General features: G+C 40.3%; 10 protein-coding genes, 1 long non-coding RNA gene and 2 other non-coding genes across 17 annotated transcripts; 4 read left to right on the top strand and 9 right to left on the bottom strand.

The window, feature by feature from the left end:
- Window positions 1-21,080: 21,080 nt before the first annotated feature.
- On the bottom strand, window positions 21,081-23,215 carry LOC143101745 (uncharacterized). The gene is made up of 2 exons (XR_012982519.1): window positions 23,061-23,215; window positions 21,081-22,926 (listed from the first exon to the last, which is right to left on the bottom strand). It is a non-coding gene; the product is annotated as an uncharacterized LOC143101745 (long non-coding RNA).
- A 108-nt stretch (window positions 23,216-23,323) lies between these two features.
- asb13b (ankyrin repeat and SOCS box containing 13b) lies at window positions 23,324-29,862 on the top strand. The gene is made up of 6 exons (XM_076264915.1): window positions 23,324-23,472; window positions 24,239-24,438; window positions 25,191-25,341; window positions 25,815-25,949; window positions 26,447-26,638; window positions 27,590-29,862. The coding sequence occupies exons 1-6, from the start codon at window positions 23,430-23,432 to the stop codon at window positions 27,745-27,747; spliced, it is 879 nt and encodes a 292-aa protein (XP_076121030.1). The 5' UTR covers window positions 23,324-23,429; the 3' UTR covers window positions 27,748-29,862.
- Window positions 29,863-30,262: 400 nt separating this feature from the next.
- Window positions 30,263-39,428, bottom strand: chchd3b (coiled-coil-helix-coiled-coil-helix domain containing 3b). Of its 3 annotated transcripts, none has more exons than XM_076264903.1 (9): window positions 39,251-39,428; window positions 36,360-38,460; window positions 34,931-35,024; window positions 34,576-34,756; window positions 32,863-32,877; window positions 31,899-31,982; window positions 31,478-31,548; window positions 31,061-31,242; window positions 30,263-30,894 (listed from the first exon to the last, which is right to left on the bottom strand). In XM_076264903.1, exons 1-8 carry the CDS (start codon window positions 39,323-39,325, stop codon window positions 31,101-31,103), a joined length of 2,763 nt encoding a protein of 920 aa, XP_076121018.1. In that variant the 5' UTR covers window positions 39,326-39,428; the 3' UTR covers window positions 30,263-30,894; window positions 31,061-31,100. The 3 variants fall into 3 exon arrangements, with proteins under 3 accessions (XP_076121018.1, XP_076121001.1, XP_076121009.1); XM_076264886.1 differs by having other exon boundaries at window positions 30,264-30,894; window positions 31,107-31,242; XM_076264894.1 differs by lacking the exon at window positions 32,863-32,877 and having other exon boundaries at window positions 30,265-30,894; window positions 31,107-31,242.
- A 1,625-nt stretch (window positions 39,429-41,053) lies between these two features.
- Window positions 41,054-47,072, bottom strand: slc35b4 (solute carrier family 35 member B4). Its single transcript, XM_076264874.1, has 10 exons — window positions 46,846-47,072; window positions 46,520-46,633; window positions 45,855-45,957; window positions 45,710-45,759; window positions 45,546-45,627; window positions 45,398-45,455; window positions 44,123-44,232; window positions 43,941-44,016; window positions 42,557-42,632; window positions 41,054-42,338 (listed from the first exon to the last, which is right to left on the bottom strand). The coding sequence occupies exons 1-10, from the start codon at window positions 46,929-46,931 to the stop codon at window positions 42,092-42,094; spliced, it is 1,002 nt and encodes a 333-aa protein (XP_076120989.1). The 5' UTR covers window positions 46,932-47,072; the 3' UTR covers window positions 41,054-42,091.
- Window positions 47,073-47,535: 463 nt separating this feature from the next.
- Window positions 47,536-52,808, top strand: golt1bb (golgi transport 1Bb). The gene is made up of 5 exons (XM_076264863.1): window positions 47,536-47,624; window positions 48,035-48,126; window positions 48,273-48,451; window positions 51,155-51,236; window positions 51,332-52,808. Exons 1-5 carry the CDS (start codon window positions 47,600-47,602, stop codon window positions 51,368-51,370), a joined length of 417 nt encoding a protein of 138 aa, XP_076120978.1. The 5' UTR covers window positions 47,536-47,599; the 3' UTR covers window positions 51,371-52,808.
- Window positions 52,809-53,827: 1,019 nt separating this feature from the next.
- ldhbb (lactate dehydrogenase Bb) lies at window positions 53,828-57,629 on the bottom strand. Of its 2 annotated transcripts, XM_076264830.1 has the most exons (8): window positions 56,668-57,629; window positions 55,991-56,127; window positions 55,673-55,790; window positions 55,393-55,566; window positions 54,965-55,138; window positions 54,435-54,552; window positions 54,234-54,357; window positions 53,828-54,097 (listed from the first exon to the last, which is right to left on the bottom strand). In XM_076264830.1, the coding sequence occupies exons 1-8, from the start codon at window positions 56,720-56,722 to the stop codon at window positions 53,930-53,932; spliced, it is 1,068 nt and encodes a 355-aa protein (XP_076120945.1). In that variant the 5' UTR covers window positions 56,723-57,629; the 3' UTR covers window positions 53,828-53,929. The 2 variants fall into 2 exon arrangements, with proteins under 2 accessions (XP_076120945.1, XP_076120936.1); XM_076264821.1 differs by having other exon boundaries at window positions 55,991-57,629.
- A 1,714-nt stretch (window positions 57,630-59,343) lies between these two features.
- Window positions 59,344-64,473, bottom strand: slc25a3b (solute carrier family 25 member 3b). 2 transcript variants are annotated; one of them, XM_076264844.1, is made up of 8 exons: window positions 64,339-64,473; window positions 63,789-63,946; window positions 62,337-62,461; window positions 61,615-61,794; window positions 61,302-61,483; window positions 60,514-60,686; window positions 60,252-60,362; window positions 59,344-59,740 (listed from the first exon to the last, which is right to left on the bottom strand). In XM_076264844.1, exons 2-8 carry the CDS (start codon window positions 63,931-63,933, stop codon window positions 59,580-59,582), a joined length of 1,077 nt encoding a protein of 358 aa, XP_076120959.1. In that variant the 5' UTR covers window positions 63,934-63,946; window positions 64,339-64,473; the 3' UTR covers window positions 59,344-59,579. The 2 variants fall into 2 exon arrangements, with proteins under 2 accessions (XP_076120959.1, XP_076120969.1); XM_076264854.1 differs by lacking the exon at window positions 62,337-62,461 and adding an exon at window positions 62,111-62,232 and having other exon boundaries at window positions 64,339-64,472.
- On the bottom strand, window positions 59,820-60,046 carry LOC143110370 (small nucleolar RNA SNORA53). Its single transcript, XR_012984131.1, has one exon. It is a non-coding gene; the product is annotated as a small nucleolar RNA SNORA53 (small nucleolar RNA).
- On the bottom strand, window positions 60,877-61,103 carry LOC143110374 (small nucleolar RNA SNORA53). Its single transcript, XR_012984134.1, has one exon. It is a non-coding gene; the product is annotated as a small nucleolar RNA SNORA53 (small nucleolar RNA).
- Window positions 64,474-67,614: 3,141 nt separating the features above from the next.
- On the bottom strand, window positions 67,615-76,900 carry tmpob (thymopoietin b). The gene is made up of 6 exons (XM_076264809.1): window positions 76,255-76,900; window positions 72,647-72,764; window positions 71,935-72,093; window positions 71,558-71,667; window positions 70,542-70,642; window positions 67,615-69,922 (listed from the first exon to the last, which is right to left on the bottom strand). Exons 1-6 carry the CDS (start codon window positions 76,486-76,488, stop codon window positions 69,574-69,576), a joined length of 1,071 nt encoding a protein of 356 aa, XP_076120924.1. The 5' UTR covers window positions 76,489-76,900; the 3' UTR covers window positions 67,615-69,573.
- Window positions 76,901-94,582: 17,682 nt separating this feature from the next.
- LOC143109569 (galanin receptor 2a) lies at window positions 94,583-95,562 on the top strand. The gene has a single exon (XM_076272341.1). It carries the CDS (start codon window positions 94,699-94,701, stop codon window positions 95,560-95,562), a length of 864 nt encoding a protein of 287 aa, XP_076128456.1. The 5' UTR covers window positions 94,583-94,698.
- Window positions 95,563-98,443: 2,881 nt separating this feature from the next.
- LOC143110145 (cytosolic carboxypeptidase 3-like) lies at window positions 98,444-107,598 on the bottom strand. Its single transcript, XM_076273001.1, has 13 exons — window positions 107,571-107,598; window positions 106,973-107,131; window positions 106,667-106,849; window positions 106,209-106,356; window positions 104,924-105,712; window positions 104,421-104,574; window positions 103,900-104,026; window positions 103,631-103,731; window positions 102,554-102,642; window positions 100,834-100,894; window positions 99,728-99,820; window positions 99,346-99,396; window positions 98,444-98,542 (listed from the first exon to the last, which is right to left on the bottom strand). The coding sequence occupies exons 1-13, from the start codon at window positions 107,596-107,598 to the stop codon at window positions 98,444-98,446; spliced, it is 2,082 nt and encodes a 693-aa protein (XP_076129116.1).
- Window positions 107,599-107,957: 359 nt separating this feature from the next.
- Window positions 107,958-114,022, top strand: samtor (S-adenosylmethionine sensor upstream of mTORC1). Its single transcript, XM_076264800.1, has 5 exons — window positions 107,958-108,185; window positions 110,356-110,497; window positions 111,682-111,801; window positions 112,005-112,119; window positions 112,338-114,022. Exons 1-5 carry the CDS (start codon window positions 108,032-108,034, stop codon window positions 112,962-112,964), a joined length of 1,158 nt encoding a protein of 385 aa, XP_076120915.1. The 5' UTR covers window positions 107,958-108,031; the 3' UTR covers window positions 112,965-114,022.
- The last annotated feature ends 1,308 nt before the right edge of the window (window positions 114,023-115,330 follow it).

The following is a 115,330-nucleotide window of genomic DNA, read 5'->3' as shown; positions in this document are numbered from 1 at the left end:
AAACATTTAGGGAACATTCCATGAGGGTTCTTATGAGGTTATATTTTGTAACCTTTAGAATGTTTTCTTGAGGAAGCCTAGTCAATGGTTATTTTGGAAATAACCTTAGGGGACGTAAGATTACATTTTTATAACATTAGCCTAGATACACGAATCCGACTAGCGTTCTGTGGAGGCTGGCATCTTGTGGCGACGCCATTACTGAGCTGTTACTGGTATAGCCCTCTCCAGAATAAGTCCCGCCTCCGTAACTTCCGTATCCATCCAACTTCCGGGCGTCGATTGTCTATGGGAAATAACATGGCGTTTCGAAATATCACACCGGTAAAACATCAGTAGGTAGCGAAGTAGAAAAAAATGGTGGGCCGATAGGCCTACACACTTCTGCCATCTAGTTTCCACTGGGTTTTTTGATTGTCGGTGCCGTTAAAGTAGAAATATATCAGTAAGAAGCACTAAGCTAACGCACACTTCAGACGCCGCGACTCCCCCAGTCAAGGTTGCATAGCAACGGCAATGTTTCATAGTTTGTCTTCACCGAAATGGAGTTCATGACACCAGAGCCTGTCTACGGAGGTGGCACTAACCCTGCGTTTGATAGGTTGTTAAAGGAACCGTATGTAAGAAATGTATTTCAATTAATCATAAAATGGCCCTGATATGTCACTAGACATTAAGAAATCATGTTCATTTGAAATACTTATATCACTGACAACAGTAGTCTGGCCAGGATATTGTCATTAAAAAGTGAAGTTGCAGCCCTCAACTGATGTTGATGTTGTGTTTTGTCATGTCATGTTGTTTTTTGGCCTGATGCGCCACCCTCCTAGCCTGGGTGTTCCCATGCTGCCTTGCACGCGATTTGATTCACGCTGCTAAGGCAGCCTGGAGACCATGGAGCAAATTTTCGCCTGAGATAGGGGACCAATCACAGAACAAGGGGGAAAGCAAGACGATGATGAGCTATGCACAGACGCATTTGATAGACATCCGTGGCACCCAATCAACGGATCTGGGCATTTTTTTCAAATACGAGAAAATGAACGTTTGGTTTCCAGACCACGTCTCATTGAGAAGTGGTGGCGCTAGCCAGGCTACCACCCTCCACCTATCTACTAATCACGAAGTCAGTAGTACTTCGGCATCCGGGTTGCCAACTCTACCAGTCAGAGGGGAGGGGGAGGGGTTACACCGCTCTACAGTAATTTGAAAGTGATTGTAGTACCCGTTTTGGCCACAATCTTACATACGGTACCTTTAATACATTCTGAAAACGTTACTGTTCTGATCAAGGTCATGCAAAATAAAGCTATCGACTCAATACGATTCAGCCTCTGATTCCTAGTCTGCTTATCATTATCTGTTTGTGAAAAAAAATCTCGTCATGTCTAGTGTCTTCGTCGGCAATTTCTTTCTTTTTCAAATATCTCAATAACAAGCCAACAAACTCGCACAATCAAACCAAAGTTAAGTCATGTTGAAAAGAGGCTGAACCTTGCAAACGATTTACATGTATAGACCACTGAAACCACGCATGAATCACACGTGAAAATGACCATCACGTTAGGTTGTGACTGGTTGGTTGTGAGCAAGATCTAACACCCTCCTCCGCCCGCGTACATCGGAACAAGCTCCCGGTTAGCATTAATAATAGTTTACTACTTAAAAGGCACCGACAATCAAAAAATCCAGTGGAAACTAGATGGCAGAAGTGTGTAGGCCAATCGGCCCACCAGCTTTTTCTACTTTGTCACCTACAGAGTTTGACAGGTACGATCTTTCAAAACGCCATGTTATTTCTCATAGACATTTGACGACCGGAAGTTGGATGGATACGGAAGTTACGGAGGCGGGACTTATTCTGGAGAGGTCTATTGAGAGCCGAAGTCCCGCCCCTTCCGTTTGCCTCCATGGGACCTATCTTTAAAAAAAATTGAACGCCAGTCTATGGCGAAAAAGAAATTATTTTCTGGTCCCTTTTGACTTGTGCCTTGAATTACCCATATGATGTTTGTCAATTTTAAAGACAATTTTTCATGTAAAGCAGAGGAGGCTCCTTCATTGAGGAAAGGGAGGAACACCCTCCCTAAAATGTCAAAGAAAAATAAAAAATATATAAAGTGAATTACTAATCTGATAAATTACTGTTAATATTACTATTTTTAACACTTTGAATGAACAAAATCGTTCCCCTAGGTCAAAATGCCAACAGCACCCCCTATCGCTATTGAAAATTACTGTATGGAGGAGCTTCCTCCTCAAGCCCCTCATTGAAGTCCATTATAAACGCCTCGGACCCCAGCGGCTCGTGAATCACGTCGTTTTCAATGGCCAAGGGAGGAAGCTCCTCCGTACAGTAATTTTCAATTGCGATAGGGGGTGCTGTTTTTAGCGGCAACGGTTCAAGAACGTTATCTGCAGTCTACGAATCTTATGTTGAAAGGAAAACTTGTTTGTTGTTTGCTCGTAAAATAAACTGTACAATGGAATCAGAGGACAATCTCAAATCTTTTATACATTCAAATACACTGCGAATACACTGATGTATAATGAATGTTTATCAAAGCAGGAAGACCAGCTCCAAAAAATCATATTCCAAAACAAGATGGTAAGGCTAGTGTAGGCTACTGAATGCTACATAGTCAGACAAATAGGCTACTCATGGCTAACTGGTAACGTTAGCACAGAAAACAATCAGCCATAGCCTACTGCTGGCCTGTCACATACGTGGACAGTTCACTTGGTGATAAAACATTTTTGGATAGTTATGCGTTGTTATAATCATCTAAGTTATGCCTTAACTAAACAATTGTTAAATAAAGTTCTTGTTGTTATGTTCTTGTTTTCACCGTTCTAAATGTATATTTGGATGGTAACATTGTTAATGAATGTTTCAGACCATGATGCATTCCTTTAATGACGTCTTCAATACGGCATTTCAGAATGTTTGTAAACAATAGGCTCCAAGATCCTTCCGGGTGGCAGAACGCAAGCGGCTTCCACTGACCTTACATAGTTAAAACATTGCTGTTGATCACTGACCTTACATAGTTAAAACATTGCTGTTGATCACTGACCTTACATAGTTAAAACATTGCTGTTGATCACTGACCTTACATAGTTAAAACATTGCTGTTGATCACTGACCTTACATAGTTAAAACATTGCTGTTGATCACTGACCTTACATAGTTAAAACATTGCTGTTGATCACTGACCTTACATAGTTAAAACATTGTTGTTGATCACTGACCTTACATAGTTAAAACATTGCTGTTGATCACTGACCTTACATAGTTAAAACATTGCTGTTGATCACTGACCTTACATAGTTAAAACATTGTTGTTGATCAAAGTTGAAACAATAACGAAAACGTGTTGTGTTTGGGGTTGTGCCGCCAGATATACAGCAAAAAGTGTAGGGTTTTTATCGATGTCCTTCAGAAAGAAAAAAAAATCCAGCGGAACCTGTGGGTGAAGTTTAATGCTAGTGGACGTCGTCAAAAGTAATGCTACAGAGATGGCAAGACTGCCTGGTGGCGGAGTAGCCACTTCTTACATCTGTATCCGATCATACAAACATCATCCGATCAACAAAAACCCGATCATAGCCTTTTTATTTAGATAGCAGGGAAATACCATCTAACAGACTGTAAGTCAAACAGCAACAGTCACTAAAATAACCACTCAATGGCAGGCTGAGGTTCATTTACACATTAGGCTATAGTAGGCTAGCCTAGGCTACTATGCATTTCATTTATTGCTATCTCCTTAGGGCCGTTTGCACAAAGCACTTTAAGTTTTGTCCCTTTAGTATCAACCACGGAGATTGTTTGTTTGCTAATTTGTGCTTGCTTTTCTGAGGATGCAGATGTTGGTCAATACGGGACTGTCCAAAATAATAGCAAGCTGTGTGCACATATTGTTGATAAAATCAGATAGTGAATGACGCATTACAAATCTGAGTAGGCCTATAACTAACTTTGACAAGTTTGACGGATGAAACACGGCAGTGACAATTAATTTAACGATGTTAGCTATAGTTATTAATGCACCTACTGTAGGCCTATCAATAGCTAATGTTAGCAATGAATAACTCAACTGGTAGGCTACGTTCAACGGACATAGTTGTAACTAGCTTGCTAAAGTTATGCCGTAGTCTGCAACCCAAGTTTATGATATCTTACCTTAATAATTTTCGGTGACATTTATCCATTCATCAGTAAAGCCAGACATGAATTGGACAATACTAGCTAGCTAGTTAGATATTATCCTGACTGTCATCAGGGCACCAAAATAAACTTTTTTTGTTACATTTTGCCTGGCGAACCGAACCTCATGTGGTTATTTAGGCTGCTAAGGTCGTTTGTGCAACGGAATTTCTTATAAGATAAGAAAAGGAGAAAACCTTAAATACTTGAGGGAAAATGATAAGGAAATCAAGTAGAATACTTAAATGTGTTTGTGCAGCCGATTTTATTTTAAGGGGGCCTTAAATCAGATTTTAAGGGAACCTGAACTAGGTGTTTTGTGCAACCGGCCAGTCTCTCATGTTAGCTATGTCTGAATATCCACCACGTCTGTTTTTGAATTAACTTACCTGTTGAAATGTATTAGGCCTAGGCTACGGCCGACGGTGGGTTCCCCAAGCAATTTACCTCACGTAGCATTTTCATAATTCGCCTTTGATTTCGACTGACACTTCACTTCGTTCAAACTACTGGGTAGAGTGGACGCAGCATGGCTAGAGACACATATGACTCATTGCATATTAATGAGACTTCCCATAACCGTATGAATATGAATGAGAAGTCCCGTAGCACCCCGCAAGACGAAAATCATTCATTTAAGCCATTTACTCTGTTTTCTTGATCGCTCTCCCCTGGTCAAATGACATGGAAGGGGTTGTTTACTAGTAGTGCCAATGGAGAATGCTTCAGCTTTTGCCACCCAGAAGAATGTATATTGTTATTGTGACGTCATGGTAAATTCTCGTATAACATTTGCCTTTCGAGTATGCTTTCATAAATTCCCACTTAGCTATTACAACCTGTCTTTAAATTATAGGGATTTGGCTTTAAAAACCATAGCATGTTACAAATAACCACATTTAAGGTCTATTTTTAATGGTAAATAGTTACATGGTTTTATAAAACAAGTGTCTATTTTTATTATTATAGACTTTTCTGCCAATGTATTACACTGAGCAAAACCTCCAGACTTTCCGTAATTTTGCACATCTGGAAAACAGTATTTCATAACTAGACCTACATATCTTCCCTGACTTCCCAGACCTAAATTTACATTTATTTACATTTACATTTATTAATTTAGCACTATTATCCAAAGTGACTTATATATTTAAATTATATTACATTTTATACCCGAGAATGTCAGAACAGCATTTATTGCACAACATTGCCAGTTAAAATGCTACATAGTACATACTGCTGCTATAAATGTGTCTGGGTAGGCGGCCTACATACTCTATTGTTCACATATGCCACCAACACCATCACAACCTCACATTTGCCACTAACGCCAATCAAGCAGACATTCCTTCCTCCGTTATTTTTTTAACCACCAGCCGCCACTGAGTAAAGACATTTGCCATGTTGTTTCGTAACTATTGAATTACAACATTGTGAAAGATCGTAATTCCAACGACTACAAACCCATCAATCGCACTAGTGACGTTAGCTCATTCACAGCCACACTAGATTGTATAAGCATACCAGCAACAGGTCTTAATTGGGCTTTCCTTGCCGATGAAAATACCATGAGTCAGAGGATTAAACACATCAGGTAAGTTGTATTCGTCCATAGACTGTACATTACCCAGATAGCAAAGGGGCGTTGAATCCACGTTTGTTTGAAGCGGCGGAGGTTGATTCAACGTGGATTCAACGCCCCTGTGCTATCAGGGTAGATACTGTTAAGTGACATAGCAGCAAGATGCAACCGTTAACTAGCATAACAGCTAATCTTATCGTTTCATTACGTTGGTGACGTACATCGTTCGAGACGAGAGATGTAGTCCACTGAGCGGATTCGCACAAAACCAACATAACTTTTGAAGTCTATCGAACAAGAGTACTTTCTTTTAAATTCACACACATCATATGTGAAATTTGTGGCACAATTCAAACTGGACCAAAAAAATAATTGTTATCTCTCCATTAACTCCCGTTCATATTTTTTTGAAAGATAGGTCCCATGGACCGGAAGTAGAAGGGCGTGACTTCTGCTCTCTATGTAAACAAACCTCCGTGATAACGCACCCTCAATGACAGCTACAGCCAGGCAGTATGGCTTGTTGGGTTGATGATGTTAGACAATGGCCTCCGGTCACAGATGAAGGTACAAGCGATCTTACAGATTATGTATGAAAATAGCTTAGAGTAGAGAATGAGGAAATAAAGACATAATTGGGACTAGGTTGATATTATATCTACTTAACTACTGTAGCTAGCTAACGTTAGCAATAACTATGCTAGCTAGGCTAGCTAACAAGGAAACTATAAAAATATCTGTCCATTTGGCAACAATAAATACATTAATGGATATCAAATAAACAAATTCATGTTTTTCATTTGTGACCATTGCAGACATCCCAAGTCTCCCGGAAGTTCCGGGAGTCTCCCGCATATTGCTCCCTGACGCAAAATTAGGCAAAATCTCCCGGAATCTACAGTGAGCGATCGAGAGCGCGCATGCGAGACCGTGTGTGCATCTGAGTGTAGTGCGCACACGACGGGAGAGAGAGTTAGGGGTGGTGCGTGTGTGCCTGAGCGCATCCAAGACAGAGAGCATCCCGATTGGCCTGTTTCGCTAAATCAACCAATCAGTTTTCAGTGTAGGCGGGCTTTTATCTCTTTTCTCCCGAACTTAATTAATCAGTTCAGTGTATAGGAACAGGAGTGTCATGGCATCTCAAAAAAAGGAAAATGTAAGACCCATTTCAAAGTGTAGGCTATTGTCTCATAAGAGTAAAAAATAATGATAGGCCTAGTCTTGCACGCTGCACTGTTTGCATTGCCCATGCAATTGCAAAAGACATGTTGAGGTGAGTTTAACAAGTATTCAGGCCAAAATCTACATATTTATTTTCACAATTTCTATCTAGGCCTTCCTTATTTGGTGTACTGACTAGACATTATTGAACATATCTGTATTTAATAGGGGTGTCACAATTCTCCAAATCCTCGATTCGATGTAATTTTCGATTTTAAAGTCACGATTCGATTCGATTTTCGATCTTTTTAAAATATTACTATTAATGCATTCCTTATATGTTATTTACTCTTTTTGGCCTTTTCTTTTTCGGGGGGCTTTTATTTTGAAACCGCTTTGAAACCGTTCCAACCGCAAGGTTGTAATGTAAACAGAACTAACTTTAGGCTAAAACAGAGATGTGAACATAGTAAAATGAAACAACACAGAATGTTAATTTGATTGTTTCAGCACACTCCGAAGAGACCCAAGGTTAGTGTTCATGGAATATGTACTTATAAATATGCATTTTAAGCCTTAAAGTAACTTTGGACTGTAATTAGACCATCTTTTCACTTGCTAAAGTTGAGTAGGCTAAGTTAGTTTTAATTGACGTGAATGAACGAATACTTCCACCGCCTTAACAATCTTTGCTTCCACACCGGTGATTTCAAAGTAGCAAGAGGGGCTTTGATTTCGGTAGGTTGGTGTGTAGGCCTGGCTGCAGCCTAAAATTAGAGGAGTGTTGACGCTGCAGTTCAGCACGTGCATGTGTGTTTGTGCTCTTGGCATACACGCTGGACGTGACATTGGGGGTGTGGCTGCATCGTCGATTCTACTTTTAAGTTCGAAGTTCGAGATTGAGATGTAATTTCGATCGATTTCGAAATAAAATCGAAATCGTGACACCCTTAGTATTTAAGTAGGCTAACGTTTTTTGTTTGGGGGGGGGGGGGGGGGGGGTTCATGATACCTCCTTGAAATGACTTTTTGCAGGTTGGGATGTCTGCCATTGTTTATCTAATTTTCACATTTCAAAAGGAAAGGGTAAGGTACAGCTAACTGCTATCTGTGCAAACCGTAGGCTACCAGACAGGGGCAGTCGACCCGGGGTATTTTGTGTATCTCACTTTTTTTTTTGTTCCAACTGGTAATTTTATTGCTGCTATTGGAACAATTGAAAACGGAACATGTTTTCCCACTCGTCATTATAAAATAAGTAGTGAGACAGTCGTAAATCGCGGGCTGTTATCCCAGTGGACGCAACGAATCCAATAGGAGGCACTGGCGCAATGCTACCCAGCAACAGCTCAGTAATGGCGCCCGCTTACTTCCGGTAGTTTCGCCGGATTCGTGTATAGTCTGGGATAGGTCTGTCATCGTTATTTTACTTCCCATCAAAGATCTAGTTTCCTCTATTACATTCTTATTTAGGATTTTGGAAACACAGTAGTTGAAATACACTGGTTTTATACTCATTGATGATGGTTTGAACAGTAAAATAACTAGATATGCGTATTTAAAAATGAGATATAGACACATCATCGACGTCTGGTTACCGGGTAACCACGGTTCCCCGAATGAGGGAATGAGACGCTGCGTCGAAGACGCTACGGGAATGTTGTAGCACCACGCTGTGCGCATCCTCTGTCTGGAGACAACACAGTCTGGAGCCTGGTGGAGGACTTTGTGCTATAGTGCAAACTCAATCATCTTCAACTCAACACTTCCAAGACCAAGGTGGATTCCGCAGGTCTAAGCCCACTCTGTTACCAGTCCCCATTGATGGGGTCAATGTGGAGGTGGTAAGCACCTACAAGTATCTGGGTCTCCACCTGGACAATAAACTGGACTGGTCAGCCAACAATGATGCACTCTACAAAAAAAGGCAGAGCAGGCTGTACTTCCTGAGGAGGCTGCAGTCCTTCAATGTGTGCAGCAAGCTTCTCAGGATGTTCTACCAGTCTGTTGTTGCCAGCGTCCTCTTCTATGCAGTGGTATGCTGTAGAGGTGGGTCGGTCGCGAACAAACTAGTTCGTTCGAACGGGTCTTTAAAATGAACGACCTGAACTGGTTCGCCTTTCCAGTTCTTGTTCGTTCTTTCATTCGTCGCTGAATCACACTGACCTAGTGCTGCTGTGAATGCCTATGGCCCAGCTTCCTAAGGCGAGAGCCAAACCAATCGTATGCTGTTGTCTGTACTGTTTCTAAAACATTCTCATCGAATTAGCCAATAAGGGGCATGAAAGCATAGCAACCGTTTCCATGAAAAAAAACAAATGGGCTAGTGGGAGAGCATACGATAAAAAATAACGATAATGGTTTAAATGAACAATTCCATTTTGCATTTCAATATTGGCATTTACATTTAAATATCTGTCTAATGGTAAATGCATGCTGTCTTTGTATTTTCTGTGTCATGCCAGGTTAATAAATGTCTCTTCAATCTGTCTCGTTCGTTCGTTCGTTTTCACGCCAAGACGTTTCACCTGTTTCACTTCGGTCTGTCGTTCTCGTTAAGTCAGTCACTCGTTCTTGGCTAGAAGCAGTGATTATGGCTCTGTATCCCAGGCAAAATGGGGACTTGAAACCTTTCCATCAATATAATCTTTCTGCCAAGCCTTTAAACATGTTTGTCGGCAGAGCCTACTGGGTCTTTGTTCCTTTATGAATGAACACATTTTTTAAAAAGAAATTAGCTGATCTAGCTGTAGTCTACTCTATTTACCTTCAATATGTCAATTTAATGTCAAGGTGAATTAACACATTAGCTACTGCTGTTTTGTCTAAAAGTTCACATAATAATGAAGTTGCAGCTATATATTTGCCGCTACAATTACAGTGTTGTGTTGTGTTCGAGGAGCTGAGAACCTGCATTCCATGATTCACCGCTGAACTACGTTGTAGGCTACCGGAAATGCGACTGAACGAACGAACGAACGAACGATTCAGAACGAATCATCTTGGCAAACTGAACGACGCGAACTGTGTCATGAGAATGAACGACAAAATCCACCTCTAGTATGCTGGGGAGGAAGCACAAAGAAGAAGGATGGTATGGTATGGAAATCTGGCTCTGTAGTGGGAGCTGAACTGGAGTGCATCACTTCAATATCTGACAAAAGGACCCTGAACAAACTGATCAACATCTTGGACAATGAGTGTCACCCACTCCACAGCACTATTGTTAAGCAGAAGAGCCTGATCAGCTGGAGACTTCGCTCACTGTCTTGCACAACAGACAGACTGAGGAAGTCATTTGTCCCCAGGTCCATTGAACTGTTCAATGCTTCACTTAAGGGAAGAGGAGAGATAGACTTCTCTGCATAGTCTGTCGGCCTCTTCACCCCCTCCATGTTTGGATACTGTCTGTCCACTAGCCACTTTTTACCACTGTCTGCCTCACTGTTTGCGTGCTATATTAGCACATATAACCCCTCCCTCCATGCCACAGCCGAACTGTGGCCACACTTATACCTTTTCTTAAAATAGTTATATATATTGTAACGTCGGCGCACAAGACATTGTTAGCGTTCTCCCACGCAGGGCATGCTGGGATACGGGAGCGAACATTTGGGGGTTTATGTCTGTATTTCTCCTAAGTTATAAGTCTAAAGTTAGCGTCTTTATTGTAACATGTTTCCCTTTTAGTTCTCCCTCGTGTGTGATCCTTTTTGTGTGGGGGGCTGCATCCTCCCCTGTATGTGTAGTGTGTGTGTGTACTTGACCTGCTCCGTGGACTGCCGTGTTCTGGGTCTGTGTCCCTGCCAAGTCAAGTCAAGTCAGCTTTATTGTCAATTTCTTTACATGCACTGGTCATACAAAGAATTGAAATTTCGTTTCTTACTTTCCCATGCAGACATCGACATACTTTAAATACAGACATAGACATACTTTAGACATAGCCATAGACAATAAAAAAAAAATATATACAGACATTAAAGTGCGAGACTGAAATATAGAACATATATCAAAATATAGAAATATAGAATATATATAAAAAAAATAGAGGTAGTTGTGTTGTATATTTACATAGTCCTAGCGTAACCTTCTGACAGAGTAGTAGTAGCGGCAGCATTGTGGCAGAGTGATAAATAACATTGATAACATTTACATGAAGTTTAAACTTGTGCTTGTGTGTACTGTATATTTACATTGATATGCAGTCATTTCAAGTATATCAGGCTTGATATGAAGCAGCAACACGTTAAGCTGCGCAGTCACAGTGCAGTTCCACAGGGCGGTCCTGGGGAGGGGGGGGGGTTAGGGTAGACAGGATCCTAGGTGGGGGGGCTGTCAGTGATGGGAGAGTGGGTAGAGTCCTGATTGCTTGGTGGATGAAGCTACTTGCAAGTCTGGTGGTGCGGGAGCGGAGGCTCCTGTACCTCTTTCCAGAGGGCAGAAGGCTGAACAGTTCCTCCCTCGTTCTCAATAAAGCTTGCATTGAACGAAGCTCTGTGTCCTGAAACCTTCAAACGTTACAATATATAGATATATAGACTTATTCTTGCACTGTTGCACTGTTGGACTTACTCATTTGCACTATCACCATGACCACTATCACCATTGCACCGTGACACTCACTCACACAGAGCACCTTACCTTACCTTACTATGCACAGAGAATCACAGGCTCAGTCCCTGCCTCAGTCATTGCAAGCGCCTCTTGGTTGATTAATCACCACTATGTGGATACTGTTTTTAGAATTGATTTAGATTAAGTGTTAGTTAGTATAATTTGTATTTTAGTATATTTAGTATTCTTTATCTTCTACTGTCCTTATTGCTTAGTTGTGTTTTTATATTATATACTTTTAATTACTTTTTCTGCTGTTAGTGAATGTGTGTGTGTTGTCTATGCTACTGAGACCTTGAATTTCCCTTGTCTATCTATCTATCTATCAGTCCACTACTTTTACATGGGTCAAATAACCCAGCTAAATCCCTGTTGAAGCCACACTGAGCACACTATGAGCAAGCGGAGCCTTCAATACATCCAGATTATAAAACCGTACGAAAGTGTTAGGGAAATTCCAGCTAGCACTTGTGCAAATCGATCCAGTGACTTGCCCCGCCTTGCATGCCTTCTCCGCAATCGCAGATGTAGCTCTACAGGACTTCGATGGTAAGAGGGGCTTTGACTTCCAGCGAGGCCATGGAGTCTTGCAGTGGTGGCATGGCTAGCCAAGGTCGGCGATGCCGTCAACATTGGTGTACGACGATATTCCCTGAACGGGGACGCGAGCGGTGTACGGAGCTTTCCATGAATGCCTCAGTTCCTGATGCACCTCAGGGAAAAGGGGGTCTTTGTCTTCTGCGTCAGCTTGCTTCTTCTCCAGAAAACGGTCATCTATCCGAGATGGAGTCGACGGGGCTGTCTCTGGCCAAACCAGGTCCAACACGTGTCATGCGCAGCTTCTCCACTCGCACGCATCACACCGGGCCTGTAGGCGCTGATTTGTGCCGTCAAAAGATACATTTGTGCTACTATGTTTTCTAAGTTATTATGGTTTATTTATTACTCGTGTGACATCACCAGCCCCCCATCAATGTCCAAAACTCACCAAAATGGTTTCAATCATTTGTGCTATGTTTGTGCTGATTTGTGCCATTAAAAACAACTTTTGTGTAGCTATGTTTTTTAAGTTATCACGCTTTGTTACAGGTGTGACGTCATCCAGCCCCTCATCAGTGTCCAAATCTCCTCAAAATAGCCGCATTTGACCCGCGGGTGGGGAGCTAAAGCTATGCCATAGTCAGACTTGGAAATATTATATATTTATCAAAGTAGGCATAAGTAACAAGTGTATACAAAGTCATACAAGTTAGGCTCAGAGTTAGTGCTGGGCGGTATACCGGTTCACACCGTATACCGGTGTATATTTTTAATATACCGCCATACCGGTGTATTTGATTACACAGCGTTTGGAACGCTGCGCCGCGCTACAGTGTTTCAGACGGGATTTTTTTCACACGCACGCATGGTGCCACTGCGAAGCATAGTGAGGGTAAACACAAAACACCTCAAGTTTTTCCCCTGAAGTATGACCCTTAAGGCTTAATTTCTCCTTAGGTAAGGGGTTTATTTAAGGCTGTTCCACAGAATACCTTAAATTGTTTCTTTAGTTAAGAAAATACGTTAAGGGATAGGCTACTGCATTGAAAGGGATTTACCGTCACGAAAATTCTATTGAGATTGTTTAACAGCTGTAACTAGCTGGCTAGTAGGTGATGTTAGTTAGCAATCCACCGAACACAGTGAAGTTTAATGTTCTTATCATTCATCTCACCTTAAGAATATTCGCTGAAATTATCCAGGTAGCAAGTAAAGCATGTTATAGACATGCACTGAGCAATACTAGCTGGCTAGTTAAAAATGATCCTGACTGTCATCAGTGAACCAAAACGAACTTTGTTAATGTTTTGACTAACGAACCGAAGCTCATGGCAGGCTAACAAGACATCCACATCCACATGAAGTTAACGTTAGCCTACCACTAACGTCATGTAAGCCACACAATACCAATAAGGCATGTTTCTGATAGGCCTATTTGACAGAGTAAGCATATTAGCAGAGAGGTTTTATTTTAAATTGTATAATTATTGCAAGTGGCACTACTTTTTGTATTGGTTTTATACAAAATGTTTGTGAAATTTGCAGTGTTCTGTATTTTGATTGCAATTGTCTTTGCATTCTGATTAGATTCTTCATTAGAATCATGAGTGGCTCTTTGTAAACAGCATCATTTTCTGGGGCCATGCAAAACTGCATTACCACTAGTCAGTGTGGAGTTATTCTACATCAGTACAACAGTAAAATAGACCATCCTTACTCAATGTACTGCAGCAATTCCTGTCCCAACTTGTAGAAAATGCTGTGAACATCTGATTATGCATGGAAAAAAAATACCGTCATATACCGTGAAACCGTAAGAATTTTGAAAAATACCGTGATATACATTTTTGGTCATACCGCCCAGCACTACTCAGAGTTACAAAATGTCATTTGTAATGTCATCTGCGCAACACGTGTCATGCGCAGCTTCTCCACTCGCACGCATCACACCGGGCCTGCTGTGCTGTAGGCCTATTGTGTAGCTTAAGTGCAACGTAAAGCTTGAAGATGTAAAGAAAAAAAATGAAATGAAAAGTCGGAGGTATGCATTTGTCGGGTATGCTTTGTTGCGTGCATTACGTGCGCACGATGTTCACCTATGACAGCAAAAATACTTTAAGATGAACATGAAGCAGGCTTGCCATGACAGAAATAATGATAGCCAGCCTTCAATGTCCTCTTTTGTCACTTCTCCAAGCATACACCTGAGAGCGAGGCAAGCCCTCACAGAGAAATGAGTTTTGCTGCAGGGACATAATTTTACGTTATAAGTGACATTTCTTCATTCGGATTCATTTGCAATCCATTCCTATAAACAAACATAGTTTAGCCTACATTCTTCATCCTCCGTTGCATTATTCATTAATATAATTCTAAACGGATTTCTGTAGCTCAAAAAGCTCGGAATTGTAGTTGAGAACGTCAGTTATAATGGCCCACGTATTTAAAAAATGTCGGGGTTTAAATCGGGCTCGGGCTCATAATTACAGTTAATGTGTCGGGCCGGGTCGGGCTCGGGCACAATGTGCACAGGCTCGGGTAGGGTCGGGCTTGATTTTTTGGGCCCGATCTAAGCTCTAGTTTACGTAGAAAGCCAGACCAAGTCAGACTCACTCCAAGTCGAACAAGCCTAATCAAGGGCGTAGGTTTGGTCTCAGCTTTGGTGGGGACATCCAATCCACCCCCCCCCCACTAGATGCCAATTTTGTTTCTCAAATAACAGATCTCAGCTAAGCATATCTTAAATTTGCCCAGATTATATAGTTATATATATAGTTATATAGTTATATAGTATTTTATTTATGTTACTGAGTACGGAAATGCACCATAGTTTAAGATTAAATATGTCTATGACTTTATGCGACTTTATATCATATTTGTATTAGCTTAACTGTAATTGGAATTATTTTGCTGTAAGATACCAATGGCGATTTCCTTTGTTATTTTAGACTGTTGGCAATACAGAATATCACAATACAGAAGTGAATCTACTCCATCTCATTATATTGTACAGCAATGCTGCTGACTCCAACTGAATTGACAATTTGACATAGGCTAATAATTAGAACCTCACCTGAAGCCCCGATGCTGTTTCTTCAACCTGCCATCCATCTGTAGTGGTTTGATGCTGTCTTTCCTGCATACAAAGTGGTTCATTCATTTTGTAGCCTATCCTTTGGCTAGCGAGTTTAACCCTCCTACCATATTGTATATGATAGTGTTATTTGGATATTATTCATCAAATAATGATTCATTATATTTGAATAACCAACAGTGTTAACTTATTCACATTGCCAACACGTTTTTACAGCATGTGTCATAACAATGCAATGCAGTCCTTCAAACGAATTTGGGTCTCCCTTTTATTTCTCTGCATTGTGTAGGCTACAGAAATACATAACATAAACAGAATAGAAACGAAAAATGTCCAGATCCAATGTTTATTGTGACTTCCAAGATTCTAACTTGACTTGGTAATAGCATCTATTGATAGCGCGACTTCTTGGTTGAAAGATTACAGAAGCTAGGTTTATCTTTAACAATATCCTGGGTAACATATGCTATCACCAGTTAATACTATTTTTCTACATAATAGAATCTGCATAATTTGAAAGCCTGGTCACTACCACTGCTAGCTTGTGTGGCTAATTATTTCGCTTACTTACACTCTGCTTTATGAAAAAGCTTCGTATGTCCCCTTTCTTCTTCTTGGGTGGCATAGCTGATCTACACACCACAAAAAGGGGTTTGTATGTATGCTGAAGGGAAAATGGAATATCAAAATGTTTCACTCTGGCCTTTTATGGGGTAGGCCTATGTATTGACAGACAGCCCTGGTAACTTACCGTTGTCGTTGACACACCTGCTCGCTTGACTACCAGTGCAGCATGCGTGTCAGATAACCCTTCCCCCTCCCCCTCGGTTTTTCAGCCAATCAAACGACGACCTTTCTTGTACTGTCGTGCTGGCTGTCGAATGAGTTCGCTAAAATATTGGTGGGGACAATTTTGTCATCTTAAAATATTGGTTAGGACTAGTCATGAGCGTCCCACCCTAAATCTACGCCCATGAGCCTAATGACTTAACCCCTACTGGGGAAATCCTCAGTAAATAAAGCAGCCATCGTTGACATTCGGTATCTGGTGATTTTTCCTATGGGAAAATAACATGGGGATTTTGAATTATCGCATCTTTTAAACTCTCGCGGGGATGAAAAAGTCTGAAATGCAGACGTTTTCCTGAACACACTTTTGTCCTCTGCCTTCGAGTGGATACTGTGATCTCTGGTACATGAAGGCAGCACACTTCGATTTTTGCTACCCCAGAGCTAACTTGCAATGCAACTTGCCATAGGTAGTTAGCTTCAATTAACAACTGGATCTCCTTATATGGGCAAAGATGGCCGTTTTGGTTCTTTTTTGTAGGCGAACTTCAGAGGTCTATAAGGCCTACTCGTGACCTCAAGAAACAGAGATCTCTGGAAAATTCAGAGTTTTCCTTTAACCAGATTGCTATCTGGGGCACTTCTTCATCTTCTTCTACTCTCTTTTTTGTATACTGTCTTATGATTGTTTTTGGATATGATTATTATGACCGCCGCTAGCGAAGCGGTCATATAGGGATTGTCAAATTTTTTATTTTTTTTTTCCCCGTAATCTACTTCCTGAATTTTTGGTCAACGATACCCGGGACACCGAACCAACAGGGCACATGAAATTTGGTGGGTATGTAGCCCCACTAGACTTTTGCGGAAAAAATTCGTTTTGTCCCCGGGGGCCACTCCCTCCCCGTGCTGGGCCCCCCGAACCGCAAAAAAAGCAGTTTTTCCTAAATAACTACCTGAACCGTGGCACTGAGGATGAAGAATCTTCAAGGGCCCACATCAACCTGGCCCATAATCACTCATTTGTGATTTGCACTCCCCCCCCGGTAAAAAATGAAAATGCAATATTATTCTGCTTTAATCGCCCCTATCTTCAGTTAAGATGTTCAGAACTGCACCAAATTTTATGTGTATGATTGACCTGGCATTCTCTGGGGGTATGCCAAGTTTCCTAGAATTTCATCCATGGGGGGGTCCTAAAAAATTAGGTTATGTGTACATTTAGTGACTGTACACTCATTGGCCTGTAGATGGCGGTGCACACATATACACATGCACACACACACAGGCACCCACATACTATCGGTATTAGAACGGCAGATACATAATTACAAATTCAGTAGGATTAAAAGAAAGCCAAAAATAAATATTTATCATCATGGCTGCATTTCCAGTATTGGCGATAAGTAGTCGTTTGTCCACTAGATGGCGCATCGTTGCAGTGAGACGTAATTTTGTTGGAAGTTAAAAGTGGGTTGGAAAAACAATGGACGCTTCCTAAAAGGACTGTAGTTTACCGCAGAGAACGTCTAATAAGGATAGGATGATGTTCACATGAAATGTAATTCCCATTTCTTCTTGAAGCCGAAATAAATCTGAGGATGTTTATCGGACATGCTTGGTTTTTACTGCAGGTACGTTCATTTTATAATATCAATAAGGACCTAGGTAATGTTACCGTTAGCGTTGGTTGAGTGATGGAGGCCAATTTGATTGATTGCATTTGTAGAAAACTATAAATGCGGTTATACCAAGCAAATTCATAGCAGCACTGTAATTGTATCTTTCGACTGTCATTTGTTGCACGTGCTACAAAAATCATTCTGTGCAATGAAAGATTTACCAACATTACACCGGTCTGATACAGTTTTGCCGCGTGAGACTGAGACGCCTGTTTATTTTGTTTTAAGTGCGTGCAGGGTGTGAGAGGGGAATCGATGTGCTTTGATTCCAGCTTGGTAGTTGTAGTGAGATTAAAAAGCACGTGTGTGTGAAGTATCCAAACAATGACACCTTCATTTCATTATGGCTGCTTTAGCAACACACCTAAGCTACTGTGTAGTGGGTCCCATTTAGAAGTGGCTACTTCATTCGCGCTTTCCTTAAAGGGGTGGTTCAGGATTTTGGACATAAGACCTCATTTCCAAGTAAGCAAGTGTGATATTTATCAGTGGAGACCGTTTTCAACACGTTTCATCCAGTCCTTCTAATTGCAGAGTTCGCAGGTGCTAGGCTAGCGCAAGTCAACGGTATGTGCTAGCCTGCCACTAAAGACAGTCTTACCCACTCTAAACTACACCTGAGGCAAATTCCAGACAATCGATGTAAATGTCTGTGTTGATAGAATAGTGTAAGAAATACAACTACCCTTGCATCGCGTTGCAATAGTTATACTTTGGTCCCTGAAGTTGTTAGTAGTCATTTTGCAACTCAGCGGCGGACTGCTATTACCAAGGCTACTACTAGGTATCCCCATTGGAGTGCGCTTTATTGTTTACTTTTCGGCGCAGTACTACTAACCGGAGAAGTATAATTCCGCCGCTGCTAAGAAACTAGTCCATCAAAATGTAATGCGATCTTTGAAATGCTGGATAGAATAACGTTAGAAATAACACTATCAATACAGACATTTACATCGATAGTCTGGCGTTATAATTTGTTTGCCTCGGGTGTACCTTTGGAGTGGGTAAGACTGTTTTTAGTGGCAGGCTAGCACATACCGTTGACTTGCGCTAGCCTAGCACCTGCGAACTCTGCAATTAGAAGGACTGAATGAAACGTGTTGAAAACGGTCTCCACTGATAAATATCACACTTGCTTACTTGGAAATGAGGTCCTATGTCCAAAATCCTGAACCACCCCTTTAACTCATGGAGCTGCGTGAATTTTATTACAACTTTTCGCCACGATATGGCAGTTTAAGTCCGCTAGATACTGTAAGGCGTAAGCCATTGGTTTCCAAAGGAGATTTTATTTGTGTCGCCAGCATAGCCTATTGACAATTTATGTTGTAAATAGGCCTACCTTATAAGCCTACCTGTAGCTTAGGGAAGCTAACAGCTTTCTATTAGGATCTAGTTCGTTAGTTACAGTTTTGTCATAACTCCCTGATGCATTTTTGCATTTAGAATAGCCAGAGCGTGGATATCTCAATCGGAAAATTAAACAATATCGGGTGCCTATGCTAGGCTGGGTGAACCCAGCCTGATCTGCCCGCTATTTATTTTTTTATTTCTTAAAAGATTGAGCTTGGTCTGGTGAAAGCCAGACTAGCCATGGACCTCAGTTACACAATGCAAGGGAACATGAATCAGCCTATATTTGCACGAACAATAACGGACTGTTAACAGCTCTTCAACTTTGGCCCGTTAAAATGTGTATGAACAGTCTAGCGACGCATTTAATCAAGGCCCATTCGGACATGTCAGTTATTCGCACCACTGGTTAGACTGGTTAAAGTATTACATGAACTAAAGATGACTAAAATCTTATGTAGAAGAAGAAACATTCACAAAAAATCCATCCATCCAAAAATTACCTTTGTTTTTGATAGCTGTTGAAAACGGCATGTAACTGACAGAGATGTTTTTGTTCATAAATAAACAAACAAACAAACAAATAAATAAATAACATTATGCTGATACCTTTTGCTTTTCCCAAATACAATGTAGCCTACAGAGGTGTAAGTGACTTTTCGTCAATCCAGTTGCAATGGATGAACTGTGATGAACTGCCCTACTTGTGATTGTTTAGAAATTTTAAAGGTTTTATAACATCTTCTTTGGCTATTCTAATCTATTCACCTTTTCAGCACCAGTAGGCTACTTTCTGTGCAGCCGCACACACACACTCAGGCATGCCAAACAAGCATACACAAAAGTTTCAAGAGTGGGGGATGGAGTAAAATAGGGAGACACATTGAAGTGTGATTTATTTTCGCGGAACGGATGTACAGGACTGAGCGGCGGTCATATTTTGTACCGCTATGCGGTACATCTAGTTTATTTTCAAGTAGCAGGGAATTCAAGCCAAACCGTTGCAACTCTGCCATCAATCATTATGTTAAGCTCGCCTAACGACTCTATACACGATTTGATAGGCCTGATAGAAGTTTAATTTTTCGAGCTCACAAGCCAACGGAGAGTTGCTAGACTAGCGCTGGCAGCAAATTTGTTGCCGCTAGGGTGCGTCCAGAGCCATAGAGAGAAAGAGTTGCGACACTCTTTGATGTCACCGCCAGTGCAGTCACGTGGTTCGTGTAAACCGCTATAGTTCCAAAACATACGCTGGCTGTCATGTTCTTCTATGGGACAGACAGCAGCGATTGCGTTATTTAACGGTAAATATATATATATAAACATACACCCTACTACTTTTTCAGCTGTTATTGCATGATTACATATTTGTTAATGTCAGTTTTGCATTTTGAGAGGCAGGGTGACAATGAAAAAGCTGTATATTACTTAGATACGTTTTACATTTTTGGAGGGAAAAGCTTATGTTCATGTTCGCATGGACAGACGTACAGGCTAGAACGGCTCTAACTTAAGTTTTCTTTTCCATATCATTCATGTGATGACAGATGTCTCATGATTTTCATTTTATCGCAACTGGGCTGTATTATTGATTACCGTGATTTTGCTTATAAATTCCGATTCAGCCATTAGCTTACCTTCGTGGTAGCGTTAGGTCTGCCGTGGTCCATTCAGCATTCGCCTAGCAGCTAGCTCACTTCTGATAAGTGTCACCCCCAGACCACAACGTGAAACATGATCATGTTAAGACTAAGAATATGTTTGGGTCTATAGGTAAGTGCAGAGCTATTAAGATTTTTCTCTACGGCTCTGGGTTAATGCACAGAGTAAGAGAAAGGTTAGCTGCAGAGAGAGTGATAGAGAACAGTGACAGGTGACACTCCCATTGGACTCCGTTGTACCTTTTTGCTTTTTTGAGAAAGAACAGTCCATTCAGCATTTACACCCACTTCTTCTGATGAGGCAGGAGTTGACCACACAACCATGATAATTTTAATACTAAGCCATGCACAAAGAATCAAATATATTAAAGAATAACAACTCATTAAGCTTGGATGAATGAATCAAATATTGTTTAATAAAAAATACTGAGTGAGACAACAAGATGTGTGTGTGTGTGTAAATGTGTGTATCTAACTGGAAAAACAAGAACAAAGTGAAGGAACAGGGAGGAATATTATAAGTGATTAATACATTAAAAAAAATCCTCCACATACATCAGGCTTCAGAGTGCATCAGGGCTGAAAGGAAGGACAACATTCATAATAAAGGTACCTGGCATAAGATAAAAATGAACAGTGTGGAACCAAAAAAATGGGAACAAGCATGAACAAGGAACAAGCATGAATAATATCAACAAACATACGTACAGTGGCCACAACAACGATACTGGTGGTCCAGCAAGATCTGCTGAGACGGGCACAAATATATTCTAACAAGCCAGTTCACTCAGGACTGCCAATTGCATACATCAGACTCACACCTGTGGAGTTCCACTATGCACTATGGCCAGTCACTGTAGGGCAGTTCCTCTCGACAACGCATACTAACATCCTCTTCATCTGTGTCCTGGACACTAAAAAGCAGATGAAGCGAAATAGGGCGACAATAGATTCAACAATGGACACAGCAGGTAACACTATATATAGGGCAAACCATTCACAACATATTATAACGTCGCAAATATACTATACTTTACCACACTTATAATAGCCCTGAGCAAATTCAAAAGTGGTTGAGGAGAGAGAGGGAGGGAGGATCCTTGGATGTATTCGGCCTCTCCATTCCCGGCACACCGTCAGCAGTCGCCACCAGCAGCCACTACCTGCAGACACCACCAGCAGCCATGGCCAGCACCAGCCACCATTACCGGCACCAGCAGCAGCAGCCGCCACCAGCAGCAGCCGCCGCCACCACCAGCAGCAGCAGCCGCCACCACCAGCAGCCGCCAGCAGTAGCAGCTACCAGCAGCGGCCGCCACCTGCAGCAACAGCCACCATTACCTGCAGCCGCCACCATTACCAGCAGCAGCCGCCATCACCATCCTTCGCCAACACCAGCCAGCTCAAGCAGTCATCGCCTCCAGCAGCAGCCGCCTGCAGCAGTGTTTGGGAAACAAATTAGTCACACTACTGTCTGAGTAATAAACATTTTAAAGCTCATTATGGCTTATGATAATTTTTTGTGTAAAATAATTTGTATTCCTACATGCAATCCAACAGCCCTTTCAAGGGTGTAATTAAACAAACCTTATTTCTACTAGCATCAGATACACAGTACTCAGCTGACTAGCTAACACCGCCAGGTTCAGCAGATACAACCTAAAAAAAAACGTCCTTAATCAACCTTAATGATCCTAGTAATCTAACATCAATAATTTACTAAATAAAATATGTCAGAGATTCACTACTGAACGTAATTTTTGGTGTAGCGATACCTTCTTCACAGCTCGCAAAATCGAGATAACTAAGTAGCAGGCAATGACTGAAAATCGGTTGTCTACCAAGTTAAGAAAATATATATAAATTGCACTGTGCACATACAAATAAATATAAGCATATGCACCATAAAGGGCCTATTTATATAATATACAGAGTTGACAATTCAAAAGAGGTAGCTATTTAATGAATTTACGCCTGGATATAACATTAACGTTACCACAGAGGGCGAAGTCAAGCTAACAAACTAGCAGGCAATCGGTGGTCTACCAAGATAAAACATATATATAATTACGCTGTGTACATACAAATAAAGATCAGTATATGCATCATAAAGGGCCTCTGATAAAATATAAACAGTTGACAGTTCAAAAGAGGTAGCTATTTAATCAATTTACCCCTGGATATAACATTACCTTCACAGAAGGCAAGTCAAGCTAACAAACTAGCAGGCAATCGGTCGTCTACCAAGATAAAAAATATATATATAATTACGCTGTGTACATACAACAAAAGATCAGTATATGCATCATAAAGGGCCTATGCTACAATATAGACACTTCACAATTCAAAACAGGTAGCTATTTAATCAACTTACCTCAGAAGTTACTCGACAGTCAGCAATGGAAGTGAATGATGTCCAACGCCATAGAATGGCTTTTTGGAACTACGTGAGGCTGCATACCCAGGAAGTAGGCGGCAAAAGGCGTACAACGGAGTCCAATGGGAGTGTCGCAACTCTTTCTCTCTATGGCTCTGGGTGCGTCTAGATTTCTAGGCTAGTGTAGGCCTGCCTATGCAGCTTCGATACTTTAACTACATGTCCCATAAGCCTTAGCTACTAACATTTGCAGTGTTGTTGTTAGCAGGCTCAGTGCAGTCGTCGTCGTCGTTGTGTCAAAGAAATATGTCCTGCATCCTCTCAACTATTTCCTCATGGCATTCGTATTAGTGCGAACGTAGCTATATGGAAATTACACGCTCCAGACCATCGCTTTTCAGCGAAATTGGTAAGTTAAGTCTCCTTCAATCGATCAATGGCTAACATAAGTTGTCTGGCTGGCTAGCTAGTGTCGTTTCTCAAGGTGTCAGAGCGAATGACAACTCTCAAATAGTTTGCTAGCATTCAAACTTGACAGTAAACCATATGGATATCACTGTACACAAGGTAGTCATTTAATGATACCTGTTCTGGTATACATGTATTGGCCGTGTTATCAAGTTCAGCTGCTAACTAGCTTAAGCCTACTGTAGACGGTTTTAAATAACGGGTTATCCTTGTTGGTCGTTGAACTGCATGACGCTTTGGCATTACGTTAGCCAGTCAGCCAACGCAGAGTACAGAAAATATCTTAATTTTAGAGGACGTTAGGTTAGAATTTGTGCGTGCAACTTATTCGATACTGAGCGTTGAGTACATTCACAACGTTAGTCTATTTTAGATAGTAAAATGGCAAAGTTGCTTCAAGAAGAATTAAATTCCACAAAAACAGTCCCACATGCTTTTTGCTGGATAATCTGACCAGACTACGTAACCTCGTTAGCTCATCTAACATGCCTCTATAAGCAACATACGGTTGATATCGAATAGAGTTGCAATAAAATAGAGTTGCAGTTTTGCATCTGCTTTGTTTGGTTCTGCACTGATGAGTGTAGCTGCAGTATCAAGCAATTGAAGTTGCAGGAAAATTTCAAAAGCAGGCTGACAGCTGAAAGTAATGTGAAGAACTAGTACCTAAAACAACTGCTGCTCAACCTCTTGCAATGTGTTTGCAGCGCATGGATTGGGATTTTGGACTGATCGCTCAGCTGTGCACGAAGCAGCAGCACAGGGTCAAGTCAGACAGTTGCAGCAGCTGATCCAAGGTGGTGCATCTGTAAATATTGTGGTAATGGACTCCATCACCCCTCTACATGAAGCCTGCATTCAAGGCCACAGCCAGTGTGTCCGTCTATTGCTGGATGCTGGGGCACATGTAAGACAACAGATTCACTTATGGTGATAAATATACATCTGAGTAACAGAAACAGAACTCTTTTACATGAATATCAGTCCTTAGCTGTCAAAAGTAAAGTGTTTCTAAGGCTGAGAGAGCTGGAAAAGGTAGTCTTTTAGAAAGAGGAAAAAAGAAAAGATATCCACACACTGCCTCTAAAGCTCCCAGTTTAATGGTAGGTTATGACTATAGATATTAGAAAGCTAGATACCACATTGACTGTCGAGTTGTATTAGATGGGATTTTAAACGCGGCCGCCATATTGGTGGGGGCAGCACCTTTATTTTGTCTATGGACAACATTTGCAGGCAATCACAGACACCTGTCTGATTTCCAGTCAGTCACATGCTCCTCCATTGACCTCCAGTGATCGCTGCCCCCACCAAGATGGCGTCGCTATTTACGTACGTTATGGAGCCCAATTTGGTATCTAGCTTTCTAATATCTATGGTTTCGGCCACTCAGGTCTTCGTCAGGTGTCTTAGAGGCAGTGTGCTGATATCTTTTTTTTTTACTCGTTACTAGTATCCAGCACCTGTAGAATTGTTATATATGTCTGTACACCTCTACACTACAGTCTTTTAGAAAGGACAGTTTTTAAGGACTGGAATGACCAATGTACACAGTAGTTGTGATGAATGATGATGTTGAAACAAAAATGACATAGTATAATCAACGGAGTAAATCTGCTCCACTCTTCTAGCGTCTGACACTTGTGTTTTTGCCTACAGGTTGACGCAAGGAACATTGATGGCAGCACCCCCCTTTGTGATGCCTGTGCTGCTGGGAGTCTGGAGTGTGTAAAACTGCTGCTGGAGCATGGAGCCATGGTTAACCCTCCTCGCTTCACCTTCTCTCCCTTGCATGAGGCCTGCATGGGAGGTAGTGTGTCATACTTGTAAAGATACACTCTGCACACGCATCACCAGCCAGTCTTGTGCTAGCCAGTGATATGACAGAACAAATAAAATGACATGTGAATGGAACTTTATTTTATTTGCATATAATGCTGTCCAGGCTATTAAATGAGCCTAGCTTAAGCCTTTGGCAATGTGTTCTATGAAAGAGACATTATGTGGGTGTGAACAGAATTTAAGGTATAGTTTTGTAACATCATAACATCCAAATGAAGTTGAATTGAATATGGTTATGTGAAGGGGAGATGGGCCTAACCACACCTGTCTTTCCCACATGTGGCTTAAATGTGCAAAATGACACAAGTACACTTTCAAAGTGCTGCACTTAACTAGTTACAGTGAGTAAAAAGATATAAACTAAGTACACTTACTGTACAATATTATTTTGGTTTTAAACTATAGCCTTGAAAGTCTTAACATTGCATATCTATACACCAGGCAATTCTGAATGCGTGAAGCTCATGATCTCCGAAGGGGCATCAATGGAAGCTCATGACTGCCATTATGGGACCCCTTTGCATGTGGCATGTGCAAGGCAGCACAAAGACTGTGCAAAAGTACTGCTGAATGCAGGTTTGGGATTTTTTTAACTATTGTGTTCGCTTCATTGTCAGAGGAAGGTTCCTAAAAATATTATTATATGTACATTTTATCTGTTGTCAGTTATACTACTGACAGTTGTCAATGACTCCAATGTATTTTGTAAGTTGTTGTGAGAATATGTGAGATCCTCATTCCTCATTAGGTAAAACTAACTCTGCTTAGCTCCTGCTCACCTACTAATGCATTAGCCAAGTGACATGCTTTGTAGTTCACTGTTTTTTTGCTGGTAGCAGAGGCATAGCAACAGTCAGAGACAACATATATGCATTTTATTGAAAAAATAATGGAATGTGGGGTGTCTCAGGCAGTTAATTAACTACCAGGGACATCATTTTGATGATTTCATGAAACCCTATTCATTGTCACATAGGGATTGGCACCGGAACATGCAAAAATGCTAATGCACTGCATATAAAATGGACACTTCCACACTCTATGTGGTGTCACATCTTCCTCTTTTCCCAAAGGGGCGAATGTGAATGCTGCTAAACTACATGAGACTGCACTCCACAATGCTGCAAAACTGGAGAATGTGGATCTCATAGAGCTGTTGGTGGAGTTTGGAGCAAATGTGTTTGCCAGAGACAATCTTGGGAAGACACCCCTACAATACACTACTCCTGGGTCCCCATCGGCACTATCCCTGGGATTTTATGAAGGTAAGTCTCACCCTTTACTCAAACTGAAAACACTTCTTATACACTAATACTTATACACTAATACTAATACGCTACTGAGACAAGCGACAAACAGCCATTAATAGGTTGTTTTTGTGGAACTGTGACTGAATATGAGGATAATAAATTAAACATCATTTTTTTACAATGTTCTGTGTTTTTATTATTTGTAGATTTGACTAGGGTTGTAGACAAAAATATAAATGGAACATGCTCCTTTTCATTCCCATTTTTCATGAGTTGCAGTGAAAGATTTGACTTCTTCCATGCAAACAAGGTTTAGTTGTTCTCAAATTACACGGATGACACTCGATTCCTGATTCTAGAACACATAATATGAAGGTGCAGTCAGCAATCGTATGCAATTTCAAGTCCATACATTTTTTTTTGTCACATTCAGCAATCATCTCCTTATGATTCACTTGCTGCCCTTTCTGTGAGTACACTGTAAAAACGGTCTCTGTAGGCAGCCCAGGCGCCGACAACTGGAAAAGAAAGTTGGGGCAGCCTGCCCCCCAAGCAGAAACGAAACCCTGTTTCTCTGGGAATATTGAAGGGAGGGGTGAGCTACCTCTCTGGTTTGTTTAGTTTGGTCCTTGGTTAAAATATAATGTACCTTGTTTTGGACAAAAGCTTCAGATAATAATGTCAAATATAAAACATAAACAAACATCAGTGATATTCTCGGAAGAAAAAATGAACTTTTTTTTCACATTTCCTCTAGAAAACAATGCTTTAATTTATTGTGCGCACACTTAACTGCATTCACACACCAACAAATCTTACAATTTGACCCCTTGACCAGTGATGTAACTTTTTATGTTTTTTTTTTGTTTTTTTTTTATCTTACTATAAATACTGCCATTATATTTCTGAACAGGGATATAATTGTGTTGTTTAAATCTTTACTGCCATTATGTTGTTGTTGCCCAGGAACCCCTCTGAGCCTGCAGCAGCTGTCCCGGCTAGCCCTCAGAATGGTGCTGGGCAGGAGAGCGCTGCAGGTGGCAGCTCAACTGGACCTGCCAAACCGCATCATCAGCTACCTCTGCTACATGCCTCCACCTACAGCAGACATTTGCGACAGCTGACACGCGCAGGTCCTCCATGAATGTTCCCATCTCCTAAGTAAATTGTCAGCCGTATGCAGTACTTGGTCTCTAGTGTCATGGCTGTTGCCTGCATCAGGTCTACTGTTATCTTTTCTGTTTTTTGTGACAGGATATTGAGAGAATGAAAGTTACTTGCAAACATTTAAATTATAAGTGAGATGAACCAACTGGGCATACATTAAATCCATGAATCTGTTCAATTGTATTTACATTCTGGATGTGGATGTATAGCCGTATCCTCAGACCATCTTTAAGAGGAGAAACTTGTTTTGCTCATTCCAAAAGATTTTGTAACATTCATGCACAAATCTGTTGTACAACTGCATCTCTAGCTTTAATACTGTGGCAACAACTGCACCTTTCAGCTACTTAAAAATGTTCCCACTACTAAGTTAACGGTGTGAACAATGAAATATTGAAAACACACAAAACAATAACAATGATCCTTACTTCTTGTAAAATGGCTAAGTTCCCCGAGCGCCGCTGTTGTTGCAGGCAGCTCACTGCGCCGGGATTAGTGTGTGCTTCACCTCACTATGTGTTCACTGTTTGCAGTGTGTTTCACTAATTCACGGATTGGGATAAATGCAGAGACCAAATTTCCCTCACGGGATCAAAAGAGTATATATACTTATACTTAAGTCATTGTATGTCAGTGTTTCCTGTATTCAGTGTTTGTTAATCACAACCTAAATTGTGTTGCGGAGCTATGGATGAAGTAAAAGATAAATTTTGGCTCTTGTAACACTGGCAAAGTCCTGTTCAAACTAGGACCAGCTTCAAAATAACAAAAAAAGGAAAGTGCAACACTGCTTACTTTATGAGTTGGGCTGGTTTATTGATGAGCTGACGTTTTGATCAGTCAGATCTTTATCAGACCTTCATCACTCATAGACCTTCATCACTCTTATGAGTGGTCTGACTGACCGAAACGTCAATCGTGCGAAATAGCTGCACCTGCAGTATAATTTATCAAGGAGTGCAGGCTCCCCACTACTTAAAGTCAGGACCAGCCCATCCCATTTTGCCAACAGAAATGATGTGCCCAGTGATAATTGTTTTCGACAGAATGACTTCAGCTCACATGGTTGACCCCATTGATAAGATATTGTAGCTGTGCTTCCCAATAGACCCTTTCAAGAGAGTTCCATTATCAGCATCATAGTTGGCCCCACAAGGCTTCCGTTTTAACATTCCATATGTTATCTTAATGCAGAGGAAGTAGATTGGGAACCAAATAGAACGTTCAAGCATTGTTTTTGTTTTTATTGTTGAAAAGGTCTATACCGTGTGGCATTGTGAGATTTTTTTAGACTTTGAACTGCATGCAGTCAGACTGACAAGACAAAATGGAGCAGTGATATTCTGCAACCCAAAGATATTGATGCAGTTGATTACTAAAATTGTGACAAATTATTTTTTTACTATGGAGTAAAACTTGCACAGATATAATGGTAAATTTATTATAGATTAACTTATGTAAATACATGTGTTATTGTATATACAGAATATGTATATTATTTGGATTGATTCATTTTATATGTAGAAGTCTGCAGATTATTTTAATATTGTATATAAAACACTGTTTATCAGTTTAAATAAATTTTCCCCACTGTATCAGCTTCCATCATTCTGAATTACTGTCTTAAATTCAGCCTCTGTGGCAACTTTGTAAATATTGGCACATCAATAATAACACTGCTTTTTGATTTACAAAGACAGTTGTGGGAGACAAATGCTGTTGATATAACTATTGGTTTTGTAAGATCTTGTCTGAAAGATATAAATTGTGAAAGTATTTTTTTCTGGTGCTTCAAGTGACATGTCAGGGTTTATGCATGACTGTTTACTGGACTTTAAGTAAGCTTAATGTCATAACATATATCTAGCACAAGGAAATCCATCATGCTTAGCATAGTTGGATTCAGTTTATTTTGGGCGTTTTTAGCTCAGAGTGGTGCAGTTCTACATGTCGTCATTCCTGTCCTCATTCTATTTCTATGAAGGAGTCTGTCACTATTCCATTTTACAAATGTAATGTACAGTATATGAATATTTTAAATAAAACCACTGCCTCAGCAATATTCAAAGTAACTATAGTTCGATTGTTTGTATTTGTTATACTGGTTAATTATACTGGTACAACACCAGTTGTATCAGCTGTGTTTCCTGATGCATCTGTCTTCTAAACATTTAAGGAAGATTGTTAACTTTTCCACATGAGTACCCAAAGAATACTTTAAGAGTTCCCCTATAATATACCTTCCCACATACACCTATTAGACTGAATCTACATTTCTGGCGTTGATCAGTCATTCAGGTTGATTTAAGCATGCATGCATGCGTTTGAGCAAGGCAGTCCAATTCAATATTAACAGTATGTGCCTGTTTTAGTTCAGCAGTGTAGTTCTGTCTATCCTTTGATATTGTAATGAAACGTTTATTCTCTTATATCAAATATATTTTATTGTGGTAGATCCTAAGTACCAAATCATAGTGTGCAATGACTGAAAACAACTGTAACAGGCTGAGTGTTCCTACAAGTCCACTTCATAAAATGCAGATGAGAGATGACCAATTCAATTCAGTGAATACAATTAGATCATTTTAAAGAATTTTCCCTTTTATTTGGCTTCACATTCATACCGTAATTCAAATTATAAAGATGATTTAAAATCAGCATGCATCCACCTAACCCTTGGCATTTTGTTGATTGCAAATTTGTTAAGTGATTGTACAATTATTGCAATTCTGATAATTCAGTCCTCCGCCATATGAGCAGTGTGAACATCCTGTAGTTAACTTCTGGGTTGGTGGTGCAATACTGTGTACATTAACAATGCATTTGTGGAACATGAAGAGTCAACAAACTACAATGTTTCCAGTTCTTGTCTTGCATGGCCTATGTCCCCGACAGGGCCTTCACAAATCTTCAGGTTTTGTCACTACACAGTGGATTGTTAAGAGCATTGAAACCTTTGTATTGGAGATCCTGTTCAGAAAAAGAGTACACTGTAAACGGTCTCTTATGGCTTGATCTCGCTTCAGGACATGTTGGATTGTATATGGATGCTGCTGCCATCCTGAGATTTATCAGGTTTACGCCCCAATACTCGTCTTCGCTTTCTGTGGGAAAAGAAATGTAATTTGTTAAATATTCATACAGATACTCTACAAATATGAGTTGTGGATATTTTCAAGTGGAAAAACTATAGCAATAAGCAAATAAGCAAAACTGCTTGCCCACTCAAATGTGTGCAAGAATAATTTATGTAGATAACAGTTAGCTCACTCAAGAACAATTCAACCACATGCCCTGCATGCCTTGTGATTCATACTTGTTTGGCTTTGTCCACACATTGAATGTAGAGTGAGGCGATATTGGAACAGGCTAAGGTCTGGCCTTGGTTGTCCTTATAACACTTCATTATCTGTTCTTGCAGCTCAGAACAAGCAGGTTTAATCTGAACTCTCCTACAAGAGAAAAATGACCAGACATGTAAAAACAGTCATATGACAGTTGCTGACAATAGGTTAGATAGATACTTTATTGATCCCCATGGGGAAATTCAAGAAAGGTTACTTAGCTTTAATCATATAAAAAGCAGGCGACAAGTAATACTTTTTATTTAAATCAATTGGAGGTTTACATATGTAATGCCTCCGTCAATTGTACTAATGACTAATGACTAATGACAAACAAACTCACTTGAAGCGATTGTGCGCATCCTCTTTCCCCTTGCGGAAGTTCTCACTAGTGACCTTGTAAAATAGCGTACTCTGAAAAAAGGTAAGTAACATAAAAACAAATTCTCACATAAAATTCCCTTTTCTTGTATGGAATGGATGGACAACATTGTATTAAAAAACAGCTGCAGCACCTGCTCATTGTTAATTAACAACTCCTTTCATAACCATTTCCTTACATGTTTGAAAAATGCCATAACAACAACAACCTCACTTCCTGTTGGAACAGAATGCTTTTGCAGTCAAAACAGGCTATATAGAAGCCAGTCTTCCTCATGGTACCAATACAATTTACACTGTAATAACTTGCATGCTAGGATATGGCTTACAGCTGGCATTATGGAAGATCAAAAGTCTTCAAAAAATCAAACCGAACGCCTTGCCTTCTCTTCCAGCTTGTTGATCTGCTCCCTATAGAGGACATCTTGTTTCTTCAGGTCTTGATCTCTCTCCTCCAGCTTCTGAGCCTGAGGAGGATCATCAAAAAGACAGGACATTATGGAATAGTGAATAATTATAGGGCTTAGCTCACCAATGCAGCTTGAAATGTTTTGAGTCAATAAACAATCAAGCCGGTAGTGCAAGATACTTCCTGTGCGATTTGAATGCACCTTTTTGAGGGGGCACATTGACATAATACATATTCTCTCTATGGGCCAGAGTTTGCCGCCGATACAGGCAGCGGGAGCTACATCAAGACGGGGACTCTGAAATGGGCGAGACCTCTCTAGTGAAGTGAAATTTAATAAACCATTGCAACCAATGTTCTATCTTTCTATCTTTTATTAATTAACGTTGGCCTGACTCTGCTCACTTTGTGCATGCACTGTCGGCAAAATATGCTGTCAAACTCACACCCTGAATCTATAGCTAGCATGCCACATATTAAATACAAAAGCTGGTGTTAGTGGGAGGAGGCAAGGGAACTGGCATAGAATTTAGATTCGTCCATAGCAGTAATCAAGAAAGGTTAGTCCATCAACCTAGTTACAATTCAGTTCTAATTATGTAATGCTTTTTTTTCACAATAGTCAATTTTAATAGCTTTAAGATAACACACACACAGAACAGAGAGCATATTGCATAAATTGGTTGCATAAAAACTATATTACAGCACCATCTTACATGTGCAATTTGTCAATCAAGCAGCTCACCACAATTTCATGGTCAAAACCTGCACACACTTAGGGTTTTTGCCATCTGTTTGTTGGCTTTCAAATTATGCCATCATAAAACATGCTTTGGTGAGTGTCTACAGAACAACACACTGTATGGCAACATAATATCACAGAGAACACTCCGAAAACAAAAGAACATGCTGAAAAATCTTTTCTTTTCTTTTCTTACCTTCCGCTCCAACCACTGAGGCACAAAGAGAGGAAAAGAGGTAATGAAATAAAGAGCCGAAATGGGGCATTAAAATGATCATGATTATAAGTTCAGGATATAAGTTCAGGATATTGTAGCACTATACAGGTGTTCAATAAGTAACAAAGTAACTTACTCCCCCAAGCATGCACCTAACATCTTGCTAAGACATATATAATTTCAGTGTAAGAAACAATTTACATCTATATTTAAATATGGCAGTCTATGGAGTTCAGCACTCCATCCAGCATTTCACTGGAGAGCAACGCAAACACAGGAGACAGTGACTGAAAATTGTCAGCGTAGAGGGAACAGTGTCAGACACAGAACCATAAACCAGCCTTTCACTGAGCGCGGTTCCATGCAGCCAATAAACGGTTTTAAATCAGTTTATTGGGAATAATACGAATATGTGTGCGTCTTGTAAACACCTTATTCTGACTGAAATAAACCGAAAAAGGCCATATTCGGTTTACTAATAAACAGTTTGCACACCCTAGCATATGCCTGTTTTAAACGGAATATTGGGTCATGAAAACCATAGATATACACATAATATGATGAAAACACCTTAAATGGAATATGCTCCCAGAAGGCCTGTGCATGCTCAATTCGCACAGAATTAGGATACAATTAACCAATTGTCTCTCACACACTTTCCTAATCATGGCGAAACAAAGCGCACACTTTTGGAAAGACGAGGAGACAAACTTATGTCTTGCAATCATGCAAATGTCATGGAGTTCATCGACGGGAGAAAATGCCGTAATAGCAACGTTTTTAAAATGATTTGTAAAAAAAACTTAATGAAGCTGGCTATCGACATATGCCTGAAAAGGGAAATACAGGTGGAAGACCCTGAAGACACTGTATTATTCAGCCAAAATAGGGAATTCCACCAGCAGAGATTTACGTCATGACGTTGGGAGCCTATTTGTGGGCTGCGTCGCTGACTTATTCGGAATTAGGGGTTTGCACGGACGTCAAGTTCTGGACGGTAACCCAGCTGCATGGCCATGTTGGAGGCACTCAGCGTAAAGAACTGAATGAAGTACAATGAAGTATTAGGCACTTTGGATACCTTAAGTGATTATATATAGCCATATCTAAACAACGGAAAAGCTCATCAAAACACATCCAAGATGTAAAGGCATAGGGCAGGACTTGGACCACAAGAAAAGGCATTCGGATCTATGCTCAAAAATGCGTTGTTTTCTGATGTTTTCAGAGCCACCTTTGCCCACTGTTTGTGCCAGCCAGGGTTTAAAAACCTGTGCCATCTTGACATTGGTACTTAGTATTTGAGTTATAGCTAAGTGAATAAATAGCATCTCGGCCAAAGATTCATCTAAGTGACTTATGAGATCACAACAGCAACACGTCATGTTAAAGTGCCTCTGGCTTATAAAGAAAATTGGAGAAGGTGCTCTCATTGGTTTATTTGATGTTATGCCCAAAACACACCCATGATTCATTACGTTTTGTAAGTACAACCCGATTGAACCATGCGCCTGGCATCTGATCAGTTATTCTGCCATCAAATTAGCAAACCTGGACTTGGACATACCCTAAATGCGCTTGAACAATATGCTTCAGACCACATATTTCAAAATAGGCCCCAGAGGGGTAAAAGAATGTTAAGTGCAATCCAATATATTTGCAAGTGGTCAAAGGAACAAGAAGATGCCTTACATAATACTGGGCAATGAGGCGCTCATCCTCAGTGTTCATGCGCTCCTTCATGATGGTCTCTTTTAAGGACTTCTGGTGGGCAGCCCTCTCCTCATCCAACACCTTCTTTACCTGCTCCTGGATCTGGGCCTGAGCAGCCACCTGAGCGAGGGCCCTGGCTCGGAGTTTCTCCTCTTCTAATCTAAACACACAGAGACCAGGATGAAGAGCTACAGTTTAAGCAGCATTAGCAGAAACTAGCTTACACAATCTAGTCAGAAACCTTTCAGACAGAAGGAACTGTTACCCAAATTGTATCCACTGAGGTCTAGTGAGAATAACCCTTAATAACCCCAAAAAAATAAAGGATTCTCACTGTTTCTGAATCCTTAATTGTGCTTGGCTCATCTCCTGCTCCAGTAGTCTCTGTAGTTCACCTTTGATTTGTGTTCTCAATTCATCTTCATTGACTTCACATGAAAAAAGAACATACATTTTTCAGTTATGCTATACCATGGCATGCAATATAAAACATTGTTTGTTTGTACTTACTTGTTATTGGTTTTGATTTTTTTTTCTTTTAGCTTAGTTAGTAATAGAGCATAGAGCAAATAATAGTGCATTTTATGACTTAAGCATGACACCTTCACCATATAATCTACACATCCCAAGGTTTTTCATCTGACCTCTAGTGTCCTTGAGAGGTCATTGCTTTCAGCACTGCATTTTTTTAAAGTATATTTTTACTGGGACAGGACAGTGGAGAATGACAGGAAGCGGGTGGGAGAGAGAGTTGAGGTGGGATCCGGAAAGGACCACGGGGGCGGGAATTGAACCCAGGTTGCCGGTGTACGGTGCAGGTGCCCCAGCCAGTCACGCCATGGCCAGGGCCAACACTGCATTATTTAACAGAGTAAGTGAGAGGAGGAAGAAAGCAAGATGGAGGGACTTCATTTTAGTTTTAGGATAGCAGAAATAGCTGTAATATTCCTATTGTGTTGAGACTACCTAACTTGATAACTAAAAAGACAGAGTGAGAAACAAATACATTTGGTCTTTATACAATTTCTAAAACAAAAAAGTAAGATTGCCTAAGGTCTTTGCAAAATAAGGGATAATGGGGTATGTTAAGCCAGTGGGTAAGTTAAACCACCACCTGTATCTTGGAAACCATAGACAATTTGTCATATGACCCTAAATTCAATCTGCATATTCAATTCACTCCTTAAAGGAGTTAACATTTTTCAGTAAATATCTAGTACCAGAGGTCAAATCTGAAGCGCCTCCACATCTAAAAACAAAAACTTACACTAAGTGTATAAAAACAATGGAACAAATGTCATGCTTTTGTCATTAAATGCACAATACCTTCCATATATGAGACTATCTGCCCAACTGTAATTGTAACTGTACTGTGCATTTCAGTATTATGTCTACTATATGTATCACTCAAATTCAATACCAGTTCTATTTCAATACCATTTCCATTTCATGTTTACACCATCCAGTTGCACATTTTAATTTTACGACTACTTGCTCTACTTCAATGTCTGATTATGAGAAAACTACAGCAGTTAAGTTGGATCACAACTTTTACCATTATTTCATAATGAACCACCAAATTTTGAGTGAAATACCTCACTCCAGTCTGATGAAAATGAAAAACGCTACAGGGCAAATTTTTAACCAGTTAACTGTAATGAATTCAATGAAATCTTGGTGTTTATCAGAAGCTTTTTGGTGGGCATTCCAATTATTATCTTTTCAAATGCTTTTATGTCACTCTCATGCACAGTAAGACTCACCCACAGGTGTTTTAGGAGGAGGTAGCTGAGGGGGAGGGCTCATGGTATCAAGGAGGGAGGGGATTGGATGGGTGTCCACAGGCCTCTCAGGTGGGGGAGGTGGGCTATCTGATCCTGCTTGCAAGGCTAATAGTCCACTGGCAGGAGGAGTGGCAGCTGAAGGGTTTGGAAGCATATCTGCATGGTCTTCAAGGGCAAGCAGCGGCACTGAGGGCACTACAGAGGGTGAGGGCATAGCAATTGCCTCAGTTTCTTCTGTGATAGGTAGAGGTGTGGGAGCAGAAGGCACTGGTGAAAAAATGGCCTCAGCAGCCGTGCCTGTAGTTTCAGTCGGGGAAGACACAGCTACAGGTTCATGATGGCACGTGTGTGTGACTACAGGTTCAACTGGGTGGGATACAGGTATAATGGAGTCTTCAGAATGCTCAGGTGCAGCAATGGCTTCAACCGGAAGTGCGGGTACGTTTGTTGGTTCCACAAGGTGGACTTGTATATCTAGGGGCTGAACTGGAGGTACAGGTTCAGCAACAGGTCCAGCGGGAACAAGAGTGGGTTCAGCTACAGGCTCAATAGTGGGAAGTGTGGGTACAACTACAAGTTCATCAGCTGAAGGTTGTGGTATGACTTTGGATGGCCGTGTAGACGGAGTCTCAGCTTCAGCGGAGGGAGAGGGCACGTTCAAAAGATTAACAGGAGGTGTAGATAAAGGTTCAGGGTTCACAGCTACAGGTATAACTGTAGGTTCAACTGAAGGCATTTGTATGACTTCAGGCTCAGGTGTAGGTAGAAAGTCAGTGTCACGCTCAACTGAAGGAGAAGAAAAATTCAAAGGTTCAACAGGAGGTGTAGGTAAAGGTTCAGGTTCCATAGCTACAAGTACAACTGTAGGCTCAACCGAAGGCATTTGAATGACTTCAGGCTCAGGTGTAGATGGAAATTCAGCGACACACTCAACTGAAGGAGAGGAGACATTCAAAGGTTCAACAGGATGTGTAGGTAAAGGTTCAGGTTCCATAGCTACAGGTACAACTGTAGGCTCAACCGAAGGCATTTGAATGACTTCAGGCTCAGGTGTAGATAGAAATTCAGCGACACGCTCAACTGAAGGAGAGGAGACATTGAAAGGTTCAACAGGAGGTATAGGTAAAGGTTCAGGTTCCATAGCTACAGGTACAACTGTAAGCTCAACCGAAGGCATTTGAATGACTTCAGGCTCAGGTGTAGATAGAAATTCAGCGACACGCTCAACTGAAGGAGAGGAGACATTCAAAGGTTCAACAGGAGGTGTAGGTAAAGGTTCAGGTTCCACAGCTACAGGCACAACTGTAGGTTCAACAAAAGGCATTTGTATGACTTTAGGCTCAGGTGCAGGAAGAGATTCGTTAACATACTCAGTTGAAGGAGATGGTATATTCAAAGGTTCAACAGGAGGTGTAGGTAAAGGTTCGGATTCCACAGGCACAATTGTAGGTTCAACAGAAGGCATTTGTATGAGTTTAGGCTCAGGTGAAGGTAGAAATTCAGCGACACGCTCAACTGAAGGAGGAGGGATGGGTGTTACAACCAATGAAGGCGTTGTTAAGGTTGGCACATCAACAGGTGGAGAGGGTGGTAAGGCTACAGGTTCAGTAGAAACAACTTTAGGTGTCGCCTGAACAGGTGAGGGAATGGCTTCAGTTACAGGTGTGGGTGAAGAGCTGACAACTGATTCTGGAAGTGAAGATGGTGAGGCTACAACTTCTTTTACTGATGGTGTAGGCTCCACTTTGCCTTCTGCAGGAGTTGTGGGAGGAATTGACCGCTGCTCTTTAGGTGGTATCGGGGGCTGTGTTTTGACTTCCTCAAAGGAGTGTTGGAGGGGAGGGCTTGGCAGTGTTTCAATGATTGGCACTGGCTTGATAAGTGGAGGAGGCAGTAGAGTGCTCACAAAATGAGGAGACTGAGGCAAAACTGGGACCAGTCGTTCAGCAGTGGGTATGGGTGTGAGTCTGGGTTGGGGAGAAGCAGGCACAGCATGGGGTGAGGAGGCAGCTTTTTGACCTGGCCGTGGACAGGCCTTTCTTGGTGACTCCCTCATTCTGTCAATGACTTTATCCGAAAGCTATCATCAAACAATGAAGAAACACAGAGCCTGTCAGTTAAACCAAAACTTCTCTTTCATTTCAGAATTTGATTTAGGCATAACATACAAAGAACCTCAGTTACCAAACATCCAGGGAATATTTTATATTAAAGCAGGGCCTTTTCTGCATGACAGGACACCAGAATGATGCAATCTTCAGCATACTCTAAATTTTTGATTGTTGAAGATGTTATTGGTTCGGCAATAGAAAACATACCTCAAAAATATAGATAACCTCATAAAAACCATCCGTTTTCAAAAAGAAAGGAATTGTTTGTGTTTAGAAACGTGGACTTTTAGTAAACCAAATTAAAGGTTTAATAATAAATAAAAAATACGTTTATTTAAAAGTTGTTCGGAACCCGTTTTGAAATAGCCTAAACTACATGATAAGCTATTTATTATTTCATGAGTTCATCATTATAGAATAAAATACTTCCCCAGTTCTCTCTGAATTCACATTGGATCTTTTGCATACATAGATTAAGACTAAATATAGGCCTAGTATGTACAGACAACAAATCTATGTGTGGCGACTGTTTCATCGCCACACATATTGGCAATGTAAGCTATTTACGCGCGCGGTTACATCCATCATCGTTAGACTAGCCTACTTTCCAAATGTTAAGTTACAGTTTTCTGATCAATACATATGCAAGATTGCCTATGTGGAGCTAAACTTAATGTCTCGGTCAGTATTAGCCATAAGGTACAGAGCTATGTTTGTTATGCAATTAAACTTTCAGCCTTCTCATACTCGTGCACTCACCCGAATGCCCTTCACAAACGTAACGCCTCCATGATCGTCTGACTCAAAAGAGGCATGACTATTATTATTCCCCATACTTGTAAAAAAAAGACACTTGTCTGTAACAAAATGTGTTGTAGTATGTTTAAAGTACAGCGTGTATTCTACCTACAACGCAGGGATTCAAGGAGGTTATGAGTACTATCCCCTGCCCTTCCCACTTTTGAGTAGCATGTGTAGAATGGACGCTCCCATTGGATGACTTGGCCTTGTGCATCGTTCCCTTTCATTGGTTATTATAGACGGTATAGCCTATACATACTGTAGCCTATGCATGGCAGGTAACAGTTATGCGCCATAGACTCGTCTCTTATAACCCTTAATGGGTAGCCTAGTTAAAAGAATAAATAAAAAGAAAGAGCTGAACAATGAACGCTGACATTATTGTCATAATAAAACAATACCAGGCAATCCCTTCTAACATCTTTTTGATTCTTCCCAGGTCTTTGTACGCCGTGATATTTTATCACCCTTTTTGTGACAGCCAATCTATATTGACTTCTGACTTATTTACACATCCTATTCGTATGCCCAGAGGATGAAAGAAAAATGAAACTGTCTCTAATGATCAGATTGGAATCACAACTCCAAATTGTTCAACTGACAGAGCCTTTAATATAGCCCGGGAATACCCATACAAACCTTTGAGGCCCTCTCTGTGGCAGTAGACATGATTCACTTTCAGATTTGACTTGACACAAAAATTTAAAGAAGAACGTTTAGACTATTTGACATTTATACTAACTGACTGTTTTTTTTATTTTACTTTTGTTGATGTATTTTACCCATGTTGAGAAAAGAAAAACAAATTGACAGTCAAGCAAACAGCCTCAGTTGCTTCCAGTAAAACTGAATGGGGGACAGAAAGCCATAGTTCAGCCAAAAGGATAGGCCTATGATGTTGGTATATTTTGGCTTCTCCAGCCAATGCCATAAACAGGCCAGGTATATGCCAGCAGAATACTAAAATATCCAGTTAATCACGGTTAGCCACTGGAGAAGTATAAACAGCAGTGAAGTGGCTGATGACTGGTGTGACATTACTATATTATTGGTATCATCAATGTTATTGTTTTACTTTATTAAAGGTGCTATACACAAAGTCACACGTATTTTAGGCTAAAACATTTTTTGTCACATAAACATCTCCTCACTATCCGCTAGCTGCCTGTCCCCTGAACACACTGTGTAAAAACGGTCCCTGTAGACAGCCTAGGCTCCACAAACGCCAACAAAAACAAATTGGTGCAACTTGCACCACGAAACACAACAGTGTTCCAACCAATAACCAGCGAGATGCGCATTTAGGAGAGTTTCAGTTGCACGGGAGGGAGGGGGAGGGAGTAGCGAGCTAGCTCTGTTTTGTTTGAACGTCAACAGAAGTGGCGTTGCCCAACATCGCTTAGAGCACCTTTAAACTTATTTTACCTATATGTCTATTTATTCAAATCTTTCCTAATCTTTCTTTGTCCCCTAAGGACACCACTGCACAGGAAGGTTGAGCAGCTAAATGCCTTTTCACTACATGTTCTACAAAGTATATCTATGTATGTGACAAATAAAATCCTTGAATCCTTAAATTGAATGTTTGTGTTTGTTAACATGCACAGGAAGGTGTTGTTGTGACAGTCACATTTCCTTTGGGATTAGTAAGGTATTTGTTATTCTTAGTCTTATTTCAACCAGGAGCCTACTTACAAAAGTTTGTGTTAACTTGTAGTACTGGTGTTTTCAGCATCCCATGTTCCCAAATAATCACAATAGTATCATTTAAAAAGTGTATTTCAGGGGGGAGAAGCAAATCCTCCAGATCCTACACTGGCAGAATGTAACTATTGATATTGTGGATACAAGAAATGGCACAAATAGTTCTTTCCCATCTACAGATGTCTAGATTGTTAGAATTTTGCAATGCTGAAAAATCCAGATATATGACATGACTTTGAACTATTCTGTCTTTCTTTTGGCTTGAAAAATTATGATTGCATATGCATAAAACAATAGCTTATGAATAGGTGTACAAAGACTGCAGGACATACAATAAAAACCTACATATCAAGATGAGTCTTCGCTGCATTTGTACATTCGATCTTATCTAAGTAATGGAGTGGTAGATAACGACAATAACGACAATATCTTACAACTAAATTGTAAAAATCACACAGCATGAACAACTAAGGAGTTGCTTACATGGTTACCAGTGTCATACAACTATGTTCCACAAATCTGTATTTTCACATATACTACAGTAATGTTGCACCTCCTAGTTTGGTGTCTGACTTAAGCTTAAACCGTCTTTTTAAGACATTGTATTAAACATATAGATTAAGAGACATGAATGCTACTTTAAACTAAAAATAAGAGCAGTCCCAGAGTTTGAAGTATTCAACACCATTCAGCAGCACAGAAGTTCAACTTCTTAGAAATGGCATAGCTATCTAATAAACATCTTTCCATTCTCATTTAAGACAGATGTTTAGTTAAATCATGCCACCAATGTACGCCATCAGCAAATCTGTGTTCTTAATTTTCCCCCTGGCAAATTTCCATTTTAGTACCGTTACTGAGACAATGAAAGTATGTTTATATGTTTGTAAAGTACTGTCATTAGATCGAATTACGGAGAGCAAGCATTACCCTTTAAACCACAATCAAAGACTTCCATGACAGACAAATGTTACTAGGACATGGCACAGAAAAGCTTTTTTTGTTGCCCGAAAACAGTCAATCATTAACATCCATCCAGATGATCCAGGGGTGGAGTCAAAACACTATTTTAGCAGAGGGGTACCCATCTATCAATTAGTCTGCTTTCTTTGGTGGTTTCTCGCTTCTGAGGGCAGTCCAGACATTGGTCAGTACTTCTGTGTAGAGGAGTGTACCCAGGAACACCACCGCTGTGCCAACCCAGTGCCAGGCAGTGAAGGGGTTCCGGAAGTACAAGATTGAGATGATGAGACTGACGAACTTCCGTAGTGTTACCACCAGTGTGACTGTGAGTGAGGCACACTCTGTGGTCAGGATGAACACTCCCCGTATGCACACATATCTGATTCAGCAGGTTAAAGGCTTACTCACTGTTTACCAAAGAGGAGAATCTGAAAATCTTAAGTACTAACGGACCACATATGAGCTTTTGCACAATGGCTAATGCTGTAGCTCTAAGTATGTGCATTCTCTCTTATCCAAGTGGCCCGTACACATGCAACATTTATAATATTTTTGATACGTTTTGTGCAATATTTGAGTAAAATGCTTGAAGGATACTGAGTTATGACATTCATCAGCAGATACAACCACATCACTGGAACAGCTTGTCCAATCAAGGGGACCTCCACAGGAGCTGGAAGAGAATGTATGTTTAGAAAACTTTCCATCATAATAATAATTTTAAAAGGAGCAAAGGTAAAATATATTCAATTAAATTATTCAACTAAATCAGGGGTCCCCAACCTTTTGTGTACCATGGACCGGTTTGATTCCTATTTTTTTTTCACGGACCGGCGGGGGGGGTTCCATGTTCCATATGTGTTGTGCATGCATTACTTGAAAAGAACTAGCTCCAGTTATGTATGAACAGTGAAGGTAACGATCTCTTGTGAATAACGTGAACTTGAAGAAGTGAAAATTGAACAATATGAACTATGAATATTGAACAACTTGAAGCTACATCTATAAGTGTGAACATGCTTAACAAAATATGCGAACAAAACATGGGAACTAAACGTGCATTACGAATATAATCAGTGGGAGCCCTGCTTGTTTCCCTGCAACAAAAAGCTTCCATCTGGGGGTGATGGAAGACATTGACACTCAGTGTGTTTGAAATGTCCAGTCGATTGCGCAATTTGGTCTTAGTTGCAGTCATTGCCGAAAACCCGGCCTCGCATAGATACGTGGTGGGAAACGTTTTCAGCGCTTTTACGGCTATCTCGGGATATTCTGCTTTGGTTTTGATCCAAAAACCCGCCAGAGAGGTTTCTTTAAGACCACCGTCATTTGCAATTTCGATCAACTGCTCTTCCTCCTGCGCTGACAAGTTAGGACTATTCGGGATATTGACAAATGGGTTGCGGACCCACTCATTGGTTTGCCGTGGATCTTTGGAGGATGGGAAGTAACGCTCAAACTCATTTGAAAGCGCAACAAGGTGATCGCGCACCAGCTGCGAGAGAAAGGGCCCTGCCTCTCTCCCAAAACCCCCACTACTGTTTGGAACATATCAAATACACCCCGGTCCACTCGTCGTCCCCACAAATCAAGCTTGGCTTTAAATGCAGCGACTTTATCTGCCAGTTTAAATGACGATGACAGTCGTCATCAAGTGAAGTGAGCTGACCTGAGGCTGCGCAACGCTGAAGGCAATACTGTATGTAAAAGTGTTGAAGGCGGGACAGACAGACGTAAGAAAATAGACCTTGCAAAATGCAAACATGCGTGCAATCAAACAAATGCATATAGGCCTATGCCATGTAAAAACGTGACATTATTGCGAATTAAATTTAGTTTAGTTTGCATGCATTTTGTTTTTTAACTCGTCGTAGGCTACGGCCCGGTTAGGAATGTCCTGCGGCCCGGTGGTTGGGGACCGCTGAACTAAATTAAGGAGATCCAATAGATCTGTATGTTGTGATAATTTTAAACAACACACCACTTTGATTGAACAGTAAACAATGGTTGTAGATGTCTGTAGATAAGAGCAAGAATCCTGGTAATGGAAGGCAATGCTGAAAGACAACAATGTACAAGCATATAAGTAAATAAAGTAAATGTATCCATGGACTTTACTTTAACTCTTAAATGTTATTGGAGATAAATCACAGTGGCACTCACATTATAGAAAAGGGCCTCTTTGGAGTGCTTCCCATACTGCTTATACAGTGTCTCCTGGAAAATTCCCATCCGAGCAGACATGAGCAAGGCAAAGGTCAACATAGCAATGCCTAAAGATGGAATTAAAAAGACATTTAGACTCTTTTTAGACTTACACTTATTTGTGCCTCAGATTTTGCACAGTTTACATTGATGACTAAAGCTCATCCAAAAAGCTCCTTCACACTGGACTTTTTTTCCCAAATGGCTTTTCTATGAAACACAAAACAGGTTAGCCAGCGGTACACCATTTGCCATATAGAGGGCCCTATTTTACACCCGGCGCAATGTGGGGCTAAACCTTGGGTGTTCCCATCTAAGGGCTGAGCTACACCAGGCGCGTAACTGAAGCGTTCCGTTCACGTTGCATCTACTGCAACAATTAGCTTCCACTACAATCAATGGAAGTAACTACACCAGATGTGATAGTGGTGCGTACGTTCGAAAAAAAATAGACCATTCATGTGCGTCGCGAAAGGAGCACTTCAGTTACGCGCCTGGTGTAGCTTCCCTGTTACACCCAAAGTAGTGATTAATTTTCCGCCATGCGCTCCAGTTCAATTGAACATTATGCCCACGGGCGTGTCAATTGAAAAAATAGGTGTGGTCAGGCGCATGATCCAAAAATCACTATCTTACACCCACTAAAAATCATTACGCCACTGACAAGAAAAATCTGGTCTAAAACGAAAAGCGCACAGCTATTTTGGAGGCGCACTGTCAGGAAATGTAAGCAGCCCTTGGCAACGTAGCAAGTCCCAGGCAACGACTGGTCCACAGGATGAATATCCCTAGGATTTGTATTCAGTCATTTGAACATTACTGGGGTAAGTGTTGCTTTTTTCAGGCTATGTTTTCGATTGTAACCCCTTGTCAGTCAATAGTGAAAGTAAGTGTAAAACTGTTTTGTCGTTGCCTATGAGACCACGGTGAGCGCAGTTTCAGTTTGGATGAGTTCAAATTACAGGCGAGTGCAGATGCATGAAGGCTACTCCTAGTCACACAATTTTTTTAGTAAAGCAAAGTTTAGTGTAATCCTGGTGTTGCATACACAGTCTGGCGTGCAAGCAGATTCCTTCAGATGGCTGACTGTTAAAATACCAACGCACTCTTTGATGTTGCGCACCTTGCTATTAAAGTGAATGCCAGATGTCACTCTCATACAAGTAAGGCAGTGGACACAGCAAAATAAAATAACTCAGCATTGATTACCATTCAGAAGTTTCATTAACCTACCCAAAAGCCACCACATAAAGGCATACACACTTTCGTCTTCTGTGCCCTTCTCTACATTCTGAAAAAAAAAAAGGTTTCCAGTCACTAATGGAACATGAAATTATTCACAATCAGTCCACTATTGCCAAGAAAGCTGTAAGGAGCTCACCACTTGTCTAGCAGACATGATGGTACAGATGAAGATTCCAACTGACACCAGAATAATTGAAACGTATTTACTTGCTGTGTATCTACATGAGATAAAGTAATAGTTAAAATGCAGATTTGTGTGGTTACAGCTACAAAAAGCATATATGGCTTATATAAACTTACCTTTTTTTCAGAATTATGATACCAAGAATCATGTTGGCTATCAAAGAGCCCTGATAAAACAGACATTATAGGATTTACTGTAACATGAAATGCAGTTTCAAGAATATGAACTTAAATGACCATACCCTTAAGTGCACATACTCACAGATCTGAAAATCATGTGAAGGGGCATGGCTATGTTGAAGTTGAGAGCGTAATTATTAATGACGCTGACAGTGAAGAACATGGTCACCATGATGACATAATTACTAGGGCGAGAAATAGAAAATCATAATTGGTGTGAGTGTGTGCCTGTGTCTGTCTATCTATGTGTGTCTGTGTGTGGGCTCTCTCTCTCTCTCTCTCTCTCCCTCTCTCTCTCTCCCTCTCTCTCTCTCCCTCTCTTTCTCTGTGTGTGTGTGTGTAGTGGTAAAATAAGAGGTGGGTAAACTATGAATCCTGTGATCACAGTCAGGTGGACTGCGCTGTGCAGTCCAGTGATTTCTTTAAAAAGGCATTCAGAACATGTTTGATGATGGTGGAGTTATTGTTCAATGTTTATAACAATACCAGTGGTATTTTAAATGGTTAGAGTGTTGATGAGTGTACACATGTGAATGTGGATAATACAGTGTGATTTTTTGAATGTTAAAAGTTGCAATTGCTGAATAAACTCTTTTAAGAGGAAAAGAGGAAATGTCAGAGGTGGAGAAACTGTACAGTGTTTGTGTGTGTGTGTGTGTGTGTGTGTGTGTGTGTGTGTGTGTGTGTGTGCGTGTGATACAGGCGTGCACTGATTGAGCAGCAGATAATGAATAACCTACGACCAACCTCATAGGAATAGCAGGTTTCTTTCTCCCAAAATTCGTTTCGAATATGAACCCCTCGAGGGCAATGAATGCAAACTGAGCGAAGGTGACAATGTTTCCACATCCTGGAAAATCCCTGTATAAATTGTTCACACATAATTTCCACATTTGGTTATAATATCACCATACAGAGACAAAAGAGGACAGCTTTCCTTTTACCAAATAACATTTTCCGTAAGCAGCATAGCCTTCATGTTGTACACTTACACAAGCTGTTCAATGTTATCTTTAGCCTGGTCAGAACAGCCTATGCCTAGAACTTGAGTCGCAAAGTTGCAAACCACTCACCTTACTAAAAGTTCCAAAAATACCACGTTACTGCAGCACCCAGCGAAAACCAAAATGACTGCAAATGCCGGATTCATCTTTATCATTTACGCATAACCGTATGTGTGTATCACAACTAACGAGGCACCGAATTTAACGACTTTCACAATGATCATTCACAGGCTAGGCTCAGGCTGTTTGACAGAGTAGAGACCGAATTGTTCAATGAAATGTGTAGGCTATGCAACGCCGATACCCTCCTTCCGGGTCTGTACTCCTGCATTATGGGAAAAGTAGTATATTTCTGTTATTTTCTCTATAGTCTTCGGTGATGATTGGGGACATGAAACACATTTCCCAAGTCGACGGAGCAAGCTATTAGAGGGTGTGTTCCATGTAAACCGGTAAATTGAGTAATAGGCATGAAATAAAGGTCTCCGGTCTCCACAAAACAAGTGTTTTTGCCAACAATGTAGGAGAACCGGCCAGGTCATGAAAGGACACATATCTACAACTTAATTTTAGAAAAAATAGATAGTGTAATTGTAGGCGGTGGCATAAATTATGAATAACCTGCTGGCAGGACTTTACTATCCCAAGTTACCAGCTGCTACACGACTGCGCACTCTGGAGATGCCTGAACGCACAGATTTTTCCTAACGTTACATCCACGCAGGCGCCGTGAATTTCGCTCATAACTACTAGCCAGAAGACGTGGCGGTAATAGTTGCAAAGCACAAGCACGTTTGTTGCGAGGACCAGGTCAATCGGAAAAATGATTTCGCTGACGGATTCTCAGAGTAAGATAGACTTCTATTTGAGGTCATATTATTGCTATCAGTGTGGGGTTCCGCTATTCCCAAGATTTATATTCGGCATCAGTGGGTAATCAGGAAAAGTAGCATAGCTAGCTAGCTGAATGAAAGAAAGGCCTTTATAGGCTAACGTACTGTTTACAGTGGCATTCATACTTAAGAATGATTCTTGTCCAGTTTGTATGTTAAAGGGTCACGATTCCCGGTGACAAAACTCTTGAAGTGTTGCCTCTAGTCATGAGTGTAACACTTTAAAAGATACAGTAACTTGCATCTTCCTGCGGTATCTGCCTCTGCTTAATAGCGTTAACCAAAGTCTACGTTGTTAGCAAAGCTTCATCCAAACTTTTCATTCAAGTCATGCCATATCTAAGTATTTTCTTCTGTCGCCTCAGAAATCGGAATGGGTCTAACAGGATTCGGCGTGTTTTTCCTCTTCTTTGGAATGATCCTGTTCTTCGATAAAGCCCTCCTTGCCATAGGAAATGTAAGTGTAACCCTAACGTTGCTTCTTTAAAATGATACCTAACAGCACTTAATTCAAGCTGCAATGAAACCCTGATAATTTGCAAGCCTGAGATATGAGACAGACTGTGTGTGTGTGTGTGTGTGTGTGTGTGTGTGTGTGTGCAGATATTATTTGTTACAGGTTTATCATTTGTCATCGGCCTGGAGCGCACCTTCAGATTCTTCTTCCAAAGGCATAAAGCAAAAGCCACCAGTTTCTTCCTAGGGGGTGTGTTTGTTGTATTGATCGGTTGGCCTATTGTTGGTGTGGTCTTCGAGACCTATGGCTTCTTTCTGTTATTCAGGTAAGTTTTGGATGTCTACTTGCTCCCAAGCCACTGAACATGGGGTATTTTTTAATGATATGAAGCTGCCCAGTACACTATGATGGATTTACCACAATTGGAGAACAATCAGTCTACATTACTGAAGCTTAAATCATTTAGATTGGGGTTTTCTTGATCATTTGGCCTATTATCTAACTTCCAAAGCCAGTCCTAGATTTCAGTGACTGTATTTAATTAGGCTGTAAACTAGTCTAAGCAGCCATCTGTCTGTGTAGGTGTAACAAACATTTATGTTTGGTCAAATTCAGCCAATAATCCTATCATACTGTATACTCAAAAACACATTGTATGCCATGCTATATACTAGGCATGCATTATAGTGGGCAAACACCTGTTTATGCCAATCATCAGTCAGTGCTGACAGCTGGAGTGCGAGCAGCTTTGTTACGAGTGACCAAATGGCTGCCCAGTGCAACTAAAAGTACTCATTGGTTGCACTGATGTGCCTAAAATGTTGCATACATATGTGCACCCACAAACAGGCCTATAGGATCTTTGTCATAATGTCATGTCATAAGCACGGTTCAAGCTGTGCCTGACATGTGGATATGGCAGAGGCTCCGTGGCTGCTGTAACCTGTTAACATGGGTGCCCTAATGAAAATCAACATGCAACGGAGCCGTTCCACAGACGCAACGCAGGCAGTGTGTTCAAGCTTTAAGTCGCTTGAGAGTATAGATAGATAGATAGATAGATAGATAGATAGATAGATACTTGAAGACGTTGTCTTAAATTATGCAATTCTCCTTTTCAATCACACAGTAGTCGCACTGTTTACAGTGTGTAAAAAAACACAGAAAATACCATCATAAAGCATAAAGTAAATACCTTGGAAGTTATCGTGGCACTGGTGTTTACCACAAATAAGAACAAAGACCTGACACTATTATTTATAGTTATTTAATAATTTATTGTATAAGAGCCTTTCATTTGGATACCAGATAGTTAGGCCTATTTTGAGGCAACATCCCACCATTGATCAGTATTTTTCAATTCGCTAAATATTAGAGTTTTTACATTGTGTTTGTTAAAAATTAATATCGGCTGATTTATCGGTTATGGAAATCCTCAAATATCGAAATCTGTATCGGCCTTTCAAATCCCACATGGGTCGGGCTCTAGTAGAAATTGGTGGTGGCTAGTGAGGTTCCGCCTTCACTGTAAAACGCTTTGGGTGTCTAGAAAAGTGCTACATTAATGCAGTGTGTTGCTTTTGCTGCTGGTGTTTCTGTTGTGCTTGATTCTTCTTGATCTGGCCAGCATACAAGACCAGTGTAGTATTTAGACCCCTTATATTTGACCACTTCCAAATTTCAGTGGGATAGACAGGGTTTTTGAGTTATGTTGTATTTTTGCACGAGTTTACTTGTCATGAATGCACAAAAGATATGTTGTACATATCAGAATAGTCTGGCGGTGTTTGCTGCCTCACTCCTTATCCAGTGAATCATAGAACTGTCCGTTGTGGTGGCACATGTCCCCACTTAAAGATGCTCTAAGCGATGCTGGGTAACGTCACATCTTTTGACTTCCAAACAAAACAAAGAGCTAGCTCGCTACTTCCTCCCCCTTCCTCCCATGCAATTGAAACTCTCCTAAAAGCGCATCTCGTTTGTGATTTGCTGGAACAGTTTATGTTTTTATGGGCTAGGTATGCTTAGGTTGTTTTTGTTGCCGTTTATGGAGCCTGGGCTGTCCACAGAGATCGCGTTTTTTTACAGAGTATTCACGACACAGACAGCTAGTGGTTGGTTAGGTGATGTTTGCAGTAAGTGACATAAAATGTTTTAGCCAAAAAACGTGTGGCATCGCTTAGAGCAGTGATTCTCAAATGGGGGTACGTGATATTTTAAAATATACATATATTTAAAAAGTAGAATCCATGCAAAAATACTTTAAAAACAATTATTTAATAAATATTTCAGGAAAATTTAAGTTCATAAAATGAATTTTATATTTCAGTAGGCTATTCAATTTCATTATCCTAAAAACCCAGAGTCCCCCCCCATACCAGGATGGTTCGACCAAACCTGTCACATGCCACCCGCCATCACCTGTCAATCACTATCAAAACTCAAACAATGGAGTCGTGGTTGAAGTGTAGCGGTAATTCTTGTGCGCTGGTTAGGGGGTACTTGGCTGAAAAAAATATTTCACAGGGGGTACATTACTGAAAAAAGGTTGAGAATCACTGGCTTAGAGCACCTTTAAGCTAACCTGACTCTCGCCAGATTAATTTCGTTCCGCCTAGCTCCACTCACATCCATCTGGGATCGCTTCCGTTGAGAGTGATTTCGGCACCAGATTTTATGGTAGAGCCAATCAGGACGCAGGGCGGGAGTTTCATAGATGTGACGTAGCGTAGAAGCGACTGTGAGACTATTCTCAGCGTCACGGGTTGGCTTCGATGTGAGTGGTTGAAGTAGCACGTCAATAGATGACGGACAAGTGGCTTATCCAATCATATGCAAGGATTTTTGATAAGGCCCAGCCTGGGTTTTTTGAACATACCACTTTTACATGCAACTCTTTGAAAAGCCATTCTGAATCCAGCAAGATGGCATTTGAAGTGTCATTATCTTATGTCACAGAACAATTGTTGTACTCTAAGTTTTTGTGGTTGAATGTTGTGGTTGAACACTGTTCCTTTCTCCTCTCCAGAGGGTTCTTTCCGGTTGCTGTTGGTTTCATTAGGAGGATACCCGTTCTGGGGTCTCTTCTCAACCTCCCAGGTATCAGTGGGGTAAGTTCCTCTGCCTGATCAGTTACACTGAATTCCTTAATTGAGCTCTTCATTGTGTGTTAACAGCAATTCATTTGATATTCTTTTTTTTCTAGTTGGTTGATAAAGTTGGCGAGAGTAACACCATGGTATAACGGTAACTGGTGGTCACAATGGACATTTGCTTGATCATTCCCTAACAATATTTATACTTCAACATTTTACATTTTAAATGTTACTTTACTGCCCAATGCCAACACTCCTTGAGGTGAATTTGGACAGTGAATTCAGACCTCTTTCCACCTGAAGGAAAACATTTTTTCCTCCATAAACTTTCATCTGGCTACTGAAGTTACTGAAGCTTCCTTTTGACACAAGAGGTAATTTATCGCATGAAGTGCATTGCCATGACAGAAAAGACCATAAAGATTTGGGGACTTTTCCAACCCAATCCAGAGACAGGCTGTGCTTCATGGTGTAACGTGCCTCCATCTGGTGGCTAAGCAGGACTAAACCATGAGCACTCTGACTCAGCACTGTTGGATCTAGCATCCCCATTGTGTGTGTTCAAATGTTGATGTGAAATGACCAAACTTTGGAGAACGTTCTTCAGAGAATCGCGTGTGTGAAAAGCAGGTCGTTCTGTACAGTGCTGTGCTGATCTGATGGGAGGAGTGTTGTGCGTGTAATAAAAGGTTACTGATTTTTTGTAAGGTTGCTTTAAGTGTTGATGGCTCTTTATCTGCCAATGCATCTGGGAATGAGACTATATGCCAACATTTTGGTAGTCACCAAGTTCAGTGAAGTTATATAGAGCAAAACCAGAATTTTGAACTACATAATCCATTATTTATGAACTTTCAGAATTTTTTCCATGTGCTCATGAATTCTGTAACATGCCTACATATGACCAATAATAGGGCTCACTACGCCTACTTATAGGTTATGCACAAACAGGTTGTGCAGCGAAGCAAATGTCACTGGGGTATAGACCATGACGGGTAACATGATACTGTCCATAATATCATGGTTGTGATCACAAGCTTTCAGGCATGAACCCAGGGGGACATTATGCATTGCTATGACCACAGCAGTATACCAGGGCTTTTTCTTGCCCTGTGTTTTCTACTGTGGAAGTGAACTTTTCCTAACTCCTCAGGCACTCAGACAACATTACTGATCATTTTGGTATCGTCATGTGTTACATTCTCTTTTACCAATGCAACGATACATATGACATGTATACGTGCAACTGGGAATATTTTCTTGACCATCTTTATTCGAATCTGACAGTGTTATGAATGAAGAATGATATTTGTGTGAAACTGACTGTCTTTTGATATTTGTATGTCATGTATGTTTAATGGAAACTGCTTGTGACTGAAATGCTTAACACTGACAGGAACCACTCATTTTATATTGTGTTGTCGGGCAGTTGTCCCATAGAGCTTGATGAGATGGAGATGTTTACCTGGGGATATACAGTAGGCCTCATTTGAGTGAGGAACGAGTTCACAACATCTGATTTTTAATTACAAATGTGCAACATCTGTACTTTTTACAAGTCTGAAAATTAAAAATGTATGGAGTGGACTATATTGTGTATGTGTTTTGCTGAGCAATTAACAATGTTTAAAGTAGTCCCATTTTTTATTCTGTGGCTACAAAATTGACTTAAATGGCAAACTACCTTCTCTCCCATGACATATTTGATGCATTTGAACCTCAAAAGTAACAAAAAGGGGTAGCCATTGTCATCTGCAGTTTCCATTTTAAACCACAAATATCCCACAGAATCATTTAATGCTGTTCAGCATGCAATCTGTTGCTACAACTAGATTTTTTGTCTATAAATTGAAGTAAAACCATTGATAAAGTGTGACAGACAAAGTAAGTGTTCCTCTCTGGTCATACTTTAGATATTTTATCAGTATTTAAAATACTGAATACCACTAGATCTGAGAACTTTATTCATTTACCTTTTTTTTTTTTTTTTTACTGAAAACTTTCTCGTATGTTAGTCAGCCTCTTCCTCCAAGTAGCATGGTGCAGTTTTGGTGTGAAACCACTGACCTAAATGGCAGGAAAACCACCAACAGGCCAGCTGATACTAATAAAAGCTTGCTAACCTGGTAACTGATGTCTTTTTGCAATATCGTGCTGTGAAGGCTTCTCTTCTCGTGCCGTGTTCAAATCCAAACAACAAAATTACCCTGAATGGCTAGTGGGAACAACAGGTGTGTGTGTATCTGTTTTTCACAGGATGAAATACCATCAAAATCACTTTAGAGATGAAAATGTACCTCAAATATCGACAAACTGTTGCTTTAGATTTCCATGAAAAAAAATGGAACATTTTGGAACAAATCAAATTGGGGGCCAAGCAGCGAGGCTGCGAAGGCACCCATTGTGTTTCTGTTTTCTTATTATTGTTCTGCCATTGAAGTTCATGGCAGCCCATAGAACTGTCGGGTAGAACTCTTGCAGCTATATTAAATATTTAATATTTTAATTAATATATTAATTAATATATTAATTATAATATTTAATTGCCAAAATGGTCTAATTGACATTTTTCCATAGTGGATACACTACAGAGCTTAGGTTTTTAAGGTTTATTCAAATAGAAATCAGTTACACTGAAATGGCGGAAACCTTTTTTTGACCTGTCAGGTTATTTGTAATGACGGAATGAATTGGTGATCCATGTTAAATTACAAGTCTTTTAAGTCCCTCTGGATGTTCCACAATGTATCAGCACTCTTCTTCAGCTGGGCCATCTCATCCTCAGTCAGAGTCATGTTGACAACACTGCTCACCCCACTACTGTTCAGCACACAGGGCAGGCTCAGGTACACCTCATCGCCTATGCCAAACATGCCCTGCAAATCAAAAAGTTACCGTCACCCACCTATACATCCACTAGTACATATACAGTATATATATGTGTCTGAAGTGGTTTGCCATCCCCTCGACATGTACAGTATGTATCACTCCTGTACAAGTACATTTACTGACCTTTACCATAGTTGACACTGGATGGATCCTATTCAGATTTTTCATGAGGCTTTCGATCAGGTCAGCTACACTTAGACCAATAGCCCAGTTGGTGTACCCCTTCAGTTTAATGACCTCATAGGCACTGCAGGAAAAGGAGCCAACTGAAAATTCAACTGTACCACCATAATGCAGCTTTTCTGTGCACTGCATATTGCTTACCTGTCTACAACCCTCTTATGAGTTTCCTTCCAGTTCTCCTTGTCATATTCCGTCCCAATGTCTGGATTGAGTTTCTGAAGACTCACCCCTGCTACATTTGCACCACTCCATACAGGCACTATAGGAAAACAATGGTCCATAGTTATAAGACTAAACGCATGATTTTGGGTAAGGCATATAAGAAAGGCTGCCCCCACAACCCAGGACCCAAGCTGCACTTCATCACATATATTTCATCCATTAAGGAAGTGATGTTTTCAGCTTGTTTTATTTGTATGTTTGTTAGCAGGATAAAGCCAAATTTCCATGATGGTGGAAGGGCCAAGGCAGAACTCTTGAAATTCACTTTCATTAGCATTGTGAGAGAGCATTTGGCCCCAGTGGAGGTCTGAGCCCTCCATGGGACCCTCTAGTTTGACAAAAGGAAAAAGAAAGAAAAGAAACCTAACCATAAAAAAACTGCTTTTGGGAGAAGACAAGCGATCTTGATAACATCTCAGAGCAGTCTTCCTATGTGTGCTTTCACTTACCACTGGAGTCTCCATGCTCTCCTAAAATCCAGCCGTTGAAGCTGCTTGAATGGATGCCAAGCTTCTCAGCCATCAGGTAGCGGAAGCGGGCCGAGTCCAGGTTGGTGCCACTACCAATGACGCGGTGTTTGGGCAGACCACTCAACTTCCAGGTCACATAGGTTAAGACATCCACTAATAAGAAAGAGAAATTTGTTCAGAAATATCTATATAGTGAAATTGTGGGATGCTATGAATCCAAATTCATAAATTAGAGGTACCCCTCTATGTTTTATGTTAACCATGCATTAATCAGCACAGTTACACGGTTGAACTTAAAAGTTGGCTTAGTAAATGGTAGATCAATATGTGTCATGACTCAAGGTATGGTCTAGCTAGCATGAGCACGTGTACGGATTGTACTAATGATGTTAGACTGATTTGTGAACCTGGGTTGGAAACCACAATCAGGATGCAGTTGGGGCTGTATCTGACGATCTGAGGGATGATGTGTTTAAAAATGTTGACATTCCTCTGCACCAGATTCAACCTGCTTTCCCCCTCTTGCTGGCGCACACCGGCTGTGACCACAACGATCCGGGAGTGAGCAGTCACCGAGTAATCTAATGTTTTGGAGACATTAAATAAAGCACTTCTGAGTGTTGGAATTTAAAATGTAGAACACTATTGATCTATAATATTGTGATCCAGTTGTCAAACCTCCCTCACCTTTGCCAGCAACTATCTTTGGTGTCTTTAAGAAGAGGCTACCATGCTGGAGGTCCATCATTTCTCCTTTGAGTTTATCCTCCATCACATCCACCAAAGCTAACTCATCACAAAGGTCCTATTGACAAATAGAGAAAATGATTTTTAATATGCCCAGCTTTCTTAATGGTTGCCTTTGCAGTATGAAATGTCACATGAAAAATCAATATTATGATATAAATGTGACCTTTATAGTAGTGCATAGTCACAGTTTGTCATGTGAAGTCATCAATAGTTGTTTTTGGTGGTGAGGATGATTTTTTACAAACGAAAACTTGCCCGCAGTAGGATGCTGACGGCACAGGCCATTCCCACCTGGCCCACCCCGACCACGGTCACCTTGTTCCTGGGTGGCTCTGCTGGCCCACTGAAGAGGGGCATAATGAGCTTCTGCAGGACTGAGGCCATGTCCAGAGCTGCAGCAAAACAGATTTTGCTAAGTAGTCTCCAACTGGCTGAGAGATCAAATGAATTAAGACCAATGTCCATTTGCCAACCATGCACACGTTCATGCATTACATTTTGTACCATCCACACTCAAACACAACACACTTTCATACATACATTGATTTTTGTTGTTCCTTATCTGGTAGTAGGGAAACCTTGACTCATGTTTGAGTGAAGACAATTGAGCCATATTCATGAGAAAGCATCAACAATGCACTACTCAGATTATTATAAAACAAACATGCAGACGCTTGACCTGGTTAGCCTGGTTAGACATGAAAGGCCTCATCTTAAAAGTTTTACATTCAAGTAGCCATTATTGATAGATACAAAATGTAACTACATTCAAGATTTCATTCATTCCATCACACATACGCGTGTCTGCATACATACACCCCGGATACAAAGACATGCACTGACTCTCACATGAAACCCAATGCAGGCAAGGTCAGAATATTGTTAATTTATAGAAGACAATCAGACATCAGAGTACTCGCTCAAATACTTGCTTTGATGGATGATGTTCCGGGCTGCCAGGTATAGATACCACCAAGAAATCAACATGGCATGTCAGGAAAAGAGGGATGCAAGGAGGCACGCAGTTCCCCTGCTGCAGTGGTCAGTGTGGCTCACTGAGGAAATGCACTGCAGTGCCCAAGAGTGCCACTCCTCCCCATCCCAATCAGGGAGCAGAGCACCTGGTTCCGGCTGCACCAGACACAGCATAGGGGGTATGACCTTAAAAAGAAATACACAACACCTCTTTTCCTCCTCCATCTCACCCCCTCCACCTCTACAATCATTTATTCCACAGCCAATGTCTGTCTACAGACAGGTAATTGGGTTAATGTAATCCCTTGACAACTTCAATCTGCTACATGTGCACCTGCATCCAAATGACTAATTCATGCTTGTTCTGTGTCAGGGGTGTATCCTGAACAAGCTGTTGAAAATGACTACAATTACATGTCACTGATATGCACATTACAAAGAAGGAATGACAAAAAATGCAATTTTATTGTAAATGAATTTAAATTTAGGGAAATGTAACCATGTGAAGTTGATAAATAGTATGCTTTTCAAGTAACACTAGGCTGAACAAAAATCACACAAATGCTGGTAACTTGGCTATTTTATTAGGCCTATTATGTCTTGGACTGAGAGTGAACAAAACATTGCTGTTTGTCTCCACATACAAAAAAAAAAAAAACATGCACAGAGTGCTACTTAAATCCAGTGATGATCTCAAGGTAATCCCTTTTTGGAACCAGTCCCATTTTTAATACCCAAAAGCTAGGACGTGTATCAAGGGCAGTAAAAGTAAGGCTTCGTTTTGTTTCACTCTTACACACAATGATGAATGAGTAAATCCAAATTAGATTCAGATATATTTAGACCATTGGACCAGGGTTAAACCTGTGAGTATTAGAATCAACCTGTTTGATGTGTGGCACAGAGTAGCCTGGTAATTCATCAGTATTCATTTGAACCTTTCAAAAAGTTATTCCAACTCTGTCTAATAATATCTGGCCATGGAGAGTTTTACGACAAAGCAGATTAATTCTACTGTGTAATCGCCTTGAGATCCCTTGATGACATTGACATCTCACTGTAGCCTAGTAGTTAATTAGGATTGGGAACATGTAGAGGCTTCAGCAGTGCAGCGCTAGTCCACTGCTTGCTCTGAAGACTGGATTTCAAAGGTGTTGTTTTACCTCCCATATTTCCAACACAAAGGTAAGTGGAAGTTTTTTTTTAACGTTTTTTTGTGGCAAGGAATGCTATTCATATCTCGGCTAATTATTACTTCCCGTCTGAAGTTATAGAGAACGAATTTATGCGTCTCCCTATCATCAGTTGACATTTTTACACGCTCAGAGACTTGCGGCATAACCACCAGTGTTTGCAGTTATTGCTGCAGGGGGCACTGTAATGTCAAACATAGAACAAACCTGTAACAAACCAGTAGCCTAGACAAGGCCCCTAGCAAGCGACATGCAACATGTGAATAGCCTATCCTACCCATCGTTCTCATGGTAAATTTTCCACGTTTGAAACCATATTGATGAATGAAGTAAAATTTGACTAAGCCAATAGAAAACAGTCTAACACGCCTTATGTCTCGGCCTAAATGTTGGATGCGCCTTTTTTTAAAAATGAGCCTGATCGAGTTCTGCGTTGTAGTTGCTAACGATGTAGTGATGGAACCGAGTTAGACCGCCTATTTGTAGGCCTACCCTTCTGTGAAAATGCATCTTAACGTCCATCGATAATGTGATGTGTCAAATTTCCTGCTGCTGGAGATTGCAGTAATAAACTACCTGTGATAATTGTACAGCATGAAATTAATACTGTTAGTAGGTGCTTCTCATTACTGTTATTTTGGTGTTTCTTCAAGTGGTCTGTGGCCCATGCCAGCTCATCCTTGTCGGTGTAAAAAGACGCGCGGGCCTAAAGTTTGAGCCAGGTGTTTTTTCAGCAGTAGCCGTTTGATAATGTATCGGAAATGGCACACGAAGACCTTCGCTATAATTTCATTACGTGGAGCAGAAACGGTCGGTTGTTAAACTGTGACTACGATGTCGCACAGTTCCTGTCATTAAGGGATTGGGAATGCCCACTATTAGAAACGCATTGCCATCTCTTTGTAAAGTTTCACAAATGTATCACGCGCTGTGACTAAAAATACGTTCGAAGCAGGCTTAACGTAGCCTACCTGACGAACAAGCCAATTACGTTAAGACTAGGCCGCTCCACAGATGTCTGCTAGCTAGTTATTAAACCAACTGTTTTCCGTCAGTGGGGGATTGGTAAAGTGGCTGGTGTTGGCTGTCATTTCTGTCAACGTGTTGTGTAACCAACATTAGAGCAGTTTTCAATTTGAAATACACAATCTGAATCAAAATGGCAACTTCAACCAAGTTAAAATGCCAAGCACAAATCCAAACTTCAACTATCCAAGGGCTGTTCAAAGCATACGTGAGTCCTCAAAACTCACTCTGATCGAAAAATATCTCAGAGTAGCCCATCACTGAAGTGTTACTTTCCTTAGAGTAAATGAAGAGCAATATCGTCCAACATTCATGCAATTTCAGACTGGATTACTGGACTAGACTGCCAATTCTGAGCCTGCTTTATTTAGAGAGAAAGAGAGAAAAAAAAAGAAAAGGCATTCAACAAACAAAAACATTTTTTCCAGGTACACTTTAATCTTAAAATCGACAAAACACAGGAGTTGAGGCCAAATGACTGCATTTTACTTTGCCTTTTCCATAAACAAACATGTTCATTCTTTGCCGTCTTTTGTTGGTTTGTGTGTACAGCAGCCGAAGAGGTGGGGGGCGGTGGTGGTGGTTGAGGTTTTAAATATAGAAAAGACAGCCATTATTAAATGGAGCGTCAGGGGGAAATGATTGGTGCTCTACTCGGTGAGCCCCAGCTTCTTCTTCAGGGACTCTGGCATCTCAGGGGGAGGGGGGCGGGGCAGACGGAAGTAGACCTTCACAGAGTCATAGATGAACCACTGCAGGGCAGTGAGGGTACCGATCATGATGATACGGGCCACCAGACCCTTCCACACACCTGGTTACAAAAAGGAACGAAAGCAGTCACTCCAATGCAAACTTTAAGCAGTCAATCTTTCAGTTTAACTGACAAAATAAGTGTCCGCCCTCCAGCCTTGCAGCACTGATGGATTCCAGCAAGGGGTCAGTGCTGCTTTTAGACCAGAGGTGCAGGTAGACTGCTCTCACACGCCAATGACTCAAGCACCTCCAACTGTACAGCCTCAAAGCTGCTGGAAGCCCCACCCCAGACACTGCAGTACCCACAGAGAGCAAGCAGCCCTGGAGTGGAGAGCTTCCCAGAGGTGGATCTAAGGAACGTGTTTGAACTCATGCACGTAGTCAAGTCAAGTCAGTTTTATTTATAAAGCGCATTTAACATGCACATAGTGCAACGTAGCAGGACCCTAATAGCCTTGCCGTTGTTTACATTGCTTAGGTACCAATTCAGACTTGCCTCTGAAAGGAGTTCAAAATGCTAGCTGATAAAAGAAACAGAACAGATAGGGTAAGATGTCCAGGTTGCTCACCTTTCGGTCCAAGCTTTTTCAGCACCTGCACAGCGGTACTGCCAGACTCCTTGTTCAGCACGGAGACCACGGAGTCAGCGGGATGGGACACAATAGCGCAGAACACACCAGCTGTACAAGGAAAAGACCATTAACTACAACTGTGGTGCACATGGGTCATGTAAACACCATTCAAAAAGGTCACCGAGTGCCAAATACAAAACAGGAAACTAAATTAACAGCTTATGGTACAATGACATTTTATCTGATAACACAAACTTACCGATGTAGCCAGCAACAAATGTGACAACCAGCTGCTCAGACTTGGAGCACTCGCTGCGGGGCTTGGGCACCACATACTTGTAGAGCAGCTCCACTGTGCGCTCAAAGCAGGCGAATTTCATCATGGTGTATGGAATCTGTCTCATCCACAGAGGCACCACACCCTTATAAAACCTGCCAGAGTCAAGGAAATGCAAAGCCGATGACCATTACATTTAAAGTATGCTGTGCCAGTAATCAGAAATTTCAAGCTATTATGAGAATTATCCATTTTCAAATATTTAACACAGGTCAGGTCTGAGTTCAAACAGAATGCAATACAACTTCAGGCCCTGAACATTGACTCTTCCTTTATTACAGAGAAGTTGTCCGCCCTCCAGTCTTGCAGCACTGATGGATTCCAGCAAGGGGTCAGTGCTGCTTTTAGACCAGAGGTGCAGGTAGACTGCTCTCACACGCCAATGACTCAAGCACCTCCAACTGTACAGCCTCAAAGCTGCTGGAAGCCCCACCCCAGACACTGCAGTACCCACAGAGAGCAAGCAGCCCTGGAGTGGAGAGCTTCCCAGAGGTGGATCTAAGGAACGTGTCCAACACAATGTCATAACCGACAGCTAACAGCAGACCTTGCAATCCGCTGGTTATGCATGACATTACAAAGGTACTAATCCACAACAATGCACTAGAAACATGTGAGGATCACAATCTCCTCTCAACTATTCCTTAGCAAATGGACTAGTGTCATCATAAGCCCGCGAGTCTGGGGCCCTGAGGAAAGAATGTACTTACGCCCATAAGCCCTCCTCGGCAAACATCTTGGGGGCGCACTCTCTCAGGGTGTTGGCATAACCTGGCTGAGTCTGGATACGCACTTTGCATGCCTCCATGGGAGCCAGGGCGATGTCAGCGAAGAACTCTGCACTAGCAGAGGCTGCCAGGTAGAGGGATGTCCTCCACAGGTAAGTATTTTCCTGATTTGGAATGAACAAGGACGAGTTACTCGTTTCACCAGATTGTTTGAAGTGACAAGGCAATAAGGCAGACAAAGGACCCAAAATAAATCAGCATTTGAACAGTTTTAAGACGACCTTCCAGGACTTACCTCACCAAGCATATCGCTGTACAGGACCTTAAACACCTCATAGAAACCAAACTTGCAGAGACCCTGCATGGAGTAGCCAATGAAAGTAGGTGCCCAGCCCTTGCCAAGACCCCTAAAACCATCCTCCTTCAGTGTGACTGAGAAGCCATTGAAGATGCTTTTGTACTTGGCTGGATCCACCTAAATTGAAGAGTAACATAACATTGTGTTATCATGCATAACAATTTTAAAGTAAAAATACTTTTATATTTAAAGTATTAATAAATTACTATAATACTTATTAATTAACAATATTTCCATATGCTACATGAACGATTTCTACAGGTTAGACTAGGAGATTAGGTACACCAACACAGCACAATATCAACATGCGTGACCTTTCAAAAGGTGATGTGGGTAAGTACAAAAGGAAAAACAATGATTAACGTCAACCACTTGACCCATACCAATGTGCTTCTATACCAACTTGTACAGAGACCAGTGATTATATACAGACCTGTAGACGGCACTTGACCAAGTCAAGGGGCACAACTGCTGTGTGAGTAATGCCACAGCTCAGGATACCCCCAAATCCACACAGAGCATAGTACTTTGAGGAACCAAACTCGCAGCTCACATCTGCAGGAACAGGACGAAACACCACAACAGACATGCTCATGCTCAAAAAACACAACATTTACATGCTCATGCGGTTATCTCACACCAAGTGGCAGGAAACAGACCTGAATTCGACACTTGATCAAATCAAGAGGCACCACAGCTGTGTGCGTGGTTCCACAGCTCAGAATTCCGCCGAAGCCACATAGGATGAAATACTTCTGTGAGCCAAACTCACAGCTGTCTCCCTCTGAACAGAGACCAGGCGCAATCATTTGAGGCACTACATCGTGGCGCAAACAAACTGAAAGGCACCTTGGCTGACTGCTCCCCCCTCCACAGTTAAATTTGTCATTTCATGCAGACCTCTTGGTTCTAATATAAAAGAGTCTAACTGTTTTGCAGTCTGACAATAGGTAGCCTACCTATAAAATAATCATTATTAAAAAAGAAATCTATACAAGACAAAATAAAACATAAAAAACTAAGACAATCATTAAAAGGTACACATTCAAATATAAAACATGTGCACATGTAAAACAATTAAACTGTTATGGCACAAGTGAGGAAACATGGCCTTTAACTGAGCCAATGAAATTCGGCCTTGTTGGCACGTCCCTGAATGCAGCTAGCGGTCATGCGTCGAGGACGCATTGAAATAAATGACATTCCTGATTGCCAGACATTACTCAACACATGGCAACCTTAATGTGAAATGTAGAACGTATCCAATGGCGTGGTATCAGTGTCTTGAGGTTTCTCAGCGTCTAATATTAAAACGAATGTGTCCTGCAGGACCAACTTTGTCCTTCACTGCCCTCCATTACCACTGAAAGCCCGACAAGGCCTTCTGGCTCCGTCTGCATTTGTTCACAACTTAAATAGACATAATAAAAAAAACGCCGTCATGCCTTCATTTAATGATAAACAACCGTTTAATTCATGTTAAGTGACAGCCCTATGCTACCGCTCGCAAGATACCGTTTTCCTCTCGACATCAAATTAAACCTGTGCAAACTCAGGGTAGTTAGCATAGATATTCAGCTAGCTAACATCAAATGGCCATCATACGAGTGCTAACGTTAGCTGTGCTGGCTAACTTGGGCTCTGCATAAGCCCCTGACCCCAAAATGTCGGCTATTTTAAACCCGTAATAAATCATAATATTTTACTTATACCGAACAGAAACCCAAGCTATCAGCATTAGAAGTTGGTTTGACAAACTAAAATATTTGCCCAATACGGCTGATATGCTTAACGTTAACCTGTAGGTTAAAGTTGCCGGTAACGTGATACCTAATGTTTACGTTAAGCTACGGCTAACAGATATTACTATCGTAATATAGTCTAACGCAATAGAAACGTAAACTGCACCATACAAATACATTCAATCTGTGCCATCTGACGTTAGTCCTAATGTTAACCTCAACAAATAGGCTACACTAGCGATGTCAGCAGTGTCTTAATGTTGTGTTCATACCACATCTGGCTTCTTGCAACAGTTTCGAGGTCGTTAGCTTTAACTAACGTTATAACGATACTGTTAGCTTCTGGCGTATAATGTTAAAAATTCTTACCGTCCGCCACAGCTGCGGCTGCAAGCCTCCGGTTTTGTCCATTGACGCTGGTTGTCTGTTTGGGCTCCTCGACTTTTTGCAGTGAGAAGAGTGGGGCACTGAAGGGATTCGCCCGGGCCAGTTGTGTCAAGGTGGTCGGGTACATTGTGTTCAGGCTGCTGTATTGAAGAGGAATAAAGAGGTATTAGAGATAGATAACTAGCCTTGCTTCGCCGAAAGTTATTTAACCACAGTTTAAAAGCATTCGACAAAATATTAAGATCATATGGTTAGCACACAGTAACTTGGAATGTAGCAACTTGCTAATCTCGATGGTCGTTTCAAGGCCCAACAGTTTACGTGCAGTTTGCTAATGCTAACCATCCTCACTTTGCTAACATTACATTAGCGATAGCTAACGTTATATTTCAGTCGCACACAAATGTGTGGATAACTTTGTTACTCTGACCTAGAACAGAGAATTATAATGAATCAGCTTGACATCTAATGTAACATTCGATGTAAAGAAACCTATAAGCCGGAAAATACAACAAATTCGTCTTTTCCTCACTTTAGGAGAGCTCCCTGTAACTTGATGTCTCCGACCTTCCCAATCGCCGGCTCACAGAGACCGAATCCTGTCGCAGTCTGCGTGAACAAGATGTCTCATGAAGGAAATGCTCTACGTCAGAGCACTATCTGGCCACTCACAGTGACGCTTTTTGGTGGTTACGAAATTATCTCTGAGGCCTGGGCAAAAAGGGTGGCTAGACCTTTTTACATTGGCAGGTCGACTGCTACCAGCGATGCAACTGCAAAGGTAGGTTGACGAGCGAATTGGTCATAATAGCCTACTTGATGTGATGCATGTTATGCGATAACAGATCATTACTTAAACAGTAAGTACTTTTTTCAGCAAGTCTTGCCGACGTAAACTGCCATTATTTAGGGCCTAGGCTGGCCAACATAACGGGAGCCAATGATCAGGGCATATTTGCATTCTCTAGTTGCTAAAGGTTATACATGCAATGAGAGAAATAGAGAAACATGGCAGAAATGATGAACGCATGCACTAATAGCTTTAGAATTCCCGGTCTCATTGTTCGGCATGATAAATACATGATTGTATCTGTGCATTCATTTTAAATGAAATTTGAAGGTTGGGAACACCCTTTATTCACCTGTGAGTCCTATCTTGTTGTAATATATATGTCAGTGTACTGTAATGTAATGTATGGTGTTAATAAAGATTTCTATGGACTTAACCTTCTTTTTACTTACATCACTAAAGTGCAGCAAATGTTGCTGTTCCCCATAGCTGGATTTTCCTGTTGACAAAATCCAGGATAATACGGATCTTTTTTGAATACGGAAAGATTTTGTTTGATTGTGTCAAAGCAACTAGTCTCACAAGCTGGTTAAGTTAACATCAACATGGTTAGATCCCAGTTTTACACATTATATAATAAAGAAAGCCATTATTTATGAGCTGATCACTGTACTTATCTGAGATGCAATTACCTAACCAATGACTTATTTTCAACTCATTGGCTTCCTGTTGCATACTGCATCCAATTTAAAATTCTGTTCCTTACATATAAGGTCATACGTACATAATCATGCTCCCACCTATCATTGACCTCTTGGGGAACTACACCCCTGGCCGCTCACTGAGATCCTCCTCAGCAGGTCTACTTTACACAGGGATGGATTACTTCACGGGCCTATCGGGCCCAGGGGCCCAAGGGGTCAGGGGGCCCTGAAGCCTCTGCATGGAATCGTTGCCTCAGTATCAACAAATCAGGATGTAGGCTATGAATCATAATCCGCCCATGACTACATACTAAATATGAACCTCTACACCATGGGACAAAGATATTGAAAGAATATCACATCAGATGCTCCATTATGCACTTTAATAGTAATCTAAAACCCATCCCTTTCGGCTAGTATACTCACTGTGACTTGGCTACTTAGACTGAATTAGTTAATATTTCTGTTTTTTAAAAATATATATTTTATTCATTATACTTGTATATCTGAAGTGACCTTGGGAGTCATGAAAGGCATTAAAATGTATAATTAATATTATTATTATTGACTGGGTATATTCTATTAATGCTGGAAGGAGAGTGCATAATAGTGCACAGGATCAGTAAATGTTGTCAGGCTACTTCACCTTCCCATTGGCAAGTATTGTAGCTCTCACTGGTCAAAGACATGGGAACTAACTAAATGTACGAGATTGTAGGCAAAGTGAATTAAACAACTATGTGGTGAAACTATATGAAAGGCCTAATTCATTTTGTGTAGATCCACACATCTATCACAGATTCTGTCGATATTTTTCATCATCTGTGTACTTTTGAAAAAGTAACAGGGACTCCTCAAAATTCATTTATGTTGGGGACACAACCGTGTCAATCTGATATATTTTAAAAATGAATGAGCAATCTCAATAGGTATAAAGTTGGTTTCACAAAGAGGCTGCATTTTCTTTCTAAATGCAACATCCATATGGCTGTCATTACCCTAGGTGGGCCAATTCAGGCATCAATTCATCAGTTCATAACCAGTCCTGATTGCTTGGCTGATGTGAACCCTTGCGCATGCGCAGTTGTGCCCAAAATAGATGGCCGTTAAGTGCTATGGTTAATTGCCCAAAATGCGTTGCAATATGGCTGCTGAATGCAGGGACTTGCCTAAAAGGACTTTGTTCCAATTCCCAAAATAGGAGGGGGTAAAGAAACATTTAAGCCATTTTAAGCCAATGAAAACAACTCCTGAATGTATACTTTAGATGAACAGATTAGATATTTAGGGCTGTAATAAACTGCTGGTGTCCGTGTTTAAAGGTGCAGTCAGCGATGGTGCATGACGTTGTTTGTTTATATTTATACGTCTCAGTTGCTAAGATTTAACAGATGCTTATGTCCAAAACAACTTACATTATATTTTTTAAAGACCAAACAAAGGTAGTATTCAAACTCCGTTTTGCAATTTGAGCATATTGGGTGAAGGACTAGGCGACTAGTTCAAATCAGTGTAGGGAACAAAACTTAAAGAAATATTTAAATGTACAGTTTTATTGCTAAACCTATTTCATAAACAAGAGCATTCAGCATTCTATAGTACATTTCGTTCAATGTGTGTTCAACAAACAAATGTTCAACAAACATTTAGTACACCAGGGGATTCATATTGAGATATCAGTTGACAATATATTTTAGATAAATTTAAACTGTTTTTTTTAAACAGTTACACCATTGCAAAAGAAAAGTCAAACATAAATCCAAAACATCCTATTTAGTAAGGCAATTACCTGAGGAAAAACAATAGCACCCACACTTCAAATACTGCTTTTTCTAGATCATTTAAAATGAGTATGGGATTATGTAATATAAAATAATGTCAACTGTATTTACGTATCCCATTCTATTGTTTTCTGCCATACACCATCGATTTAAGTAGGCTACCCAAAACAGTTTCTCACAGAAAAGGGTATGGATACATATAATACAGACCAACTCTCTGCTAACCATGAAGTTAAAGGTTGTTGCAGCGATTGCAGGCCCAAAAAAAGGCCCAAATATAAATGGTCACATTCATTTAATCTTTCCTAACAATCCGCTAGCTGCCCGCCCCATAAGCAGGCCGTCAAAAAACTGCGTCTCTGTAGGCAGCCTGGGCTGAGATCTGCACACAAAAACAATTGCAGGGGAGGGAGGGGGAGTGAGTAGCGAGCTAGCTCTCGGTTTTGTTTGAACATCAACAGAAGTGACGTTACCCCGCCATCGCTGATACAACCTTTAAGATGTGACTGAAAACAAGTGTGTGAGAACACTAGTGATGTTTAGTTTTTATTAGGCTGACATTTACATGTGCGCACACACGCAGAAAACAAATTATATAACAACCTCCAACAATGGTCAATTCCAAAATTAAAACTACAAAGACGCTGTTGAAGACACTGCTTGTGTAATTTCTGCATTGACTACAAATAATGGATACATTTGTTTTAAAAAGTCAGTAGTTTTGCTCAAGCCACTTACAAAAATATAAAACCGAAGACAATTCACAGCTACCAAAACAGTACAATCATGCCATCTGTATTACACAAGATTCTTCATGTTAAGTCATTTTGACTTGGATTCAGGTGGTAAAGTCCACGATCAGATGTTCAGTAGAAAAGCAAGAAGAAAAATGATTTGGCCAGAGTGGTCAACTGGGCTACAGGTACATGTATTTACAGTAGTACATTTTGGTTCACAGAAAATAAAAATGCTACATCACAAACAGTAAAACTCAAACAAGACGCGATCAGTGCAGTCTGTTGCCTAACAAACATATTACCTCCATCACTGTGCTTTCCTTTAAATCTGTGTTCAGTTGAACTACGTAAACACAAAAGGAGTTACCTAAAACATGTTTACAAATGATCTTTGTTAATTCCTGCCAAATGTCTAGTTGGCTAACATCACGGTTGGCCGTTTTATTTAACAGGCATTGATTTACCCTAAAAGAAGACTACTGAAATGCCCTTCTCACAAATACCTCAAGCTACATGGGGCAAGGACAGACTTTTTCAATCAGCTGAATAAATCTGACCCATCACAGTTAAATGTATGCCCTAAAGTCATTTTCAAGCCACATTCAAATTGAAGGATTATCTAAAAAATATTTGTATTGTCAAAGCACACTAGAAGATACAGTAGATTGCAGGCTAGTACTCTCCCCAAATTATTTTGCACACACTGGCAACCATGATGTTGGACAAGCTGCAATATTCTTCTTTAATTGTAAGGATTATTTTCATATAATTTAATTGTGATTGTTTGTGCATTGCATGGAAATGTGTAAGTAGGATGTTAGATGTGCTTTCAGGGTAACAAAACTGAAGAAGCACACATTTTATTTACTATCATGTCATTGTTGCTGACATATGCAGACATAAAAAGGAGAAAACACTAAATTCATACAAGTTGACACATTCAACATGACTACCGGTAATTCAGCTTTTCAGATTCCACTCTGTAAGACTTAAAAATAATGGCCAGTGCATTCATTAGTGGCTAAAATTACAGAACGTGCCTGGTAACTATTTCAGAAACCGTGACAAAGCCCCAATAACATTGATTTAAATGTAGAGACAGCGTAAACTTTGGTAGCATCAATTCCAGACTTATAGATTGAGTCAATATCATTTCCATGCTAGTGCTGCTACTCTGTGAGCAGTTATTGCAACTCGGTAAGTGTGGGAAAAACTACCAAGTAAAGTAAACACCCCCCTCAATCATTGTATCATTATATATATTTGGTTTGAACTAACATGACCGATGTTGTTGTGGCAGAGGCATCAGATTATCTTAAATAAACTTGTTGGGTCAAATTCATCAGTTGTCAACACTTAAAAATACTACACTGAAAGCACAATATGTAAAAACTAAAAACAAATGTATATGTAAGCCCTTAGTTAACAACAAAGGTCATGCAAAACAGGGGGTCTTCAACAGCTTTCTATTTTGACGATTACTCTGAAGTGCTAAAGGCATGACTGACTGTCACAAATACATAGACCAACCATGCATAATTACCTGTTTTAGAAAAAAGCTAAGAAAACAATTCAAACCAAGTTAAATGAAAGTCTGCACACATGATGGTTAAAAACTACTTTGTCAAAGACTTCACCGAGGCTGTTGTTACCATTCAGGTGAGCTGCCGACTGCTGGGGAGAGACAACCCATTAATAATATCATGAGGGGCAGTTTGAGGTGGAGCCCATGGCTGGGTGAGGTACGGGCAGCAGTCATTCACTGCTCTGGTCTGCTGAACTCTCACCTCCAGTGAGCAGGGCGGGGATGCCGGTGCTGTCTACCAGGCTGCGGACGTAGTTGATGTGCTCACTGTCCACGTTCTGGTAGGTGTAGTAGACGGCTGCAATCACGGTGAGGAGAACCAGCAGCCTCAGGAGCAGTGAGAGGCAGCGGCCCACACGGGAGCCCTGAGAGGGGGGAGCTTCGACGGTGGAGTGGCCCTGCAGGATGGAGCTGGTTTCTGTGTAAGTGCCATGATGCTGGAGGGTTTCTTCTCTCCAGAGGTTTAAGGGCTTTACCGGCCTTCCTGCTGCTCCGTGAATTGGTCTTCGACAAGTGGCACTGAAGTGGGTGAAACAATCAGTGGATTTTTTAGTAAGGTAGCTATCGTAACTCCCCCTATTTCCACCGGTCCCGTATTTCCGCCGTCTTGCGTGTATGCGTCACTTAATATCCATTTCTATACAAACCAAGACAGCGGACTCCTATAGAAACGCAACTACCCACACCATAGGTGTATCTAAATTAGCTATGTACCAAAAATGACATTTTACCGTGACGAAGAGCTGTAAACAGTGTTGTAAGGCTGCGTGTACACAACCGCTTGGAGCTCCAGTGGAATTTTTATTTCACGACGAGAATTCTCGGTCTAACCGTCCATGTGCCGTTGAAACGGTGTAAATAGGCGACCCATCAGGCCAGCACTATAACTCCGAGCGTGGTAAACAAAATTGGATATTTCAGGCAGTAACTGCTCCCGTTAAGAACCAAACCAGATTTTGTTCAAATCTACACACCTATGGCTACTGAAAAATGTAAGGTTCATTTAGTAAATGTTATTTTGAAGTGTTAAAAAAACATCGTTGTTTTAGAATTTCTGAACAAAAGTGGTGATAATTGGGGGTGTTACGATATTATTACTAAAGAATGTTTTGTAGAAAACGAGTCTTTTTTTTTTTACCTGATTCCTGTAGGAGTGGCAGTCTGACCAGGGAACATTTCCTTTAAAACATCTTCCTCAATCACTGCCGTCTCATCTGCGACTGGTACCTTTTCCTCCACCTGGAAGATTGAAGATTGATAAAATGTACAGTTACAACCAGAGCATATTCTTTTCATTCAACCTATATTTATTCTCGGAGGTTCATTGAGGATAGTCCTCATTTTCAGTAGACCTGTTTCCCATACATGGATTAAGCTAGTCCCAGACTAAAAGAAAATGGAGATTTACATTGACATCTCTAGTAAATATCAATTGATTGAGATGTCACAATTCTCCAAATCCTTGATTTGATTTTCGATCTTTTTAAAATTATATTACTATTAATGCATTTTTGCCTCTTGGCATGCTTGCTGGACGTGAAGTCGAGGGTGTGTCTACATCGTCGATTCTACCTTTGATTTCGAAGTTAGAGATCAAGATGTAATTTCGAACGATTTCCCCCTTAAAACTGAAATCGTGACACCCCTAAAACATTTACATTGAAAAAAGCTTTTAGTCCAAGTCTAAGCTTAATCCATTTGTTTTCAAAATACTACATCATATAGTAAATATAATTTACGTTGCTAAAAAAACGGTCAATATGCTTATTGGATTGTTCATTTCACTTGCTAGTCTGTGTGATCTTCATTCTTCCTTTAACTCTCCCACCAATGCTCTTCTCCCAGCACTCAGCACCCGACTCTCCTCCTTTATAGTCATTGTGATGCCATTACAAAAATAGCTTTATCACTTCATGTGTCAACATACCAGCTCAGCAGTTGTCTGAATAACTGAAGAAAAGATTTTCAAAGGAGTGCCAATTATCGCTACTTACAATTACTTTAAGATCTAAGTATGCAGCCCATTATGCAAAATGACCCACCACAATGTACCCACATACCGGTCACTTCCAAACAATATATCAGATAAATTATGGACACCTCCTGAATAGTGGGCCTTAAAAGAATCCCAGAGCGAGAGGATAAGGGACTTGCCTTATTTTGCCGTCTGCTACTGGTCCTCACTGTAACTGGAGTCTTGCTACGGCTCCTGACCGGCTTGCTAACAACAGGGGCTGGCTCCGGCTCTGGTGGGGATGATTCCTCTGTAAAGCAAATCACAGCAATGGACTGGGGGCTTAGAGGACCATCTACAGTGCCAACAATATCCAGTTCAATTCATTCAATGAACATTTTTTTCAAGCCAGAGGCTTCAATCCCTGGAGAAAAGGACTTTAGTGAGAGACTCAAAATCAGAACCAAAAGGTCATTTGATTCCACATGGGCAGAATCTGTCTCATAAAATGCAATATAATTAAAATGTAGGCTACTACCAGTAGTGGAAATCGGGGGAAACGGCTGTAGCATCTCACCTTCCTCCTTATCACTGTAGTGATCTTGCACAGAGTTTGTGTTTCCATTCTGACTGCCATCAGCCTTCAAGGTGGTAGGCTCTGGAGGACCTGATGTGGCGTTCGCAGTTCCATCTAGAACTGTCTCTAGCTTTTTCTCATAAAGTCTGCGGGTTGAGGCTGAAGTGGATAAATTGCAGTCAATACATTAAAGCAAACAAAGAATGGAGTACTTAGTTAAATAAAAGTTACATTTTTATAAAGCTGTTTTCCTCCCCAGAATGTGTGACAATGTAATGCCGTCAACCATGGTGGTGCAGCATAGAAAGGCTAAAAGGTTTGCTAGTGAATTTTTATTGCATGCAATAATGCCATTAATCTTTAACTTATCTTAAAGCATTATCTTTATTGGAATGAAGGTCATTCTTCAGCTGTGATGTCATGATATGCTAAGGAATTCTCATTAACTATGCTGGCTTTAAATTATACACAACGAAGTGATGCTGCTACTATTACTACTGCTGTGATAACTAGATATACAATAAATAACATTTTGACACTTGTTATTGTACGAAATGATGCATCAAGATAAAAAAACATTACTGTCCTCATTACAACTTACGCATAATGTCACAGCAGGGCAGCTCAAAGATGTTTAAATTTACATGATTATAATACTCCTGAAAAGTGTTTTATTCATGTATAGAGCTGGATAAATGAGACTAATACTCACCTACGATGGGACCTGCATCAATTCCATGTTTAAGTAACTGGTCCTTCAGATCTTCATCAGAAAGGACTGAAATGTCAGCCTCATCTGTTTGAAGTTTGTCTGTCTTTCTGGAAGCTTTCTAGAAAAGAAAAGAAAAGAAAAGAAAAGAAAAGAAGGAAATAAAAATCACTTTACTACAGCTTTAACAACACAAAATCAGCTTGCATAATAACACAGGTCTAATTCTGTTTCTGTAAATTCAATTTTTTATGAGAAACATCTAGTCTTCAGATTGTTTTGGAGCCCAGTTTCAGTCCAGTAACCAAATACAATTTATTTAGTACTTAAACTGGTTTCAAGAATACTAGAATGGTTTATAATGGTCATTACAACAAAGTGTCATAGTTTAAAGTGGGCTTAAAACTCAGTTAACCACCAACTTTCTGGTGATTTTGTCCTTCTTTTTACTGTTAATGAGAACATATAATTTCAAATTCACTGATCTGGTCTAACAACAACCTTGTATGGATTTGTATGCACTTTCTTCACACAAGATGACCACGACCAGAAGAGCAAGGTAACTGACCGCACAAACAGCTTTTTTTTTTTCATTACACTTGCTCCATACTTTTCTCCATAGTAGCATATTAGAATTTAATTTTTTTGGAGCCCAGTAAAGTTAACGGCTTAAAAGAGTGATTTACTTGATTTACTACTGACACTACGTGGTGAAGCTGCCCCCAAAGGCTATGCTATGTGCCATTCAGTTGAAAATGCAATTGATGTCATTTTGGTCCCAAACCAAATGTTACACTCCTTACCTTCCAAAAATAAACCCTACGTTGTTGTTCTTAGACCCGAATTTCCCTTTAAGTGTGGTGCCTAAACATCTTATTGAAACATTAGACTGCTAACTAGGGGTGTAACGGTACACAGAAGTCACGGTTCGGTTCATACCTCGGTTCGGACATCACGGTTCGGTACGAGTTCGATACAATGGAGGGAAAAGCAAAACAAAAATGCAGAAAGCATTTTTTTTTGTACATGTCTCAGGCTGTACCACCTAGTGTCATACAGTCTCTTCCCTGAGTTATCTGCAACAGCCTGAAGTGTGTAAGATGTAGGCTAAACAGTACAATAAGTACCCAGACTCCATCTGTAACTTGTAAACAAAATAAGACAATCAGCTATGAAACTGAAAATAGGCCTACAGCATCTCTTATTTCTGAAAGTGCAAATTACATAGAAAAATGATTGAAATGAAATCCACTTAAGCAAGACCTTCAACATCTGTGTTTAGTTGTATATGGAAGGGTATACAAGTGCCTCAATATTTTTTTTATCGTGTGTAAAGTAATAATCTAGCCTACTAACTGTGAAAATATCACACTATTTTGCCTTTTAAAAAAAACCGAAATTGCTCCTTTCATTTCATAAAGACTACAACTAGAAGTCACGTGACTGCCCTTTGACGTTAACTCACCGTAGCATGGTTTGTTTATTAGCCTGGTTAGAGGGGATGCATCCCCTCTATTGAAATCCGAAAACTTCTTATTATTACAGTGCATGAAAATGCACTGTACTGTTCTTCCTAGGCAACTTCTTCTTCTTATTACAGTGCATGAAAATGCACTGTACTTTTCTTCCTAGGCAACTGGTTTGTTTATTAGCCTGGTTAGCGTTGTCACTTTATTTTACTGTCTATGCACTTAACACTACCAGCTCCTCATGTGAGAAGTTACAAGTTACCCCAACTTAAAGGTAATTACCACGCGATTTACATAGCTTTCTGTCATTACGAAATCATTTAATTTAAGCCATAGGTTTTGGCCCTATTTGTATGTGTATCCAAAGGCTGCTGAAGCGCAGGGGAAGTTTTTTCCCCCTCGTTTCAGTGATTGGTAGCCTACATCATCTGGGTGATGGCTTCGAATATGTGTAGCATTTTTTCCACTCACATACCCAACAACTGCTGAACAACGCCGACACACAGTTTCATCTTATCCACCACTCTTTCGCCTGTACTAACGTTACTGTAACTGAAGTTCTCAAACTTGCGATATTAAAGAGACCAGCGGATAACTCTTGTGGGTCTAACCTTAGTGCTGCTAATGACTGACGGACTCGACCGACGACCTGACAAAAAAAACATAGGCGCCAATCAGAGCTAAGGCGAGGCTACAGATTAGCGTTAGGTGTCGCTAAAGAACTCCCGTAACTCTCGCTACTTAACAGTAATTGCGCATTACATTAATTAATGCGCACACGAGTTTTATGTATTTTTATACCGTGTATTCTCCGTGTAAATTCATGCACCGAACCGTGACGCCCGTACCGTTTCGGTTCAATACGAATACATGAACCGTTACACCCCTACTGCTAACCATATTCAGGTAAAATCCACCAGTATGCTTTATTATCTTGAACGTAAGGGGCATGATTGACCAATTTAACTGAATACTGACACTCATGTACACAAATATTTGAATATGAACATTTACCCACATTAACCTTTTTAAAGATAATGTTGTTTAACAAGAAGCAAGTGCACAGCAAACAATTATAGTCTGACAACTACTGTGCAATAATCATTAATCAGAATCAGCATGCATGTGTTTGGATAGATTTTTAAAGTGTTAAAACAGATTTTTAACACTTTTAAGATAAGCCTTATAGTACAAAGAAAAAAAACTTACAGAATTTACTTAATATGGTGAAAACTGGAGGCGAAAGCAAAAGGTTTATTTGTTTGTTCACTGTAGGCTATATTGATTCGCCCGCACTCAAATACTGAATAGACTAGAGTGTGTAAATACGGCTGCGTGTAGTAAGGCTGCCGACTCGTAAAACTGAATAGCCCTTACTTTGATAATGGGGACATTATACATGGTGAGGGGCGGGATGAGTTGTCACAGTAAAAGACATCTCGTTTGATCTATGCTCTCGTTTTATTTGTCAATGTCTTCACATTAGTAGACACCATTTATGTAACAGTTTATATTGATGTTTCCGTTATCTTTGGATAAAGTAATCAATACATTTAAGAAAAGAAAAAACAAACACTGTTCTGGAGTCTGGACTGCAGAAGGCATTTGGACCTGGCCAACGTGTAACGTCGAAAAGTGTCATTACCAGTGCTTTCCGCAACTGAAAAGACGGCTCCAACCTACTGCAGTGAGTTCATTTAGTAACTTGCACTAATTAGATGCAGCTACAAATGTATTTATGTAACAATAACGCGGTGACACACTTCAGTAACGCTGTTATGATACAGGTCACGCCGATAGATTACTAGTATTTCTCATCCATTCTGTTGTCATTAACGTAAATTGAGCTAACAGTAAAATATGCTAACGTTAAACGCATTCATAATGTTAACAAAGGCTAACGTTAGAGAAATGACAAATGTTTGACTTCGAGTAGAATGCGATGCATCCGCTCAAACTATGAGGAAATGCTAGTTCTGTATGGGCCACATACTAGTTTCAACAGATCTAACGTTAATGTTACAGTACAAACAAATAGTTATCAACACTGTTCGCTAACAAAGTTGCATTCAAAGAAAGTGGCTAACAATGCAGCTAGTTAGCAAGCTAGCAATCTCTGTAGATAACGTTAGCTTAACTTACCCTTCCCGAGGACCGAGTCCGATTTGAGACCACGGGAGTCGGCAGTTCATCATCACTAGAGAAAGTGTCTTGGGGAGGAGTCTTCTTGTTTAGGACAGTCAGGTTCTTCAAATATAATTGAACGTACACTTCTTTCTTCTGTTCTCCACTTGGGAGAGTGACATCATTAGCTAGCAACTCACTTTTGAGTTTCTCTTTCGTGAGAACTGACGGGTCTACAAGGAATTCCGCCATAACCGGTTGCTCAAACGCTAACTACCCGTGCCACCGTATATAACACCTAAGCAATTCCCGAACGTCAACTAACTACCTAGTTGAGTGCCTCAATTCACGATGTGCTAATTTAAAAGTTCTGCAAACTGCAGAAATGTAATCAACCTGAAAGCTAAGACTTAACTTATTAAAGCTTACCTAACATTGTCGCTAGCTAGTTAGCTAACAAGCGGTGTAACAACAAAAACGTGCGAACACGACTAGCAAAAAAGCGAACTGGTACGCTAAAATCTCGACTTTAGCTAACACTTTGCTACATAAACTCGCCTAAGAACTGCACATACGCGTCAGAGTTGAAGCTATTTGTGCTACTAACACTATTTTGTATGCATTAAGGTTATTTGTCCTCATAAGAAGCTATAAACTATCGCAATCCGATCCGATCATTGCGCGCCTCAAATGTTTACATTTGAATAAAGTCGACTGTGATTGGACGGCAAAATGAAGAAGCTACATTACTATTGGTTGTAATGAGCAATGTCAATTATATTTCAACCATATAGAGTTTTTTTCCCTCTCTTTCTAGTGCTCATAACTTGAATGATCAGAGTTTAAGACTAAAGGGGATATTCAGTATCTTGCAAACCTGTACTATAAGATAGGAAACTGCTCGTCGTTCAAAGCGTTTGAAGGGAACAAGCAAATTCTTCCGTAGGTTTTATAGCAGTATGCATGCAGTATAGATCATTATAGTGCATTAGCGCCATCTACCGAAACAGATTTTAGTCCTTGGGGATATAAGTAGGCTACCAAAGGTCAACGAGGTTAACGCAATAAAAATATGTTAAGCTTTGGTGTTATCCTGTGTTTAAAAATAAATAAATAAATAAATATATATATAACCTTAGTGCACAAATAGCTTCAACCCTGACGTGTATGTGCATATATAGAGAGTATATATATTATATATCTGGGGCAGCCGTGGCCTACTGGTTATCGCTTCTGACTTGTAACTGCAGGGTTGCCGGTTCGAACCTTGACCAGTAGGCACGGCCTAACCCCTCACTGCTCCCCGAGCGCCGCTGTTGTTTCAGGCAGCTCACTGCGCCGGGATTAGTGTGTGCTTCACCTCACTGTGTGTTCACTGTGTGCTGAGTGTTTCACTAATTCACGGATTGGGATAAATGCAGAGACCAAATTTCCCTCACGGGATCAAAAAAGTATATATACTTATACTTACTTATATACTGTATGTATATAGATAGATAGATACTTTATTAATCCCCAAGGGGAAACCCAAGGTCTCAGTAGCATACAGACATCACACACAACATGCACTGACAGCAGAAAGAATAAATATAAGTATATACATATAACAAAACTCCACTGTACAATAGAGACAGTAGAAGATAAGAAAACTAAAAAAGGATGATCAAGCATGAGGCGCTTGCAGTGACAGGGCCGGGAATGGGCCTGTAATTCTGTGTGCATGGTAAGGTGCTCTAAGAGAGTAAGTGTCACGGTGAAGGTGCAAAAAGTAGTAAAAGTATATGAGTATATATGTACTGTATATCATGTATATCATGGGTTGATTTGACAATCCTAAAAGCTTCCTCTTGAAATTGACCCCTATCTTCTAACCTTCTAAATTACACACGACTAGTCCCTGTAGTTCAGCTAGGCCTAGTTGAACAAGGTGTTCGCCAAGGTCAGGTGTTTGATTCCCAGGAGTAAAAATGCATTGATGAAAGTGTCTGTCTCTGTACCGTAAGTTAATTTGAACTGTTGTCTGATACAATAAAGACATGTCGGCTACTAATATGTTTGTCATTATTTAATCATTGAAATAACGTCCTACTCTATTATTAACACCAAATTAAAGACTTCATAGAGTGGTCTTCTGAAGTATCTCCAGCTCACTAGTCAATCACTAGGCCAATAGATGATTCTGTGGACCTTTTGACCCTAGCACTACACTACATCAGCCAACACATCAGTGGTGGAGAAAAGGACCCTAACCAGGCTGCTGTCAAGCATGGACAATGACCACCAGTCCTTAGACGGCATACTCACCGGACAGACAAGCATGTTCAGTTCCTCGGGCCATTCAGCTGTCTAACTCCTGTTGTTGTGTGGAGGGGTGAAACGGACTATAACTATTGGGCATGAGTCTGCCTCTCTCTCTGCCCTTACTATACCATGCCAAAGTACACTCAGACTCTTTTACTGGCTATATTAACCTCTACGTACAAACTTTCTTTTTGATCTTTTACATCCTAACTTTTGAGGTTTTTTAGTAGGCATATTTCTTTTTTAGCTTTAGTATTTGTTTAAAAAGTATGAACTTGTAGTTAATTTCTATTGACGCCTATTTTTTTGCATTTTATATCAGACACAGTAGGCTATACTATTATTGCACTGGGAATACCTTTGCACCGTATACTTTTTGCACTGACTCCATGGCGCACACTCTACCATAACATCTCACTTCCACTACTGTCTGGAATCTGAAATCTGGATTTCAACTCTTCAAGTGTTGTGAGTGTGTCTTATTTTCGGTGTGTGTGTGTGTGTGTGTGTCATAAGTGTACTAGATAAGGCTACTGGATGCCTATATGTCCCTCAGGATAAATAAAGTATCTGTCTGTCTGTCCATCTATCTGTAAGAGTGAATTCTGGCTCTTTGGTGTCTACTGGGCATATTGGCACCCATGTCCACGCCGAGGCCACCCAAGTATGAGCACAATTCCAGTTTAATTGTGCTACTGTAATTCCACCATTGTGTTCAATATAAAAAATGCTGTTCCATTCCTTGACAAACCAAGACAAGAAATTCACACCCTCCACAAATATCTGCCCAGTTGATTGGGATCAGGTCCCGCATGGTGACCTGCAGTGAAAGGAGGTGCTCCATATTTCACAAGAACAGCAGAGATTTGTGTGTCCTGGCATGGAAACACTCTTCCAACAGTGCTCACAAAGTATACTTTCCTCTGTTGACAATCCAGTCTGCACTTATAGGACACACACCTTGATGTCAACATCTCCCCCTGCAGGTAAAACGAGACTCCCTCTTTGGCATGTGTTGACTCTCTTTTGGCAGTGTCCATCCTTAAAAGGGTACAGTGTCAACCAGCGACTCCATGTGTTTGTATAATTATTACTTGAGCTTTGGTTGTTTGGTTTGGCATTTAAGGACAGAAAGCTCACTTCATGGCGGTGCTGGGTTCCATTCAAGTGCTATGTGAACTTTGTCAGTCTACCTACTTTGGGAAAGTTGGAAAAAATGGCCCACCTACTGCAAGAAAGTCTGACTTTTTCCTTTCACCTGATATGGATGAAGGCACCTCTGGAGGGGCACATTGACTCCCAGCGACCAATACATGTTAACACAGGGTCCTGAGATCATATGCAGAGCTAAGCACACTTTGTGCCAACAAGTTATGCAAAGCATAGTTGCCCACATTGCTTAAAGAGAAATCCTCTGTGCCTAAATGCAGACATGACCACACAGACAAGGTAACAGCAACCACAATCAACCAGTATGGCCCACACTTAAGTCAATCGATCCCATAGAAACAAACAGTTTGGCACAGCTCAAACATCTATCATGATCTGTTATTAAAGGAAACATATGAACAAAAGTAAGATGATGTATCTAGTCTTACTTTGAGATAATCAGTCTGCACTGCTATAATTGAACATCAACAGCAAGTGTGTAGTTTAAGGTGTTGAGAGATATGTGACATCTACTGCACAATCCTCAATATATCAATGTTAAGACAGAAAAGGCACTGATCAGTTACAGATGCAGAAAAATGGTTGTAATGAATTTAATACCTCATAGCTTTACTGCATGCAAGATTTCTAAGAAGAAATGTAGATAACATACTATGAATATAGTGTATGTGCACTGTTAATCACTGTTGCTATGTAATTAGTGTTACAAGTGTAAAATATAGGGTTATTAAAATAAAAACAGAATTAAAATTAAATGCAGTTCTTAGAACCACATTTATGGTTATTTTACCTGTTGTAAAGCACTTCATTTTCCAATTTCACAACTCGTGTATTTTCAGCTACTGTACCTAATAGCATTGAACTCCCACTGCTGTTTGGCATCATGGTGTGTGGCCGACAGGGCACAAGATTGTCCAGAGTCAGCTGTCTCTTCTGCGCTAATGAGGATTTCCTTCCTACCAGACAAAGTAAACCAGCTCTACTTGCAAAGAGGACAACATATCTACCTGTCTCTCCAGAGGCATGGCCTCAGAGCAGGATGTGGTGATTATTGTGATGGCTCAATGCAAGCCCTGACCTACCTTTCAAATGCCTTGCCTTGCTCAATGCAAGCCCTGACCTATCAAATGCCTTGCCTTGCTCAATACAAGCCTTGACCTACCTATCAAATGCTTTGCCTTGCTCAATACAAGCCCTGACTACCTATCAAATGCTTTTTAGCTAAACTAAAATCACTGCCTACTGAATCCTGACATATGACAGACAGAGCCTATGAAAAAATCCCAGTGTTCTTCCTGTAAGTGCAGGAACAACATACGATTTGACATCAGATGCTGCCACATGAATTAAATCTGTCAGGTGCTTTTGTATGAGGGAAGATAGTGGCTTGAATGGATATGAGAATATGAAAACTTATGAGAATGTTATCTCCTTACACAGGAAAGACGAGTGTCTACGGCAACCCTTATTTCAATAGCTGAGTGACCGCCTCTTGAATAATCTTGTAAATCTGTAGCCAAAGACATCAGAAAAGAAGTAGGCCAGAGGTAGTTGGCCAACCTTACAGTCTATTTACAATACTAATTAGGTTACAGTGTAGTTTCTTCCTTCCATCAGGTTGACTATATCCACTCGTTGACAACCAATACAGAGACACTAAGGTTCACACAGTGAACAAGCATACAATGTGAAAAGTTTATCCATTCAGTTCTATGTGTGAATTAGCAGTTAGTAGGTAGCCATATTGTAGTTCTTGTAGTAATACAAGAGAGGGCTGAAGTGGAACAACAGAAGTAGTAGGCCTAATGAATGATCGATCTTTGATTATACCTCTGTTTTTTGTCTATCTTGAGCAACTTTTTTTATTATTAGGAATTAAAAACGGAAATAGAAAGGAAAGTTTTTTCTCATATTTTCTGGTGAAGTGTTGCTTCATCTAAAACCACAAGTTAATACCTCATTAGTGGCTGTATTTCTGTGGTTGAATAGCTTACAGTAGTTGCTGCCAGCTCTTTGGCCTTCTTTCTATTTGACGATGATCAGCTAAGAATGTGCTCGTGAGTTAAAGCTACTATGTGTTTTGTGACTATATAGATTGAAATTTGCATGTTTTTCTCATCTCAATATGGTAAACACAATGGTGGTTTAAACTAGGACCATTCGTCTACGATGACGATTGAATTAACAGAAAAAATCCATAGGTAGCAGTAATGGATGTGTGAATTGATGAATGATGTTAAGTTTGGTCAAACCACCCAGAATAAGATCTTGCTGTGAGTTTATTAAAAATGATGTTCCCAGCAACACCAGTATGTTTTGTTCTACCACTAAATGTTGGCAACTTCTCATCTAAATATCCTACAGATTTGTGTAGGTACTTTTGGACCCTGGGTTCGTGGGTTGGGGACTAGGCCAGGAACAACAGTGCCTTGCCAAGAGCCTGCTCCTAGCATAAGCTGAGAATGCTTGTCTGAGTTACAGTAAATCCTTCGGTGTGCAAGGCTAAGAAGCTTAGAGAAGCCACAGGACTGCACCCAAACACCAATTCCTTTCTGCAGATAACATCTGAGACGGCTATGGTTGTGCAAGTGTTTGCCTTTATAGCAAGGATAGTGTATTGCAATGAGTTATAGTAAACTTGCCAGGTAAACATATATTCTATTTTTATTGCATTACATGACCTAGGTTCATGACAAAGAAATTGTGGTTGAAACACTAAGAAAACAGTATGAAATGGGGCGGAGCAACCATGGCATTAATTGTCCATTTCATAACTAGAGTGCAAAATGGCTTAGCGTAACCCATTTAATAGTGTTTAAAATGTTATTGCAATCATGTCATCAAAGTTAAGGAAACATTAATCCTTTGAGCTCTTGAGTATTTTGAGCTTTCGAGTATTTTTAACACACTTTCTTTAAGCTCTTGAGTATTTTGCTTATTGATTGATATCATCATTAGTGGAAAGTATTGCCATTCAGAAAAATATTGTTTGGCAAGGAGGCCCTAGTCACAGGAGCATGGTGATATGATAATTTCCAATTACCATCACACTCTATTCACATTCTAAGCTATTCAGTCCTTAAAGCTTTCATGTCAGTTTCACATCAACTGAGCATTTGGTTGTGCATTGAAAAACCTAGTCTGAGACCCAAACATAAACATAGTGTAAACACTCAAGCTGGTGGCAACCGCTGTGGAAACATTACCAATATAAGCAAACTTTTATACAAACATGTTTTGAATTTATCTAATCGTCTGGAGAAAAAAAAAACATCTTCCAGTAAACTGCAGTTATTTGCATGCTACTAAACAGATAGCTCATGGTTACTATTTGGGTATTTGAAAACGTCTGGCCATGCTTATTATTTCTGTTATTTGTAGTGGGTTCAGACAACACTGTGGGAGTGCCCCAGACAGGGCTGTCGATATGGGGGGCAGAGATGTTGATATCCAGACCAGCCCTCTGTAGGAGCTCTCCGCTGGGTTACAGGATCATATATCAAGGGTGCTCCTGGCCCTGGAGCCCAGTCTGCCAGGCCTGGGACGGGGGCAGGCGAATGAGGGAGGGTGGACAGCACACCAGAGCTGTGTGCTGCAGCACAGTGAGGTCTTTTGCTCACTGCCATGCCGCCGGGGTGACCACAGAATTGCAATGTTTACTTAAGAGCCGGTGCATAAGAGAAGGACAGACCACCGGCAGCCACCACCCGTTGGGCCCTGGGCAGGACCTGGGGCTCATCTTTGTTGAAAATGGCCCGGCAGCCCACTACCACCCGCTGGACTGGCTCTATATTTAGCAACAAATTAAAAACCCTCTTCATTCTTAAAAAGTTGTTTTAGTTTCCTTTGAAAAAGAGGTTCAGAGGAGGACGATTGCAGAATATTGAGCACTCAGAGCATTGAGCATTGGACACACTTTTGTCACAATGTTTTCTTTTCTAATTTCAATAGACGAGGGCCTCCATTAAGGATCCTGTTACTAAATACAGGGAGCACGTCTTGTTCTCATTAAATGACACACTAGGATAATGGAGATCCACTCCAGGGATATCAGTGTGCTTTCAATAATTGCACAAATGTCTATCTAATGTCAAATTACCTAAAATAAACATACAAACTTGAAAATGGACCAACTTTATTTAGACCAGTGTTTCTCAAAGTGTGGTCCAGGGACCACCGGTGGTCCGCAAGCTATCCCAAGTGGTCAGCGGGCAGACGTGGTAAAATATAATATACATGAGTTGTTTGCAATATTGAACCAACTTGTATGTAAATCCAAACAGTTCTGCAACACTGTGTAAGCTACGCCAGTTTAAATCATATGAGTCCTCTGACACAATAAGCAAGGTGCCAAGACAATAAGCAAGGTTGTTCAGTGAGTATGTCTAATGTCTAATATGTGTAATATACTGTTGAAGTAGGTCTACTGTTTTTTATTTTTTAGCTAGGTGGTCCGTGAGGTTTCTAATTATTGGTTAAGTGGTCCTTGGTCTGAAAAAGTTTGAGAAACACTGATTTAGACCAAGACCAATTAACATCTTAGGAAAAAATTGAAATGAAAGTTGTGATAAGCCTACTCTGTCAACTAACAGTACGGTTGGTTCCATCCAGCTGAACATGTATCAAGCAGTTATTTTCAAAATGAGGAAGAATTACAGGAAGGAAATGTCTGTAACCAAACAAAGTGAAAATGCATGATGCAATAAATGTTACAGTCACAACCAAGACTCTTTCCTTTTGTGATTTACCTAATGTTCTTCATTCTACCGAGTCATTAACAATGGCAGCCAATCAACAAATTGCCTCACAACCATGGAGGGGAGGGCTGTAATTGTATTGCCTGTTGAGCTCAAAAATCAACAATCTTTTCCCAGGATTGCAGCCTTTAAACAACCTTGTTGTGTCTGGAAGATGGCTATTATTTTGCACCTTGTGTATGCTGAATCCCACACAGGAAAAGAAGCAAAAAGGTTGAAGGAAGGTTAAAAGTGTGGATAAAAATAATATTTAGGGTTGCTGACTATAAATTTTCATGCATTTAAAATATACCGAAATATAAAACAAAGTAGTGGTTGTCAGGCTAAAGGGTCCTGCTGTTTAAAGGGTGTCAAATTTTTGTACTTCAGCTGGATACATGGGTGTTAGGATCCAGATGGCATGGATAATGCCAAAACCAGGAGTCTTTGGCACTAGTTTCCTGGTATGATGAGCCATTCTGCAAAGCTGGACAGGAACGATTGGCTTAAGTTTTGCGAGCAAGCCTAGATCACTGTAAACATTCATATACTGTGTAATAACCTGGATATGATATTGTGACTATCAAAACATTGGCATCAGTCACTTGTGGAATGCTGCCTTAAACTCCAGGTTAAACCACTGAAAACTCCTGACAATGATTATGAGGGAAAATGGTAGAAAAAGGGTTGCCATGAAATCCCATTCACACTGGCCTCTTGTCCCAGAATAAGCATGGTGTTGATTGTCTTAAGTTGATGAGCCAAGTTTTGCACCATAATTGTTTTTAATCAATAATGTAATCCTCAAAGCACTTCTCTTTATTTGACGGTGTATGGCATTTTAATTTAAAACTATTAAATGTTTCAGAAATGTATTTTTAATTATTCATGTTACTGAATTCCATGGCAGTTGTGCCACCTGATATTTGGAATTTCAAAATATATAGGCATCTATTTATCTGCTTGGACACATTAACTTCTATACAAAACTATACAAAACAAATTCACAAACAAAAATAGCTCTAAAACAGTTATCATGATTGCAGCCTAACCTGAAAAAAGGAGTGTATGGGAGTACAAGGAATCAAACAAGATTTCTATATATCACAAAATTCTGCTAGAACGTATGGAACTGTCAAACATCACCAACTATCAATGAGTGCAAGTCTAAAGTGTGTCATACATGACTAAAATACATTATTATGACCGCCGCTAGCGAAGCTAGCGAAGCGGTCATATAGGGATTGTCAAAGTTTTTTTTTTTTTTTTTTTCCGTCATCTACTTCCTGAAATTTTGGTCAACGATACCCGGGGCACCGAAACACCAGGGCACATGAAATTTGGTGGGTATGTAGCCCCACTAGACTTTTACGGAAAAATTTCGTTTGGTCCCCGGGGGCCACTCCCCCTCCGCGCTGGGCCCCCCGAAACCCAAAAAAAGCAGTTTTTCCTCAATAACTACCTGAACCGTGGCACCGAGGATGAAGAAATTTTTATGGTATGTTGGTCTCAAGGGCCCACATCAACTTAGCCCATAATCACTCATTTGTGATTTGCACCCCCCCGGTAAAAAAAGAAAATGCAATATCATTCTGCTTTAATCGCCCCTCTCTTCAGTAAAGACGTTCAGAACTGCACCAAATTGTATGTGTATGATTAACCTGACATTCTCTGGGGGTATGCCAAGTTTCGTAGAATTTCATCCATGGGGGGGTCTAAAAAATTAAGTTATGTGTACATTTAGTGACTCTACACTCATTGGCCTGTAGATGGTGGTGCACACATATACACATGCACACACACACACAGGCACCCACATACTATCGGTATTAGAACGGCCGATACATAATTACAAATTCAGTAGGATTAAAAGAAAGCCAAAATAAATATTCATCATCATCATCATGGCTGCATTTCCAGTATTGGCGATAAGTAGTCGTTTGTCCACTAGATGGCGCATCGTTGCAGTGAGACGTAATTTTGTTGGAAGTTAATCTTAAATGGGTTGGAAAGACACTATGCTTCCTATAAGGACAAGACTGTAGGCTACAGTAGTTTACCGCAGAGAACGTCTAAGGGTAGGATGATTTCTGCATGACATGTAATTCCCATTTCCTCTTGAAGCCGAAATAAATCTGAGAATGTTTATCGGACATGCTTGTTTTTTACTGCAGGTAGGCTACGTTAATCCTATCAATAGCAGAACGTAGGTAAAATAATGTTACCGTTAGCATGGTTGAGTGATGGAGGCCAATTTGATTATTGATGTATTTGTAGAAAACCATAAATGCGTTTATAAGCTACCAAGCAAATCGATAACAGCACTAATTGTATCTTTCGACTGTCATCTCATTTGCTTATGACCATAACCTAGGCTACTAACAGGAGCTAAGTGAGTTAGCCACAACACGTTCGCTACGTGATGGTTTTTTAATGGAAAATATATAGGCTACCTGAAAGATAACCTGTCTATGATCGATCTACAATCTCCATTTAAACCAGATGTTTTAGAGCGCACGTTGACATGTATTCAGGGCAGGGCTGTACCTACACATATTTGTTGCACGTGCTACAAAAATCATTCTTTGCGATGAATGATTTAGTACCAACGTTACAAGGGTCAGATACAGTTTTGCCTATGGCTATTCCGTGAGACTGAGGCGCTTTTTGTTTGTTCGAAGTGCGTGTTTAGGGTGTGAGAGGGGAGTCGATGTGCTTTGATTCCAGCTTGGTAGTTGTAGTCTATGCTATTAAAAAAACACGTGTGTGTGAAGTATCCAAACAATGATAACGCTTTCATTATGGCTGCTTTAGCCACAGACCTTGAGCTACTGTACAGTGGGTTGGGTTCCGTTTAGAAGTGTCCACTTCATTCGCCCTTTCCGTGATTCACAGCTACGTGAAATGTATTACTACTGATATGCAAAACTATTAACTTTTTCGCCAAGAGGTGGCAGCTTGATACTGTAAGGTGTAAGCCATTGGTTCCAACGGAGATTTTATTTGGGTCGCCAGCATAGCCTAGCGACAATTTGTGTTGTGTAATAGGCCTAGCATAGGGCCTACCTTATATAGCTTATAGTTTGTTAACAGTCACGGTTTTGTCATAACTCCCTCTATGCATTTTTGCATTTAGAATAGCTCTAAAACCGGGGGGCGAACACGTCGCAGGGGGGGGCGCCAGTGCGTGGATATCTCAATCGCAAAATTAAACAATATTTCTATCGGGCGCCTACCATGGACTAGGCTGGGTGAAAATCAAAAGATTGCGTCAAAAGATTGAGCTTAACCATTGACCTCATGGTTGCAAAATGCAAGGGAACATGAATCAGCATATTATTTGCACAAACAATAACGGAGAGTAGCTCTTCAACTTTGCCCGTTAAAATGTGTATGAACAGTCTCGCAACGCATTTCATGAAGGCCCTTTGGACATGTCAGTTATTTGCACCACTGGGAAAAACGGCATTTTGTTTTAGACTACTGGTATTTCATTTGTGCATTGACAATAAAGCTGAATATCATTTGAACTAGATGACTAAACTTATGCATATGTAGAAGAAGAAACATTCACAAAAATCCATGACATGACCTCTCTTCTTGATAGCTGTTGAAAACTGCATGGAACTGACAGGGATTGTTTTGTTTAATAATAAATAAATAAATACATTATGCTGCTACCTTCTGCTTTTCCCAAATACAATGTAGCCTACAGGTGTACCTTTCATCAGTCCAGTGGAATGGATGGACTGTGATGAACTGCCCTACTTGTGATTGTTTAGAGATTTTAAAGGTTTTATAACAATGTTACAGATTTTTTGGCCCAGAAACAAATCTATTCACCTTTGCAGCGCCAGTAGGCTACTTTGTGTGCGGAATGTGTGCAAACACACATTTCAAACAAGCATACACAAAAGTTTCAAGAGTGGGGAATGGAGTAGAAGATGGAGACAAATTCATTAATATGATTTATTTTCGCGGAATGGATGTGCAGGACTGAGCGGCGGTCATATTTTGTACCGCTACGCGGTACATCTAGTTCTTAAGTGTTTTCAGTTACATTTATCAGAAAACAGAATATGTCTCCACAGGATGGTCAAGGTCACACACTTATTACTGGTGTACCTCAAGGATCAGTTCTAGGAACCCTCTTGTCACTCTTGGTGATGTTATCAGAAACCAAATGCAGTAATTTCCTTGTTATGTAGATACTCAATTGTCTGAAGACTAAATCAGACCAATCTATCACAACTTCAGCATCATCCAGTTTAAGGAAACAAGCGGTTCAGTTTAAAAAGGAGCCGACTTGTTCAGTTTGTTGTACTACTTTCTTTGGCCCTGACAATGATAACGGTGGGTAGTTAGCTTGTTTACAGCTAATTCCACTGTTGCGAAGCCTGCTTCCTAATTCAACCGTCATTTACTATGGTTGTTATAGCTACTATTCAAAATAGCATTGATATGGAATGTGATTAAACTTTTTTACCAGATCTACTTCATAGGTGTCCCGATATACAGAACTAATAGCCACCCAACCAGTACATCATAAAAGATTATTTCTTGTCTCCGAGTGATAATAAGGCCTATCAAATGGGACCAAATATGAGTCAGCAGCACCCTAATAGCTGAGCTCCCATGGTGTACTTTTCCTAGATTCTTACTGTATTGCATTTAATATCTTTTTTCAAAAAAGTGAAATGATAAAATTATGTTATGTTGATGTCGTGTTACCATAAGATTCTCTAACCACCCATGGATTAAGCATGTTTGTGCCTTACAACCTGCATTTTCCAAGTACTAAGTTTTAAAGAGACCACCTTGACCATCATGTGGCAATCTGGTTAAGTTAAAAAAAAAGGCGAATACCACTCGATTTGTTTAAGTTTGCTGAGGTTATGGATGTGTACTCTGGGGAGAGCGGTGAGCCATGAGCTGTTTGCTTTTGAGGTATGGTGGGTGTGGTGGTGAGATAGAAGAGATCCCAGTGACCGTTTACACCTGTGGAACAGGCTGATGGGCCTTTACTCTTGACACACCGGGTGAAAGGTATGTATCAGAAAACAGCCACATGCAAAAACAGTATGTAAAACACATTTCGCTGTTTTTAAAGATCCACTAGGAATCTCAAGATTGAGCCTTCTAGTTCTGTCTCCAAGATAGGTAGAGCACATCAGTGCACCACAGCAAAGCCTATTCATGTCAAGAGCAGTCAGGTGACAGTAGAGCCTTGTGCCTATCTTGTATTGTCAAAGAAGTGAAAATAAATTCAAGAATCTGGATCTATCAGTTGATGTAACTTTTTTACCTTGTCTGAAAATGTTAAGCAGGTACACACACACACACAGATGTTGAGCTCAGAACCACAAATAGCAGGTTTACTTAATTTCATTGTGTGTTCTTGTCTGTCATAATCAATTACCATCTGTTTCCAGTTGATTTATTTTATGTGAGACTGCTGTTCATTGGCTTTCTTTATAGCAATGTTCAGTATCTTCATTGCATGACTCAGATCATATTTTGGTCTCTTGATTGTAAAACATCACACACACACACACACACACACAGAGACACCCACCCAGCCCTCTCTGTTTCTCTCGCTCATTCACACCCTCACCACACACAGGTTGGGCAGCGTGCTGCTACACTCTCACCTCTGTAGTTCATAGCAGCTTCAGCCAGCCAAGTGAGACCTTTACTCAGCGGTACGGGGGACAGCAGCAGACGCAAAGTGGATGCACCTCAGCTAAATATTACTGAATACCTTCATTTCAGCCGGTACTGTCTTACTGTACTGCATGAGGATGAACCTTTCTTGGATATGTCTGGGATTTTTTTTCCAAGCTGAGGAATGTTCTTTAATAGAACTTTAATGTTAGGAAACATTGATACTTTATTTCAGTAAAATCTTCAAAATAGAAGCTTCAAAATACCAACAGATTTGAAAATCAGCCAAATATATTCTCTAATAATTCATTACTGATTTTTGGAGAACACTTTTTGGGATTGTCATGTGCAGTAAGTCTTTTCAGATTCTTGGGTTCAGCTGTTAGTAATACAGATGTTTTTACATATAATTGATATCTGTCTTTCCAAAATACTCTTTGAATGTTACAGGATGTAGGATGTTGAGGCAGTGGAGTTTTGCTGTATTTCTTCTGTGCTTTCCTCTACATCTTCATGGGGGGGCAATCACTGGACTTAGCGACAGAGTGTAAGTGTATGTCTGTAAACAGGTGTTCTGGAATCCATTTCATTATCTTGTGTATTACTGAAGGAGAATCCATACATAACGTGTAAAAATGTCAACACAATAATTATTTAGATTATATACCAGCACAAAACCTAATAAGGATGAGAGAGTAATTGAAATATCAATTCCTCCAAAAATTGAATAGTTGTCATCTTGAGGTGCATGTTTAAGCGGACATTTCCTTGTATTCAGGATATCCTTACTCTCACATGTACTCTCTGTTGATAAATCAATGCAACTCTACACTAATATTGCTCAAAGCAGTGGTTCCCAAGTGTGGTCCATGCCCCTTGGGAGGGAGGGGTGGTGTGGAAGGGTTGAAAGTGCAAAAACAGAATGAGAACTACAGGTCCAATTTTGTATGGCTGTTTTCTTACAGCATAGTAGCCTATAACTAATCTTTCAGATCATGAGTTTATACTGAACTACTTTTGACTTCTGTTGCATGACCTACCATTCCGCCTAAACTAATCTAATTACTAACAGACTAATACAGAGGCCATGTACCATACCTAACATGGGCATAATCTGGATTGATCGCCCAGTGAGAAATTAAACATCTTTACATAACACATTTAAAATGTTTAACATAAAAAAATATTTACCTGATAAAATATCTAAGTTTAAAGACACTATGCAACAATGTGCTACTTTTTGAGGTAGGTTTATATAAACAACTACTTCGGTATCATCTTCAAATTCATTTGGATATGGTGATGAACATAAGGTACTGTAGGCATCTAGTCAAAGTACTATGTAGTTTTGTGCTTTGGTTCAAGACATCCCCAAAAAAAGGGCAGACTAGACTAGGCCTATAATTCCTGTGTCAGTTTATGCTGCCATCTACTGATCACACATGATAGTGCAAGCACCTATCATTGTGTTGCTAATCAAAAGGGTGGTGAGATACTCTGGAGTGTCATCTAGGTCACAGTTGACATTACTGTTTGTCTTCTAAGATTATAATCACACAATTAAGTACAATGTAGTACAGTGTAACAGGCATCATGAGTAAAACATTGAACAATAACTCTGTACAAATACATACTGGAGTTAGGGTTAGAATTGTGGGTAGAGAGAGAATTAAGGTGCATCTAAATGTTAATGTTGCATTACACTTTGGAAATAAGTGTCTCACTGTGCGTGATGGGTATTATTACAATGAAACAAAGGCACTGTGATATAAAATGTACAAAAGGCACCGTAATATAAAGTTTACTAGTGAAACTAACACTCATTTGATTTTGACAGAAAGAGGTCAGTGACCGATGTCCAGTTGATGCATGACAAAAGTCGGGCACTGCAGGACTTTAAGCGCAGCCTGTTGGTGCAGGATCTCCTGCAGCAGGTCCACACCGCTGTGTTCCAGGACATAAGATCAGGACTACCCGGCCGCCATGGGACCAGCAGGACAAGCCAACGCCCCAAATCAGCAAGCGTGTCAAAGACTCATCCACTAGCGTTTCATATGAAGGGCATTGGAGCCCACTTCAGCCTACCGCAGGAGACTGAGAAAGCTGTCCGGTTCAGAGGCCAGTCACTGAAGGTGGCAGGCCAGAGGAGGACGTGGTTTGGTAAATGGATTCCGAAAGGAAAGAAGAGGCATACCACACATTCTGTAGAGATACAGTGACGTCAACACCAGTGAGAAAACTGATGAAAGACAATCCAAGCCATGTTTGACATTATGGGCTTTAATTTGAAACAGACCACAAACTAATATTTGCTAATTTATTGACAAAGCGCAGGGCGCAATCAAGCATAAATGGCAAATTAGTGGTAGTAGTAGTAGTAGAGGTAACATCCAGAGGGAGTTTCACAGAAATGGTGTGGCTTTGAAGGGTTTTATTTACAGAGAACTTCCTCATTTGTGCACGGACACACCCAAGCCTTGCAGTGACCCACCCGTGTGTGTGTGTGTGTGTTTGTGTGCATAGTATTAAATGAGTAAAATTATTTTGCCTGGTAATTATGTTAGCTTTTATTCATGCGCCAATGGCCTTGGTGCATTGCGTGCCATGTTAGTTATCTACCTGTAACAAAGGTTTGTCAGTGTGGACGTGTGTAATCAATATTAGTTCAGATGATTAACCAACAATTAAGCATATTTTGTTAAAGTACACATAGAAAATCTCTTTTGTATACACAGTGACTAATCACATAAACCAAGTGGTTTTAAATAACACTTTAGAATGTGTAAAGAAAACATCCAATGTGCTTACAGTACAATTATTGCACAGTATTAATTGTTGATATCACACCATTCATTATTAGTACATTGTTGGATTTCACTTTTTTGTCATTGAAAATGATGAGAGCAACTTTAATTTATTTTGAGAAAATATTTATTTTATGAATGTATTTGTTTACTGCTGACTTATTTATTTTTTTCCTTTTTGTGGATAAGCATGATCCTGATCATGGTCTATTACTTTTTGTGAATTTCTGATGTATTACTAATTTACTGTAGTCTTGACTTATTTTTCTCCAACTGTCTGGTCAACAAACATGTTTTGTTAGGTCAGTATGATGCTAATATTGTCCCTACTGGTAAGAAATGTAACACCCTTGCACTGACAAAGTATATTATTTTGTGTTATTGCACCAACATACATAAAATCATATCACTACATGACTTTAAATCTCTGTTTGAAGACAAGTACAGTCGTCCTAACCAATGTCAGTCATCTGTTAGCAATCATCAGCATCAGTCAAAAGGAAGGTGGAAGGAAAACAATAGTGTGTTACAGAGGAAAGATGACTATGACTATTACTGACAAATCATTATTTGTTTAGGAAAGCATAACAACTTGTTTATAGCCTTCATGCTCACTACTTAATCTGTGATGTGTTTTAATGAAGCTGGTGCTGTACTTTGCCAGAATAGTCTGGACTTAATGGAGCCAAAGTAAACAGATCAATGTGATGTGTTCGCTTCCTATTCTGAGAGCATCTTTATGAGCCATTAGAGACAGCAGAATCATAAACACTGCTGATAAGAACCTCAGTTTATGCACCAGCTAACAACAAATATGATTGTCAGAGTAAAGCCAATGAGTCAGGAACAAACCTGGAAAACTTACATAAGAATAGTAGCGAATAGTTTAGTGAGAATGGTTAAAGTGTGATTGCACGAGCATTAAGACCAAAGAAATACTGAAATAAGTCAAAAACAAGACCCAACTAGTACAATTCTATTTGAATGTAGTAAGCAAACATATCAAAATGTGACTTTTCCACACTATATTGGACTGTTCTTATATTATATGATACATTTAAGTGATGGTCTCAAAATAGTAGCAGAATATTAGCAATGTACACATCAACTACTTTACAGTCCATGTAATTATAAAATGACATACTGATACAAATGAATGCCAATATCATGGGTAAATCACTGAATATCCAATGTAACAAAATATACAGGAATCAGTTTTAGGCAATCATTATTGGTCGCTGATGAAGCCAAACATTTGCAGTGGAAAAGGCTCTCTTTCACTTTAAATGAAGTTCAGTCAACCAGAATGAATTGAGATCCAACTGGTGTGTGTGTTTGCCATCCCACTGATGTCAAGCTATTAGAGGTAGAGAATCTAAATCAGAGAGGATCCTGGAAAACTTTGTTACAATTTTCAGTTTTACCGTATTTTTAATGCCAAGAGAGTATTATTTGACTTCACCAATGGCCTACAAATATATAGTTTGGGTAACATAAGGACATAATACCATAAAATGGCGGTGAGTAGATGTTTGTATTTTAGCCTTAACAGGAAATTACGAAACAGAAATTTCTACAGGAAATATAATTAATTAATTAATTAAAATGATTTTATTTTTTTACATTTGAATGTATGTCTACTTAATGTTATTGCTAATGTTTTATACTAATCAATTTAAAGTCTTACTTGTTCTTTCATGTTTTTGCTTTATTACGTCTGCTGCTGACATCAGGCATACAACACATATGCCGTGATCTTTGCCTGCACCTGTGGAGTGATATTAGGAATGGGTTTCTTTGCCAACCTGCTGGTTTTCTCCCTCTTTGCCAAGTACAACACGCTGAGAAAAAATCGTCTGGACATCCTGCTGCTCAGCATGGCCCTTGCTGACTTCTTCACCCTGCTACTCATTCCCTTCACTCTGCACTCAGCGGTCAGTTTCTCCTGGCCCCTGGGGGACACCTCCTGCCAGGTCTATCAGTTCCTGCTGGCCTTCCTGCTAGCGGCCAGCACATACTCTCTGTGTGCGGTGTCAGTGGCCAGAGCCATGATCATCACTAACCCTTACCAGCCCCTCACCATGGACTTGGTGGTCCTGATGTTTGTTCTGGTGTGGGCTCTCAGCTTCTTCATCAGCCTACCACTGCGGATCTTCGCCACCAAGGAAAACCTCGGCCCAAGTATGAACAATGTCAGCATTTGCTTACCCACCATCCATGAGCATCATTACCAGGTGGTGCTAAGCCAGTTTGTCCTCTACTACTTTGTGCCAATGCTAGTCATTGCAGTTAATTATGTCCGTCTCACGCTGTTTTTACACAAGAGCCCTGTGATGTCGGTGGCCAGTGCTCGCAACACTCGGCGGGCTTCCCTCATGGTTTTCCTGGCCGCTGGGACATTCACCGTGTGCTGGTTACCAGGCTACATACTGGAGCTGTGTCTTTATCTGGGCCTGTACCGTCACGGACAATCTTGGGAGATGTTCTACTTCACCTGCACGGTGCTGCAGTATCTGCACCCGTGTGTCAACCCGGTGTTGTATGTGCTGCTCTCGAAGCGCTACCGCCATGGGAGGGCAGTCTGTCTGTTCCACTGTAACAGGAAAAGGGTCCATCCTCAGGTTACCAGTGTGATTGACAGCTTCTCTTAAAGGATGCTATGATGGGTATGACTATTTTAAAATCCGATGACTGTGTAATCAATATCTGCAATCTATATATGCGGTAAGTCGGACAGTCTGGGTATGGCATAACATTTTATTTGGTAAAAAAATCCAAATTCCACTGCTAGTAGTCTGAGGTGCTACTACCAGCTATGTTTGAATTCAAGCTTTGAGCTTGTCAGGAGAGGAAACAGATTTTTTTTAAAAAGTTTCCATTCCATTCAGTGTAACATATATTATCTGCATATTAATGCATATTAAAGTGCCATCGGTGGCGGGCCTATTCTAATAATTTCCTCGAAACATGTATTTTTTGTTTGATTTGTGGTTGGGTTGGTTGCTTGCAACTGTTTTGAAGTCTTAACACATTTTTACATGGCAGTTTTCTTTTAACTTTTCTTTTAAATTTAGTTACTAACTGCTACATGCCACAGACTACTATTTCAGTTACATTTTTGTTTCACTTGCGGCTATATTTACAGCACATTTGAGATTTTCAGAGCACAACTGAAACAACTGTGTGCTTCTGGTATTGTCAGACAGATGTACACACACTGCAAGTACTAAATCAGGGAAAGGAATCGACATAAGATATAAGTGCTGATAGATATCAGCTCAGTCAACAGCCATATGGTTTCTGTGAGCTTCAACACCTTGGCCTCAATCCAGCCAGTGCATCATTCAGTAATTTGCTCGCTTGCTGCCCACATCTAGCTTACACAGGTGAGATCACTATGACAGTCTGACATAAGTATCGACAATTGATTCCAGGCCACCAGAGTTCTACAAAAGGAATACTGTCATACCACAGTACTGTTATTTTTAGTTATCTTCTCATTTTACAGTTTGAAAAAACAAGCCAATTGCACCCTTAGTTTCCAGCCATTGCATTCTAGATAAGACACACGATTCTTTATGATTGATTGTACGTAAGTGAATGCTCTGTTAGTACTGCTAACAGCATAACATATGCAGTGCAATAATCACCCTCACTCACTTGGACACTTTTCAATGTGCTGCTTTTAGTTGTTTTCGCTGAATCAAAACCTAGTGAAGTACTGTATGTAGTAAACTCCCTATGATGTGCAAATATATAGTAAGTACCGGTATATATATTAAGTACAAACTCTGTTTATGGTAACCTTAGCATACAGATTTTAATAAACCTGAAACAGGCGACTTCATGTCAACCTACAATGTCTATTAAGTGATTGATGCATTCAGTAGATTAAAGAAGACATCTTTGTTGTTGTTATTGGACATGTTGGTTGGTGATTTATGTCACAGTTTTCCAATCACATGCTCTGACTTCCTGTCTGGTGATGTCGCCTGATCCTTAACCACACCATGCCACTGACCACGCTTACACTCAGCTGTCCTGTACTCCCCCTGTCTGTATGTACACACAACACCAGTGAGAATCAGCATGATATCCTTAAATATTTGTGAGAGCAGCTTTTGATTTCCGATGCTAGTTCTATTAGTATTTGGATAAGGGTATTAGTCAGCACAAACTGCCCGCTGGTTGGCTCTTTGAAGAAGACTGACATGAGCAGAGATGTGCACCAGAATATTTCTGTATTTGAATGAGTGTTGATCAACATATGAGCAGACAAGTCAAGGACTTCCCATTTCCAGCACCTGTCATTATCCATAAATAGTTTAGCAAGCAACCAAACAGGTCTTGCAAAGCAGATAAATAACATTTCTCAACAGTCCCTGTCAGGAAACGTTCTGCAGTACTTAGGGACAGTTATGTTTGTGATCCTACCTGTTAGTCATGCCGGGTAGCGTAAAAGGTGCAGGGTGTGACTTGGACCCCCTCCCTGTGCACAGTACATGACAAGGAAACAAACAGAAAACCTATTCAGTCTCATTATTCTGTCTATTGTAAATGTCATATCTGATGAAATTTTGACTTCATTTAAGGTTGCAGAGATATTATCTTTATTTTAATGATAGGATTACAACTATTTAAGAAGGAAAATAAGTCATTCAGGACTGTTCTGCCAGTGTTCTGTGGTCAGTACAACTTTATATAACATTAGACAACAAAATGGCCATCGTAAAAGAAAAGTCGCCATAGATATTACACATTCTATTATGTATGCCATTATGTCATTAGTGATGGTACATGCAAGTCCAACACCAGACCTATTTTATTTATGTTGAGCAATACTTGTCGTTCACCATACAGGTTCAAGTCATGTTCATTTTCATTTCTATAGCTATCAGTTTTCAATTCTTGTTAGGCAAAGATCATCATTTCATGAGAAATTATATTCAGTATATTATGAAGAATTACAAGATACTCACACTGGACTGGTGATAGTCGGCCAATGCGCTTGTCTCCACATGCCAGGTGACTGAGGCCAGACAACTGGTTGGCTTTTCGTGGCGCCCCTGAAGGCATGGTGATGGGACCTAAGTCCAAACCTGTCAAAAACACATGTACGTTCACACACACACACACACACACACACACACACACACACACACACACACACACACACACACACACACAAATAGGTATACACACACACACACACACACACACACACACACACACAAACACACACACACAAACTAAGGGACAGACTGCAAAATAAAGAGTCTAACAGGTATTTTAAGTAAACAAAAAAAGCAATCTATTTAAACGGCGCAATAGACAGGTCTGTCTTACCACTCAGAGTGTTGCTCAAGCCCATCTGCATCCGGCTCCTAATGTAGCCTGCCATCAGGTGGCGCAAGTAGTCTGACTGAGAAGCGTACAGCACAGACAAGAAGATCAACAAACGCTTTGATTTGACACATTTGATTTAGAAACATATACCAGTAATGGGGTGAGAACATTGTGAAAGAGAGTCAATCAGTCAGAGGTACAGTTTAGTTGTGTCTGCAAGGCTAATAATACCTTTGATTTCACTGACCCGTTCTCATTATCAAAGACCAGGTATAGCACAGACATCTGTGGAGAGAACAGAAAACAGACTGGCCTCACATGACACGACTATTTCAGAGGTGGAGAAATTTGAAAGAATCCTGAAAAAGGCAGTTGGTGGTAAGGAATTACAGATGACTGAGATATCAGTATGATGGTTGTAGTGCACCCTGTTATGTTGTTTATTAAGGGTGTCACGATTTCGATTTTATTTCGAAATCGATCGAAATTACATCTCAATCTCGAACTTCGAACTTAAAAGTAGCATCGACGATGCAGCCACACCCCCTCGCGGTTGGAACGGTTTCAAAGCGGTTTCAAAATAAAAGCCCCCCCGAAAAAAAAAGGAAAAGGCCAAAAAGAGTAAATAACATATAAGGAATGCATTAATAGTAATATTTAAATTAGATCGAAAATCGAATCGAATCGTGACTTTAAAATCGAAAATTACATCGAATCGAGGATTTGGAGAATCGTGATACCCCTATTGTTTATATATACATATTATGATGTATTTTTGGTCTTGTGGACTTTTTTACAGCAAAGTATGCACTCTGGTCAACACCTTTCTGTTGGCATCAGTGGACTCCAGTGGAGCTTCCTGTTTTCCTCTCCTGAGCATATGCTGAGGAACACATACCTGTCATGATGTGAGATGCACACACACACACACACACAGAGAAAGAGAGAGAGAGAGAGAGAGAGGGGGGGGGGGGGGTAAAAATTGTACTGTTATTAACCCCTCATAAGTTTCCTAGCATTTTTTTTTTTGACAAGTTTTCCATATTCAGACAAGTATTATGTGAAGTGAGTTATGAGGAAGAACTCACAGGTTTAAGGGTATATTTGCCTTTCCGTACGCCATCTTTGACATCACTATCCTGGAGGAAAAGTATAAGCTGTCAATTAGATTAATCTGAAAACTAATGATAGCTAATAAAATTCCTCCATAAGGAGAATCAACAGCAGCAAACCTTAACCTATATTATTTAAGTTTTCACAACTTATATTTACATTTAGTCATTTAGCTGACACTTTTATCCAAAGCAACTTACAAAAAGGCAAAGAATCAAGGTACAGTGCAAAAAAGACATGTTTGTGCAGTAATAAGTACTACTTGACAATTAGATGAAAGTCCTGCTTTGGTTAATCCAAAACAGTTTTTGTACTTTGTATAACTCCAATATTACATGATCATCTGAAGTGTATCACCTTATTTTCTTCAGGAGTTTTCTCTTTATACCTCAGTAGACAAGAACAGTCCCTCTGTTTCTTGGACTTCATTGACTTTTTACGATTAATCATCTAGGCAAGACAGAGGAGAAAATAAGTGGAAGGTCAAAGTATACACAAAGAAGAATGATAATTGCAAAAGGCTTATGTATCTTAAAAGTGAAAACAGAGTGCATGGCATTTGCTTGTCTTCAGATCTGGTCAAAATTAGATTTGATACATGGTTCGGAAATTCTAAAACAACGATGTTTTTTAACACTTCAAAATAACATTTGCTAAATGAACCTTACATTTTTCAGTAGCCATAGGTGTGTAGATTTGAACAAAATCTTTTTTTTTGGCATTTACTGCCTGAAATATCCGATTTTGTTTACCACGCTCGGAGTTATAGTCCTGGCCTGATGGGTCGCCCATTTACGCCGTTTCAACGGCACATGAACGGTTAGACCGAGAATTCTCGTCATGAAATTAAAATTCCACTGGAGCTCCAAGCGGATGTGTACACGCAGCCTTACAACACTGTTTACAGCTCTTCGAGTCACGGTAAAATGTCATTTTTGGTACATAGCTAATTTAGATACACCTATGGTGTGGGTGCTTGCGCATCTTTAGGAATCCGCTGTCTTGGTTTGATAGAAATGGATATTAAGTGACACATACACGCAAGACGGTGGAAATACGGGACCGACGGTAATAGGGGGAGTTCCAATAGGTAGGGTGAAGGGGTAGTATTGGGATTGGGCCTTACCGTTTGGGAGTTGTCTTAGTGAGTTAGCAATCCTCTCAACTACTTTTTAGTTTGATCAAATTTAGGTGTAACCCTATACTGCTGCGGCACTTTGTGAATCACTCAGTAAAATGCCAAGCATCTCAAAGTTAGGACTGACTCAGCCATTGTTTATAAGATTTTCTCCTAAAGTTGGCAATATGTAAGCTTCTTTTAGCTTTAAGATGCTCCTACAGAGCCATTGCTGCAAGACAAGCAAGGGCAATACTTGCAGTCACATATGTCAGTTTCTAAGTAATGATAATATGATAAACCTTAACATTCTAAAAGTGAGGTGACATTTGTCCTTTTCATGCACCTGTAAGGCCTCAAGGTGGGCTGGAGGCCCATCAGAGTCAGAGCTGTTAGATCCACTGGTGCTGAAACAGGACAAGATCAGATCATTTCATCAGGAACGAGTTGGACTCACAAATAGGACATAACAAACCACAATGTCAAAAACAATATAACAATATATTTCAGTGTATAATAGTTTTATTTGTACAAACTAGTTATACCCAGTATAATAAAACCATTGTATGTATAATAAAACTATATTATGGTACTATTGTAATATCTTAGAGATGTACGGGCTGTATTTTGGGCACCTGCGCATGGCGTAAAGTTCGTTATTCACCCGCGCAAGTTTAATTCGGTATTTTGCACGTTTATTTTTTAAGCATTGCGCCCAGGGGTGTGGCAATTAACAACCTTGGGAGGGGCCTGGCGCGTTGTCTAAAAAACGCTATCATACACCACCTAAAGCTGGGCAGAAGTCAATGGCGAGTTGTTCATATGCTATTTTAAGAGCGCATGTCAACAGTCATATTGGCAGGTGCACGCACCATCCTTCTATCATTCATGAACGCACACCAGCGCACGTCCATGCAAAGCATTACAAATTGCACGATTACAATGGGAAACATAATTAGAATAAAGATATTACGAAATACTGTACATCTCATGATGAGTAGTTATTCACCATCATTTGCAAATTGGTAATGACGGTTGCTTTGGACAAAGGCATCTGCTAAATCCATAACCATGACCATAACCATAAAAGTGATTAGGGGAGAGGCGAGAGACACGTATGGAGCATGGATGGATTAGTGAGGCAGCTGTGGCCTACTGGTTAGCACTTCGGACCTGTAACCGGAGGGTTGCCGGTTCGAACCCTGACCAGTAGGCACGGCAGAAGTGCCCTTGAGCAAGGCACCTAACCCCTCACTGCTCCCCGAGCGCTGCTGTTGATGCAGGCAGCTCACTGCACCGGGATTAGTGTGTGCTTCACCTCACTGTGTGTACACTGTGTGTTGTGTGTGTTTCACTAATTCATGGATTGGGATAAATGCAGAGACCAAATTTCCCTCACCGGATCAAAAAAGTATATATACTTATATACTTATACTTATACTGGAGCACAGCTGAAGACGCACTGCCACGAGATATAAGCAACTCCTCTGCAGGATAAATGTTGTTTTATTCAGTCATTTGAGCAATATTAGGGTAAGTGTTGCTTTTTCCAGCCTATGTTTTCGGTGGTAACCCATTGTCAGTCAATAGTGAAAGTAACTGCATATAACTGTCTTGTCGTTGACTGACTCCTTGGTGAAGTTAGTTTCACTTTGCCAATGAGTTCAAATAATAGACGAGTGGAAATGCGTGAAGGCTATGCTAGGTTTTAGTAAAGCATGGTTTAAGAATGACTATTCCATACGGTCTCGCAAGCAGCCTCCTTCAAATGCGCCGTTGAATGGCAAAATACCGATGCATTTATTTGACATATCGCGCTTTGCGCCGTTAAAGAGAATGACAGATGTCTTTCTCATTGGTTTAAAATGATGTTACACCCCAAACACACCCATATGACTGATTAAAAAACCTAGGAACATCTTGTTGCGCCATGCGCTCCACGTTTGATAACGAAACCCCTCCCAATGTGAACTGGACATCCTACTAAATTTGAATAGACTTTTGACGAGTGACGATGCACTTTAGAATGTCATGATAGGGCCCATAGAGGTACAGGTATAACGTACCTTACGCCGTCACTGTGCGGTGCTTCTGCGAGGGTCAGGGTGGTTTCCTGTCGGAGTGAGTCTTGCAGCTCTCTTATACACATATTGTACTATAAAAAGAACGGCCCCCTTAAGTATCACAAACATTAGAAAATACTAGGCCAGTGGTTCTCAAACTGTGGTACGGGTACCACTGGTGGTACACAGACTTTCTTTAGTGGTACTTTGAGAGTATATATATATATATAGTATATATATATATATATATATATATAAATATAAATAAATAATATATATGATCACTGAAGTTAAATTTAAACTAGTTTTTGTCTTTCTTGAAAACAAGAAACAACACAAAACAGTATGTACAATGTAAAATGTGTAGTTAAATTGGCCTACGCTAATGTATTTTAATGCCGGTCATAGTGGTGGTACTTGGAGAGCCAATTGTTTTCTGAGGTGGTACTCATTGTGAAAAGTTTGAGAACCACTGTACTAGGCAATTCCATTCCAAAATTCAAAGCTATGATAAAAAATGTACAACTGAAGAATGCAAGAGTTTTTTGTTTCCAGTACAACAGGAATGAATGGTGGGTTGGGCTTGCACACAAAACCTCTAGTAAAGTTACACATTTGGCATTAGATACATATCTCTCATCAGTCTGTTAGTATTTTTGAACAGTTTAGTTGGATTGTTCTCTGGATAGGCTCTTGAAATTAGCCTATCCTACCCATTAGAGAGCAGTCATTAATGTAGTCATTATACACTTGGGCTTTTACCTTATGGCATTATTATGGGGGGGGGGGGAGACAGGACAGTGGAGAATGACAGGAAGCGAGTGGGAGAGAGAGTCGGGGTGGGATCTGGAAAGGACCACGGGGCGCGAATCGAACCCGGGTTGCCGGTGTGCGGTGCAGGTGCCCCAGCGAGTCGCGCTACGCCATCTTCCAGCCTGGACTGTATGTGTACACAGTCACTGGAGCTTAAAATCTCCCGGTAATAGTCCCACTCTGGCCCTGGTTTCTACAGAATATTGGTCAGATGAAGGTACAACATAAGTCTACAAGGGATAGACAGACATGGACCTTCACACTCACCTTGGTCCTGTCTGGATCACAGTAGTCCAGCAGTGTATCACAGAAGTGAGCTCCCAACATCTCTAAGTCCTTTATACTGAAATGGGTTCCCTTCTGTTGACCTGCAACAGAACATCTGATAAAAACCCTCTGAACCAGTATAAACCAACCTGGGAAAGCTCTCTATTCATGGGTGTGGTGTGGAAAATAAAAACACAATAATTAAATGATTGTTTGCTCTACAGTAAGTACATAACTAATAAAAACATATGCATCTAACAGTCACATACCAATGCTTGAGCCACAAAAGGAGGTTTCTAATGTGAAGCTGTTGAGGATTCCAAGTTTCCATAGAGCTATGCGACCAGTCCCGCCCTTACTTCTCTGCACCTTGAACTTACAGTTCTGAAAAGAGAACTTCACAGACAGAATCAGAAACTTGCTCTCCTGGACTCTGTATATCTGCTATACGGGTAAAAATTCTATCACAGTACTGTGTCAGTAGGACATTTCCAAGGAAATAAGAAGTTTGACTTTGAGTGAGTGACACATTGGGGTAACACATCATCTGTATGGCAAACAACTAGGATACTCGGATACTTATATGATATTATTATATTATACTTTAATAGTTTTACATCACAGCTCTGTTGCTTTTCAAAAGATTGTGTAAGGTGTGCTAAATATTGCATAAAATGTAGATAATTGTTCAGTCTAGGATAATTACGAGTACTGCCCATTATTGCATCCAAAAAAGTAGTGAGTGCCTTTGTTATGTTACATGGGAATCATTCAGTCGCGAAGCGCTTACCATTTCAGGGCAGTTCTTACTCAGCATCAGGGGAAAGATCCGCTCATGCAGCTGACGGCCGGCCGCCCTTTCACAGCCGTAGGTGAAGACGTTCTGCTTGCGGCTGTGTCCATGGAGGTCACAGTACAGCAGCACCTCACGCTCCTCACACAACCTGACATAGAACACTTGTGAGTGTAAAAGGTTTTCAAGCACTACGCTTTGCTTATACAGTATGATCTAAACTGATAAACCTCTAGCAGTACCATCTCTACTATATACAAAAAATTATAATATATTCTTTAATTCACTTTTTCATTTTGTTGAAAGTTTATTCCAAATATTGTTAAGCTGTAATGTAAGATTGAGCACACTAAAGTGATGTGGCCTACACTGCATTCTACTAATACTTTTGTAGTAATCATTAATATATATTATACTCCTTCAAACTAGAATTCCAAAACAATGTGTGTTATGACAACAGGCTAGTGTGCATCCAGCATATACAGTCTAAACATCTTTACCTATGGACCATAGTCCGCACGGCATGCACAGTGGGGAAAGAGTCCTTCAGATTTGAGTTGTAGCTGCGGTTTAGGTCACGGCCAGTAAGAGAGCATCGGTAATTTCCTACTATCACACCATCTGGGTTCAACATGGGCACCAACTTGAAGATGAAAGCATCTCGGAGCAGTCGTGCATCAGGTGTGTCACTCAGGAGGAAGTCCATGATGCCCTTCATGACCCAGGAACTGTTGGTCTCTCCAGGGTGGACACGGGCTGTGATCACGATGGCCGGCTTATGGGCTGCTTCACATTCACCACACTTGCGTGAGGGACTGGTCACTGTCAGCACTGGCACCAAGTTGCCTGCCAGTGAACGACAGAGTGTCCGAATCTTGCAGAAAGAAGAGAGCCTGGGGCTGCGTTCTATCTTTGAGAGGTATGCCCACAACTTGGTATAAGTGTATGGATAGCAGTGGGCCAGGTAGCACGTGTCTTGGTCATAAGGGAAGACGAAACTCCAAGAGAGGGAGAAGCAGGGTAAGCCAAGGTAAAAGCACTCGTTACGAGAGTATGACACGTCATAGCCTACACGGTGCCAACCCACACCAAAGGCTCTGGCCTTCTCCTCTGAGTACAATAGGGGTTTCTGGCCCTTCTCATAAAGACTGGTGGCCTTCAGGAGGTTGGTGATGGTGAACCGGTACGGGACGCCTGCCCGCATGTTCCTCACTCGGAAGTAAAACCACTGGGTGTGCTTCTTAGTGTAGAGGTCAGGCCGGAGCATGAGGTCATAGTCAAACTGCCCACTGAAATGAGAAGGCAACAAAATTATTAATCGTCCATGTGAAATGACCATGTATGATCAATACATGACAATAGAAGCAATGTAAAACCTTTAGTGAAATCTCTAAGTGCATGTGCAATTTCAGAATACTCTGTAATTTGGACCCATTGAAATGTAGTCTGTTTAGTCTGTGTTTTTCTGATCAACATTTGAGCCTTCATAATGGCTATAAGTCTGAACATAGCCTTTCTTCCTTTAACAGATATCGGCCTTCTCACTGGAGCAAAGAGGCCACAATCAATGGTATCTCAATGGAACTCAAATCTGTTCTTCTAACAGCCTTCATATTTTCAAGAATCAAGAGGCCTAACTGTTAAAAAGCTTGTTGTTGGATGTCATCAATTATACAGAATTACAAAATATATTAGTTAGCAAGATTAGCAATTACAGTACCAAGCAAACATTCCATCTATCAACTATTTTCATTACATTTTCATTCACACTGAAAGCCAACTTACATTCTGTGTGCAGACATCAAGTTGGCACTTTCAAAGCGGCCCTCAAAAAGAAGAGTGGTGTCATCAGGCCCAGAGAGGGGTATAGAGGCCTGTGAAAGAGGTGAACGATTCCCCCCTGGACGAGACCCTGTGAAGTAGTGCTCCTTACCTGTAAAAGTATCTTACATGTAAATACATCTATATGACAGCACCATTCAGCATTATATGTTGTTTTGGACTTCATACTGCATTTCAGAAAACAATGATCATGTAAATTATGAAATGACCTGCTTGTGAGTTATAAACAACAGTGCCTCCCCCCACATTCTGGTATCGGGGCCATTTTTCAGATTCTGAGATACAAAAAGGTTCAGGAGACGGAGACGTCCAGTCTGAAATTAAGTGACTGTTGAGTCAACACTTTGCACACTGTATATTAACATAGAGTATACTATTTGCAGTGTGCCTATTTCTCTCACCGATGTGATGTATTTCTTCTGGTATAACTTCACACTCCTTTGGCCAGCGAGAAAGGGTCTGCGACAAGTGTCCAGAGACACCATACAGGTGACGTGGCTCACAGAGACGAGGCACTGGCCGGCCAGAATGGATCTCAAAGACTACCTGAGTGGTTTTTGGTAATTGTGCAACACCATTGACATCTATAATAGAGGATAAAAGTCAAATGTTTGGACTAAGCCCTGAAGGAAAAATAAACTTAAGGAATTTTATTTGTCAATCATTTCATGTACCATTTCAGGGTGTAGGCTGTAGGGCATTATTACCTTCATTCATTACCCCTGGGTCTCGGCAATCTTCTGTCTGTTCTTGTATCTGATTTTCATCCTCAAACTCATCCTCCTCTTCAGATGTTGAGGAACTAAACGAACAGTGGCAATGGACATAATTTCCCTTCTTCATTTTGTCTTCATCCTTTCCTGTGCCTGTTAAGAGATGCACTTTTTCACGAGAATCCACATTAGTCTATAGGAATGGCGTTGGCTGCTATATTACTGGTGAGCAGCTGGATTCAAAACAAGCATGATGTTTCAGCATAGAAGGTGATGTGCCTTTTTCAGGTGTAAAGTCGTTGATTTCCACTGAATGCCCATACCCAGCTACAAGGTTGAAGTCAGTTGATGTTAAAATGATCTCCACATATTGTAAGTTATTAATTGTGCGCTAGGTACCTAAAATACCTAAATACTTTGACTAGCTAATGTTACACTGGTGATCGCTGCCATTATTGCTATGCCAATTAACGCTAGTCTGCTAGCAATAACCAATTAGTTGTCCTTATAACTCATATAAAATATGCTAGCCATATGTTTCAAAGAAGATGTCGATGATAACTCACAAGATGTAACTGGAACAACAGCTTACTCTGATATATGCCATCAGCATTAACCATCTAACTACTTTTAACAGGCAAGTAGCCACTTTTATAGAGGCTGAATTTGACATCTCCATGACAACCTGTCATCCTGTTGACCGCGACATTTGCCATTACTAATCTTACAATTATATTGATAGATTTTCTTTAACTGGCCTTCTCTATTTTTTCCTTAAGAATTTTGTCCATAAATGTATGTATCGGTCAGGATTCACACCTGTGTATGTTTTCCGAACTTCTCTTGTAAATTTGCACCATAGACTGTACATAGACTGTCTATGATTTGCACACTGTCAGTGCAAAAGAACGAAAAGAACTCTCGTGAAATCGTCCTAATCACGTGGGCTGCTAAATCTGCTCTTGAATCCGTCATGTTTGGGCTGATCATCTGCACCGAACACTGGTGAAAGAGCGTGCCGGTAGAGCACTGGATGTCCACCGAACTAATGCAATGGCCTTTCTTAACAGTGGTAGTGGAATGGACCAGGAGTCGTTTCACCTCATTCCTTATTCTAAATCAATCAGGACTGAAAAACTTGAACAGGAAAAATTATCTGGTGTAGTGAAGAATGTCCACAGAAAACTCCGCAGGAAATATGTTGAAGGTAGGCTAACGTTACTCGTTATATCATAGCTAACGCTACAACGAGACTTTGCTAACATTACTTGAAAGTTAGCTTTACAGCCAACATGAGACTGTCAGGTAATGCATTAACGTTATTGTGTTGCTTAACATCTAAGTAGCAAAGCAAGAGTAATTTATATTAACGTTAATTTCCTGTTTCCGTCATCACAGGTTTTTGATGTGGTAATCCAGTTGGGACGTGCTAGCTATTAGCTAACGTCAATGGTGACAGTTAACGGGGTTGACGTTTAACGTTACACAGCTCACGCTAAATTAGCTAGTCTGGTTAGTTTATATGTTTCAAGGTCCTTTTAAAGATGGCTAGTGCGTTCAATCTCGTTGTTGTCTAGAAGCTAGTTTAGCGTTGATTAATTTGCAGAATTCCAACACACTCACAGCACGTTATTCCAATATCTAATATCTTCGGAAGCAACCACTAAAAAGTCAGTTTCAGCAGGGTCTCTTGTTAAGTTTTGACCCACTCTGAACAAGATCAGACTGACAGTATAATGTAATTTCACTGTCGTAGGCCTTATATAAAAAAGAACGTCTACATAGCCTTTGTAGCGTTCGTCTGCTAGCATGGTTGTTTTGTGTAACTCAGTGTGGCTCAGGGGAGTCAGTCCTATGTCCCAAATGGCGTTATTCGTAGAATGTTGTCTAGGCATGAAACGATACAATTGGTGTAAGAAGACATTACAATACATAGTTTTTATAGAGACGTGCAAAAGTAGTGATTGCACTTGTCCTTTCTTGGTGTTGCGAGGGCTGACTCTTGTGTGATAAAGATAAAACAGATGATCCATTCTTGGACCTTATACCTGGATAATAAGGCATGATCTGTTAAGCCTATCGCTAGCATGCATTATATTATCCCAGGGAAGTATATTGTTAATATTATGGTTCTATTTAGTGTTACATAGTAGCAAGTTAGCAGAAAACAAATCATATTTTTATACTTAAAAAATGATTTAAGTTCCCTCGAATACATTTCTTGTTGGGGAACTGTTTAGCAGCACAAATCAACTGTAGGCCTTTGGGAAGATAGGGGAGGCCCCAATGTTGCCTGCTTTGAGTATTTATTGTAAGGTTTCAGCACTTTTGGGGGAGGGGTTTACTGGTAAAATTAAGCAATTTATTATGGCACTGGCCAATTGAAGGTTAAAAGTTAATTTGACATGCTGTACAAAACAGGTTTACGTAATCTGATTTTCCACAGTATTTGCATGCACACTGAATTACATGCAATTCCGTCAATAGTGGGCTCTGCTACTGACATCAGTGGCTGCTTGGATCACTATGATCACTGCATGCGCATACACAGGAACATACACATACTGTACACTGGAAGACAGTGCACACAAGCTTGTACACACACACAGTCACATACATACAGACACATACATACATATAGACACACACACAAGTTTGCACTGACACACAGACACAATGTTACATGTTGATGTGAGTGTAAACAATAGTAAGTCATCTTTGAAGCAGTCTTGGGCTTGGATTGCAAGGGTTTCTGAGCAATTTGTGTAGCGATTAGAGGATCTTTACATTTGAAATAACTATTCCTAACTAATCCATAAAAATTCTAAATTGTGGTTGACATATTGGGTTCGTTTGTTTAATTTGTGGCTCGTTTTTCCGTGCCAGAGAGTCTCATGAAGTATATGTAAAACTGCATTGTTGTGATCTTTCATCACCAATTAAATTGACCCCCAGTAGATCCTTAATACTTTTTTTTTCTGGTATGGTACCTTGCAAATAGAGTGGCAACATAATTGTTTTCTGCTTAGAACAGGCAAAGGGTGCCAGGTCTTATAAGTTAACACACATGGTAGTTAAAGTCACTTGCTGTTGTTTGCTTCGGGGCGGGGGGCCAGGAGGCCTATGTCTACGCTAAATAAATATTAAACAAAGGTTGAAAGATTTGCATAAAGAAAGTAAGTTAATGCCAGGTATGAATGCACATTCTCAGAGATGTTAAACTTGTGATAGATAACAAATATATAATGTTAATACTGGGTTAGAGATGCTAAATTACAACTAAATGATGATTAGGCCACAGCATTTAAAAGAAAATCTATTACTCTACTGTCTGGTAAAGAAAGGTGATCAGCATTTCCTCTTCTGATGTTTTTCAGTGGGTGACTTTGAGAAGATCTGGCGGGAGCACTGTGAGGATGAACGAACCCTCAGCGAGTATGCTGTGGCCATGAAGAACCTGGCTGATAACTACTGGACTAAAAACTGTGAAGGAGAAGTTCGTATTGAATGGTGTCGCAGGTAGGGCACTCTTTGACTTTGTTTTTTCAATTCATTCCTCTGTAAGTATACAACTGTTCTGAACCATTAATGGCTGTGTTATGCCAATATTGCAGCAAACATAATAGAATTAGCTTGATGTGATTAGCTTGATTGGCACATGACTGAGGCATGCTTTGGACGTGCATGAAATGTTGGTAGCTTAGGAGGTAACATTGATGATGGTGATCTTTCCCCAATATGTCTATTTTTTTTATTCAATTTTATTTTCAGAGGAAATTGGAAACAATTCTTTGTTTTCCATTTTATTAATAACTTAAACCTACGTCATATCCTCCATCTTTTGACATTCTAAATGCAAGGTTGATCAGAATAACTGTTCCTTTACTGGCGCTCACATAACTTAAGTCTTGCTTTATCCAGCCATAGCACAAACACAACACATTACTTTCAGGAGCACAGATAGGAGGGGTGTAATGAGCTGAGTGAGTGTAAATATCAGCAACAGTTTTGCCAGAATCAAACAGACTTTGCTTTAAATTGTGTTGTAGTGACAGACTGTTTGGTGACAGACTAGTGTGAAGTGCACATCAGAGAATGTGCATCTGTGTCCTGTGAAGCTTGATGGCACAAGGTGTGCATCAAAGGTGTAACTCTGGTAATTGAGGTATGGGACTGCCATTGAGGGATCTTGTCTTTGGTTTGATGTTAGGCTAGCTGTCCTCAGGACACCCTTGGCAAGTTGGCATGGAACTCTGGATGGTGGCTGGGAGTGTGCAACAAATGAGAAAAAATAAGATGGAACATGGATAAAAGCACTGCATGGATACACAACACAAGTACTCAATGATTGAGATAATAGGCATAATTTTGGTAATTAACTCCTGTCCATCCAAACTGACAACCAAAGGAATAATGTCAATTTCAAACATACATCAGTGTTGTAGAAATTACTTCAGAACTTATGGTTCAACTAGAGATGCACAGATATATCGGGCTAACACCGGTATCCGCTGATATCGGCCTTGCTGACTGATATTGATATTGATAGTGATATTGGCGAATATATAAGATATTGATATTGATAGTGATATTGGTGAATTTATGACATTTACTGATGGCAGTGGCTGATTGTTATTTTAATTTTACATAAATATTAATTACAGAAATTATTTCAAATATTGTTATTGTTATTTTCTTCTCAGTATTTGTCAAGACTATTTTCTTGATGGTGGAATGAAGAGAATGCTGGAAAAAGATGAGAAAAGTGCAAAGTTTGCCTTTGGTGGGCCTGCTGTAAATGTCCAGTCTCACTCCTCTTCAAGGTACTGTGTTATTCTTGTCGTCATTTTAGTGTATGAACTGAACTTTTAGTATTATACTTCTTTTCTTATTGTATTATTGGTCAATCTGTAGAAATTCTGATTCCAGTAACTAGAAGTAAGAGAACTAATGCATCTCTTAGTTGTTGACTTAAACCAAGATGTCCTGTGGATTAGTTGGCTTAATTGACTTATTTTTGCCATAGGTCTACTCTTCATTCAGGCAAGATCCGGCTATTGGATGTAGGCAGCTGTTTTAACCCCTTTCTGAAATTTGATGAATTCTTCACAGTTGGTATTGACATAGTGCCTGCAGTTGAGGTATGATTAAATAATTCTTTCATCTCAGTTTAGGAAACAGTGTTTGGAAATATTCTGACAATCACAACAATCTATCTGTAAAGGTGGAATTGTACATTGAGTCATAATTTTTGGGGCAGCTGTGTTGGAGTATTATCATTTAGATTTTCATTTTTTTCTTTTCAAGTATAACCTTTCAGTGTAACCTTTACCACCTACCACACATTTCTGACTTGCAGAGTGTGTACAAGTGTGACTTCCTGAACCTGCAGCTGCAGCAGCCTCTGCAGTGGGCCTCTGATGCCATGGAGGCTTTCTTAGAGCAACTGCAGGGCCCCATTGAGGCGTTGCCAGCGCAGCTCTTTCAGGTGGTGGTCTTCTCTCTGCTGCTGTCCTACTTCCCCTCTCCATACCAGCGCTGGATCTGCTGCAAGAAGGCCCACGAGCTGCTCAACCTCAACGGCCTTCTCCTCATCATCACACCAGACTCCTCCCACCAGAACCGCCATGCAACCATGATGCGCAGCTGGCGTATTGCAGTGGAGTCACTGGGCTTCTGCCGCTACAAGTATGCCAAATCCTCCCACATGCACCTTTTGGCCTTCCGCAAGGTCTCGCTGACCACGACCAGTGACTTGGTCAGCTGCAATTACCCCGAGATGATGTACATCCCCCAGGACTTCCATATCCCAGAGCAGGAAGAGGATGAAGGGGTTGTGCACAACCGGTCAGACCTGGAGGATGACCAGATAGCACTTGGCTTTACGGAGCTACCAGACATGCCGTATGACTCAGACTCTGGGGACAGCCAGAGCAGTAGTGCCCCGTTTCATGAGCTGGAAGATCCAGTCCTGCTTCAGAACTGAAACACACACACTCCCATTCCTCTTCATATTTGTCCTGGCCTTCCCCTTAGCCTGATGAGACAGACCTGCTGCCAAATGAACTTCTAATTCATACGCACACGGCCCTCTAATGGTTTTGTACAGAACAAGAACAATGCAGTTTGCACAACGGAAGAAGACATGTTTACCCCTTACGTATGTCCTCTTTTTTTGAAGCTGTGTCTCAGGTTTGAAGTTTTGGAAAAGTAAACCTTCAGATATCCTGTCAGTAGAACACTAGTGTGCACCCCTAACATATGGTCTGGGCTTATTGTGGCCTGCCACCTCTCCCAGAGACTAAACAATGTCACACGAGTTCTACAGACACTGCAGGTTTACCACTTCACATGTGAAAAGCAGGGTAATGGACAGCATTGCTGCTGTGTTTCTTGCTAGAGTTATTCCTGGTTAAGGAAAGTAATAGATGAAACTTATTCTACAAATGGTTTCCCAACCAGCATTTTAAACACGTGGTTCCTTTTTGAGCTGGAATAAGCTGGAATTGGCCGGTTATTAATCATTTTCAACTTTTATTTTCAGAACATGTTTTATTGCAAAATGTAAGTGCAAGTATGGGTTATGCCAAATGTTTGCGTAAGTGTTACTAAACTTCAGATATTTTTGTTACTTTGCTCTCGCAATTGCTTTAATGTGTTTTTAAAAGAAAGCACACCAAATTTTGTTGTCAGGACGAGTAGGATGAATCGAGTTTTGTGAGAATTTTAACTGGTAGAATGGCAAACGTTATGCAACTAGTATGGAGACTTGAAGGAAAAACAAAGAATTCATTGGTGTTGTTCAAACTGTAGCTTTAGCTTTAGATTTTCTTGTTTGGACCAAATTAGATTTTACAAAATGTTACTACTACAATGGAGCACACCTAATTACAATGCAGAATTACACCTAATTGCACGTAATTTGAGAGATTTTGGTTGGAATCTAGCCAAAGCGCTTGCATCAGTGTATATACCAGTTACCCCTTTTGTTGTCATTATATATGAAATAAAATGAGCCGTAAAACATTGTTTCACAATATCAAAGAGTGAGTAGTGTAAGAGTTTTTGTTCGGGGAATAAATTCTCTAGATGTGCTTGTGAGTGATTCAGTTCTAAGTTGATAAAATTGTCAATATATTTATATCACAGTGCATATCTGGTGTTTTTAAACATAATATTTGTCTCCTATATTGAAAGACAACTGCTTATCAACTGTTATCAGAACATCACCGTTGCATCTTGGATATTTGGGAACCCGCACTAATTACACTAAATGCAGCCTAGAAGATACATTGTGAATAAGCCACTGTATCTTGTTTTAAGTAGGTTTTAGGAAGGTCATGTTACAACATATCAATTCAAAAGAAAGAGAAGAAGTCTATTGGATGTAGCCTACTTGTTTTAAAGTTAGGCTATTTGGTTTAGTGAAATTTATCAGCTTAATGTGCAGAAACCTATAGAAAACAGAAAGCCATACCAACACATTGAGCTTTCAAACAGAAAAGGAAGTCATTTTAACTGCTAAGGTTTCTGAGTTGTGAGCAGAATGTCATTGTGTTTGAGATAATAGGTGTAAGACATACATTTTAACTTTTTCCTGATTGCTGCAAATGCAATCTATACATTGCAGTTGTCTGTACGCCATGATAAGCCTTAAGATTAGTTCTACTAAGAGATGATATGTATCAATGACCATAGTACAGCCCGTAGTGGATATCTGATCACAATGTGTACATCATGTGTACAATTTAACTCATTGTTTTGTCGATACCAGTGTGCTCAGAATTTTTGGTATGTTTTCAGGCCAAACCCAACCAGTGCTCTTTTGGTATTGGTTTGCAGTGTTTACAAAACACTTGTAAGATATGCAATATTCATGTAATCTCTATTCTAGAACATCTAGAAATTTCAAGTTGCAATATGTAGTTTTTGTATATAGGAAAACGAAAATGCCCCTAGATGTACAATTATTATTCCCAAGGAACTGTGAGAAGACAGTGTTTGGCCATACATTTGTAAGGTATTGTGAGAGTTGCCTCTCCTTACTTCCGTTAAGACCTAACATTTAAATAAATGCAATTATATGCCTGAATCTGAAATATTGAGGTTTCTCAGTGTTGGGCTATCTCTGTTATTTTAGCTATTCAGTGGTGTACTGCTATGCCAGTGGTCTTTTGTTGAAGGTTAATTGACTTTAAAGTAGATAGGTTACTTGGGAACATATTAGGGCATCTTCAGGTAATGGGGGAAGTGTATGTGTAGTGTCCATGATGTAGTAGCCTACTTCGCTCGACTTAAGAAAGAGTCTGATGTAATGAGTATGTTACTAGAGAACAATAATACAACTGAGTT

Source organism: Alosa pseudoharengus, unplaced genomic scaffold, assembly GCF_046254945.1.
Source record: "Alosa pseudoharengus isolate Yale_2024_CS ecotype anadromous, Long Island Sound unplaced genomic scaffold, YU_APseudo_1.1 YU_APseudo_1.1_scf_10, whole genome shotgun sequence".
Lineage (NCBI taxonomy): Eukaryota > Metazoa > Chordata > Actinopteri > Clupeiformes > Clupeidae > Alosa > Alosa pseudoharengus.
Note: the sequence above shows the minus strand (reverse complement) of the source record. Positions and strands in the feature narration are given on the sequence as shown.

Excerpts from the sequence above, each read along its gene's own strand:
- asb13b (XM_076264915.1), top strand. The coding sequence starts at position 23,430 with ATGGAAATTACACGCTCCAGACCATCGCTTTTCAGCGAAATTG. Across the intron at positions 25,950-26,446 it reads AAAAGTACTGCTGAATGCAG|GGGCGAATGTGAATGCTGCT; the intron begins GTTTGGGATTTT and ends CTTTTCCCAAAG. Across the intron at positions 26,639-27,589 it reads ATCCCTGGGATTTTATGAAG|GAACCCCTCTGAGCCTGCAG; the intron begins GTAAGTCTCACC and ends GTTGTTGCCCAG.
- chchd3b (XM_076264886.1), bottom strand. The coding sequence starts at position 39,325 with ATGGGGAATAATAATAGTCATGCCTCTTTTGAGTCAGACGATCATGGA. Across the intron at positions 31,549-31,898 it reads TCAACAAGCTGGAAGAGAAG|AGTACGCTATTTTACAAGGT; the intron begins GCAAGGCGTTCG and ends ACCTTTTTTCAG. Across the intron at positions 30,895-31,106 it reads GTGTGGACAAAGCCAAACAA|AAAGCGAAGACGAGTATTGG; the intron begins GTATGAATCACA and ends CTTTTCCCACAG.
- slc35b4 (XM_076264874.1), bottom strand. The coding sequence starts at position 46,931 with ATGATAAAGATGAATCCGGCATTTGCAGTCATTTTGGTTTTCGCTGGG. Across the intron at positions 45,628-45,709 it reads ATCATAATTCTGAAAAAAAG|ATACACAGCAAGTAAATACG; the intron begins GTAAGTTTATAT and ends TATCTCATGTAG. Across the intron at positions 44,017-44,122 it reads AAGAGGCCCTTTTCTATAAT|CATTGCCTTCCATTACCAGG; the intron begins GTGAGTGCCACT and ends GTTGTCTTTCAG.
- golt1bb (XM_076264863.1), top strand. The coding sequence starts at position 47,600 with ATGATTTCGCTGACGGATTCTCAGA. Across the intron at positions 48,127-48,272 it reads CCCTCCTTGCCATAGGAAAT|ATATTATTTGTTACAGGTTT; the intron begins GTAAGTGTAACC and ends GTGTGTGTGCAG. Across the intron at positions 51,237-51,331 it reads ACCTCCCAGGTATCAGTGGG|TTGGTTGATAAAGTTGGCGA; the intron begins GTAAGTTCCTCT and ends TTTTTTTTCTAG.
- ldhbb (XM_076264821.1), bottom strand. The coding sequence starts at position 56,242 with ATGGTACAAAATGTAATGCATGAACGTGTGCATGGTTGGCAAATGGAC. Across the intron at positions 55,139-55,392 it reads GATTGTGGTTTCCAACCCAG|TGGATGTCTTAACCTATGTG; the intron begins GTTCACAAATCA and ends CTTTCTTATTAG. Across the intron at positions 54,553-54,964 it reads AGAGCATGGAGACTCCAGTG|TGCCTGTATGGAGTGGTGCA; the intron begins GTAAGTGAAAGC and ends GTTTTCCTATAG.
- slc25a3b (XM_076264844.1), bottom strand. The coding sequence starts at position 63,933 with ATGTACCCGACCACCTTGACACAACTGGCCCGGGCGAATCCCTTCAGT. Across the intron at positions 62,462-63,788 it reads AGCCGCAGCTGTGGCGGACG|AGGGAGACAGCTGTGAGTTT; the intron begins GTAAGAATTTTT and ends GTCTCTGTTCAG. Across the intron at positions 60,363-60,513 it reads ATTTGTTGCTGGCTACATCG|CTGGTGTGTTCTGCGCTATT; the intron begins GTAAGTTTGTGT and ends TTCCTTGTACAG.
- tmpob (XM_076264809.1), bottom strand. The coding sequence starts at position 76,488 with ATGGCGGAATTCCTTGTAGACCCGTCAGTTCTCACGAAAGAGAAACTC. Across the intron at positions 71,668-71,934 it reads CTACAGTGATAAGGAGGAAG|AGGAATCATCCCCACCAGAG; the intron begins GTGAGATGCTAC and ends TTTGCTTTACAG. Across the intron at positions 69,923-70,541 it reads GCCACTCCTACAGGAATCAG|TGCCACTTGTCGAAGACCAA; the intron begins GTAAAAAAAAAA and ends CACCCACTTCAG.
- LOC143109569 (XM_076272341.1), top strand. The coding sequence starts at position 94,699 with ATGGGTTTCTTTGCCAACCTGCTGGTTTTCTCCCTCTTTGCCAAGTAC.
- LOC143110145 (XM_076273001.1), bottom strand. The coding sequence starts at position 107,598 with ATGGTTAATGCTGATGGCATATATCAGA. Across the intron at positions 104,575-104,923 it reads GTGCGGACTATGGTCCATAG|GTTGTGTGAGGAGCGTGAGG; the intron begins GTAAAGATGTTT and ends GTTCTATGTCAG. Across the intron at positions 104,027-104,420 it reads GTAAGAACTGCCCTGAAATG|TTCTCTTTTCAGAACTGTAA; the intron begins GTAAGCGCTTCG and ends CTGTCTGTGAAG.
- samtor (XM_076264800.1), top strand. The coding sequence starts at position 108,032 with ATGGCCTTTCTTAACAGTGGTAGTGGAATGGACCAGGAGTCGTTTCAC. Across the intron at positions 111,802-112,004 it reads CAGTCTCACTCCTCTTCAAG|GTCTACTCTTCATTCAGGCA; the intron begins GTACTGTGTTAT and ends TTTTTGCCATAG. Across the intron at positions 112,120-112,337 it reads ACATAGTGCCTGCAGTTGAG|AGTGTGTACAAGTGTGACTT; the intron begins GTATGATTAAAT and ends TCTGACTTGCAG.